The 144,179-nt window shown below is 44.6% G+C and overlaps 3 protein-coding genes and 1 pseudogene across 6 annotated transcripts in view; 3 read left to right on the forward strand and 1 right to left on the reverse strand.

The window, feature by feature from the left end:
* Positions 1-444: 444 nt before the first annotated feature.
* Positions 445-1,533, forward strand: LOC139278082 (tetraspanin-7 pseudogene; annotated as a pseudogene).
* Positions 1,534-33,990: 32,457 nt separating this feature from the next.
* LOC139277987 (traB domain-containing protein-like) lies at positions 33,991-57,875 on the forward strand. Its single transcript, XM_070896635.1, has 9 exons — positions 33,991-34,100; positions 35,419-35,460; positions 37,037-37,203; positions 43,413-43,553; positions 45,987-46,097; positions 47,362-47,510; positions 48,864-49,036; positions 50,273-50,384; positions 57,753-57,875. The coding sequence occupies exons 2-9, from the start codon at positions 35,457-35,459 to the stop codon at positions 57,871-57,873; spliced, it is 978 nt and encodes a 325-aa protein (XP_070752736.1). The 5' UTR covers positions 33,991-34,100; positions 35,419-35,456; the 3' UTR covers positions 57,874-57,875.
* A 53,286-nt stretch (positions 57,876-111,161) lies between these two features.
* Positions 111,162-137,841, reverse strand: panx2 (pannexin 2). 4 transcript variants are annotated; one of them, XM_070897387.1, is made up of 3 exons: positions 137,768-137,841; positions 136,164-137,600; positions 118,061-118,938 (listed from the first exon to the last, which is right to left on the reverse strand). In XM_070897387.1, the coding sequence occupies exons 1-3, from the start codon at positions 137,808-137,810 to the stop codon at positions 118,553-118,555; spliced, it is 1,866 nt and encodes a 621-aa protein (XP_070753488.1). In that variant the 5' UTR covers positions 137,811-137,841; the 3' UTR covers positions 118,061-118,552. The 4 variants fall into 4 exon arrangements, with proteins under 4 accessions (XP_070753489.1, XP_070753488.1, XP_070753487.1 ...); XM_070897388.1 differs by lacking the exons at positions 118,061-118,938; positions 137,768-137,841 and adding an exon at positions 111,162-111,269 and having other exon boundaries at positions 136,164-137,725; XM_070897386.1 differs by lacking the exon at positions 137,768-137,841 and having other exon boundaries at positions 136,164-137,725.
* A 501-nt stretch (positions 137,842-138,342) lies between these two features.
* Positions 138,343-144,179, forward strand: part of LOC139278526 (transcriptional regulator QRICH1-like) — a 229,132-nt gene continuing 223,295 nt past the window's right edge. The window contains exons 1-2 of the mRNA XM_070897384.1: positions 138,343-139,100; positions 140,718-140,814. The gene's annotated coding sequence lies outside the window, so the exon portion shown is untranslated. The remainder of the gene's footprint in view (positions 139,101-140,717; positions 140,815-144,179) is intronic.

Consider the following 144,179-nt stretch of genomic DNA (forward strand, 5'->3'; position numbering starts at 1 on the left):
CTCCGTTGATTTATATCTTGAGTTGTAATTTATACCATAGAGAGAAGCGATGCTACAGAATCTGGCAGGTGTTTATACCTGAATTCAACTGATTGTAATCTAACCAGGTCAGTTTGAAAGGCAGCCGGAGGAGATGCATTTTGTTTCTTTGAACCAATGGTTTCTGCTTGCCATTTTAAAAACAATGTAGGGTACAGGGTCAGTTCAATTACCAAATATGTTTTGTTTCCGTGCGGTGTTGGTGAAATCTAGGTTCATCCCCCTCCCGATTTAGAAGTCAAGCGTCTCCTGGTCGATACCAGCATCCAGCGCCTTTACTGCTGTGCCCTTCCGCCCCATTTCCGATGTGATTTAACTGCCATCCTTCATGTCGCGAAATTCTGAATATTATTAACATCCTATTAAGAAATACGAAACGAATTACCATACGATGCTCTTCCAAGGATGAATCTATTGTCTGGAAGGCAGGAGTCGCTCGAATTGGTGAGCGATGGGCTGGGGAGGAGGTGGTCATCTCCACGAGAATCCAGTGTGGCAGTGCTCGCCAAGCCTTATCCCGGCCAGTATGTCCACAGGAGCTCTGTAGCTGGATGCGAGTTACCAGCCTATAGTGATGCCACCAGCGTCTGCGAGCCTGTGCAATGCAATGCTTACCAGAGCGACACTTGTCTAGAGCAATCAAACCGAGCCGGCGAGGAATCTCTTGCCCCGGAGTCCTCCCGTGCAAATTGCAGCTATCAGGTCTTGGGTTTTAACTCTTGCCACTGCCAGCCGGTGAAGATCAGTAAAGGGGCAATGGCTTTGCTCAAACTCTCCTTGATGGCTTTCAGCTTCATCTTCTGGACAGCTGGTCTAACCCTGTTCACGGTTGGTATCTGGGCGAAGATCTCGCTGGGCAACTACTTGGAATTATCCACCAATGACTACCCCAATACCCCCGCCATTCTTCTGGCCACGGGAGCTGCCGTTATCGTCTGGGGCTTCCTTGGGTGCTTCAGCGCTGCAATCGAACACAAGTGCCTTCTCAAGACATACGGCGTGTTCCAGATCGCGGTGCTCATCGGGGGAGTATCAGCCGGGCTCTCCGGGCTGTTTTATAGGAAAGACATAGCCGAGGGATTTCGCAATGGTTTGAGTGAAGCCATCCATGTCTACGGAGAAGACGAGGAAAAGGCCAACGCTATCGACGACATTCAACGCACGCTGGACTGCTGCGGGGTGGACAGTTACAAGGACTGGCTTCCCTCTCCCTGGTCTGAGGAGCAGTTCAGAAACGGCTCGGTGCCGCTGAGCTGTTGCACGGTGCGGAGGGGTTGTCAGAACAACCCAGTCACCCCAGATGCCCGGGGCATTTACCAGGACGGCTGTTTCAAGAAAATCTACGATTTCGTCCTCGACAACATGTTTCACATCGCTACCGGGGCGTTGGGACTGGCAGTTGTACAAGTGATCGGCATCGCGCTGGCGTGTGTATTGGCATCACGGATTCCTCACCCCGAGATGCCGGACAACACGAGAAGTGCTCCGCTCTGATACACCGCCAGCGCCCGGGCTCTGGGCTGTGCTCATTGCCCATACCACTCTGGAAGAAAAAACAAGATAAAGTTCAAATATCAAAAGAGTTGCAGTCATGCTTGACATTTAATCTAAGGACTAAGTGGCATCTCTGATGCGAGTTTGCTATTTAGGATAGCTAAATATTTGACCAGGTTTTAGGAGATTTACAATTTGAATGTGTATACCGCGATTTATATAGGAGAGTTTAAAACAGCATACTTATTAAGAATTATGCTTTAAGGGTTAAAGAGAATATGAAATTATTTGGCAAAACGAATCTGCTCAATTGACCCCAGTCCACTAAACATACTGGGTTGCAACAAAGCATCTTTTGTGGGTCCTGTGGGAAAGTAAGGATGTTTTACAAATGAGCCCACTTTCCCTGCTAAAATCAGACTGGTATTAGAAGGGTGTGTGTAATGCCCAGTTGCAAAATACAGTGGCCAATCCACGCACGCGAACTAGCCCAAATTTTCAACAGAGTGTGTTTTCAAGGGGGACACGAAAAATAGGTTGTACGCCACCAGTTACAGAATTATTGAAGATGGGAATGTTAAAAAATCAAAAGGATTTTAAAAGTAGAACTCTTGTCTCTCAGGCATGATCCTCCGGAGTAAGTTGTTAAAGACATAGCCAAAAGCAGGGCTGCTAAAACAGCAACAGTAACTAGTATTTATATTTAATTTATATAGCGCCTTTAATGCAGTAAAATCTCCCGAGGCGCAAACAGGGTTGCAAATTAACAAATCGCTTAAACTATTACTTAGCTAACTGAAAATGCAGTCAACCATAAGTCACTAATGATAAGTCCATCTTAAAATTAATAACGAACTTATATTTCCACGCATTTTGCAGTTTTCATTGGAATTTATTTTGGCGGCTTCATCCATTTCACCAGATTGCTCTGTCGAGATTTTGAACTCAAATATGAGCTTGTCCCTTCAGTACCTCCCCCTCCCCAGAAAGTGCACCAAGTAACATTGCTAAATGTTCATTTGATCCTATTGAATATTGAATGCATACAACATATTGTTGACGGTAAATTGTGATTGTTTATTTAATTGTTTTGCTATATTACTTTTTTCACCGATTTATAGAAAACAAGTCTGCAGCATGATATTATGGGGCATGATGCCATCAATGTAGTCTAGATTCACACCAGAAGTTCTATGTTCGTCCAGTTAGACAACTGCTTGCAAAAATTAACTGGTGTTAATGCTAAAAAATATTTTTTATTATTTGTAATAAAACATACAGGATACGTTATGAGTGCAAACATCAGAGAAAGCTTAAATATTCCACAGCTAAAATAATGTCAAAAATAATGACACAAGTTTAAATGCTTAAATTTGAAAATGTTAAGAATGCAGTGCACAAGTTTCCTGAGCGAGTACACTGAATTCTGACAGATGTGAATAGTAAGGTTGTAATTGTGCACATAGTGGTGTATACCTTCCTGTTAGCATATTTGATGTATTGATTCATAACATTGACCCAAGAAACAAAATATATATAATGGAGTTTTATCTGCACTTTCCCCACTGCAGTTCTCTCATTTCTTGAAGGTTTTCACTCCTGGGCGAAAGGGTGCGGAGATACAGAAAGGGTGCGGAGATACAGTTAGATGGACCAGTTCCTTAGGGCCACTAGGCACCATCCAGTACCTCAGCCAAGCGTGCCTAGACAGTGTGTTCGTAAGCTATTCTCTTGTGCTGGAGTATGTAGCAACATAACCTATGGTCCTTTCCTCAATCAATGTCCAAACATCTGTAGTTTCCAGCAATGATCAGGGGCTAGTAATCAGGAGAGGGAATCCTAACTAATTTAGTTTTGCTAGTGTAAATGTAGAAAGGATGTTTCCACTTGTGAGGGAGTCCAAAACTAGGGGCCATTACTATAAAATAGTTGTTAATAAATCCAATAGGGAATTCAGAAGAAACTTCTTTACTCAGATAGTGGTGAGAATCTAGAACTCGCAACCAAATGGAATGGTTGAGGTGAATAGCATAGATGCATTTAAGGGAAAGCTAGGTAAGTACATGAGACAAAAAGGAATAGAAGGATATGTTGATAGGATGAGATGAAGTGAGTTGCGAGGAGGCTTGTGTGGATCATAAATACCGGCATAGACCATTTGGGCCAAATGGCCTGTTTCTGTGCTGTAAATTCACTATAATTATATGTATGTTTCTCCTTTCTAACCCCTGATGCACTGAAGCCATTTGGTATCCCTTCTGCCTCAATGGAGCTAGAATTGTTTTTATTTACTAATGTTCATACCAGGCAAAATGAAGCTGAGCACATAAAAACCAGCACAACGGCGAGAATAAAAACAGCCTTAAATAGTGATCACTGCTGCAATTGTAAAATATTAAATGTTCACAATGCTAGCATGTGATAGTAAATCTGCTAAAAAGGACCAAAATCATTCAAGACTAGCAAGATTCAAGAGCATGCAAAGAATAGTACCAACATTTTAACCGACAGATTTCTAAATAATACATTATTTTAATAAATACAATAGTCCGGATTTTGCGGTCAATGGTGAAGGAACAGCGCTCGCTGTTATTACGTTTCCAGACTTTTGCTGGGTTTTGTGTGGCAAGTACAGTCATCGGGAGTTCGAAATAACGCGGAGCCCTCTACAGGGGATCTGGGACCTGTGTGATCAGGGCATGTCTCTTCAACCAATCAGATTGAAGAATCCTTACTGAGGCACGCAGAGTCTAAACCAGGAAGTGTAAGTTAGAATATTTAATCAATGTAAAATCATGTACAGAAAGATAAATAAAGAGAGGGAAAGAATGATGAGAATAAGGGAGAGATAAAAGAGACAGAAAGGAAAAATAAAACAAAATGAAATTTTAATTAAAAAAAAATCTCCAACAATAATTAAATTCTGAAGGAATGAGATTTCACATTTGTAAAAGTAAATTTTCAGTGTCATAGAGGTTGTTTGGTACTAATTAAGCCTTATCACACTTTAAAAAATTACTTACACTTGAATGGGCAGCCCTGACTTATTCTGGTATGTTTAGTGTGTATCTATCATGCAAGTATCCCAACCTGATGCCCTTCCACGTGTTTCAACACCGAATCTTTCGGAAAGGTACTGGTGCAGTGAAGCTTGTGGAGGAGCAGGAAAAATCGGACAACAACTTCCTGATTTCCGCATTTTGCAGACCGCCGAAATTTGCAGTCCGATTTACTCTTTAATAACAGTGAGCGCCGATAACCTCGTCATTATTCCTATTGCAAAATCTGGGCCATAGTTTATAGTCTTTGAACTTTGTTAGGACATCTCTTGTTGAGTCAGTAAGTACTATTGCCAATTGTCAAGAACTAGTTGGAAACTGTAGGGACCATAAAAGGAAAAATGTCAAAAGCAGAAATAAGAAAAAATACACAAAACTCTGATCCTTTATTTACAGATGTAAACGTTGTACATTTCTATTCGCTATGAAATTTGTGTTATAAAATGTTATCTTGTGAGAAAGATTTATTCTATTCAATTAGGTCTCCGTGGAGAAATATTAGAGCTCAATATCAAATTCTAGCACATTATATTCCTTACCTAGTTTGGTAGCCGTTATGTTTAACAGGTGGACTTGGGCCAAAATCTGAAGTTCCATCAATTGCTTTGGACCTAAAAGTTTTCAGTACAAATCTTTGATAGCCTTAATACCAACTATGCATTCCATTTACCTTAAACAGTGCTAGGGAAATGTTATACAATGGATGTAAACATATGTTTTTGTTGCTGGACAAAGCACTGCATTGTGCCGTGGTGATAGTTAACTGTTGGTTAGAGCATGGTGCTGGTTAGATTCAAGCACTTCACGAACCACAAATACATTCTTGGAGATCAGAAAGTATTTATACAGAATTTTCCTTCAGGTCATTAAATGGGTGAGGTAGTGCCCATGATAAGATTCATTGTACATGATCTATGGAAGAAATGGATTTGATGGGTTGAAGAGACTTTTACTTTGTTCCATGATATCTTACGTTCTTGTGGCAGCATAGTTAAAGTAGTTGATGTCATAATGCAGAACATTTGAGAATCTCAGACTGATTTTTTTTTACAGAATTCCTTAGCCTAATGTAGCTCACCAAAATTAATTATATATCCCTATTTTACAGAAAGAGTGCACCTTTCTTTATTGAGTCCATAGGTTACATTATCATGAACTTAGTTTTCTAACACAACTAAAATATTCACCAGACCTGTTTTCTTTGCGCCAGATAGAACAATGTGAAAATCTAATATCAAAATAAATAAAATAGCAATGGAACTCAGAAAAACAATAGTCCTCAATAAAAGTTGGACCTAATAATATTTAATTCCTCAGAAGTAAATACCAGTTCTGCTGTACAGTTACATTTAATTTCTTGCAATGTCTATTTTATAGCTTAGGAAAGTAGAGTTTTCAGATGACAGAATGTTATACAGACTACTTTAAAGCCTACAATTGAGTCCATAGGCCTCTAACACAACTAAAATATTTACCAGACCTGTTCTGAAAGCAGTGGGAGATTTCCAATACCTCTCCCAAGTGGCCATTCTGCAGGTGTGAACTTAAAGAAAGACTTGGATTTATATAGCGCCTTTCTTGATCACCGGACATCTCAAAGTGCTTTACAGCCAATGAAGTACTTTTGGAGTGTAGTCACTGTTGTAATGTAGGAATTAAGTGTTGACAGGGTCTTCAACCATGGGGCAGAATCATTGATGAGGCTAAATCCTGTATCCACACAAATTAACTTTCCGACAGGAGTCACTAGGTAATGATCAGGAGGTGGAACCCCAGCTGATTTGTTCCCCACTTAACCAAGGGACTCTAACTGTAACATCTGCAATGGTGTTCCAGCTGAGATCAGATGAAGGACTGAGCCTGGGGCTTTCCTGCTCCGTTTGAATCAATACCATAAAGTGCGGTACATTTACACATTGAGCCATCAAATGAGCCAGCCTAATCTTTTTAAACTAAATCTCATAAAATAAATACTTTGCATATTTAAGATCACACCAAAAACTCAGATTGAACAATCAAGATTTTAATGTATGTTATTTATTGTGGTGTCTTATTAAAATAAAAGTAAAACTGCAGAACAAATCCCATCCGTAATTGTATAATGTATAATGAACATGTTTATAAATGTATTTGTGCTTGGAGTTTTGAGTAATATTAATAGTATGCTTATTGAGATCTGTTTAAATTGGTTCCTGGCATATATTTGTCAACATTTTATAAAAAGTTTGCTGGGAATATTGCAATTATGTATTCTTGCTTGGAAGTAAATGTATTTGGTTTTCTAAATTATCTATTTGGTGTTCAGTTTGAAAGTAAGAAATGTGTCGCTTGAAGAAAACCACATAATGGGCAGTTTAGTTTTTTTAAATTGGTAAGTTTCCAGCAGCTTAATATCCTTCCCACTGCACTTGCTTTTTGAACTTTGAATTACCTCCCACAAGTTTCTCTTTTATTTTCCATCTCTCCTGTTGTAGTTTTCATTTATCCATTCATTTGGATTTGTTGATCTCTCTTTCTTTCTCTTTCCTTGGCATAACTAATAAAAGTATAAGATAGCTGGAAGGGGATTGACTTAATGTGAGTTAATTTAAGTTTGAAGCCAGACTTTCTCCTTTCTTATCAAAGCAATGATTAAACTGATTAGTGCTTCCATTTAAATGGTGGACAGAAATATATCAATAACACACACTAAGCACTCATTTGTGAATATTGCCAGCATTAATTTCTAGCCTGTTAATGCGCTTGACAGTTCAAGTAGGGAGAAGTATAAAAACAAGAGGAAAAGGAAAAATATAAAGCAAGTAACAATGAAACAAATATTGGTATTGACTGATCTAATAATGTTAAAGTTATTTAGCTACATGGTAGATAAAACACTGTCCAATGTCATCTTGAGTTTCATCTAATTACACGTGATTTTGAAAGAAAGGAAAGGAAACTTGAATATTTTTTTCTAACTGATTTCAAAGCCTTTTTTATTACTCAAAGGACAATGCAGACAAGTATCAAGCACTAAATAAGATATCAAATGCAAACATAATAGGTGTAGTCCTGTGATTGGGAGAGATAGGTACTTATTTTAGGATAAGAATTTAATCTAATTTGGGATATGTTACCCTAAAAAATTGATAAAATAAATATGTCTAAATTTGTTTGAAGTCTGTATCACTTTCATTGATCATAAATCTCATTCTTAGCATTTCCCAATGTGATATTTCTGGAGATACAGTACATGGATGTAGGGAAAATTATAATATAGTTGAAACAAAGCTATAAACAAAACCAAAAATAGACCTTACACTTTCTTAGAGGCAACATGTACAGTTACATTCAGAACTTTGCTTCTACTGTGTGTTGTATGCATCCTGGCTCAGTTAATGATTCACTGATGTAGTTAACCTGAGCCCTGTAGACCATAAACTTGGTGCCAGATTTGAGGTCCTGGTCTTCAAACACTCTCTTCCTCAGGTGACCGAAGGTTGCGCTAGCACACTGGAGGCAGTGTTGGACCTCGTCGTCGATGTCTGCCCTTGCTGATAGTAGGCTCTCGAGGTGTGGAAAATAGTCCATGTCGTCTAAGGCCGCGCCATGGATTTTGATGACTGCTGGGGCAATGCTGTGAGGCAGGGTCAGGTTGGTGGAGAACCAAGTCTTATGGATGTTTAGTGTAAGGCCTATGCTTTTGCACGCCTCGGTGAAGATGTTGACAATGACTTAGAGTTTGGCCTCTGAATGTGAGCAGATGCAAGTGTCGTCCACGTACTGTAGTTCAATGACAGTGGAGGAAGAGCACCCGAGAGGGTGCTGAGCACCTGAGTCTCGTCGCCAAGATCATGCAGAAACCAAACACAAATAGTGGAAAGAGCGTGCAGAAAACCAGACTACCCACCCACCCTTTCCTTCAACCACTGTCTGTCCCACCTGTGACAGAGACTGTAATTCTCGTATTGGACTCTACAGTCACCTGAGTGGAAGCAAGTCTTCCTCGATTTTGAGGGACTGTCTATGATGATGATAACCTGAGCACTTGAGTATCGCAGGCGGCAATTTTCAAAATTATTTTTTCATGATGGTTTACAGGTGCAACCTATTGGTGGAATGAGGCAGAGAGTGGTAAAGTGAAGTTTCTATTCCCCACAAAGAATTATTATGGTTGCTATGTGTAGCAATACTGTAAATGCATTCATGAGGATTTCTCTGGTCGGTATTGTAAACATGTTTATAAAGGGCAATTTTTCTAGAAATACTAACCAGAGGAAATCTTCATGAATGCATTTATGACAATGCGACATATAGCATGCAGAGCAATTCCTTTCCTATGTTGAGTTCCTGATTTCCACTGTGCTGTTTAGGGAAGGTGCTAATTGGAGGTGAGGCATTTCATCAGGAGAAAATAGATGAAAACATGAGTTAAAGAAGCAAAAACAAATCAGGGAGTATGAGTTAATGTAAATCATTATCTTACATCTCCTCACAGCAAGTTCAGAACAATATATGTCGATTACCAGAAACAGATTGTGATAAATAAGGAAATGTGTGTCTTCATGTTATGTGCTTACAGATATTATAGGTAAATCGAATAAAATGGCTTCAGTCAGCTGTGTTCATGGAAGGTGTGCATTAGTATTCTAATTGTTTTGTGACAAAGTTGGTATGTGGTGACCGTTTGTGCATCTGTCTGCATGCAGTTAGACCTAGTCATCATATTCAATGGGAAATAACTGCCGTAAGTGTTTTTTTGTTGTTGTTTTAAGGCAGCTAAAGCTATACAAAATACTGTACCATTAGGGAAATCCATTATAGGCATGAAACAGCATAATCAGGAGAATCCATGTGGAAAACAGCAACAGCCAGACGTTAACACCTCACCTCACAAGGTGTAGGATCGATAAATCTTTCAGTTTGTTTATTTACTTGAAAAGAAAAAGATATAATATGAAAAAAGTCCCATGCCATAAATCACAAGTTCTGGCAAAAGCATCCAAACTCCCTGAGTAAATTTTAAATAATATATTCCCCGCAAAACATCTCATCATGAGGTCTTCCAAGAGACAACCCTGACTGTTTCATTCAAAACCCTTGCTGCTTTCAGATCAAATAAATAATTCTAAAAAATGTATATTAACTTCTTGTGATCTGAGTTTATTATTGTGCTATTAAGTATTGTGCTATGTCTTTTGGTTTCTGTATCTTATTTAACCTGTAAATAAATTTGATCAAGTAATTTTAGCCTGTACTTATTGGTCTAACAGTATTATTTTCCACTTCAGAAGAGATGAGAAAACATGGTGGATATCCCATGAATTCTCCAGCGAACAATATATGACTATTAGGGTTCATTGTTAAACCTGTTAGCCCATACATGCTATGTATAAAGATGCAGAATTTGGTTCTAAGAAATTCCATGAACTCAAGTTCTAGGCTTCTGAAAAAGGCACAGGCTTCTGAAGGAAACATTTTTAAAGATATTTCAAACACACAAAATGCTATGAAATAGCTAAATGTAATTATTTTATTGTAAATGTTAGGTTTTTAATGTCTTTGTTATGTTCTTGTATGTCCAGTAGTAAGCTCCAGAGCTCACTGAAAAAACAAAATGATAGCTGAAAACATTTCCAGTAAGCATTGGTTCTCTTCGGTTCTTTACTTTCAGAAACTGTTTGCCCATTGGTAGTTTTTGAACCTTGTGATTGATAGTTTTCATTCCAATTTGTTAAAGGCATATTGGTACATCTCCAGTCTCCTCAGTTGTGATTTGTTGCTGTCATACAAGCATGATTTTTGAGCTATAGGTTTAACTCATACTTTCAATATCAAGTCGGATGGCTCAAATGTAATGGACGCAGGCATGTGCTAGATGCACGAATTGGGTCAAATTCCATGATTGTGTTTATATTTTCATGGAAACTGTAATTCATAGAAGCATAGAATGGTTACAGCATGGAAGAAGTACATTCAGCCCATCGAGCCCATGCCGGCTCTCTGCAAAAGCACATCAGCTGGTCCCACTCCCTTGCCCTTTCCCTGTAGCACAGCAATTTCTTTTCTTTCAGGTACTTATCCAACTCCCTTTTGAAAGGCATGATTGAGTCTGTCTCCACCACCCTTTCAGGCAGTGCATTCCAGATCCTAATCACTCGCTGTGTAAAAAAGATTTTTTCTTATATGTCGCCTTTGGTTCTTTTGCCAATCACCTTAAATCTGTGTCCTCTGGTTCTCAATGCTTCCGCCAATGGGAACAGTTTCTCTCTATCTTATCTGTCTAGACCCCTCATGATTTTGAACACCTCTATCAAATCTCCTCACAATCTTCTCTGCTCTAAGGAGAACAACTCCAGCTTCTCCAGTTTATCCACGTTACTGAAGCATTTCATCCCAGGAATCATTCCTGTTAATCTTTTCTGGACCCTCTCTAAGGCGTTCACATCCTTCCTAAAGTACAGTGCCCAGAATTGGACACAATACACCAGCTGAGGCTGAACCATTGTTTTATACGGGTTCATCGTCATTTCCACACTTTTGTACTCAAGCCCAGGATCCTGTAAGCTTTTTTAGCTGCTTTCTCAACCTGCCCTGCCACCTTCAACGATTTGTGCACATATACCCCATGGTCTCTCTGTTCATGTACTCCCTTTATGATTGTACCTTTTAGTTTATATTTCCTCTCATTCTTTCTACCAAAATGTATCACTTCACACTTTTCTGCATTAAATTTCATCTGCCATGTTTCTGCCCATTCCACCAGCCTGTCTACGTCCTCTTGAACTCTATCACTATCCTCCTCACAGTTCACTATACTTCCAAGTTTTGTGTCATCTGAAAATTTTGAAATTGTGCCCTGCACACCCATATCCAAGTCATTAATATATATCAAGGAAAACAGTGGTCCTAATACTGACCCCTGGGGAACACCACTGTATACCTTCCTCCAGTCCGAAAAACAACCGTTCATCATTACTCTCTGTTTCTTGTCACTTAGCCAATATTGTATCCATGCTACCCTTCTCCCTTTTATTCCACGGGCTACAGCTTTGCTGTCAAGCCTATTGTTGTGTATGGAGAAAGAGTCAGACTGAACACTGTAAGCTCAGAGTAAAGTGTGACCTTAGTCCTTTATTACAGGTCTCCAGAGTGCTTCTCCAACCTGTGAAGCCTCCTTAAATACCTGTGCTCCCAAGGGATTATGGGATCCCTTGGGACTCCAGGGGATGAGTCCTTTGGTGGCTGTACAGAGTAAATACAAGTTTGCATATAAAACAACACTTTCCCCCGCACCCCTAAAGTCAATAGTGTAACTATTTACAATGTGAGTCGATCTGGGGCCCAGCTTGCCCTGGTTGATCGTCTCGGTGTGAAAGCTGGTGTTGTTGAATCATTTGTTGGGCCCTCGCGGCTGCTGTGCAGCTGGCCTTGCTGGGCTGCCTGGTGTGTTGGACCCTGCTGGGCTGATGTGGATGATGGGTTCTATTTCGTGGTCAACCGTGGTGCCGGTTGCCACTGGTGGTGATCCCCACTATGTTGGGGATCAAAAAAGGTAGGGTCCAAGGTGGGTTGCTCAGGATAGTCTGTGAATCTGAGTTTGATGTGGTCCCAATGTTTCCGGTGAATGAATCCATTTGAAAGTTTGACCTGAAACACCCTGCTCCCCTCTTTGGCCACAACAGTTCTGGGAAGCCACTTGGAACCTTGTCCATAATTTAATACAAATACAGGATCATTGATTTCAATCTCGCGTGACACATCTGCGCTATCATGGTATGTACTTTGTTGAAGCCGCCTGTTCTCTACCTGTTCATGTAGATCAGGGTGAACTAAAGAGAGCCTTGTCTTAAGTGCTCTTTTCATGAGCAGTTCAGCAGGTGGGATCCCAGTGAGTGAGTGGGGTCTCATGTGGTAGCTAAGCAGGACTCAGGATAGGCGAGTCTGCAGGGAGCCCTCAGTTACCCTCCTCAAGCCTTGCTTGATGGTTTGCACTGCTCTCTCTGCCTGACCATTGAATGCTGGTTTAAACGGGGCAGATGTGACATGTTTGATCCCGTTACGGATCATGAATTCTTTGAACTCAGCACTGGTAAAACATGGCCCGTTGTCGCTCACCAGGACATCGGGTAGGCCGTGTATGGCAAACATGGTCCGCAGGCTTTCAGTAGTGCCAGCGGACGTGCTAGCCAACATTATCTCACATTCAATCCACTTGGAGTACGCGTCTACAACCACAAGGAACATTTTACCCAAGAATGGACCTGCATAGTCGACGTGTACCCTAGACCACGGTTTGGAGGGCCAAGACCATAAACTTAGCGCCGCCTCCCTGGATACATTGCTTAACTGCGAGCATGTATTACATCTGTGAACGCAGGACTCTAAGTCTGCATCAATACCGGGCCACCACACGAGGGATCTGGCTATCGCTTTCGTCATTACGATGCCTGGGTGGGTACTGTGGAGGTCATTGGTGAAGGTGTCTCTGCCCTTCTTGGGGACTACTACTCGATTGCCCCACAGAAGGCAGTCTGCCTGACATTTCATATTTGCGCCGCTGGAACGGCTTTATCTTTTCCTGCATTTCCATTGGGACACTGCACCAGCTCTCGTGAAGCACACAGCTTTTGACTAGATAATAAGGGGTCCTGGCTTGTCCAGGTTTTGATCTGCCGGGCAGTGATGGGTGATTGCTCACTTTCAAATGCTTCCAACCATGGCTAGATCTGCGGGCTGCGCCATTTCCACCCCGTGGTGGGCAATGGCAGCCTACTGAGAGCATAGGCGCAGTTTTCTGTGCCTGGCCTGTGGCGGATGGCGTAGTTGTTTGCGGACAACGTGAGCGCCTATCTCTGGATGCGGGCCGATGCGTTGGTATCCCTTTACTCTCGGAGAACAGGGATATAAGTGGATATATATTGGTCAGTTTCCAATTCGAATTTTAGCCCAAACAGGTATTGATGCATTTTCTTTACCCCATAGACACACGCTAACGCTTCTTTCTCAATCATGCTGTAGGTTCTATCAGCCTTAGATAGACTCCTGGATGCATAAACAATCAGTTGCAGTTTCCCAAAATGATTAGCTTGTTGTAATACACACCCGACGCCATATGACGATGCATCACATGCTAGAACCAAACGCTTACATGGATCATACAACACAAGCAATTTGTTTGAGCATAGCAATTTTCTCACTTTAACAAAGGCATTTTCTTGGCTTTTGCCCCAAACCCATCCGTCCCCTTTTCGTAGTAAGACATGCAGTGGTTCTAACAGTGTGCTGAGATCTGGTAATAAGTTACCAAAGTAGTTCAGGAGTCCCAGAAACAATCGCAGCTCTGTCACGTTCTGTCGCCTCGGTACATTCTCGATTGCTTCCGTCTTCGCGTTGGTGGGCCTGATGCCGGCCGCCGCAATCCTCCTTCCCAGGAACTCCACTTCAGGTGCTAGGAAAATGCATTTTGAGCGTTTTAACCTGAGCCCCACGCGGTTGAGTCAACTAAGAACCTCCTCCAGGTTCTGCAGATGCTCGACTGTGTTCCGACCTGTGACCAAGATGTTGTCCTGGAAGACCACGGTCTGTGTTGGAGATGTGGGGGAAGGCACTCAACCAGAGTGTGTCGATATCAGCATGCCATTTGCAGAAACTGCAACTACACAGGGCATCTGGCTCGCATGTGCAGAAAAACAGCAGCTTGACTGGTATACGAATCGGAAAGGTCGGAAAGCGGACCAGAAGACCGATTGGAACAGTGCACGGGACGCCGAGGTACAGCGGGTTAACACGATCAATGTCCACTGTTCTTACACCAAGACGCTTCCAATTATGATGAGGGTTCTACTCAACGGGATACCCGTCAACATGGAACTGGACACGGGGGGGCCAGTCAATCCCTCATGAGCGTTCAACAATTTGAACAGCTGTGGCCGCACAAAAGCAACAGACCAAAACTCACAAAGATCGACACCAAACTAAGGACCTATACTAAAGAAATCATCCCAGTCCTTGGCAGCGCCATGCTCTCAGTCACACACAAAGGGATAGTGCACCGACTTTCCCTGTGGATTGTCCCCGGGGATCTCCCAGCCCTGTTGGGGAGAAGCTGGCTAGCAGAGCTTAATTGGAAATGGGATGATGTTCACGCCATGTCTTCAGAGGAACGGACCTCCTGCTCAACAGTTCTAAGCCGTTTTGACCAACTCTTTCAGCCAGGTGTGGGCACCTTCAAAGGGGCTAAAGTTAGAATCTACATCACACAGAATGCCAGACCGGTCCATCACAAGACTAGAGCTGTGCCTTATGTGATGAGGGAAAAGATTGAAAACGAACTGGACCAGCTTCTGCGGGAAGGCATAATTTCTCCCGTGGAATTTAGCGACTGGGCAAGCCCCATCGTCCCGGTCATGAAGCCTGATGGATTCGTGCGAATCTGGGGGGATTACAAGTCTACCATAAACAGAGTCTCCCTACAGGCCCAATACTCGCTGCCCAGAGTGGAGGACCTATTTGCCACGTTGGCTGGAGGAAAACTTTTCTCGAAACTTGACCTCACATCTGCGTATATGACGCAAGAACTGACCGAAGAGTCTAAGCTACTCACCACCATCAACACACATCGAGGCCTTTTTGGGTACAATCGATGCCCATTCGGCATCAGGTCGGCAGCTGCTATATTCCAGCACAACATGGAAAGTCTGCTCAAGTCCATCCTGGGGACGGTTGTGTTTCAAGATGACATACTCATCACGGGCAGGGACACCGACTCTCATCTCCGCAATCTTGAGGAAGTACTAAGTCGATTGGATTGGGTAGGCCTCAGAGTGAAGAAATCCAAGTGTCTGTTTCTCGCGCCTGAGGTTGAATTTTTGGGCAGAAGGGTTGCCGCTGATGGAATCCGCCCAACCGAATCCAAAACTGAAGCGATTCGCCTGGCACCCAGGCCCCGGAATGTCTCGGAACTGCGCACCCTTCTTGGGCTACTCAATTACTTTGGGAACTTTATGCAGAACTTGAGCACACTACTGGAGCCTCTCCACGTGCTACTCAGAAAGGGGTGTGATTGGTTTTTGGCGGACGCCCAAAAACGCGCCTTCAATAAGGCACGTAACCTTCTATGTTCCAAGAGTGTTTTAGCCTTTTTTGACCCAGGTAAAAAGTTAGTCCTTATGTGTGATGCATCAGCATACGGGGTCGGGTGCGTTTTACAGCACGTCAATGATGCGGGTAAATTGCAGCCCGTTGCTTATGCCTCCAGGTCACTTTCGCGGGCGGAGCGCGGGTACGGTATGGTTGAGGAGGCGCTCGCGTGCGTGTACGGTGTCAAAAAGATGCACCAATACCTTTTCGGGGCCAAGTTAGCGTTAGAAACCAACCACAAACCCATCACGTCCCTACTATCTGAGTGCAAGGCAATCAACGCCAACGCCTCGGCGCGCATTCAGCGGTGGGCACTCATGCTGGCGGCTTACGAGACTACACGATAAGGCACAGACCAGGCACAGACAACTGTGCCGACGCACTTAGCAGGCTACCCCTGGCGACCACAGAAGGGTCCGACGAACAGGTCTGTGGGATGGTCATGGCAACCAATGCCTTTGAATCCACAGGTTCGCCCAGGATGGCTCGCCAAATCAGAGCCTGGACGACAAGCGACCCCACGTTATCTCTAGTTAAAAGATGCGTTTTAACCGGTGACTGGGCAGAGGCTTGCGATGCCTGCCCCGGGAAGGTCAAACCCTTCCATAGGCGCATGCATGAACTCTCACTACAGGCAGACTGCCTGATGTGGGGCAGCCGAGTAGTTATGCCCTTATGAGGCAGGGAGGCATTTGTCCGGGAGCTCCATCGCGAGCACCCGGGGATTGTCCTTATGAAGGCCATAGCCAGATCTCGTGTCTGGTGACCTGGCATTGATGCGAACTTGGAGCACTGCGTTCGTCGGTGCACTATCTGTGCCCAACTCAGTAATGCCCCCAGGGAGGCCCCCCCTAAGCCCCTGGCCCTGGCCCACCAAACCGTGGTCGCGGGTGCATGTAGACTATGCGGGTCCATTCATGGGCAAAATGTTCCTCGTAGTCATTGTTGCATTTTCAAAATGGATCGAGTGCACCATTTTAAACTCGAGTACCACCTCCACCACTGTGGAGAGCCTTAGTTTGCAACGCATGGCATTCCTGACATATTGGTCAGTGATAATGGTCCGTGTTTCACCAGCGCAGAATTTCACAATTTTATAGTTGACCATGGCATAAATCACGTTGAGACGGCACCTTTCAAGCCGGCCTCCAATGTCCAGGCGGAGCAAGCAGTGCAGATCATTAAACAAGGCATGCTCAGAATCCAAAGGTCCCACGCTGCAGAGCTGCCTGTCGCGACTGCTGCTGACATACAGATCTCGTCCGCATTCGTTGACTGGGGTTCCCGCCACGCAACTATTGATGAAACGAACCTTAAAGACCAGGCTCTCGTTAATCCTCTCAGACATGCATGAAATTGTTGAGGCTAAGCGTCAAAAGCTAACTGAGTACCATGACCGAAATTTGAGGTGGAGGTGGAATGAGATAGGGGACAAAGTGTATGTGCTAAATTTTGGCTGGGGTCCCACATGGCTTGCAGGGACAGTAACAGACGAAGAGGGAAACAGGCTACTGGTTGTACAAATGGACAATGGCCAAACCTGCCGGAGGCATGTAGACCAAGTAAAAAGTAGATTCACTGATAACACTGAAGAACCAGAGGCAGACTACAATGTGGAACTCACACCACACCTGGTGTACAGACAGGTGGAACAACCTGAGCAAAGGGCAGTCTCAACAGATAGCCCAGGCGAGATACCAGCAATCACACCAAATGAAACAGACAGCCCAGGCGAGATACCAGCAATCACACCGAACAAAAAACATGCACCAAGGCAAACAACTGAACCACAACTAAGACGCTCCATGCGAGAGTGCAGACCACCTGAGAGACTGAATCTATAAAGGCAATAAGACCTTGGGGGAGGGTGCTGTCATGTATCTCACATTACTGTATATAACTGTATCTCATCATGCTATGCATGACTGTAACTGGATATGACCTGTAACAATAAGCATACCTTACCACCAGGGGTGCACTTGCAGGAGACACTCCATACCTGTCTCACTGAGGTATATAAAGGGAGGTCTCAGGCAAGTGCAGCACTGGAGAGCTGGAATTAAAGGTGCAGATCCTGAGTAACCTTGACTTCAGCATGTGTCTCGTGTAAGTCAGTACATTAGAGTCAGGACTTAACAGAAACGATTGATAGTTACTTTGTAATCGACACAGATTCTGAGGTGCCATCTCCCTTGATGACTGGGACAATAGGACTGGCCCACTCGTTGAACTCGATCGAGGAAATTATGCCCTCTCTTTGCAGCCAGTCTAGCTCGATCTCTACCCTTTCTCTCATTATGTACGGTACTGCTCTCGCCTTGTGATGGATGGGTCGCGCCCTGGAATTAGGTGGATCTGCACTTTTGCTCCTTGGATTTTCCCGATGTCTCGTTCGAACAGTGAAGGAAATTTGTTTAAGACCTGGGCACACGAAGTGTCGTCAGTGGGCGACAGCACTCGGACGTCGTCCCAGTTCCAACGTATCTTTCCCAGCCAGCTCCTGCCGAGCTGCATGGGACCATCGCCCGGTACCACCCAGAGTGATAGCTTGTGCACCGCTCCATCGTAGGAGACCTTTACGGTAGCACTGCTGATTACACAAATCAGTTCTTTCGTGTAAGTTCTTAGTTTCGTGCGAACTGGAGTTAAGACTGGCCTTGAGGCCTTGCTGCACCACAACCTTTCGAAAGTCTTTTTGCCCATGATGGACTGGCTCGCGCCCATGTCCAGCTCCATTGACACTGGGAGTCCATTTAGTTCAACATTCAGCATTATCGGGGGACAATTCATGGTGAATGTGTGCACCCCATGTACCTCTGCCCCCTCGATCTGAGGCTCTGGTTTGTCGTGATCCTCCGTGGATCTGTTCTCATCTGCAACATGGTGGTTTGCAAGTTTATGAGGCTTTGCAGCTCGCCTGCACACTCATTGGAAGTATCCCATTGTTACACAGTCCTTGCAAATGTACTCTTTGAATCGGCATGAATGGAAGCAATGATCAACCCTGAGCGCCAACAAGTTGTTAATGGCCTTGATGGTGCACTCTGAGACATCTGCGGACATGTAGCTGCAGGTCTGTGTGACCTGCCCTGTATGTTACGATTTAAAAACATCACTTTGTTCACAGTACTTGTCGCAGCACTTGTGTGCCGAGAAATTTGCTTCGTTATGTCACTGGTGGCAATGAACGCTTGAGCTATCGCTATGGCCTTACTCAAGATTGGGGTCTCTACAGTCAAAAGTTTGCGAAGTATGGTTTCGTGGCTAATGCCAAGTATGAAAAAGTCTCTGAGCATATGCTCCGAATGTCCTTCAAATTCGCAATGTCCTGTAAGGCGTCTTAGCTCGGCAACATAACTCGCCACTTCCTGGCCTTCAGACCTCTTGTCGGTGTAGACCGGTACCTCGCCATCAGAACGCTTTCCTTCGGGTTCAAATGCTCTCGGACCAGTGTGCACAAATCATCGTATGATTTCTCTGTGAGTTTCGCTGGAGTGAGCAGATTCTTCATGAGGCCATACGTTGGTGCCCAACAGACGGTGAGGAGGATCGCCCTTTGTTTGGCAGTGCTCTCTTCCCTATCTAGCTTGTTGGCCATGTATTATTGGTCGAGTCGTTCCACAAAAGTTTCCCAATCATCTCCCACCGAGAATTTCTCCAGAATGCCCATTGTTCTCTGCATCTTTGGGTTCGATATCTGTATCTCGTCGCCAATTGTTGTGTATGGAGAAAGAGTCATACTGAACACTGTGAGCTCAAAGTAAAGTGTGACCTTAGCTCTTTATTGCAGGCCTCCAGAGTGCCTCTCCAACCTGTGAAGCCTCCTTAACTACCTGTGCTCCCAAAGGATTATGGGATCCCTTGGGACTCCAGGGGATGAGCCCTCTGGTGGCTGTACAGAGTACATACAAGTTTACATATATAATACCTATTATGTGGTACTTTGTCGAATGCCTTTTGGAAATTTGGTAATTAGTGTCAGCTGTGGCTCAGTGGGTAGCACACTCGCCTCTGAGTCAGAAGATTGTGAGTTCAAGTCCCACTCCAGGAACTTGAGCACATAAATCTGGGCTGACCCTCCAGTGCAGTGCTGAGGGAGTGCTACAGTGTCAGAGGTGCCGTCTTTTGGATGAGACGTTAAACCGAAGCCTCGTCTGCCCACTCAGATGGACGTAAAAGATCCCATGGCACTATTTTGAAGAAGAGCAGGGGCGTTATCCCCGGTGTCATGGCTAATATTTGTCCCTCAATCAACATAACAAAAACAGATTATCTGGTCGTTATCACAGTGTTATTTGTGGGAGTTTGCTGTGTGCCAATTGGCTGCTGTGTTTTCCACATTACAACAGTGACTACATTCCAAAAGTACTTCATTCGCTGTACAGCGCTATGAGGTGGACGTGAAAGGTGCTATATCGATGCAAGTCTTTCTTTTTTCCTTATTATTGGGTGGACTTGATTATTCGTACATGTTTAACTATGCAGTTAATTTTTTATTTTACATTTTTAAAGCCGATACATAGAAATATGATAGCACAAATGTTCCTGATAGTAGGTACTGCGTGTAGCAGCAGGTCTGAGGATTGGGGGGCAGGGGCATGTGGCTTGGTAGTACTGGGAGAGTAGCCTCATAGGAGCACTGGAAGAGGAGTATTGGATCTGGCAGGAGTGGAGTCATGTTGGGGGTTGCGAGTATCCGAGAGGGGATCTTTGGCTGTGGGAGTAGTGGGAAGTGGTTCTGGGGTCCGGGAATAGTGGGAGTAGTGTCGAGTGTGGTGCTGGTGAGATGGAGGTTCTGGGTTGAGGCAGTTTTGGAGAATGGCACCCGGTATAATATTGGGATCTGGGTGTACTGGAGAAAGTTTTCTGTGATGTAGTAGCATTAGAGAGGTTGGGGTGTGGGAGCATTGGGAGAGGTAACATGGATCTGGAAGGAGTGGGAGGTGGGTTGCAGAATATGGGAGCACTGGAAGGAGAGATCCTGGTGTTTGGGCGAATTGAGAATGGGAGTACCAGGGTTTGCAAGGAGTGGGACGAGGTCTTGGGGTGTTGGACCACTGGGGGCTCTGAGAGGAAAAGAGAGCGTGGGAGCACTTGAGGGGGTCGCTGGGCTAGGAGACCACTGGGATGTGAGGGTCTCATGATCTAGGACTGTTGAGGTAGGGTTTGTAGGCTCTGGGGTAGGCCGTGTTTCATGTTTATGTAGAGTGTGCGAGGTTGCAGCCTCTATTCCATTATTTGAAGAGGCTGCTCCTCAAGTTCTGGTTGCACTTCAGTCCCACACTCCTGATCTTTGGGCACCCTGTGCGGAGGGGAGCGGGCAGGTCAGAAGGCCTCCTCGTAGGACTACTCCTGAGCATGGCCAAGGTGGACATCAACCGGTCCAGGCAGCAGGCCGTCGAGGGGGTCGATCAGCCCGACTGACTGCCTCTCTTCCGCGGTTACATCCGAGCCAGGGTGGCCTTCCGTGAGAGGTGGGCGCCGGAGGGACTGGAGTGCATCATCATCCCCGGCAACCAAATTTTAATTTGATTTATGTTTCTGGCTAAAAGTTAATTGGTCTATTTGTTGGTTTTAGTGCCCCCTGTTAAGAAGAGGACATTTGCTTGATGGTCGCAACTAAAATGGTTGTAGACCTGTTGATTGTGCCCTTAAAAAAGGGGGCTCTTGATTTATAAGTTTTACACAAAATAGTTGTAGGCTCTGAGGACATTGGGAAGGGAGGTTGCTAGGTCTGGGAGAACTGTTAAGGGGTTCCTGAGATGCAGGGGTATTGGGTTGTCTGGAATATCAGAGCGGATTGATGGAAGTCCTGGAATCTTTGAATAATGGGGCAGGTATTGGGGGAGGGATGATCCTCAGGTTCTTGGATGGGATGTTGAGCGAGGGAGAAGGGAAATTGTCATGTATCTCACACTACTGTACACAACTGTATCTTACCATGCTATACATGACTGTAACTAGAGATGACCTGTAACCACTAGCTTACCTTACCACCAGGGTTGCACTTGCAGGAGACACTGGATACCTGTCCCAGACAGGTATATAAGGACAGGTTTCAGGCAAGTGTGGCATTCGAGAGCTGTGTAATAAAGGTGCAGGTCCTGAGTGACCTTGACATCAGCATGTGCCTCGTGTGAGTCTGTACTGCAGGGACAAGACATTACAGTGGCGACGAGTTACGGGATTACAGAATCCACAGAATGGCGACCAACGGCTAAGATGAAAAATACAATGCTGGAGATAATTGGGAGGACTTTATAGAAAGGCTCCAGCAAAGCTTCGTAACCAAAGACTGGTTAGGTGATGATAAGGCAGACAAGCGAAGAGCCCATCTCTTGACCAGCTGTAGCTCGAAAACATACGCCATAATGAAGGACCTGCTGGCACCCGAGAAACCAGCAAGCAAGTCGTTTGAAGAGTTGAGCACACTGGTAAGAGACCACCTGAAGCCAGCGAGCAGCCTACACATGGCCAGACACATGTTCTACAACTACAGACGCTGTGTGGGCCAGAGCATACCCGACTTCGTGGCGGAACTTCGGAGGTTGGCTAGTTTATGTGAGTTCTCCGATGAACTAAAGAGAGAAGTACTGAGAGACTTTTTTATTGAAGGAATAGACCATGCAGGCATATTCCGAAAGCTCATAGAGACCAAGAACTTGACCCTAGAGGCAGCAGCACTGGTTGCACAGACATTCTTGGCAGGAGAAGAAGAAACGAGATTGATCTACACTGCGGGTACGACAACTAACGAAACATCGGAACAAGGGGTTCACAGCGTGAAACAAGCCGCTACCCCCACACACAGACAAAGGCAGGAGAGCAGGCCTTCAAAAGCAGGCAGTGGTGCCAGAAGATATCAAGGGCCACATGAACGGCCGTTCACACCTCATCAATCCACAATGCGAGCAATCAACTACAAATTGAGAGAAGCTCAAGAGAGATCAGCCAGACGCAGCTCATCCTTTGGAAACAATGGAAGCGGTCTGTGCTGGAGATGTGGGGGAAGGCACTTATCAAGGGGATGTCGATTTCAACATGCTGTTTGCAGAAACTGCGACTATACAGGGCACCTGGCCCGCATGTGCAGAAAAACGGCAGCTCGGTTGGTATACGAATCGGAAGGGTCGGAAAGCGGACCAGAAGACGGTGGGGACAGTACCCGGGACACCGAGGTACAGCGGGTCAACACGATCAATGGCCACTGCTCTTACAACAAGACGCCTCCAATAATGATGAGGGTCCTACTCAACGGGATACCCGTCAACATGGGACTGGATACGGGAGCAAGTTAATCTCTCATGAGCGCTCAACAATTTGAACAGCTGTGGCCGCACAAAAGAGACAGACCAAAACTCACAAGGGTCAACACCAAACTAAGGACCTATACCAAAGAAATCATCTCAGTCCTTGGCAGCGCCATGCTCTCAGTCACACACAAAGGGACAGTGAACTGACTTCCCCTGTGGATTGTCCCCGGAGATCTCCCAGCACTGCTGGGGAGAAGCTGGCTGGCAAAAGTAAACTGGAAATGGGATGATGTTCACGCCATGTCGTCAGAGGAACAGACCTCCTGCTCAACGGTTCTAAGTCAATTTGAACATCTCTTTCAGCCAGGTGTGGGCACCTTCAAAGGGGCTAAAGTCAAAATCTACATCACACAGGATGCTAGACCGGTCCATCACAAGGCTAGAGCTGTGCCCTATGTGATGAGGGAAAAGATTGAACATGAATTGGACAGGCTTCTGCGGGAAGGCATTATCTCACCCGTGGAATTTAGCGACTGGGCAAGTCCCATCGTCCCCATCATGAAGCCTGATGGATCCGTACGAATCTGTGGGGACTACAAATCTACCATAAACAGAGTCTCCCTACAGGACCAATACCCACTACCCAGAGCGGAGGACTTACTTGCCACATTGGCTGGAGGAAAACTTTTCCCAAAACTAGATCTCACATCTGCGTATATGACGCAAGAATTGACCGATGAGTCTAAGCTACTCACCACCATCAATACACATCGAGGCCTTTTCATGTACAATCGATGCCTATTCGGCATCAGGTCGGCAGCTGCTATATTCCAGCGCAACATGGAGAGTCTGCTCAAGTCCATCCCGGGGACGGTTGTATTTCAAGACGACTTACTTATCACAGGCAGGGACACCGACTCCCATCTCCGCAATTTGGAGGAAGTACTAAAGCAGTTGGATCGGGTAGGCCTAAGAGTTAAGAAATCCAAGTGCCTGTTTCTCGCGCCTGAAGTTGAATTTTTGGGCAGAAGGATTGCCGGTGATGGAATCCGCCCAACAGAGTCCAAAACCGAAGCTATTCGCCTGGCACCCAGGCCCCGGAATGTCTCAGAACTGCACGCCTTTCTCGGGCAACTCAATTACTTTAGGAACTTTATGCAGAACTTAAGCACGCTGCTGGAGCCTCTCCATGTGCTACTCAGGAAGGGCTGCGATTGGTTTTGGGGGGACGCCCAAGAACGCGCCTTCAATAAGGCACGCAACCTTCTGTGTTCCAACAGTGTTTTGACTTTCTTTGATCCAGGTAAAAAGCTAGTTCTCACATGTGATGCGTCAGCATACGGGGTCGGGTGCGTTTTACAACATGTCAATAGTGCGGGTAAATTACAACCCATAGCTTATGCTTCCAGGTCACTTTCGCGGGCGGAGCGCGGGTACGGTATGGTAGAGAAGGAGGCGTTCGCGTGCGTGTACGATGTCAAAAAGATGCACCAGTACCTTTTCAGGGCCAAGTTCGCGTTAGAAACTGACCACAAGCCCCTCACGTCCCTACTATCCGAGAGCAAGGCAATAAACGCCAACGCCTCGGCACGCATTCAATGGTGGGCACTCATGCTGGCATCTTACGATTACACCATAAGGCACAGACCAGGCACAGACAACTGTGCCGACGCGCTTAGCAGGCTACCCCTGGCGACCATGGAAGGGTCTGACGAACAGGACTGTGAGATAGTCATGGTAATCAATGCCTCTGAGTCCACAGGTTCGCCCATGATGGCTCGCCAAATCAGAGCCTGGATGGCCAGCGACCCCACGTTAACCCTAGTAAAAAGATGTGTCTTAACTGGTGACTGGGCAGAGGCTCACGATGCCTGCCCCGAGGAGATCAAACCTTTCCATAGGCATATGCATGAGCTGTCACTACAAGCAGACTGCCTGATGTAGGGTAGCCGAGTAGTTATGCCTCTGCGAGGCAGAGAGGCATTTGTCCGGGAGCTCCACCGCGAGCACCCGGGGATCGTTCTCATGAAGGCCATAGCCAGATCCCACGTCTGGTGGCCTGGCATTGACGCGGACTTGGAGCTCTGCGTCCGACGGTGCACCATTTGTGCCCCTGGCCCTGGCCCACCAAACCGTGGTCGCGGGTGCACGTAGACTATGTGGGCCCATTCATGGGCAAAATGTTCCTCGTAGTTGTAGATGCATTTTCAAAGTGGATCGAATGCACCATTTTAAACTCGAGCACCACCTCCACCACTGTGGAGAGCCTTGGAACCAAGTTTGCAATGCATGGCATTCCTGACATATTGGTCAGTGATAATGGTCCGTGCTTCACCAGCGCAGAATTCCAAGATTTTATAAGTGACCACGGCATAAATCATGTTAAGACGGCACCGTTCAAGCCGGCCTCCAATGGCCAGGTGGAGTGAGCAGTGCAGATCATTAAACAAGACATGCTCAAAATCCAAGGTCCCACGCTGCAGGGCCGCCTGTCGTGACTGCTGCTGGCAAACAGATCTCGTCCGCATTCATTGACTGGAGTTCCCCCCGCGCAACTATTGATGAAACGGACTTCAAAGACAAGGCTCTCATTAATCCTCCCAGACATGCATGAAATTGTTGAGGCAAAGCGCCGTAAGCTAACCGAGTAGCGTGACCAAAATTTGAGGGGGAGGTGGAATGAGATAGGGGACAAAGTGTTTGTGCTAAACTATGCCAGGCGTCCCACATGGCTTGCAGGGACATTAACAGGCAAGGAAGGAAACCGGCTATTGGTGGTACAAATGGACAATGGCCAAACCTGCCGGAGGCATGTAGACCAAGTCAAAAGTAGATTTACCTATAACACTGCTGAAGCAGAGGCAGACTACAATCTCACAACACACCTGTTGGACAGACAGAGGGAACAACCTGAGGAAAGGGCAACCCCAACAGACAGCCCAGGCGAGACACCAACAATCATACTGAACGAAACAGACAGCCCAGGCAAGATACCAGCAATCACACCGAAAGAAAAACAGGCACCAAGGCAAACAACTGAACCACAACTGAGACGCTCCATGCGAGAGCGTAGACCACCTGAGACACTGAACCTATAAAGACAATAAGACCTTGGGGGAGGGTGCTATCATGTATCTCACACTACTGTACATAACTGTATCTTACCATGCTATACATGACTGTAACTAGAGATGACCTGTAACCACTGGCTTACCTTACCACCAGGGGTGCACTTGCAGGAGACACTGGATACCAGTTGCAGACAGGTATATAAGAACAGGTCTCAGGCAAGTGTGGCATTCGAGAGCTGTGTAATAAAGGTGCAGGTCCTGAGTGACCTTGACTTCAGCATGTGCCTCGTGTGAGTCTGTACTGCAGGGACAGGACATTACAGATATGGTCATGGATTCCAGGAGTATAAAACAGAATAACCTGTGACTCGCAATGAGCAATGCCATGGGAGATCCACGGGTGTTTATAACTTTGATTTTGACTGTATCTATTAGTCATACCTTTGAACAGATTTAATTTATTTTGTTAGAACTAATGTGAATATTGCTCCTCTGAACTTCTTTTGTTCCTCAACGCACCAAATAGCTCACCTTATTATGCTCTTCCTCCTCCCTGCATTGCAGGAATATTCACCATGCTGTTTCTCCTTCAACTCACTCATCTCAGGGCCCTGAAACTACCTCCTTCAGTATTTATTTTCTCCTATGAACTACTCACTTTTAAAATCAAAACTTGGCTTATTCTCTCGTTATCTTGGTCAGAATTAGGAGGCGGGTAGGGAGCGGAGGCGGGAGGACAGGTTTCCTGCAGGCCCCGCTAAATTTAATGGCAGGGCCTGATTAGCATTTCAAAGCACTCACCAGGTTTCTGAATACAATTTTTGTTTATTAATTGTATTTAAAGTTGTGCAATACTTAGTATTGCCTTCTTTTTTTTTAATAAAACTGATCACAAACCCAAGACTCACAAATATGTGACATTTATCCTGGTTGTATATTAGGAAATTTAATAACATTCATTTTTCTTTGACCCCTTTGCTGTTATAAGATTACTTCCTAAAAAGCAAAATTTGCTGCTAATTGTGAGTTAATAAACCTAAGGAGCAGGTACTGCTAAAACATGCATTTTACTTTTTAACTGAAGCATTTATTACACTGATTGCCAGTACTTTGAAATTACTCGCCTTATTGCAATCATTGATTAGTTGCTGTTAGGTTTATAACATTGCCCTCAGATTTGTGACTATCGTATGGGAAAAGAATGCCACAGTTATGAAGGGGATTTCTTGAATAAATTATCACTTGTGGGAAATTCAGTCTGGAAATCCCCACTCTAGTACATAACCGAAAGCAAGGGAAAAATAAAGTTTACATTATTTGTTGCTTGGCTCATTTTAATTACAGTCCTTAGAACCAGAAAATTCAATGGAAATCCATGAATCAATTATGACGTGTAATTTTTAGTATTTTACTTTAACTAATAAAATTAAGTGTTAATTGTCCTCTTCTATGTCAAATGGGTTGCCAGAATCACTGCCATTCCTCCTTTTCTCACTCACCCTTTTGGAAGGCAAAACATCAACGGGCTGGATTTTCGGCTTTGATGCTTTTGGGGTGATAATGGTGGAGGGGAGGGAAAGTTAGCGCCCGGGAACAGTTTGCGTCTCAGTAAGTTTGGGCAGCCAGGCCCTGAGTCAGGGGGCGCAGCGCTAAGGGAGGCGTTGTACACCTCTCTTGGGGAGTTAGGATGGGAAACTCTGAAGCTAAAGAGCCGGGCCGGGAGCGCTCCAAGAGACACCTGGGGAGGAAAAAATACCACAAAAACAGTCCCAAAACATTGCCCACGCCACCACAACACAAATCGCAAAAAAAACTTAAAAGAAAAACCAATCACACTTACCTTAGGAGTCCATTACTTACCTCTTCGCTGTTGCAATCCCAGGCAGTCAGTGCAAGGCACGCTTTGCGGCGTATGGGTCGGGCTGAAATTCAAACTCGTGTCAGTGTCGCAACCAAGGGCATTGCACACCGGGCGTAGCTCTTCTGGGCAGTGCTGCTCAGTGCCGCCACTGAACCGGACCCGAGGATCGCAGCTGGGCGCTGGAGGCAGACCGCCCGGCCAAAGCACCTTACCACCGCCGTCATTGCCGTCACTCCGGGGCGATAAACGGAGCATAGAAGACCTGGAACTCCAGCCCTTAATTCTACCAAGAATTGATTAAACGCCTCTGTGTTATAAGCTGCTCAAGTTGCAAATCTTCCTATTTCTATTACTGCTTCATCCTGATGCGTTGGTAGCATTCAGAGTTCAGAGAAAGGTTGTTCCCATTAGCTGATGGTACAAAGATTAGGGGACAGAGATTTAAGGTTTTGGGCAAGAGATACAGGGTGGATGTGAGGAAGAACTTTTTTACGCAACGACTGGTAATGACCTGGAACTCGCGGCCGACGAGGGTGGTGGAAGCGGAGACGATCAATAATTTCAAAAGGAAATTGGATAGGCACTTGAGGGAAATAAACTTGAAGGGCTACAGGGACAGAGCGGGTGAGTGGAACTGACTGGATTGCTCTACTGAAAGCCGACATGGACTCGATGGGCTGAATGCTCCTTCTATGCCGTAATGACTCTATGACAAGATGGGACAATAAACTATGGAATGCTGGGGATATTTAAAGCTAGAGGTCAGGTGTTCAATAGCATCAGAAGTTCCCATAAAAACATTTCACACTTGAGAGGTGAGATCTAGTGATCTGTGAATCAACCCCACAGGTCTGAAAAATCAATGACCATTACTCTCTCAGCTCAAGCCTTGTAAACATTGATTTTGTCTGTAAGGCCTGACACTAAAGGGTTTCTACTTCAGTCAATGTAAATATTAATGCATTTTCTATTCACTGAAATGCCTATTTTATATCTGGTAAAGACTTTAATCAAAATATTAATTATCACGGAAAATGGCCTATATCAAAAACCAATTAAGAACTGAATTTTTACTTAAGATTCCTTTTGATCTAATAAAAACTTTAATTGCTTATTATTCTTGTAACTATGACTCTGTGAAGGAAATTTACATTGTAGCCTTGTACATGGCACAACTTCTTTGAATGCTAATTATGGGTGAAGACCATTTGGTCCATAGTAGTTCAATCATACTTCTTAAATAATTCCAAGGTTTTCATTCCCATTACTCCCGCAATTTAATTTGAAATAATAGGCAGCGATTTTACTTACATTGGCAGGTCCGTGGTGGGCAATGTCAGTGGCAGGCCCCAATCATGCTACTGGCTCCATCTGCTCTGTGAAATAACTTTCCGCTAATAGGGCTTGTTAAGTCCGCCCAACGCATTTCCCGGCCCAATTAGAGGAAGCGGGTATGGTGACGTAATGCCATGCTTATGGGGGGAGTCAGAGCACGCAGGGAGTTCCTCTTCCCTTCTGATGGGCAGAAGACACCTCCCCAGGAGAACAAAGCAGCCTGGTTGCACATTGCACAGGAGGGCACAAGCAGGGATGTCGGCAGGAGGACCTGGCTGTAGTGGCACAAACCTTTCAATGATCTCTCTATTTCCTTGCACAATGCAGTTAACCAGATACTTTTCAAAAGCAGAGATAAATTGAAAAAAGTCATTCAGGTTCCACTAAGTTTGCATTTTAAAATTTATAACTTCTGTTAAACATTCAAAAATAAAAAATGGACCAAATTAGACATAAAAATCATAAACTGCTACTTTGGACTTGCATGCATTTAGTGCAGCTTAACCTCATTTGGTCCTAACACTGCCACTTTCTTGGCAATATGCAATTTTTAGCCCATTTATTATGCCTTTGACTAGAGGCTTCCCTTGATGCCCGCATTCATCTGGGCATGTGTGTGTTCCTCTGAATCTAAAAATGGTAAGACTGAGAAATTAGAAATAAAACATCAAAGGGTGTATCCTGAGTGTGCATACCACTCAAAATCATTTACTTTCAAGGAATTTTATGTCATTTTTCGCATTAAATAGCTTAAAATTGGGGCAACTAATTTTTCAGGCCAGCATTGGGATGGAAACTATTTCTCAAAATCAATCTCCAATTTCCAAAGATGATTTTGCTCTGCCTGCATTTCACCCACACAGTCCCCAGGTATTTAATTGAAATATATTTAAATGAGAGACCATGGCACTGCAGTCCCAAATTTCCTGGCTTTACACTTGTAAAAGGCTCCATGCTCTCAGAAATTCCCTCCCGAAGTCCCTCTGCCTCTTTATATCCATCTCCTCCCTTCACCTCTTTGACCAAATTTTCGATCACCCCATCTAACCTCTCCTTTCAATTGGCCTCCATTTTTTCTTTACGCCTCTGTGAAGCACTTTGGGATATTTTTAACACACTTTATTATTGTTGACGTCCCTCATCCCTAGAATCATTCTCGTAAATCTTTTCTGTACCCTCTCTAAGGCCTTCATATCCTTCCCAAAAGTGTGGTGCCCAGAATTGGACAGAGTACTCCAGTTGAGGCCGAACCAATGTTTTATACGGGTTCATGATAATTTCCATACTTTATTACTCTATTCATGAAGCCCAGGATCCGGTACGCTTTTTTAACCGCTTTCTCAACCTGTCCTGCCACCTTCAATGATTTGTGCACATATACCCTCAGGTCTCTCTGTTCATGCAACTCCTTTAGGATTGTACCCTTTAGTTTATATTTTCTCTCCTCATTCTTTTGACCAAAATGTATCACTTTACACTTTTCTGCGTTAAATTTCATCTGCCACATGTCCGCCCATTCTACCAGCCTGTCTATGTCCTCTTGAAGTCTATCACTATCCCCCTCACTGTTCCAAGTTTTGTATAATCTTCAAATTTTGAAATACAGAAAACTAGTTCACCAACGGAACTTGATGATGTAACAACATGCAGTAAAACTAGTTAACCAACGAGTCAACAGCTGGTGAGAAAAGAAAATAGAAACCACTGAAATTGCAAGAGATATTAAAAGGGGTAATGTCAAAGGTATAAGTTTGGAAGGGTTTTTCTTTAAGTTTCACGTAGTCCACCTCTTCGCTGCTCAGTGCACCAGTTATTTGTCAGGGCAAAAACATATAAAGATCTGTCACCATACGGGTGTTAATAACATTTATCTTTACTATAAATTTCTCAGGATTACATCTTTTACAAATGAAATCGTGTAATTATAGGAGCTTAAGAACATGAGTTTGAAACCCTGTATGTTTATGTACTATCACAGGAGCTCATTATCCCCATCTCGACTCTTTCTCTGCATCATGCTCTGTGTATATTGTTCTCTGTATTTTTCTAAATATTTCACTTTCTCTGTATTTCTCTTTTACTCTCCTTTCTGTTTCTGTCTTGTTATCAAGTTTTCATGTCTGTCTGTGTTATACTGGCTGTCACTTTCTTGATTTTCTGCTCAGTGGCTATGAATGGGTCCTAAATCTTAACCATTCATCATTAAATCATTGGAGCTATTTATTGTCATAGAGATTAATTTTGTGTTTACTTATTTATTGACTAAGTTTTTATTCTGAAATTAATGCTGTGAATAGTGCAAGTAGTGAAATACATTGGAGTACTGACATTTGCATCCATGAAGTGGGGGGACGGGGGGGGGGAGGGGTGGGAGGAGAAGCAGGAATCCTATGCCTTTCTCAGCTGCATTCTCAATCAGAGAGCTAAGCAGAGGACGAAGGGAATGAAGGGAAGGTAAATTGGAGGAAGAGTAACCAAGTGTTTGTGTCCTAATGTCCCTCGAGCAGATGACTGAAATTTGACAATGACAGAACCTGGAACAATTCAACTCATTCCCTTGAGTGTAGGAGCACTGTGGCCTATGAACACTTGTGCAGAGAAAAATATAGAGGAATTTTATTAAGAAATAAAGTTTTGTGAATAATGCTATTGGTCTTGGGCGATTTATTATTTAGTAATTGTTAAAGCCAGTTTCTCTTTAACAAATTTATTAAACAAGTTCACAAGATCACAAAATCCTTCCAGAAAACACTACATTTCTCACCATTGCTGCAATTGATTCTTAAATGATTCTAGGGTGTGCACCTCTTTCGTTTTATCTGGATGTCCATTCAAAGTGTTGATCACTCTGTGCGTGAAGAACATCAGTCTTTAAGTTACCCTTTACTAGTTTGAACCTGTGACCCCTTGTCCTACTCCTAATGTTTTAATTTAAAGTAATATTCTGGATTTACCTCTTCCATATCACTTACTATTTTATATTCATCAGGCGCTTCCTTTCTAGGCTGTAACGCCCTGACATGGGAGAACAGCCTCTCCCTTTCACACCCTCCAGTGCTTGAATCTCTTGTATCTGGGCAGCCAGAACTGGACACAGTACTCAAGGTACAAAAGCAAAATACTGCGGATGCTGGAAATCTGAAATAACATAAGAAAATGTAAATACTCAGCAGGTCAGGCAGCATCTGTGGAGAGAGACGCAGAGTTAACATTTTAAAGCGATGACCTGCTGAGTATTTCCAATATTTTCTGTTTTATTACAGGAGTCTGTCGGCTGGATTTTCGGATGGTTTGCGACCGGGTTTTCGCTGTGTTTTGACCCTCCGGTGCGAAAACCTGATCGCAAAGCCCGGGCGCGATCCTCAGTTACCTGTTTACGGCGGCGATGTAAAGTACCGCCGGGGAGAGCTGCGCTGTATGTTTAACAACGTAGATTGTGTTACTGTCCGAGTTTAGGCACTCACTTGATCCGTATATCACGCCCAGAATACCGATGCAGCCCTGTCAGCAGTGGTAAGTAGGAAAAGCCGCAAAAAAGGTAAGTTAATGTTTTATTTTTTTGCAGCGATTTGTTAGCTAAGGGTCTTGGTAATGTGTTTGAATGTTTTTTTTTGTTCTTCCCTCTCCCAAGGCCTCTCTCGCAGCACTCCCGGCCCTGCACTAAAATTAGCGAAACTCGCGTTTTTGCGCCGCGAATGCTTGTGCAACGCCTCCCTTACCGGGCGCAGACCACAAGTGCTGAAAGTTCGTCCTGAAATCGGTAACGCAGCGAAAACAGTAATTTTTGCGTATCGCTATAGTTTTCGCCGAAAAACTCCAAAAGGCGAAAATCCAGCCGAAGGTATTGTCTGACTGAACAGCTCTACAGTTTGGCCATCATTTCCTCTGACTTGTATTCACTAATGTGGCTATATAGTTCAATATTATGTTGTTAAAATTTATCAACAATAAAATGACTGCTTGTGATTTGGTGCTTTGATGTTGAGAAATCTGGAGACTAATTGCCAAACTAAATTGTTGCATAATCGGAACTAAATTATTGTACGGAACTGAAGCAGTAAGTACAGAGTTTAATTTTAAATTTGCTTTTCTCAAGCTTAATAGAGATCATCAAAATGGTAACTAAATGCATAAGAGCAATATTTAGACCAAAAATCCCTGGTTTAATCCTGACTGTGTCGAGTGAGCTACTTTCAGTTGGAACCGATAGTCACAGCTCTGCAATTAGCTTCAGTATCTCTGGACTGAGAAAGGGAAGATCTGGCAGGATTGCTTCTTTTTATGACCATCCCGTGACCTCTGCTGATGTGCATGTGTAGACATTAAGGGCCAATTCTGTGATGAACCCACAGGCGAATAGTTGGCAACACTCTCGGCTCATACAAAGGACAGTTATCGGAGCAAAGTGCCAAAGAGCTGGCAGCACAAGTGTGTCAGTGTCTTCAGGAGTGGAGGTGAGATAATTGAAACAAAAGTGGTGTGTTCTGATGATTTGCTCCTGCACTATGTCAAGCAGTGAGTTCTAATCCTACGGATTTCCCACAGATTAATATTTGCTGTTTCTCATGAAGCCCTTGAATTCTGAATGGGTCTGTTCAGGAAAGTACCTAGAGATACCTAGGGATGATTTAAACTAGTTCTGGATGTTTACCAAAATGCTTTCTGGGCCTGCTGAGTTACAGTTAATCACCTGATTGTACTGTAATGAAAGGAAAATGAAACTAAAATAACTCAAAACAAAATTCGAAGAGGAAGAGCTTTAAGCACAGAGCTTAACGAGAGTTCGGTAAATCTTTGGTTTGCTAAAAAAGTGATGACACAAATTCGGTGCAGAGGGGGAAGGAAGTGCTAAGTAATTTAAACCAAGGTAAGAGTAAATAAGTAAATAGATAAATAATCATAATCATTAATTAGATCTAAGGGGATAAAATTAAAATGAACTAATTAAAGGATACCAACATTAAACGGATTCGAATTGCATCAAATTAAAATCTGGTGTACATAAATAATAAATAAATAATAAATATAAGTAAGGGGACATTAAACTAAAAACATATATAACATGAGAGACATGGAAGTAACGTGAGTTAGATAGGCCCAGAAATTGGGGAATGCTGGAAACCTGCCGGTTACGTTGGCGGCCAAGAATAACAACCAGCCGAGAGAGCGCAGGCAGTACCGGCATTTTGGCACTGCCTGCTCATTAACATCAGCCTGGTGGTGATTTTCTGGTGTAACTCTTTGCAGCGCTAATCTCAGAAGGAGGCTAAAGATCGCTCTGTCTCCTGCTTGCAGTGTAGGGGAATGGGGGAGAAAGGAGCGACGCAAACAGTTGCCGTACGAGCTCCAAAAATATTAGCTGCCTCCCGATGTTTGTGGAATTTTTATTTGTCGATGCATGAACGCAGATGAGATTTTATCACATCATCTTCAATCGATGCAATGGAGTTCACCCGTTGATTTACTGCCCCACAAACAATCTAGACCTCCTGGAATGCTGCCTGTAAATGCAACCCCCCACCCCGACTCCTTCACACCCCGCCCGCTGGCCACTGATGGGCAAGAAATGAAAGTTTAAAAGAAGAACCTTGGCAAAAGAGGCATTTGAAGTTCCAGCATCCATCTGAGGTGTTTTCCACTTGTCAGCCTCCATCCTCGTAAGTCCTGCCAGGCTCCTCATGACCTTTTAGCGGCAGCACTCACTGATGTGATTTAACGTGGGCTGCAATGTGAGCGGCGAACTCCAAAATGGATGAGTTGGCGTCATCTCCGAGTGACGTCCCGCTCCAACTCATTAAAATACTCTCGACGATGGCACGCAATGGCAGTGCTGCCAGCCTGCCAAACGGCGGTCGCCGTGCGACCCGCCACCAGCTGGCGGTAACGGGTGGCACAAACCACCCGAAAGTCAAGGTCGTAGACTTTTAAACATAATGATGGGACAGCTGAGAACCTGCAATTCCTGTGCCATGTGGGGACTCCAGGACACTTCTGAGGGTTTCTGAGTTGGAGGAACAGCTGGAGTCACCGCAGGGCATACGGGAGGCTGAGAATTTCCTGGAGCGGACATTCCAAGAGGTGGCCAGCCATTGGTTGACCAGTTACAGGAATGTTTGGACCAATGATGGACAGGTGGGCACAGTTGTTTAATATTAATATAAATATTTATACATTTGCTTTTGTAGGTATTTGATGGACAGATGCTGTGAATAACTGGACAAACATGTGTAAGTCCTGCATACGCTGACCTTAGCAAACTAAGTAGATATGTAGAAGGAAAGAAAGATAGTTAGGCTTGCTTTCATTTATTTGTGTGGCTCAGTATAAACTCTCCCCGAGTTGCACCGGCAGAAAGAAATATAGGCCTTGAATTTGCGGTCGGAGGCGTAATCTCAAAAGTGCGCCTCCAACCCGCAAAATACTTACGAACTTACCTCCTGGCTCCACAGCTTGGAGCGTTCGGATCTCGGGTCTCCAGGTGTAAATGCCCATGGATCCTCGGAATGCAGGAAGCATCCCTGGGATCATGTGGGCCTGATCCTCCAATGAGAAAGGAGGATTGAATTGCAGTCATTTCCGAAAGGAATCCCCTAATGACATGCAATAGGATCCCCAAATAATTAAAGAATTTAGACAACTCTAATAAAAATAAATGTTCTCATTTTCAAATTTAATTAAAAGTCCCTTCAGTACTTCAAATACAATAAAACTGTATTTAAAAAAAATAATAATTTTAAAGATTTTAATCCGGGCCAAAATTTGCGTAGAGTAATTTTACGTATTTGTGCATCATTTTTTATTTAAAATGTTTTTATTTGATTTATATTACCCCTTATGCTAGTGAAAGCAGACCCGAGGGTTTTGGTTCAGTAGATCTATCAAGGTGTAGCTTGACAATGACATTTTCTTTGTCGTAGCAGCACAAAATACTACCTGCATCATGTGCAACTGGGGTAAGCTGTTTGGGGAATGGGGCAGCATGTAGTTCAATTCACTCATCCCTATAACTCAGAACTAACTTTGTCACTTATCAGTTTTGAAAGTCCACGTTGTGAATGGAATGAATTGTGAATTTACATTGACACATTAAAGGAGCAATCATTTTACTGAAAAATGTGTGGCAAACCATTTTTTCAGAATGAGAGGGATAGAGAGATGGTGAAAAACAAAGAGAGTAAAAGAGAGGCACAGAGAGAGAGAGCATTGAGATAGCTATACATCTATTTTCATTATGGCTATGTCATGTGCAAGTGACCTGAAGTAGTCTTGAGGTAATTCAAGTTGTTGTGCTATATGTTTTCAAACAAGTAATAAAAAGTTTGCCTGACATCTTTTTCATCAAGATGATTCCCCTTTTATAATCCTAAATATATTGTATCTTGTAAATTGCCTCCTACATCTCTCCCTTAAGATGATCGAGGCCCTTATTCTGAAATCTCTGGTCCACAGGTGAAATACTAACCTATCTCAGAGCTATCTCAATCCCAAATTTTGCTTCATTCACAACAGAAGTGCGGAGATAATTCATACAGCCGGCATTATAGTGTGGTACTCGTGCCATAAAGCACCTGAACAGCATTGGCGAAAATGTACACTGTGCTTAACATATTAGTTGTTTAATGAAACTTGTTCACAAGTTATGAATTTTAAGTTGATTATTAGGAACCTTTAAGGTTAAAGTATTTTTCTGTTTTAATAATAGTATATTTATAGATAATCATGTTCACCTGTTATAGAACATACACTGTAAAACCTTCTTTATGTTGGATATTGTAAATTATTTGCCATTCATTTACCTTTAAGCTTACAACAAAATCTATAGGAGTCTGAGGTACTTAAAGCTTAAAAAAAGACAGGAGAGGCCGAATCTACGAAGCACTATAAGTGAACTTGTCACTGAAGATGGGTGCAAAGTCTACCTGGTTGGCACAGTCCACTTCAGCCGGGAAAGCATACGAGATGTACAACAGGTAAAATAAACATGATTTAAGATTTGCAGAGACATGAATTTTAAAAGAAAAATTAATCAAAGTAAAAAATAAAGTTATAAACTATTTCATTTGTAAAACATGCTTCCACGTTAGTACAGTATCTTGGATAAATAAAACGTCTCCGTACCTAAGGAACAATATATTTGCTTTAGAGGCGATGCAACAAAGGTTTAATAAATTGATTCCTGGGATGAGAGGGTTGTTCTATGAGGGGAGATTGAGTAGAATGGGCCAAAACTCTCTAGCGTTTAAAAGAATAATTTCATTGAAAGATATAAGATTCTGAGAGGGCTTGATTGGGTATTTTGTTGAGAGGCTGTTTCCCCTGACTGGAGAGTCTAGAACTAGCATCATCATCATCATGATAGGCAGTCCCTCGGAGTCGAGGATGAGTAGCTTCCACACTAGAAATGAGTTCTCAGGTGACTGAGGAGTTCAATGCGGGACCTACAATCTCCGTCACAGGTAGGGCAAACGGTGGTTGAAGGAACCGGTGGATGGGGTACCTGGGTTGCTGCACGCTCCTTCTGCTGTCGATGCTTGGTTTTAGCTTGCTCTCGGCGAAGAGACTCGAGGTGCTCAGCGCCTTCCCGGATGCTTTTCCTCCACATTGGGTGATCTTGGGCCAGGGATTCCCAGGTGTTGGTGGGGATGTTACATTTTTTCAAGGAGTCTTTGAGGGTGTCCTTGAAGCATTTCCTCTGCCCATCTAGGGGGCACAGTCTGAGGATAAGGGGTCAGTCATTTAGGACTAAGATGAGGGAAAACTTCTTCACTCAAAGGATTGTGAATCTTTGGAATTCTCTACACCAGAGGGCTGTGGATGCTCAGTTGTTGAGTACATTGAAGACTAAGATTGATAGATTTTTGGACTCTAAGGGAATCAAGGGATATGGCGATTGGGCGGAAAAGTGGAGTTGAGGTCGAAATTCAGCCATGATCTTATTGAATGGCAGAGCAGGCTCGAGGGGCTTTAACGCCTACCGCTGCTCTTAATTCTTATGTTCTCGTGTTCTTAATCTGTTTCACTTTATTTGCTGAGTCATTATTGCCCTTTGTTGAATGGTATTGTTTTTGTGGTCTGATATGTGACTGGTTTTCTGGGAGTTTCATGGACAAGTGATTGCCTACTGGTCTTCTGTATTAATGGAGATATAAAGGCAACAACTTCTCTTTGTGAGCTGCAAAAAGACAATTTTTTTCAAGTGACAAACCCTTGCGTTAAGTGTTTCCGGCCATCAACTTTCACAAACTACAATTATATAAAAAGGAAATACAGGTACATGTAAAACTATTTTTAACTGCAAATTCTTTCATTAAACGTGATGTTGGCACTATCAGAGAACCCTCACTATATTATGCTAAACCCAGTAGTTCCTGAATGAATCCATAATAAAAGAAATGCAATTATTAGCTGTGTTATTTATATTGGTTTCATGCTATGCTCGGGCCACCAACTCATGGTGCATGGATCCCAGTCAGCTGGAATCAACCTCAAAATTAACCAGCTGGATTTGTTAAAGCTGGTTAAAACTTTTCTGCCACTACTGAATGCTGACAAGTTGTATATATGGCACTGAACAACTAAATGCATTTACAAAAGATCTGAGGGACATCTAGAATCAGCCTTAATTTCAACAGTGAAGTACTAACTGTTATAACAAAAGTACGGTTTCCTTTTGTGTATGTGTCATCAAAATGCTATCTTTGCCAAAGAACCATGATACCATTAGAAAATTAGAATCACTACTCTGTTTTCAGTGGCAGTACAATGAATGGCATTGAACTGATCTTTATCACTACATTATGTTCAGACTAAATGCAATCAAATCCCTGGCACAACATCTCCATTCTATACTCATTCCTAGGCCATGAAAATTAAGACTGATATTAGAATCAAATTAGATAAATGCTTGGATGGTAGGCCAAATGATATTTTTTTTGCATTTCTACTGAGTAACTTTAATATAGAGATTTTTAAAAACAACCTTAAAGCTCAGCAGAATTATTTTGATAGATACAGGAAACAGGTAATTGTGAGGACTTGGAGACTTACAGGGGTCTTCGAAGGGGAACCAATATAAAGGGCTATAAAACAGGCAGTCTGTAGACAGTAGTAAAAGCTATCTTGTACTTCTTAAATAACAAGGAAAAAACGGCAAATGTTGGAAATTTGATGGTATGAGACGTGAATTGGCTAGAATAGACTGGCGAGTGACACTTAAAGGGTTGACGGTGGATAGGCAATGGCAAACACTTAAAGATCACATGGATGAACTTCAACAATTGTACATCCCTGTCTGGAGTAAAAATAAAACGGGGAAGGTGGCTTAACCATGGCTAACAAGGGAAATTAAGGATAGTGTTAAATCCAAGGAAGAGGCATATAAATTGGCCAGAAAAAGCAGCAAACCTGAGGACTGGGAGAATTTTGTAATACAGTAGAGGAGGACAAAGAGTTTAATTAGGAGGGGGAAAATAGAGTATGAGAGGAAGCTTGCTGAGAACATAAAAACTGACTGCAAAAGCTTCTATAGATATGTGAAGAGAAAAAGATTAGTGAAAACAAACATAGGTCCCTTGTAGTCAGATTCAGGTGAATTTATAATGGGGAACAAAGAAATAGCAGACCAGTTAAACAAATACTTTGGTTCTGTTTTCACGAAGGAAGATACAAATAACCTTCCGGAAATACTAGGAGACGAAGGGTCTAGTGAGAAGGAGGAACTGAAGGATATCCTTATAAAGCGGGAAATTGTGTTAGGGAAATTGATGGGATTGAAGGCCGATAAATCCCTGGGGCTTGATAGTCTGCATCCCAGAGTACTTAAGGAAGTGGCCCTAGAAATAGTGGATGCATTGGTGATCATTTTCCAACAGCCTATCGACGCTGGATCAGTTCCTATGGACTGGAGGGTAGCTAATGTAACACCACTGTTTAAAAAAGGAGGGAGAGAGAAGGCGGGTAATTATACACCAGTTAGCCTGACATCAGTAGTGGGGAAAATGTTGGAATCAATTATTAAAGATGAAATAGCAGCGCATTTGGAAAGCAGTGACAGGATCGGTCCAAGTCAGCATGGATTTATGAAAGGGAAATCATGCTTGACAAATCTCCTAGAATTTTTTGAGGATGTAACTAGTAGAGTGGACAAGGGAGAACCAGTGGATATGGTGTATTTGGACTTTCAAAAGGCTTTTGACAAGGTCCCACACAAGAGATTAGTGTGCAAAATCAAAGTGCATGGTATTGGGGGTAAAGTACTGACGTGGATAGAGAACTGGTTGGCAGACAGAAAGCAGAGAGTCGAGATAAACTGGTCCTTTTTAGAATGGCAGGCAGTGACTCTTGGAGTGCCGCAAGGCTCAGTGCTGGGACTCCAGCTCTTTACAATATACACTAATGATTTAGATGAAGGAATTAAGTGTAATATCTCCAAGTTTGCAGATAACACTAAACTGGGTGGCGGTGTGAGCTGTGAGGAGGACGCTAAAAGGCTGCAGGGTGACTTGGACAGGTTAGGTGAGTGGGCAAATGCATGGCAGATGCAGTATAATCTGGATAAATGTGAGGTTATCCACTTTGGGTGCAAAAACACGAAGGAAAAATATTATCTGAATGGCGGCAGATTAGGAAAGGGGGAGGTGCAATGAGACCTGGGTGTCATGGTTCATCAGTCATTGAAAGTTGGCATGCAGGTACAACAGGTGGTGAAGAAGGCAAATGGTATGTTGGCCTTCATAGCTAGGGGATTTGAGTATAGGAGCAGGGAGGTCTTACTGCAATTGTACAAGGTCTTGGTGAGGCCTCACCTGGAATATTGTGTTCAGTTTTGGTCTGAGGAAGGACGTTCTTTCTATTGAGGGAGTGCAGCGAAGGTTCACCTGACTGATTTGCGGGATGGCTAGACTGACATATGAGGAGAGACTGGATCGACTGGGCCTTTATTCACTGGAGTTTAGAAGGATGAGAGGGGATCTCATAGAAACTTATAAGATTCTGACGGGACTGGACAGGTTAGATGCGGGAAGAATGTTCCTGATGATGGGGAAGTCCAGAACAAGGGGACACAGTCTTAGGATACGGGGTAGGCCATTTAGGACTGAGATGAGGAGAAACTTCTTCACTCAGAGAGTTGTTAACCTGTGGAATTCCCTACCGCAGAGAGTTGTTGATGCCAGTTCATTGGATATATTCAAGAGAGAGTTAGATATGGCCCTTACGGTGAAAGGGATCAAGGGGTTTGGCGAGAAAGCAGGAAAGGGGTACTGAGGGAATGATCAGCCGTGATCTCATTGAATGGTGGTGCAGGCTCGAGGGACCGAATGGTCTGCTCCAGCACCTATTTTCTATGTTTCTATGAAACAAGAATGTAAAATGCTGGAAATACACAGCAGGTTAACGTTTCGAATACGAGCCAAACATTAACCTATCCTTTCTCTTTACTAGTATTGATTGACCTGTTGATAATTTCGAGCATTTCCTGTCTTAAAAAAGACTTTATAACTTATGTGAGAAGTGGATGGAAGGTATAAGATCAGAGAGCTCCTTTAAGGATAAGTGGGATAGAAATATAGAGGATCAGGAAAAAGCAAATAAGTTAAGTAAAGTCTTCACATTCATCTTTAAAAATGAACACCGAAGACAATTTCAGGATCGAGCCGTTTTGGCGCAAGAATCTATAAATTGTGTAATCACTAGTAAAGGACTTGTCCTAAAGCAACTCAATAAATTTGATGTCTATAGGTCATGTGGGCCATATGGCATAAACCCTAGCATCTAAGAGAAAACAGGTAAGTTAACATTTTCCGGAGTTCCATAAATATAAGTACTGTATCTGATGACTGGAACAATATGGCAGGTAATGTTCCTTCAACATTATAACACTTCCTGACAACATAAAGCTGTATCCTCAGATGATGAGTATAAATGGCATTAATAGCATCCAATGGGATCTGGACCAGTTAAGCAGATGGAGCAGGGAGTGACAGATATATTTTAACAATGGGATAAGTATAAGATAAGGTACATTGGAGCAGAAAACATAGCATTCATAGGCAATGAAACATTTTCAATTGTCAAAGTTGGGAAGCAAAAAGTAATTGGGTATGACCATTCAATTAAAGTAATGTGTACATAATCTTAAAAAGAAAGCACTGAAATGATAGAAGGTTAAAATATCAATGAGCCAAGCTTTGATGTTGTTTCCCAGTAGACTGTAAAGAATAAGTAGTTCATTAGCCTGTCTTGGCAATCGATAACAGCTCACACCATTATGGGAGCATCATCACCAAAAGAACTACAAAGGTTCAAATGAAAGACCTATCACCACCTTTTCAGGGCAATAGAGATGGACAGTAAACGCAGCCTTGACAGTATCACCCACATCCTGAGATAAATAAAATAAACTATTATCCTTTCTGGCTATGCATAGAATGATATAAATAACAGAGAGAGACAGAGAGAGAGAGACAGACAGAGATAGGCAGTCAATCAGGTCCAGAAAAGACTACAAAGTCAGTCTGGTTTTGGAAACAGAAAGTGCTAAGGTCAAATTTTGACCAGGCTCAGAATGAGAATGTAAGGAGGTTTATTAGGAGTTGTTTTATTTACTTTACGTAAGATGACCTACTGGTGTGGGGAAGCATGGCATTTTAATTATTCTGCATTCCTGCAAGAAGAGAAATTGTACTGATTAAACTAAATGGATCTGATTATAACTGTTGCTTTATATTCACTTTCTGATTTCTCAGTCTGTCTTCTAAAGAAATGAAGGAGTCCACTTGCAAAAGACACACATATCCAGTTCAGAGAACAAGGAGATATTACTGTTACACCTCGAGGTTACTAGTTTGTATTGTTAGATATTGGGCAGTACGGGCACAATCCTGAACATAATTTTCTCAGACCACTTACAGGAGTAACTAGCACTGCTGCATCCAGGACAAGAGCCTAAACTTCTAACAATCTCATTAACAAATGTCTATGAAATGCTACTGAGAAAGTTCTAAATATACTATAGCACTCAGTCCAACATTGGTTTGTAAACTTAAAGAAAAAAAATAATTTAGCTGAATGATATGACCATGATTGAGTAGGAGTGTTGATCTTCATTCTGAGCAGTTTATTTAACACAATACACCATTTGTTGGTGAACTGACAGATATTTCTGTTTTTCTTCTTCTAGATAATCCAGCAAGTGCAACCAGATGCTGTAGTGATAGAACTTTGCCAAGATAGAAAATTACTTTTAACATTAGATGAACAGACATTACTAAATGAAGCCAAAAAGTTTGACTTATACCAAATGCAGCAAGCAGTGAAGCAGGTACAGGGTACTGTTATTTTCACTAAGTTGTTAATTATTTTTTGTTTTACGTTATCATAGATAATTCTGAGCTGCTGTCCTTATTTCGCTTTCATTGGTAAGTGGACAGTACCTTCCCGACAAACTTAAGATGTGACACAGAAATTTAAGGCAGTGCAGTTGTCTCTCCACAGATGCTGCCTGAAACATTGAGATTTCCAGCATTTTCTGTTTTTATTTCAGATTCCAGCATCTGCAATATTTTGCTTTTGTAGCTGAAATGGTACATTGGTCTTCTGATACATGTTTGTATTTTACAGAAGGGATTTTGTCAGTGACATTACAAATTATTCTCCCTACGAGGAGAGAGTTTTGATGTTCAGAGTTCTGCTCCCCTGGCAGTTATTTTGAATGTTAGGAGAGAGCAGGCTGGGTACTCCAATTTCTCACAATGCTAAGGATACGGAGGCTTTGAACCTCCGTGGGGTTCTTCTGATCTCCTGCCACAACTTCAGAGGGAGATTGACCGAACCTCCAGAGAAATGGCACAAACGGCCGTTTTTAACCATTAATGCACTTTCTCCGGGGATTCCGCCAACCTCCTGCCGGAGAATGCCTGCGGAAATTCCAGGTTTCAGTACCAAGTGTGGACAATGGTAAGGAAATCTAAGAGAGAACCTTTTAAACGTGGCCTCATACCAACTTAGAGCTATAGTCCACCCTGCAAATACAGGTGACCCAAAAATAAAAATATTTAGGCAACTGAGGTCTTGAATCTTGAACTCTAAGGAAATTCCCAATGTTGTTCATCCCTTCTTTCATGTAAGTGGAAAAGATTTTGATCCAAGGTTATAACATCTGTAAGACACAATAGTGTACGCAAATAGTTACTCTTTTCTTGCGATTCTTTTCTTTGCTCCTGATTTCTGTTTCTTACTGCATCTGCTATTTTTTGCTTTCATTCTTACTCTCATCTTCTCCCCACCCAACCTCTTCCATTTCTTTATTGCTGTTCTCAAATTCTCCTCATTTATTTTTGCTTTTCTTTTCATTCAACCATCCATTCACTCATTTATTCATTCGCTGAATGAGGAGGATTCATGGTCCTGCAGGGAGGAAGGAGCCCACCTCACTCTCCTGTCCCTCTCTCCTGCAGCAGCTGGTGCTGCTCTGCCTGGCCTCATGTCCTCCTCTAATTCCTCGTCCAGACCAAGGGAACCCCCAAGCAAGATGCCCATGACCAAGCACTCCCTTTCTTCTTGTGACTCCTATAAGGTGTCCAATGAGGTGGAGTAGCACAGCACTTACTCTTTTTAGGTGAAGTCCTCAGAGAATTTCCAGAATAAATGTTGCTTGAGTGTTGGTGAAATCTTGACAATGTATCCCAGAAAATCTCCCGATGTGTTTCAGAGATCCTCTTCACAGCTCCAGTAGCAATGACCAGGAAATGGTGAGTATCTCTTCACATGGTGAGTATCCCTTTAAGTAGCGTTTGAAAACAATGCCATGTTTACTCCCAAACAGCTGGTCGCTGTTAGGAGAGGGCGTTAGTTTAAGCACTAGCCACCAAAATGCCGTGCAGCCTCTTTAATGAGCATTTTAATGGTCAATCAGCTGTTGAATAAGCCTCCAGGCAGCCGTTCCTAGTGCAAGCTTCAACTCCTTTCTCAAGATGGCGTATGTGCTAAACACAGACTAAACCGACGTTTCAGTTCAAGACCCCAGTTTGGCCACCTCTATACCTCTTTAGCGCCTGAAGTATTTGACGAAAATCGCCCCTTTTGAGTTTTATCCTGATAATTTCCTTTTTTCAGCTTGTTAAAAGCCGTAATTTGCAAGTACTTTATCTGAGTTGCATAGCAGCCCACCTTTTGAATCCATAGCCCCTGCAAAGATCTGGTTCTTATACCACACTGTTTCGGTGTCAGTGCATCTCACTATAAAATGGGCATATGGACCTCGAAGTGGACATAATAGAAGCCGGTGTGAAGTCGTACTAAAAAAGATACATTTCTAAATTTAAAAACAAACTCTAGTGGCTTGATGTCCCGCCATTTATCTTTTAATGATTGGAAAGAGCTACCTCATCAATTCCTTTCAATCATTAAAAACTACAATGGTGATGGACAGGCAATGAACAATACTGCATTCATTTGTTTGAGTATACAATACTGCACATGCATGGAACTGCACTTTCCACAAATTCACAACAATGCAAGCAGACAGTGAAAGCATAGAGCCCCATTTCCATTGACGTGCCAAAAGCTGCAGTCTTCAGCGTGGCATAGGAGTGACGATAATATACTCTTTCCCTCTCACTCTGTCTCTCTCTTCTATCTCCTCTTTTCCTTTGTGGAATCTGATTTCATGCTGGAACCATTCCTTGTTCAAGTAAATTATGATGTGTTTCCCAGCACTCAAACACTGTTCCGCATTTCTGTTTGCCTCTTGTAGCATGGAGTGATGGCCACATTATTGTTAATGGTGTTTCTGAAATTATCAGCTTATCTGACTGAACAGCTGGGTATTGCCCCAGGTGGGGAATTCAGGACAGCTTACAGAGAGGTAAGAATTCAGCCTCTTCTATGCTGTAGTTTCAATGTTCATAAATCCTTCAAGTACACTCATAACTTACAAGCTGCTTTCACCAAAATATTCACTCCAGTCTGATCATAAATTTCATAGCTGTTGTTAAAATTATGTATGCCCCATTTCACTATTATAAATTCTGTTGTTATGGATGCATGAAATCATCTTGCAGGACATTTCCTACAGCATGAAATTGCTTGAGGTAAAAATAGAAAGCGGACACACTAATTTAGACTTATCAGCAATTAATGAATGACTTAAATGGTATAAATGATGAAATGGTTGTTCATCCAACTGTGAAGTGCCCAAAACTGTCGTGAAATTATATAATTAAACGTTAGAAAAACCTATTTCAGTGTTCAGGATACAAGATCTCAATGCACTCTGTGTTTGAAAACTATGATGACCTTTTTGAGCTAGATACTTCAACTTTTCATTGATCCATACTATTAACTGTCCAAATGCAAGGTTAGAAATGGATAGAATCGATCACTTGGATGTAAAAATGTCTTTCTCATGTCCTGTTGTTAATTCTATGACTGTGGCCAGTTTTAGAAGTTCCTGTCTCAGAATCATCACAAGATAGGGTTCAATCTGACTGTCAAATAAAGACTTGCCCTTCATGCAAGGCCGACAAAGGATTTAATTCTTGGATTTCCATATTAATTATTTTGAAGTGACTATAGCTCTGTTATTCCCCACTGTCCTGTGCAAATCTGCTTGAGTTTCTCATGATTGGCTTTTACCAAAGCTTTATCAATTCTTGAAAAAACAAATTGTTTTCATTCATTTTCTCTGACAGATTTAAAATGGAAGCGAGACTTTGGACAGTGGTACAAATGGACAAGGGGGCTATTAATATTTTTGAATGGTCTTGCTCTTTTGTTTACTAACACCGACATATTAATTAAATTTAGCATATGGAGGAAATATATCCACCTACGTTTCTTAAACATCACTGAACCATTCTAATATTGTAAGAGAAGTTACTTTTTGTGCCATAACATATTTAATAGATTTAAATGTATTTGTATGTATTCCTGAAAAGAGGATCAAAATTTATAAAAAATAAGTTACACACGTAACAGGAATGCACTGTAATACAGTCATTGGCAATACCGAGCCAACATAGATAAAAAGTCAGAAATATTAAGAAGAAATATTGTAACCTATTTATATATAGCTATAACTAATAAACACCACTCTACGACTGTTATATATTTGAAATATTCTTTTTTAGGCTCAGAAAATACCATTTTGTGATATTTACTTTGGGGACCGGCCAATCTTCATCACTTTGAACAGATGTACTGCTGCACTTTCCTTCTGGGACTTGATGAAGCTGTTTGTGGGTGTTTATTACCTCAAAACCCAGACTATTCCGATTGGGTATAAATAAAACTCTGCTTCATTATATATTGGCTATATCCTTAATGACATTATTTACAAGCTTATTGTTGTGGGACAGTGACATAGCTATATTGTAACATTGAATAAACACAAGAAGAACTAGACATTGTTACCCAAAGATTTGTACTGCTATGAAACCACAGTCATGACTTCAGTGCTCTGTATACACTGGTGAGGCTGCATTTATTGCCCAGCTCTCTTGGCCTGAGAAAATAGTAGTGAAACATCTTCTTAAATTGCTGCCGCCCTTGGGCTGATGGTGCTCCTATAACAATGTTAGGTAGGAAATTCCAGGATTTTGACCCAGTGATGATGAAGGAACAAATACTGTATTTCCTTTAACAGCTAATTGCTTAGTTCTGTGATTTTTATTGATTTAAACGGTTGCCAATGTTCTCCCTTCTGATCCCTTCCCTCCTCAACTGAGGGTGTTCACTCCTTACTGGGTACAATTCCATGGGCACTGGTTGTCTTCCAATACCTCTATTATCCATGTGTGAACCTTGGCTGTAAGTGTCAACAGGCTATTTGATTGTGGAACGGACACACCCTCCAAATGTATAAACTGCAACTATACAGCACAATCATCACATAATGTCCACGATGAAACTAATAATGCAATGTACACCCATCTTGGACCTGATTTTGAATGAAAAGAGCAGGAAGAATTTGTTTTTTTTTAATGCCAGAATCTGGAATCACTATTTAATAATTTACCAACCTGAACAAATCCAGAATTTATGGAGCAAATTGGTAAACAAAAACAATTTCAATAATTACTCGGCATGACACAAACATGACAAAGGTTGATTTAACAAAAGGTAGGATGTGTCTAAGATTCAAAGATCTTGATTCCAAAGAATGAAAAAGCTGTGAGGGGCTCCTCTTAGTTGTTGCCTCCTAAGTATGTCCAAGAAGACAGCCCATCTCCACCTCAAGGGCAATTAGGGATGGGCAATAAATGTCGGCCTTGCCAGTGACACCCAAATCCCAGAAACAAATAAAAATAATGTTCACCATATTGAGATGGATGAATACAGTGCTCGATGGAGGAGCTCTGTAAATGTGACATTTATTGTAAGCAATGAATGAACTGGTCATATCTATGATATTTGCCTCTAGACGTCCCCTATCCTTCAATTAAACAAAGAAAGAACCAGGTCAGTGAATAGCTAAAATAGGCCTTCAATAAAATAGGCTCCATTATGTGTGTTACACATCTTTTCTGATTGATTGGTCAAGAAATCTAACTCATTTTTATAGTAATTTTCACTCAATTTATTTAAATCATCATTTAATTACGTTTTAATTGTAAGTGCCCTCATGTTTTAGTAAAGTGATGATGGAGCAGACAAAACAGAAGGATGTGCTGGAGCAGATGATCGAAATGGGAACAGAGGAGTTTCCTGAGTTTTTTCGTATTCTTGTATCAGAACGTGATGTCTATCTGACTCAGTCACTGAAGCAAGCAGCAAAACCTATCGAACTACCTCAAGTTTCACAAGGTAAGCATATGAACTATTCTGGTTGTTACTGTAAGGCTCTGTGAAATTGAATATTAAATTACTAGATTACTGGCAAAATAATAACATCTGGCCCTTTTCCCCAGTTTTGGAAAAAAAGATGTTAACTTCCCCTTTTGTAATTTCAGTGTAACAGGATTGAAATGCCTCTTATCATTCATTGTGTTATAATTAGCCTGCGTGCCAGAAACCTGCCCAATCAGGACATGGCTGTAATGATATTCATTCTGCATCTCTCAAATGGTTAAACAGCCACTTAACTTGTAAAATAATGGCTGAGGCTGTTTATCTAGCTTTGAAGAAAGGGAGCTATAGAAAACTGAGAAGGACAATTGATTCAGAAAGTCCTTCATGCAGACCAGATTCATCCTTTTGGAGGCATAGGGTTGACGATCAATGTTGCTTCTTGGTAAACATTATGGCACCCTTTCTTGGGTGAACTGAGTGTCACCATGGATCCAGCTCTAGTGAGAGGTCACGGAAAAGTGGCACAACCTCAGGAGAGCACCTTACTGAGGTCAATGATATTTCAGCAATGTTACCTAAAAGGACAGATGTGGAAGTAAGAGCCATATATGGTTATCAAATTATCATTTTTCCTTCAGCTTTTCTTTGTGTGCTAAAGAACTTGTAATTTCTATTGGCCCCATCATGCCCATTTTTAGAACAGATGCTGTTCCATTGACATTCATTTGTTATGCTGTCACTTCTTTATATGAAGAACTATGAATAAATGCCCAATTCAAGCACTACCTTTTGCTGGTTAGATGAGGAAGGCCATATATGGAAAACAATGACAGATTACTTTCCTCACCCAGTTAAAATGAAGGAAAAATATGGATATCCATGAGTAAAACATTAAATTGAGATGGGAAACCATATATGCAGGCTTCCCACCATTGTTCTCCTTCTAGGCATCATCTCATCTTCACATTGAGTCTATCCGCGCTACTTCAGCACCTTAGTGGCCTGTTGTTGAACTAAATCCAGCTGTTCCTGCACTGGATGTGTTCATTTTCCACAGCAGGAAACTGCTGCATCTTTCTCTGATAGATCATTGACGCGGCCATAACAAAATTGTTGTTACTTTTAGCATATACTTCTGAGAAAACTACATGTCCATTCTTTGAAATAATTTGGCCAAACGCTGTAGTTTTAAAAATACAGCTCGCCACTAGGACAATTATTTAAGAACGAACTTACCATTCCTGTCAACAGCAGATCCTCAACAGGTTATACCGTCAGTTGTGGTAGGAGTGGTCGGAATTGGTCACGTGGCTGGAATAAAGAAGAACTGGAACAAGCAATTAAATACCCAAGAATTGATGAGGTAATATATATTGCCTTTCTGATTACTGCAGTTTTGTACTTTAAGTTTTCCCATCTATTTTTCGGTATTTCATTTATCTTTTATTTGTAACTGATTTTCTTCTATTTTTCATATCCCATGCACCATGGGTTAAGAAGTTGAGTGAGAAACCCACTCTCAGGCTTGTGCTCTGCTATCAGTTGCGAAGAAGCCCATCAAAGCTTTGCAGGTTGATTTTCCCTGGTTTTACTTACGATGATGGTGTTTAATATTAGGCATGGTACATTATACATAATAAAGTTCGCCAATGGCATTGCTCACTGTGGGACAAATAACACTGTTTAAAAGCAAAAAAGAAAGACTTGAATTTATATAGCACCTTTCACAACTACAGGAAGTCTCAAAGCGCTTTACAGCCAATTAAATACTTTTGGAGGCAAGTCACTGTTGTAATGTAAGAAACGCGTCAGCCAATGACAGCCGTTTATAACAATGGGGATATTTTGTAACACATAGGGGGACCGATTTTCAAATGTAGGCCACCCACTTCTCACCTGAAAGAGGGAAGGTTAGCGATTGAATGGGGGGGGGGGGGTGATGGGGAAGCACCTAATTAGCATCTAAGGCCTGCGTGCTGCAGTTTTTAGGCAGGCCTGTAAAAGGGCAAGCAGTCTTCCCACCTCAAACAGGTGAGTGGCTGCTTAACAATGCTACAACGAACCCTGAATGCAATTCCCAGGTACAAGTGGGCAGTCCGTTCCCCAAGCATGTTGCTGCTATTTACACCAGACATTGAGCAGCCTTAAAGAGACTAGTGCTGGATGTTCAAATAACATCTCAGGAAGCTTTTAATACTGTATTTGGCGAGCTCAGGAGGAGCAGGAAGCTCACTGGTGGCCTGTGAGGCCACCCTTCCACTGCGCCCCCCCGCCTCCGGAAGCTCTTCCCTCCGCTCTGCCCCAGGCCCAACCTGCCAGCTGGATCAGCTTGGGAATTGGCCAATTTTCCTGAATTGGTGAGCTGCAGCGGGGCTCCAACTTGGTGCCTGCAGTTCACCCGCGGCATGTTAATGAGGCTTGAGCCATAGAATGGCTCAGCCATTTGATATCGCGTCGGGTGATATTTGCTGGAAGTTATTCAGGAAATCTTGGCAGCCAGTTTCTTGATATAAATGTTGATTAGTCACTTAAAAATAAAAAAAATAGAAGAATGGATATCATAGTGGGAAATCTGTACTCATTTGCTCTCTGATACTTGCAGACTCAAATATTACCACCCCCTGCCCATGACAGGCAGGAGCAGGTCAGGCCGGGGCAGGGGTAAATTGGTAAAAATGTGTAACCTGACCCCAACATACAATGAACGTGCCTACTTCTGATTTAACAGCGGTTGGTTTGGGGGCGTCCAAGTACCCTGCTCTAGAGAGGCGAGTCAGTGATTTTAATATGTTAATGAGGCTCCGTTCCTCAGATGTTGGCAGCCATTTTCATTCAATGGGTGCGAGGCGGGTTTCCCAGGGCTCCGGAAACACGGCGGTTAATAGGACGTGGGAGCTGCCAGATCCTGCATTGCTTATGTGCCAGGAGGAGCAGGAATGTTTCCCCCAGCCCCTCAAGCAAACCTGCTGCGATCTCTCTCCCTCCCGCAATCCGATCTCTCTCCACCATGATCCGATCTCTCCTCCTGATCCAAACTCTCCCCTCACGCTCTCTCCACCAATCCCCTCCCCCAGGCGATCTCTCCCTCCCTCCCTCCCTCTTCGCTGCCATGCTCCAAGCTCAACCCCCCCCCCCCCCCCCCGCCCCCACGCACCACCAACCACCGATTCTACTGCCGGGGACTGACCCCAGTGGTCCCTAGCTGCTGCCTTGTACCGCAGGCTTTCCTCTCAATCTGGCCAGTTGCTGGCCGGGAAACGGAGTAAAAAAATTCTAATAAGGTCTGCGATCTTTTGCGCTCATTTAAAAAACATTGCACTGGAACCCGTCCCCGCCCGCAAAACTGGCCACGCCCCCAGATCGAATTTATCACCATGGCGCGTTTCCACTAATTGTGCCTGTTATGTATGGAATAAAGAGTCTGACCAGATACTGTGAGCTCAAAGTGAAGTGTGACTGTAGTCTTTTATTACAGGTCTCCAGAGTGCCTCTCCAGCCTGTGAGGCCTCCTTATGTACAGGTGCTCCCAAGGGATTGTGGGATCCCTTGGAACTCCAGGGGATGAGCCCTCTGGTGGTTAAACAAGGTATTTACAGGTTTACATATATAACAACATTCCCCCCCCCCCCCCAAAGTCAATAGTGTAACTATTTACAAGGTGAGTTGATCCAGGGCCTTCCTTTCCCTGGTTGATCGTCTCGGTGCAAATGCTGGTTTTGGTGAGTCGTTTGTTGGGCCCTCGCTGGGCTGCTATGCAGCTGGCTTTGCTGGGCTGCCTGGTGTGGTGAGTCCTGCTGGGCTGCTGCGGGTGATGGGTTCTGCTTCATGGTCAACCGCTCGGTCGGTTGCCACTGGTGTGTGTGTTGGAGGATCAAAAAAGGTAGAGTCTATTGTGGGTTGCTTTGGATAGTCCATGAATCTGAGTTTGCTTTGGTCCAAGTATTTCCTGTAGGTGAGTCCATTTGAAAGTTTGACCAGAAATACCCTACTCCCCTCTTTGGCCACGACAGTGCCGGGAAGCCACTTGGGACCTTGTCCATAGTTCAACACAAATACAGGATCATTAATCTCGATTTCGCGTGACACATTTGCGCGATCATGGTAAGTATTCTGTTGAAGCCACCTGCTCTCTGTTCATGTAGATCAGGGTGGACTAACGAGAGCCTTGTCTTAAATGCTCTTTTCATGAGCAGTTCAGCGGGGGGAACCCCAGTGAGTGAGTGGGGTCTTGTGTGGTAACTAAGCAGGACTCGGGATAAGTGAGTCTGCAGTGAGCTTTCAGTTACCCTCTTCAAGCTCTGCTTGATTGTTTGCATTGCTCTCTCTGCCTGACCATTGGACATGGTTTAAATGGGGCAGATGTGACATGTTTGATCCCATTACGGGTCATGAGCTCTTTGAACTTGGCACTAGTGAAGCATGGCCCATTGTCACTCACAAGGACGTCAGGCAGGCCGTGCGTGGCAAACATGGCCCGCAGGCTTTCAATGGTGGCAGTGGACGTGCTTGCCAACATTATCTCACATTCAATCCATTTGGAGTATGCATCTACAACCACTAGGAACATTTTTCCCAAGAATGGGCCTGCATAGTCGACATGGACCCTAGACCATGGTTTGGAGGGCCAAGACCATAAACTTAGTGGTGCCTCCCTGAGTGCATTGCTTAACTGTGAACATGTGTTACATTTGTGTACGCAGGACTCTAATTCTGCATCGATACCAGGCCACCTCACTTGGGATCTGGCTATCGCTTTCATCATTACAATGCCTGGGTGGGTACTGTGGAGATCACTAATGAAAGTGTCCCTGCCCTTTTTTGGTACCACTACCCGCTTACCCCATAGAAGGCAGTCTGCCTGTATGGACATTTCGTCTTTGCGCCGCTAGTCCGGCTTTATTTCTTCCTGCATTTCTAATGGGACGCTAGACCAACTCCCGTGGAACACACAGTTTTTTACTAAGGACAGTAAGGAGTCCTGGCTTGTCCAGGTTCTAATCTGTCGGGTGGTAACAGGCGATTGCTCACTCTCGAATGCTTCCATTACCATAACTAAATCTGCGGGCTGTGCCATCTCCACCCCTGTGATGGGCAATGGCAGCCTACTGAGAGCATCGGCACAGTTTTCTGCCTGGCCTGTGGTGGATGGCGTAGTTGTATGCGGACAACATGAGCTCCCATCTCTGGATGTGGGCCGATGCATTCGTATTTATCCCCTTACTTTCAGAAAAGAGGGATATCAGTGGCTCATGGTCGGTTTCCAATTCAAATTTGAGCCCGAACAGATATTGATGCATTTTCTTTACCCCATAAACACACGCTAATGCTTCTTTTTCGATCATGCTGTAAGCCCTCTCGGCCTTAGAAAGACTTCTGGATGCATAAGCAACCGGTTGCAATTTCCCAGATTCATTAGCTTGTTGCAATACACACCTTGAGACCATATGACGACGTATCACATGCTAGTACCAAATGCTTACAAGGATCATACAACACAAGCAATTTGTTTGAGCAAAACAGTTTTCTAGCTTTTACAAAGGCATTTTCTTGGCTTTTACCCCATACCCAGTCATCTCCTTTATGCAGTAAACAGTGTATTGGTTCTAACAGTGTGATAAGACCCGGTAAGAAGTTACCCAAGTAGTTCAGGAGTTCTGGAAACAACCGCAGCTCCATCACGTTCTGTGGTCTCGGTGCGTTCTCAATTGCCTCTGTCTTCGAATCGGTGGGCCTGATGCCGTCCGCCGTGACTCTTCTCCCCCGGAACTCCACTTCAGGTGCCAGGAAAACGCAGTTTGAGCGTTTTAACTTGAGCCCCACGTATTTAAGCTGACTAAGAACCTCCTCCAGGTTCGGCAGATGCTCGACGGTGTCCCGACCTGTAACCAAGATGTCGTCCTGGAAGACCACGGTGGGTGCGCGGGCCCGACTTCAGTAAGCTTTCCATGTTCCTCTGGAATATCGCCGCGGCTGATCAAATCCCAAACGGGCATCTGTTGTAAATGAAGAGACCTTTGTGCATGTTGATGCAGGTGAGGCCCTTCGATGATTCCTCCAGCTCCTGCGTCATGTAGGCCGAGGTCAAATCCAGCTTTGTGAACATTTTTCCTCTTGCCAGCGTCGCAAATAGGTTGTCTGCCTTTGGTAGTGGGTATTGATCATGCAGAGAGAAATGATTGATAGTTACTTTGTAATCACCACAGATTCTGACAGTGCCATCTTCCTTGAGGACTGGAACAATTGGACTGGCCCACTCATTGAATTTGATCGGTGAAATGATGCCCTCTCGTTGCAGCCAGTCCAGCTTGATCTCCACCCTCTCTCTCATCATGTACGGTACCACTCTCGCCTTGTGATGGATGGGTCGCGCCCCATCAGGTGGATCTGCACTTTTGCTTCTTGGAACTTCCCGATGCCTGGTTCGAACAGTGAGGGGAACTTGTTTAGGACCTGGGCACATGAAGTGTCGTTGACGGATGAGAGCACTCGGACGTTGTCCCAGTCCCAGTGTATCTTCCCCAGCCAGCCCCTGCCGAGCAGCGTGGGGCCATCGCCCGATACCACCCAGAGTGGTAACTTGTGCACCACTCCATCGTAGGAGACCTTAACAGTAGCACTGCTGATTACCGGGAATCAGTTCCTTTGTATACGTTCTCAGTTTAGTACGAATGGGAGTCAGAACTGGCCTTGAGGCCTTGCTGCACCACAATTTATTGAAAGTCTTTTTACTCATTATGGACTGGCCCGCGCCCATGTCCAGCTCCATTGACACCGGGAGTCCATTTAATTCAACCGTCAGCATTATCAGCGGACACGTTGTGGTAAATGTGTGCAACCCATATACCTCTGCCTCCTCGGTCTGAGGCTCTGGTTTGTCATGATCCACCCTGGATCTGTCCTCCTCTGCAACATGGTGGTTTGCAGGATTAGCAGGGTTTGCAGCTTGCCTGCACATACATTGGAGGTGTCCCATTATTCCACAGCCCTTGCAAACCTATCCTTTGAAGCGGCATGAATGGAAATGATGATCACCCCCACAGCGCCAACAAGGTGTTAATGGCCTTGAATTCACCACCCTTGATGGTGGACTCTGAGACATCTGCGGACGTGCAGCTGCAGGCATGTGAGACCTGCCCTGTACGTTACGATTCGAAAACAACATTACTTTGTTCACAGTACTTGCATCAGCACTCGTGTACTGAGAGATTTGTTTGGTGTTGTCATTGGTGGCGATGAACGCCTGGGCTATCGCTATGGCTTTACTCAAGGTTAGGGTCTCTACAATCAAAAGTTTGCGAAGTATTACTTCATGGCCAGTGCCAAATACAAAGAAATCCCTGAGCATGTGCTCCAAGTGTCCTTCAAATTCACAATGTCCTGCAAGGCGTCTTAGCTCGGCGACGTAGCTCGCCACTTCCTGGCCTTCAGACCTCTTGTACGTATAGAACCGATACCTCGCCATCAGAAAGCTTTTCTTCGGGTTTAGATGCTCCTGGAGCAGTGTGTACAAATCATCATATGACTTCTCTGTGGGTTTCACTGGAGCGAGCAGATTTTTCATGAGGCCATACGTTGGTGCCCCGCAAATGGTGAGGAGGATCGCCCTTCGTTTGGCAGCGTTCGCTTCTCCTTCCAGCTCGTTGGCCACGAAGTATTGGTCGAGACGCTCCACGAAGGTTTCCCAATCATTTCCCTCCGAAAATTTCTCCAGTATGCCCACTGTTCTCTGCATCGTTGCGGTGGGGTCGTCATCGCCATGTATGGACAAAAGAGTCTGACCAGATACTGTGAGCTCAAAGTAAGGTGTGACCGTAGTCCTTTATTACACATCTCCAGAGTGCCTCACCAGCCTGTGAGTCCTCCTTATGTACAGGTGCTCCCAAGGGATTGTGGGATCCCTTGGGACTCCAGGGGATGAGCCCTCTATTGGTTAAACAAGGTATTTACAGGTTTACATATATAACAGTGCCCATTTGCCGGCTTTCGAAGAGGCTCTTAAAATTAAGCTGTTTTTTAGGTGCAGGGGCACTAATCAGTGTTCGCTGTAATTTGTTTTGCCACACGCAGCCCATTCAGAATATCATGCCTGTACAGTTTTCCTATTTAAAAGCTGGCAAGATGGCTGCGTGGAACCCATAACGCACTGTGGGGCCTGAGCCCGCGCAGCTTACAGGGAACATTGGCATTGATAGGCACGTTTTAAAAGCTTTTAAATATTATTATTTTTAATTTACTAAGAAACTGATTACTGTACACCAATGTAATTAGTAAATGGTTCTGTATAGTTTATTTTAAAGACATTTTCAGTTATTTAAAATTGGGTTACTCAAAGGTGGTGCACTAGACACTTTAATTGAAAATGGTTATTTTTGGTGATAAACCCATTTTCAGCTGTATTAATAAAACTGCACCAGGTTACCGCTCTTAACTATATCAAGGAATGTTTGTTAATTTTGTTTTTCTTAAATTACATTCTAAAATGTTGCCTGATTGTGCTGGTTTATGGAAGATTGTATATTTGGTCATATGCAAATGAGCTTGAGCAGAAACTTGAGCAAAAAATTAACTTTGCAAAACTCGAGCATTTTTGAGTGCAATTTGCATTGGGATCGCTGGTTGTGCCCAAAATGGAAACTCTTGGCCAGTTTGTCTTAAACTTAAAAACACAAATTCCAGTCTTATATCTGTATCATTCTCAACACTATCCAATGATCGCTCTTTTCCTTTACAGGGTGCCAAATCCTTCTTTGCCTATAAGAATTTTCCAGATTGGATTTGCGGTTACCTTATTTGGCCTGAAGACCTTCTTCTATTACAAAATAGCACAAACATTGATTTGGTTATTTGATTAAACATGGGATAATTGATTTGTTTCAATGTGGTTCATTGCAATTGTATAACCCAATGAACCTGATGTGGTCTTGATGCTATGACCCTCTGTATGAAAGCTAGTTACTGATTTATCATTCTAATTTATAATGCTCAAATGGGATATGATTTTCCTTTGTTTGGCCACTGGGGTAACGGTTGGAAATTACACAGGTGCAGAAATTTAAATTCAATTCCCTTCACACAAGAGGAGCCATAGGAATTGGGCTTTCCTATTGTAACCAAGATAATGGTACATTCCACAGGCATCAAACTTACTGCTATAGCAGGTCATGGACAGGAGAAAATTGGTGATGGGTCAATATTGCACTCTATCATGACTAAAACTAGCATCGCAGTACTTTTTTTTACTGAGTAAAATGATTTACAAATGCATGTTAGCAGTGAGGAGTCTCGGCTTCTGACCACGTGTCAGGAGATTGCAGGCATGCTGAACATGATTTTACATCCATTAATATGCTGAGAAACTGTTACTGCAGCTTACGATTGCATTAACATTCCTTTGCATTGAAGAAAGAAATGTGTTACGCTACTCAAATATAAGCCGTTAGGCTGTGATTATCAGATGTTTTCATTCCTAGATGACTATGGGTTGGGCAATCCTGTTTTTTCCTACTCTGCTTTATAGGGACCGCCTATGATGATGATTATGGTGCAATGTTGTTTTGATTATATGTGAAATGTTGCCAATCCTGAGGTGCTTCAAAATAAACCTCTACTTTGTTTTGTATTTCAAACAATAAAGACATTTTTGAACAATTCTTTATGGGAGTGGATTTAGTCATATTAAGAATTTTGGGCTGACTTATGGATTGATGGTCTTCAGTCATTCCTCACTTATGGTCGGAGGATGATTATGCATGCACATTCCTCTCCTTACATTGGAAGTAGTTCCTGATCTTGTTTGTACTATTAGGGTGGAGGCAGAGATCTAAAGCTTCCCACAGGAGGGAAGGAAAGACGAACAATCACCAGTTTGTGGCTTTCACTTACCTCTTGTCATATGTTTAGACTTTGGTACGCAGAGATGGATATATTCTGAGCTTTTGAGGTTATATAAGTTGTACAGCTTACTGTTGCAACACATTGAGAGCTTTCATGCTACTGTTGCAGTTTACATAGAAGAAAGGTAATATTGCAAAATGCTACGGATGGAAAATCCAAGGCTGGAATTTTCCTTACCTGGGCAGGTCCGGTGCAGCCGGTGTCGGTGCCGGGGCGTGACCCCGCTGCTGGCTCCATCCCGCTGTCGAAAATGAACTTACCTTAATGGGGCCTATTAAGCCCACCCAGCGCGTTACCTGGCCCAATGAGATGGAGTAGGTGTGGTGACGTCACTCATGATGCGTTTTAAGCAGGGATCCTTATAGGGACCCTGGCCACATTAAATTTTAAGTTTAATCTAACATATTGGGTGTTGAATCTTTACTGTACAATTATATAATAAAAGTTATATATGAGTGACAAAAAAATATTTAAATAAAATGATAATTAAGTAACATGACTCCATCCACAAATACGATCAAGAACATAATTTAAAAAGTACATTACTTGGGAAGTTATTGGTGCTTTAGTCACAAATCTATAGACTTTTGTATCAGTAACTGGTAAAAATAAAAGATGTGTGTGTAGAGATAATACATAAAATGAAGCAGATTTTAAATGTTATTGTAAAGGGGTGGATTTACAATCTTATGCAAGTTCAGTGGAAGAGTTACGGAATCCCTGACAAACAGTGTAAGTGGTGCTTACAATGTGTTTCTGAGATTTCTGCAGCTCTGCCGTTGAAATTAACACTGGACATGTGAAAGAACCTCTGCAGAAATTCACCCTAAAGTCTCAGATTGAAAAATTAAATTAGTCACATTCAGCGACTGAAAGAAAATTGAACCAGTGGAGTAAGTGATGAGAATGAAATTGTTACGGTTGATGACTTGATTTAATGGTGTAACAAGATAATCACAGTAAACTGTGAGAAAAACCTGACCTGAAACAACACAAACATTTATTTAAATGGTATATCATTTTTATAGTGCAGATCAATTCACTGCAATTACTGTTCAGTCGCAAGGCAACAGCTGAGATTGGCTAGTGAAGATTGTATTTCCCTCATCATACAGAGCAGCATTTGCATCCCTTCAGGAATTGCTGAATTAACATTTACCAGTAGCATTTCAAGTAGAACAGAATCTCCATCAATCTGTGAGCTGATATAATCAACATGTTTTTATTTTGGTTTGTTTTCCATGCTGTCAAGTAATCAGCTGGAGCAATGGCCACGGAACTCACACCTCAGGTTAATAGACGTGGTTCCCTAGCTGTGTGAATCCTGTGGCCATGCACGGAAATTTTAAAAGTAGGGGAAAAAAGGCTCTTAAGTGTCTGTAAAGTGCCTCATAATGATTTCAAGTGGGTCCCCTGCTGCTGCAGGTTGGGTTGGCTCCATGAGGACAGACACGCCTGTGGGAAAGGCGTGTGAGACCGACATGACAGCGGGCTACCGACCCGCTGTTTAAAAAAAAAAAAACTTTTCTGCCTGACCCGCCACCGATCGTGCCCGCTACCACCACGGAAAATTCAGCTCTGAGAGTTCAAAGAATAAAATGACAGTTTCGCTGACAGCTGGCACTCTCACCTCTCAATCAGAATATTGTGGGTTCAAGCACCATTCTAGAATTTAAAGAAATCATTTAGGCTGACACAGCAGTGAAGCATTGAGGAAGTGCTTCATTGTTGGAATGCCATCTTTCAAGTGAGATATTAAGCCAAAGGCCTATTGATCAAAGAACCCATGGCATATTTCCTGGTGTTCTGGCTAGCATTCGTCCCTCGACCAACATCACCAAAAACAAATTAATTTTTCATGGACAATTTTACGTTTGTGATTATGGAAATCCATTATTAGAATTGGGGCAGAATCAACAATAAGTGAACCTGGTTGTATTACAGAACTGCTTTTGATGTAATATAAATAGTTGGTCTGCTTGGCTACATCAATTAAAGGAAATCTAGCAAAAGCTGACCGAAAATGTTATCAACAAAAGAATGGGCCTGAGAGATAAAAACAAAGTTACACGTTTTTTTTTTACTTAAATAATAGGTGTGCACAATATTCTTTTTCTTGTATTGGAGAGGAGGAAAAACACCATTATATATGAAAATATGAAGAAGAAATCCGAATGTTGAAAGCACAAAATTGATTATATAATTCTAGGGGGTATTGGAAGATACTCCCTTGGAAAATGTTGAATTTCTACATTTAAAATAATCCATTTTGGTTAATTTTAAGCACTTTCATACTTTACAATTGAGAGCTTTTCATCTAAACGAAAGGGGAAAAAAGTGATATTTGGATTTTCAACCGATTAACTGAAAGTTAATTCAGTAGCCACTCTCGCACATTCAACCCATCCCCTCCAACAGTTCACAATGCAATCTACATTCTGGACCCAGTTCACAGAGACACTGCGCCCAATCAGACTCTTCAGCCTTTTGAGGGAAACATTTGCTTTTGTAGTAATAAAGTCACTCTTCTCAGTCATCCTCATCAATTCAGCCTGGCATTCTGCTCCAACTTCAACCTAGTTAAGCAAGTATTGTTCTTCAACATCCTCCCCGTTCAAGCTGACAATCAATGTGACATGCTGACTGTTGCCATGTATGTGGAGGCATTCAAGGGCCTGCGCCCCCCCCTCCCCCCCACCCCCGCCGTCCAAGAAAGTTTTGATTTTCTATTTTATGCATTTTCTGTCATTTTCAAGCCTTTCAAACCAAAAATAGCTTTGTTTTGAAGGATTAAAGATATTTTAAAAATGAAGTTAAATGTTTTTCTAAGCATGGTAATACAACTTTACAGGGTAAAGTTAAAAGAAATGTATTAATGGCCTTTCATTAAAATAATAAATGCAAGAATGGCAAATGATCGTGTTAAGCAGTCAGCCACTGTTATTATCAACAGTGATTTCTGGCCTAATTTCCTATTTTGACCATGCCAAGAAAAGTTTATTTTCATCTACTGGAAATAAAAATTATTATGCACGGCGATCATGGATAAATGTGCATTGCACAAAAATGTTGTTTCCAGAAACAGGTAAAGGAGCTGAACTTGATGCTCTCAGATTCACTTGCCTGCCTGACTCCAGTCTGGTGGTGGCCATATATTCTTATTATATCCACCCCTTCCCCACCCCCACCCCCACCATAGCTGATGCCATCATGGGCTTGTGTGCCAATTACAGCATCCTTCATTCTTTTTCACCATCTTTCAGCAGCAGGTTAATTATAAGAAACCCCTTGTTACCAAATAATGAAGTAATCTTAAGCTAGTCAACAATATCAGCCTGCTTCGAAATTCTGCCCATTTATACACAGAGTTTCCAACAATAAACATCACCCTTGCGATAATAATCATGACTTTATATGAATCAGCCTTCATAACATTGGCCATTTAAGAAAAAGAATGATTGTATATAATCTCATTAACTACGGTCTCAGTTGTTCATTCAGAATGCTATATTAAATAGTGTGGAATGATATCGCGTGATATATTGACTTTATTGCTGCGTGAAAAGTAACTGCAGGCTGCAAAAATTGTAGTATCAGACAAGACAATCTGTTAAGATGTAATTTTTTTCTAGTTACCACAGCTGAGCCCAGATAATATATACAATCTACTAGAATATGAGTGTCGATATTCCAGGTGCATCAAAATTGAAAAGGACTAGGTAATATTAAGTATCTGGTATTTAATCATATATTTTACAGTTCTCTCAGTATCCATTTGATAAATCCTACTTGACGGAAGTTAAAAAATGTTCAATGCGATAATGAGGCAATCAAAAATAGAACAGCATATCGCTTGGAAATGAATAAGATGCCCACTAAAAATATACAAGCATAGATTTCTTGCACATTCAATAGATAGCAGGTGGCAAACTGACCTTGTCTCGGTAATAAAATACCAATAATGCCTTCGGCTAGTCATAAAAGAAATTAGGATGCAGAATTTGTCCCAGCACAGATGTCAATCTGTGAACTAAATCAGATCCAGGAAATTTACCAGGGAAAAGAAAATATGAAAAAAGCAGTGTATTTCTTCTGTAATTGGTAATATTCTGCAGGAGTTAGTCATAGTTCTAGACTCATGGGGCCCAAACTCTGTTATGTATTGTTCAGGTACATTAAATGTATAGTGCGCCACAGAGGGCGCTGTGGTGGGAGACCCGATAGCACCTGCAAGACAGAGTATAAAAGTCTGCCCACCACACCTGAGAGGGACTCTGAAGTTACACAATAAAGGACTAAGGTCACAGCAGTTACTACAACACCATACTGTGTGGAGTCAGTGATTTGAGTGCTACGTACATCACAAATTGGTGACGAGGACACGGATGAGCTCCACGCACCATGGCTACTCTGGGCTCGCAAAAGGATTTTATAGTGGGTAATGACTGGGAGGCCTTTACGGAAAGGCTCGAGTACTACTTCATAGCAAACGACCTGACGGGGGACACGAATGCACTGAGAGAGAAGCGTAAGGTGATTTTGCTGTCCAGTTGTGGCGATGAGGTTTACTGTCTCTTCAGGGATTTGCTGGCACCCGCGAGCACCAAGGACAAGTCATATGAGCAGCTGATTGAACTCATTCATGACCAACTGAAACCGAAGGAGAGCATCCTCACGGCCAGGCACAAATTCTACCACCACTGCAGACCTGAGGGCCAGGATGTCACCAAATATGCTGCGGGCAACCGGAGACTCGCGGCGCCATGCGATTTTGGCACACACCTTCACGAGGCGTTGCGAGACGTTTTTGTTATGGGGATTGGCCATGAGGGTCTCCTTCACAAGCTGCTATCTACTGAACCTACAGTCAGTCTGCAGCAAGCCATCAACATCAGCCGGGCATTTATGACCTCGACTTGCAGCACCAAGCAGATGATCCACACGGTCTCGAACCCGGCAGGTACTATCCACAGGATAGCGTCCGTCATGGACAAAACTGCAGAACGTGGCTCTGCCCAGGGCAGAAAGCACGGACCTCAGGGTCCTGAAACTCAGAGTCCGCCGAGGGGGGCTAATCGAGTAGCACCATGCTGGCGCTGCAGAGGAAGCCATGGGACTCACTGGTGCAGGTTTGCGGAGTATACGTGCAATACCTGCCACACGAAAGGCCACCTTCAGTGTATTTGCAAAAGAAACACGACTCACCGTGTGGCTGAGGAGATGGTAGATGATCTACCATCCAGCGAGGAGCAGGTAGAAGAAGATGATGTGTTTGGACTGTATACTTGTACCGACGATTCAGCCCCAGTGATTATGGAAGTCAAGATTAACGGAGTCCCAGTGAGTATGGAAGTAGACACTGGATCGGGTCAGTTGCTGATGAGTCAGGAAACTTTTAATAAACTGTGGATCAACCCAGCTGCACGACCGAAGCTGGTCCCGGTCACGGTGAAGCTGCGTACCTACACCAAGGAACTGATACCTGTTCTTGGCAGAGTGGATGTGCAGGTATCTCACGGTGGCGAGACGCACGGTTTACCTTTGTGGATCATTGCAGGTGATGGGCCAACGCTACTCGGCAGGAGATGGATGGGGAAGGTCCGTGGGAGCTGGGAAGACTTCATTTCTCTACAGACCGCTGTCCTCCGTGTTCACAAGCAGCAGCGCCGACCGAGCTGGAGAAGGGAGGAGGGCTTCGATGGGCTGCTCCAGCAGGCACCGTCGGCCCGCAGGCAGAGGTCGGCTCGGAGGATGTGTGTGTGTGTGGCGGCTCCCGGGCAAAATGGTCAGCTGCGTGGGGTGCTCCAGAGGATGCGGTGGTGCGGGGGCCGGTGCGTTGCAGCTCCCGGGTGTGGTCGGAGTGTGCTGGATCTTCACAGAGAGTCGAGAGCGAACCGTCAGGCAGCAGCAGGCTAGAGTCCAGCAGGGAAAACACCCAGAAAACCAACCTTGCAAAAGGGTCCGAAGAAGGAAAGCTGTTTATCGGCGGTCTCAATTTCGAGATAGACGAGCAGACCCTGGAAGAAGCGTTCTCCAAGTACGGGCAGATCTCCGAGGTGCGAATGATCAAGTACAGGGACACACAAGAGTCCCGCGGGTTCGGCTTCAGCACAGCGAGCTCAAGATGGCGGCGAGCCTCATGGCAGCAGAGTTCTGCAGAGAGAGGCAGGCAGGCACCAGCAGAGCACCTAAAATGGCGGCGCCCAGTGGAAACCTCGTGGAAAAAACACGATGGCGTCTTAAAAGGGAAATGTACCCAGGAGTCTTAAAGGGGCCTTACACCCACAAAGAGACTTTTGTATGGGCAAGAGCGAGTCAAAATGATTACTGTGATTTGTATGATGACGTGATTTATGACAAGAGTTAATATTTTGATGCTAAAATGATTACTGTGATTAAAATGATTTATATGATTGGTGAAAAGAGTTAATATCACCATGCACAAGCAAAAGGGTTAATGGATCTGTGACTAACATGGATTAATGCGATTTCCGATTTAATGTGATTCATGCAATGGTTCAGCGGCTGCAGATGAGCCACAAAGGCAATTATTTTCTGAGAACAGAGGCAACGCACAAGTTGCGATACCCTGTCTCAGCACAGCTCATTACCTCGGGCAAAAAGGGGCAGTATGCCGCCACCATGCCTAACCCAGTGGAGCTGGGATTAAATAACTGTTCAGTGCACCTGCACCCTTTTGACATAACATCTGTACCATATATCATACGTACCATACAAATGTACTGTCTATGTGTACCTGCTCTCTATTGGAGGTTATGTTTGTGCACTTCATCACCCATGTAAGGACTGCAATACCACATGCTCGCACCGGATCGCAAGCATAATCTCTACATGGGATGGGGAAGAGGGAAGCGGATGGTCATGGACTCACACTCACAAATCAACCAGGACGAACAAGGCTGAGGTTACCGGCAATGTGTTTTTGGAATTGGGGGGTGGGGGAGGTGAGATGTTATGTATTGTCCAGGTACATTAAATGTATAGTGCGCCACAGGGGGCGCTGTGGTGGGAGATCCGATAGTACCTGCAAGACAGAGTATGAAAGGCTGCCCACCACACCTGAGGGGCACTCTGGAGTTACACAATAAAGGACTAAGGTCACAGCAGTTACTACAACACCATACTGTGTGGAGTCAGTGATTTGAGTGCTACATACATCACAAACTCGATGGAAGCCCGCCCAAGTGCTGCCCAAAGGACTGCCGATGGCCGCCGAGAGACCGGGCGGTACTTTCCCTGGAAAATTCCTCGAAAGGAGGTGGCAATATCACCCGGCAGCCAAACAATGGCTTACGCCGTCAATCTGGGCGGGAGCTCTCAATCTCGGAGGTAAATGCACTCACCGCCCAAGTGCCGCCGAGGATGGAGTCGGGCCCAAAGAGGGTTGAAGACCTGCAAACTAAAATCATAGCAAAAAAACCAAAACACCGCACATCTTCAGGGCACCCCATCCAGGTAAGTCAGTGTAAAAAACAAATTGTAATTATGTTCACTAACCTTTTTTTCCATTCTTCATACTTACCGTCGGGGTTAGAGCAGCCTCCACGCAACGGTCCTTCCCCCTGCTGGCGCCGACTCCCGCCCGCACCAATCTGGCATCTTGGCGGGCGGGAGGACACTTGCGCTACTTGGCCACCAGAGGACGTCAGCGGGCAGTTCCCGGCGGTACTCCCCTCCCGCCCGCTCCAGCCCAAGTGGAAAATGGCAAAGAGGGGAGACTGGCAGCAAAACTCGGCGGCAGCAGGGGGAAGGCCACCAATATCGGGGCCATGGAATACTACTGCACAGAAACAGGCTAGTCAACCCATTAGATCCATAGAGATCCTTATGTGGCACGAAGTTAGTTATGTTCTTTTAGCCTTGGCAAATGCTGCTACTGGGTTGAGGCGTCATTGAAACTCTCCAAAGTCTTTCAGAATTACCCCCACCCCTGCAATTGCGTCATTCCCCTTTAGATTTTTCTCATCCCTTTAAATTCACAAACACACAGCGGCTCCCACACAGGAGCACTCCCTCCACTCACCTGTTACTGTGCCACCTGGGAAAATCATGTGCAGACAGCATTCTTCCCTTTTAGTCTGTCTATGTTCTGCCACTAATTGTAAATACAGCAAAAATGGCAAAGCTAGGCTACATTCATGATTTTGTTCTTTGACTGTGAGATATTTAGATATTTTTTATTCGTTCCTGGAATGTGGGCGTTGCTGGGATGGCCATCATTTATTGCCCAACCCAAAATGCCCTTGAGAAGGTGGTGATGAGCCGCCTTCTTGAACCGCTGCAGTCCCAGTTAAGTTGTCACAATTAAGAGTCAACTACATTGCTGTGGGTCTGAAGTCACATAGAAAAATAGGGCCCAAGTTTCGAGCCTTGCCTAGAACGGCGCAGTCCCGACCTGGACGCCCGTTTTTTGCGTCACAAAGTGCGCCGAAAAAAACCCTCCGTATTCTCCACCTCCCTGCAGGTCCTCTGGCCCTCGGCGCAGTGCAGCAGGAGCTGTAGGGGGCGGAGCCAGGTCCCTGCGCTGAAAACAGTGCCAGGACCTCTGCACATGAGCGCTACAGTGGGCGCGCAAGTGCAGGAGCTCCAGGTGCCCGAAACTGTGTGGGAGTGGCCCGAAGCACGCAGCCCCTAGCCCTGGCCGAATGGCCTCACTGGTGCTGCGTGAATAAGGCTCCTCCCACGGCCAGCTCCTGCTTCCTCCTGACCCAACTCGACTCCCGCTTCCCGCCCCCCGCCTCCGGACCCGACACCGACCTGACTTCCGCTCCCCTCCCGCCCCGGACCCGACCCGACCCGACCCGACTCCCGCTTCCCACCTCCGGACCGGACCCGACACCGACCTGACTTCCGCTCCCCCCCCCCCCCACCCCCCGGACCGGACCCGACCCGACCCGACTCCCGCTCCCGCTCCCCCCCACCCGACTGGACCCAACCCGACTCCCGCTCCCCCCCCACCCCCACCGACTGGACCCGACCCGACTCCCGCTCCCCCCCGCCCCCACCCCCAGACTGGATCCGACCTGACCTCCCTCTCCCCGACCTGACCTCCCTCTCCCTCCCTCCCTCCCCCCGACCCGAACCAAACCGACCTCCCTCCCACCACCCCACTGACCCGACCCAACGCCACCTACCTGTAAATCTGGTGCTGGGGACGGGCCCTGCCCGAAGTCTCGGGCCTGGCCCGTTCAGCCTCCCTCCCCCTTCTCCTTCCCCCCCCCCAATCTCCTTCCCCCCCCACCTCCTTCCCCCCCCACCTCCTTCCCCATCTCCTTCCCCCCCATCTCCTTCCCCCCCCATCTCCTTCCCCCCCATCTCCTTCCCCCCCATCTCCTCCCCCCCCATCTCCTCCCCCCATCTCCTTCCCCCCATCACCTTCTCCCCCCATCTCCTTCCCCCCATTCTCCTTCCCCCACATCTCCTTTCCCCCCTCCTCCCCCTCCCCTCGCTGTCAGAAACCCAGACACTGACAGACAGAGAATGAGAGACATACACAGACAGACAGAGAGATAGAGACACTGACAGAGACACACTGGGGGAGGGGGGCATCCCAGCATGCTGTTGGAGGGCTCCCGGTGCTGCAGTCGGTAAGTAGAAAATGTTTTATTTATTGATTTAAAAAAAAATGATTTCTTATGAATTTTTTTTTGATTGATTTATTGGTTGATTTATTGATGTATTTATCATTTATTATTGATGATGGCTCTTTATTTGTAAAACTGAAGTGTTTAATGTTTGTAAGCTTCCCTTTAAACCCCCCCCCACCCCCGCCCCATTCCCTACGCCTGATTTGTAACCTACGCCTGATTTTCTAAAGTGTAGACAAGGTTTTTTCGAGCGTACAAAAATCTTTACTTACTCCATTCTAAGTTAGTTTGGAGTAAGTTTTCACTCACGAAACTTTGAAATCAGGCGTAAGTGGCCGGACACGCCCCCTTTTGAAAAAAAAATTCTGTTCCAATGTGGAGCAAACTAAATGACGAGAATTACGATTTCTAAGATACTCCGTTCTACACCAGTTGTTCCTAAAAATCAGGAGCAAATCATGTGGAAACTTGGGGCCATAGAAACATAGAAAATAGGTGCAGGAGTAGGCCATTCGGCCCTTTGAGCCTGCACCACCATTCAATGAGTTCCTGGCTGAACATGCAACTTCAGTACCCCATTCCTGCTTTCTCGCCATACCCCTTGATCCCCCGAGTAGTAAGGACTACATCTAACTCCTTTTTGAATATATTTAGTGAATTGGCCTCAACAACTTTCTGTGGTAGAGAATTCCACAGGTTCACCATTCTCTGGGTGAAGAAGTTTCTCCTCATCTCGGTCCTAAACGGCTTACCCCTTATCCTTAGACTGTGACCCCTGGTTCTGGACTTCCCCAACATTAATAAGAACATAAGAACATAAGAATTAGGAACAGGAGTAGGCCATCTAGCCCCTCGAGCCTGCTCTGCCATTCAACAAGATCATGGCTGATCTGGCCGTGGACTCTGTTCCACTTACCCGCCCGCTCCCCGTAACCCTTAATTCCCTTATTGGTTAAAAATCTATCTATCTGTGATTTGAATATATTCAATGAGCTAGCCTCAACTGCTTCCTTGGGCAGAGAATTCCACAGATTCTCAACCCTCTGGGAGAAGAAATTCCTTCTCAACTCAGTTTTAAATTGGCTCCCCCGTATTTTGAGGCTGTGTCCCCTAGTTCTAGTCTCCCCGACCAGTGGAAACAACCTTTCTGCCTCTATCTTGTCTATCCCTTTCATTATTTTAAATGTTTCTATAAGATCACCCCTCATCCTTCTGAAATCCAACGAGTAAAGACCCAGTCTACTCAATCTATCATCATAAGGTATCCCCCTCAACTCTGGAATCAGCCTAGTGAATTGTCTCTGTACCCCTTACAAAGCTAGTATATCCTTCCTTAAGTAAGGTGACCAAAACTGCACGCAGTACTCCAGGTGCGGCCTCACCAATACCCTGTACAGTTGCAGCAGCACCTCCCTGCTTTTGTACTCCATCCCTCTCGCAATGAAGGCCAACATTCCATTCGCCTTTCTGATTACCTGCTGCACTTGCAAACTAACTTTTTGGGATTCATGCACAAGGACCCCCAGGTCCCTCTGCACCACAGCATGTTGTAATTTCTCACCATTCGAATAATATTCCCTTTTACTGTTTTTTTTTCCAAGGTGGATGACCTCACATTTTCCGACATTGTATTCCATCTGCCAAACCTTAGCCCATTCGCTTAACCTATCTAAATCTCTTTGCAACCTCTCTGTGTCCTCTACACAACCCGCTTTCCCACTAATCTTTGTGTCATCTGCAAATTTTGTTACACTACACTCTGTCCCCTCTTCCAGGTCATCTATGTATATTGTAAACAGTTGTGGTCCCAGCACTGATCCCTGTGGCACACCACTAACCACAGATTTCCAACCCGAAAAGGACCCATTTATCCCGACTCTCTGCTTTCTGTTCGCCAGCCAATTCTCTATCCATGCTAATACATTTCCTCTGACTCCGCGTACCTTTATCTTCTGCAGTAACCTTTTGTGTGGCACCTTATCGTATGCCTTTTGGAAATCTAAATACACCACATCCATCGGTACACCTCTATCCACCATGCTCATTATATCCTCAAAGAATTTCAGTAAATTAGTTACACATGATTTCCCCTTCATGAATCCATGTTGCGTCTGCTTGATTGCACTATTCCTATCCAGATGTCCCGCTATTTCTTCCTTAATGATAGCTTCAAGCATTTTCCCCACTACAGATGTTAAACTAACCGGCCTATAGTTACCTGCCTTTTGTCTGCCCCCTTTTTTAAACAGAGGCGTTACATTAGCTGTTTTCCAATCCGATGGTACCTCCCCAGAGTCCAGAGAATTTTGGTAGATTATAACGAATGCATCTACTATAACTTCCGCCATCTCTTTTAATATCCTGGGATGCATTTCATCAGGACCAGTGGACTTGTCTACCTTGAGTCCCATTAGCCTGTCCAGCACTACCTCCCTAGTGATAGTGATTGTCTCAAGGTCCTCATGCAGGCCAGACCGGGTAAGGATGGCAGATTTCCTTCCCTAAAGGACATTAGTGAGCCAGGTAGGTTTTTACAACAATCACCATTACTGGTGACTAGTTTTTTTATTCCATAGATATTTTATTAACTGAATTTAAATTGTCTTCGGGTTATTAGTCCAGGCCTCTGGATTACTAGTCCATAGAACCACTAAGCTACCATTCCCAATGATATTAAGTGGATAATTATGGGTTCAATAAATCAATAAATACAGCGTACAGGTCCATGTTCTGCTCACTGCACTTCTCCTGCACTTGTCTGAGTGCAAAGATCATGTCCGCTGTGCTCTGACCAGGTCGAAAGCCACATTGTGATTCTGGAAGATTTACTTTTGAGACACTAGCTATGAGGCCTTTGATACTGTCAACAGAGCAGCGCTGTGGTCAATCTTGACAAAACTTGGGTGCCCAAGGAAGTTTGTCCACATCATCGAGCTGTTTCATGACAACATGACAGGTGAAGTGCTCTAAGACGGCATAACCACGGCCCCATTTGCCATCTCAAATGGAGTGAAACAAGGTTGTGTACACGCTCCAGTTCTGTTCAACCTATTCTTTACTCACGTCTTGAACGATGCCAAAAAAAACTTGATGATTGGGGTCTACCTGAAATATCGATTAGATGGTTCACTGTTCGACCTCTGCCGCCTTGCTGCAAAGACCAAAGTACGGAAACGACGCATAAGAACATAAGAACATAAGAATTAGGAACAGGGGTAGGCCATCTAGCCCCTCGAGCCTGCTCCGCCATTCAACAAGATCATGGCTGATCTGGCCATGGACTCAGCTCCACTTACCCACCCGCTCCCCATAACCCTTAATTCCCTTATTGGTTAAAAATCTATCTATCTGTGATTGGAATATATTCAATGAGCTAGCCTCAACTGCTTCCTTGGGCAGAGAATACCACAGATTCTCAACCCTCTGGGAGAAGAAATTCCTTCTCAACTCGGTTTTAAATTGGCTCCCCCATATTTTGAGGCTGTGCCCCCTAGTTCTAGTCCCCCCGACCAGTGGAAACAACCTCTCTGCCTCTATCCTGTCTATCCCTTTCATTATTTTAAATGTTTCTCTAAGATCACCCCTCATCCTTCTGAACTCCAACGAGTAAAGACCCAGTCTACTCAATCTATCATTATAAGGTAACCCCCTCATCTCCGGAATCAGCCTAGTGAATCGTCTCTGTACCTCCTCCAAAGCTAGTATATCCTTCCTTAAGTAAGGTGACCAAAACTGCACACAGTACTCCAGGTGCGGCCTCACCAATACCCTGTACAGTTGCAGCAGGACCTCCCTGCTTTTGTACTCCATCCCTCTCGCAATGAAGGCCAACATTCCATTCGCCTTCCTGATTACCTGCTGCACCTGCAAACTAACTTTTTGGGATTCATGCACAAGGACCCCCAGGTCCCTCTGCACCACAGCATGTTGTAATTTCTCACCATTCAAATAATATTCCCTTTTACTGTTTTTTTTTCCCAAGGTGGATGACCTCACATTTTCTGACATTGTATTCCATCTGCCAAACCTTAGCCCATTCGCTTAACCTATCTAAATCTCTTTGCAGCCTCTCTGTGTCCTCTACACAACCCGCTTTCCCACTAATCTTTGTGTCATCTGCAAATTTTGTTACACTACACTCTGTCCCCTCTTCCAGGTCATCTATGTATATTGTAAACAGTTGTGGTCCCAGCACCGATCCCTGTGGCACACCACTAACCACCGATTTCCAACCCGAAAAGGACCCATTTATCCCGACTCTCTGCTTTCTGTTCGCCAGCCAATTCTCTATCCATGCTAATACATTTCCTCTGACTCCGCGTACCTTTATCTTCTGCAGTAACCTTTTGTGTGGCACCTTATCGTATGCCTTTTGGAAATCTAAATACACCACATCCATCGGTACACCTCTATCCACCATGCTCGTTATATCCTCAAAGAATTTCAGTAAATTAGTTAAACATGATTTCCCCTTCATGAATCCATGTTGCGTCTGCTTGATTGCACTATTCCTATACAGATGTCCTGCTATTTCTTCCTTAATGATAGCTTCAAGCATTTTCCCCACTACAGATGTTAAACTAACTGGCCTATAGTTACCTGCCTTTTGTCTGCCCCCTTTTTTAAACAGAGGCGTTACATTAGCTGTTTTCCAATCCGATGGTACCTCCCCAGAGTCCAGAGAATTTTGGTAGATTATAACGAATGCATCTGCGATAACTTCTGCCATCTATTTTAATATCCTGGGATGCATTTCATCAGGACCAGGGGACTTGTCTACCTTGAGTCCCATTAGCCTGTCCAGCACTACCCCCCTAGTGATAATGATTGTCTCAAGGTCCTCCCTTCCCACATTCCCGTGACCAGCAATTTTTGGCATGGTTTTTGTGTCTTCCACTGTGAAGACCGAAGCAAAATAATTGTTTAATGTCTCAGCCATTTCCACATTTCCCATTATTAAATCCCCCTTCTCATCTTCTAAGGGACCAACATTTTCTTTAGTCACTCTTTTCCGTTTTATATATAGGTAAAAGCTTTTACTATCTGTTTTTATGTTTTGCGCAAGTTTACTTTCGTAACCTATCTTTCCTTTCTTTATTGCTTATGACTCATCCTAGAGGTACTCTTTGCTGACGACTGCGCCCTTATGGCACACAAGGAGAGTGACCTACAATTCATACTCAGCAAATTTGCTGAGGCAACAGAATTGTTAGGCCAAACCATCAGCCTTAGTAAAACCGAGGTTCTCGATCAGCCTGACCCTGGCACCACAGCACCTGCTCCCACAGTCTTCATCGGCAGTATACAACTAAAGTCAGTGGACAGCTTCAAGTACCTTGGCAGCACCATATCAAGTGATTGATTTAAGGATCTGTAAAGCCAGCCAGGCACTTGGTTGCTTGCGCACTAAGGTGTTGAGTCACCACCAGATCCGACTGTCAACTAAACTGTTGGTGTATGGAGCAGTCGTTCTCTCATCTCTCCTTTATGGATGTGAGACCTGGACACCCTACAGGCATCACATCAAAAAGTTGGAAGCTTTCCATATGTGCAGTCTCAGATCTATACTCCACATACGCTGGCAAGACTGGGTGTCAAACTTTGAGGTTCTAGAGAGAGCACAATCAACTAGCATCGAGGTGATGATCATGCGAGCCGAGTTCCGGTGGGCTGGACATGTCATCCACATGGATGAGTCAAGGATCCCTCATCAGTTTCTTCACGGCGAGCTCAGTGAAGGCCGAAGACATCAGGGGCGTCCCTGCAAGCGCTACAAAGATTGCATCAAGGCTAACCTCCAGTACTGTGGCATCCGACCAAAGGACCTCGAGATTACAGCAGCTAATAAAATCCAGTGGCGAACCCTCACGAGGACTGCCTGCCAGACCTTCGAAGAAAGCCGACGTCAACGCCTGCGGGACACTAGAGATAGACGACATCACGTGGCAGTACTGTCAGCATCAGGCACATCGAACTTCCCTTGTCCGACGTGCAAGAGACTATGTGCATCCAGAACTGGCCTATACAGCCACTTGAAGACACATGCCATTGATGATTAGCACATCAACGTCTTTGTTGGATACGACAGACTACCAATATATGGGTTAAGATACAGCATAAAAAAAATCAGAGAATCATTGACTGTTACAGCACAGACACAGGTCACTCGTTCATCAAGTCTGCCCCAGTACTTTTCTGGATAATTTACATGATCCATCCAGCCGATTCCCACTGGCCTGCTTTCTCCCTATGGGGCCGAAAATGGTGAAACAAAAGTTCCGCCAGTTTTTCGGCTGTTGCGGGGTTGGGGGGGGCGTGGGCGGCTGGTGGAGAGATCGCTGTGTGGTGGGAGGGGAGGAGCGAGATCGCTGTGGGTGGTGGGTGGGGGGGGAGAGATCGCTGTGGGGAGAGGGGGGAGATCACTGTGGGGGGCGGTAGGAGATCGCTGTGGGGGGGAGATCGCTGTGGGGGGGCAGGGAGATCGCTGTGGGTGGGGGGGAGAGATCGCTGTGGGGGGGAGCGGAGATTGCTGTGGGGGGGGGATCGCTGTGTGGGGGGTGGGGAGGGTGGGATCACTATGGGGAGGAGAGATCGCTGTGGGGGGGAGATCGCTGTGGGGGGAGAGATCATTGTGGGACTGGGAGATCGCTGTGGGGGGGAGGGGGGAGAGATCGCTGTGCGGGGGGGAGATCATTGTGTGGGGAGGGAAGAGATCGCTGGGAGGGGGGAGAATGCTGTGGGGGGGGAGAGATCGCTGTGGGGGGGGGGGGAGAGTGTCATGAATCTTACATTATTATATATAACTGTATCCTAATATGCTATACATGACTGTAATAAGATATGACCTTTAACCACCAGCATACCTTACCACCAGGGATGCACTTGCAAGAGACAGGTATATAAGGACAGGTCTCAGACAAGTGCAGCATTCCAGAGCTGTGAAATAAAGATGCAGGTCCAGAGTGACCTTGACTTGACTACATGCCTCGTGTGAATCTGTACTGAGGGGACAGGACTTTACAGTGGCGACGAGTTACGGGATTACAGAATCCACAGAATGGCGAACAACGGATCAGCTGAAAAGTACAATGTTGGAGACAATTGGGAGGACTTTATAGAAAGGCTCCAGCAAAGCTTTGTAACCAAAGACTGGTTAGGAGACGACAAAGCAGACAAAAGAAGAGCCCATCTCTTGACCAGCTGTTGCTCGAAAACATACACTTTAATGAAGGATCTTTTGGCACCCGAGAAAGCAGCAAGCAAGTCGTTTGAAGAATTGAGCACACTGGTAAGAGACCACCTGAAGCCAGCGAGCAGCCTACACATGGCCAGACACAGGTTCGACAACTACAGATGCTGTGTGGGCCAGAGCATACCCGACTTCGTGGCGAAACTTCGGAGGTTGGCTAGTTTATATGAGTTCTCCGATGAACTGAGGAGAGAAATGCTGAGAGACTTTTTCATTGAAGGAATAGGCCATGCAGGCATATTCCAAAAGCTCATAGAGACCAAGAACCTGACCTTAGAGGCAGCAGCATTGGTTGCACAGACATTCTTGGTAGGGGAAGAAGAAGCGAGGTTGATTTACAATGCAGGTACAACAACTAACGAAATAATGGAACAAGGAGTTCACAGCATTAGACAAGCTGCTACCCCCACACACAGACAAAACTGGGAGAACAGGCTCTCGACAGCAGGCAGTGGCGCCAGAAGCCATCAAGGGCCACAGGAACGGCCGTTCACATCTCATCAACCCACAATGCGAGCAATCAACTACAAACTGAGAGAAGCTCAAGAGAGATCAGCCAGACGCAGCTCATTCTTTGGGAACAATGAAAGCAGTCTGTGCTGGAGATGTGGGGGTGGGCACTCATCAAGGGGATGTCGATTTCAGCAGGCTGTTTGCAGGAACTGTGAATATATAGGGCATTTGGCCCGCATGTGCAAAAAAATGGCAGCTCAGCTGGTATACGAATCGGATGGGTCGGAAAGCGGACCAGAAGACGATGGGGACAGTACGCGGGACACCGATATACAGCGGGTCAACACGATCAATGGCTGCTGCTCCTACAACAGGACACCTCCTATAATGATGAGGGTCCTACTCAACGGGATACCTGTCAACATGGAGCTGGATACGGGAGCGAGTCAATCTCTCATGGGTGCTCAACAATTTGAACAACTGTGGCCGCATAAAAGAGACAGACCAAAACTCACAAGGGTCGACACCAAACTAAGGACCTATACCAAAGAAATCGTACCAGTCCTCGGCAGCGCCATGCTCTCTGTCACACACAAAGGGACAGTGAACCGACTTCCCCTGTGGATTGTCCCCGGAGACCCCCCAGCACTGCTGGGGAGAAGCTAGCTGGCAAAACTAAACTGGAAATGGGATGATGTCCATGCCATGTCATGAGAGGAACGGACCTCCTGCTCAACAGTCATAAAGCGATTTGAACATCTCTTTCAGCCAGGTGTGGGCACTTTCAAAGGGGCCAAAGTCAAAATCTACATCACACAGGATGCTAGACCGGTCCATCAGAAGGCCAGAGTTGTACCCTATGTGATGAGGGAAAAGATTGAACACGAACTAGACAGGCTTCTGCGGGAAGGCATTATATCACCTGTGGAATTTAGTGACTGGTTAAGTCCCATCATCCCAGTCATGAAGCCTGATGGATCCGTACGAATCTGTGGGGACTACAAATCTACCATAAACAGAGTCTCCCTACAGGACCAGTACCCGCAGCCCAGAGCGGAGGACTTATTTGCCACATTGGCTGGAGGTAAACTTTTCTCAAAACTAGACCTCACATCTGCGTATATGACGCAATAATTGACCGAAGAATCCAAGCTACTCACCACCATCAACACACATCGAGGCCTTTTCATGTACAATCGATGCCCATTCGGCATCAGGTCGGCAGCTGCCATATTCCAGCGCAACATGGAGAGTCTGCTCAAGTCCATTCTAGGGACAGTTGTATTTCAAGACGACATACTTATCACGGGCAGGGACACCGACTCCCATCTCCATAATTTGGAGGAAGTACTAAAGCGGTTGGATCGGGTAGGCCCACGAGTCAAGAAATCCAAGTGTCTGTTTCTCGCACCCGAGGTTGAATTTTTGGGCAGAAGGATTGCCGCTGATGGAATCTGCCCAACAGAGTCCAAAACAGAAGCAATTCGCCTGGTACCCAGGCCCCGGCATGTCTCAGAACTGCGCGCCTTTCTCGGGCTACTCAATTACTTGGGAACTTTATGCAGAACTTAAGCACGCTGCTGGAGCCTCTCCACGTGCTACTCAGGAAGGGGCTTGATTAGTTTTGGGGGGACGCCCAGGAACGCGCCTTCAATAAGGCACGCAACCTTTTGTGTTCCAACAGTGTTTTGACTTTCTTTGATCCAGATAAAAAGCTAGTTCTCACATGCGATGCGTCAGCGTATGGGGTCGGGTGCGTTTTACAACATGTCAATAGTGCAGGCAAATTACAACCCATAGCTTATGCCTCCAGGTCACTTTCGCGGGCGGAGCGCAGGTACGGAATGGTAGAGAAGGAGGCGCTCGCGTGCGTGTGCGGTGTCAAAAAGATGCACCAATACTTTTTCGGGGCCAAGTTCGCGTTAGAAACCGACCACAAGCCCCTCACGTCCCTCCTATCCGAGAGCAAGGCAATAAACGCCAACGCCTCGGCGTGAATTCAATGGTGGGCACTCATGCTGGCGTCCTACGACTATACCATAAGGCACAGACCAGGCACAGATAACTGTGCCGACGCGCTAAGCAGGCTACCCCTGGCGACCACGGAAGGGTCTGACGAACAGGACTGTGAGATAGTCATGGCAATCAATGCCTCTGAGTCCACAGGTTCGCCCATGACGGCTCGCCAAATCAGAGCCTGGACAGCCAGCAACCCCACATTATCCTGAGTAAAAAGATGTGCCCTAACCGGTGATTGGGCAGAGGCTCGTGATGCCTGCCCCGAGGAATTAAAACCCTTTCACAGGCGCATGCATGAGTTATCACTACAAGCAGACGGCCTGATGTGGGGCAGCCGAGTAGTCATGCCTCTGCGAGGCAGTGAGGCATTTGTCTGGGAGCTCCACCGCGAGCACCCGGGGATCGTTCTCATGAAGGCCATAGCCAGATCCCACGTCTGGTGGCCTGGTATTGACGCGGACTTGGAACTCTGCGTCCGAAGGTGCACCATTTGTGCCCAACTCAGCAATGCCCCCAGGGAGGCTCCACTGAGCCCCTGGCCCTGGCCTACCAAACCGTGGTCGCAGGTGCACGTAGACTATGTGGGCCCTTTCATGGGCAAAATGTTCCTCGTAGTTGTAGATGCATTTTCAAAGTGGATCGAATGCATCATTTTAAACTCGAGCACAACCTCCACCACTGTGGAGAGCCTCGCAACCATGTTTGCAATGCACGGAATCCCTGACATATTAGTCAGTGACAATGGTCCGTGCTTCACCAGCGCAGAATTCCAAGATATTACAATTGACCACGGCATAAATCACGTCAAGACGGCACCGTTCAAGCCGGCCTCCAACGGCCAGGTGGAGAGAGCAGTGCAAATCATTAAACAAGGCATGCTTAAAATCCAAGGTCCCATGCTGCAGGGTCACCTGTCGTGACTGCTGCTGGCATACAGATCTTGTCCGCACTCATTGACTGGGATCCCCCCCACGCAACTGTTGATGAAAAGGATTTTAAAAACAAGGCACTCATTAATCCTTCCAGACATGCACGAAATCGGTGAGGCAAAGCACCGTAAGCTGACTGAGTACCATGACAGAAATTCGAGGGGGAGATGGAATGAGATTGGGGACAAAGTGTTTGTACTAAACTATGGCAGGGCTCCCAAATAGCTTGCAGGGACAGTAACGGGTAAGGAAGGAAACAGGCTACTGGTAGTACAAATTGACAATGGCAAAACCTGCTGGAGGCATGCAGACCAAGTCAAAAGCAGATTTACCAACAACACTGCGGAACCAGAGGCAGACTACAATGTGGAACTCGCACCACACCTGGTGGACAGACAGAGGGAACAACCTGAGGAAAGGGCAATCCCAACAGACAGCCCAGGCGAGTCAACAACAATCACACCAATCAAAACAGACAGCCCAGGCGAGATACCAGCAACCACACCCAAAGAAAAACAGACTCCAAGGCAAACAACTGAACCACAACTCAGACGCTCCACGCGAGAGCGTAGACCACCTGAGAGACTGAACCTATAAAGACAATAAGACCTTGGGGGAGGGTGATGACATGTATCTTACATTATTATATATAACTGTATCCTAACATGCTATACATGACTGTAATAAGATATGACCTGTAACCACCAGCATACCTTACCACCAGGGGTGCACTTGCAAGAGACAGATATATCAGGACAGGTCTCAGGTAAATGCAGCATTCCAGAGCTGTGAAATAAAGGTGCAGGTCCAGAGTGACCTTGACTTGACTACATGCCTCGTGTGAATCTGTACTGAGGGGACAGGACTTTACAGGGAGAGATTGCTGTGGGGGGAAGAGATTGCTGTGGCGGGGGAGATCATTGTGTGGGGTGGGGGGGGAAGAGATCGCTAGGAGGGGGGAGAGAGACTGCGGGGGGTGAGAGAGACTGGAGTGAGAGAGACTGGGAGTGAGAGAGATGCTGCGGTGTGGGAGAGACTGGGGGGTGAGAGAGACTGGGGGGTGAGAGAGACTGGGGGTGAGAGAGACTGGGGGTGAAAGAGACTGGGGGGTGAGAGAGACTGGGAGGTGAGAGAGACGGGAGTGGGAGAGACTGGAGGGTGAGAGAGACTGGGGGTGGGAGAGACTGGGGGGTGAAAGAGACTGGGGGGTGAGAGAGACTGGGAGGTGAGAGAGACGGGAGTGGGAGAGACTGGAGGGTGAGAGAGACTGGGGGTGGGAGAGACTGGGGGGTGAAAGAGACTGGGGGGTGAGAGAGACTGGGAGGTGAGAGAGACGGGAGTGGGAGAGACTGGAGGGTGAGAGAGACTGGGGGGTGAGAGAGACTGGGGGTGATTGAGATTGGGGGTGAGAGAGCGACTGGGGGGATGAGAGAGACTGGGGGGGTGAGAGAGACTGGGGGGTGAGAGACTGGGGGGTGGGAAAGACTGGGGGATGAGAGAGACTGGGGGTGAGAGAGACTGGGAGTGAGAGAGATTGGGTGTGAGAGAGACTGGGCGATGAGAGAGACTGGGGGTGAGAGAGACTGGGATGTGGGAGAGACTGGGACTTTAGAGAGACTGGGGCTGAGAGAGACTGGGGTGTGAGAAAGTCTGGGGGGTAAGAGAGACTGGGGGATGAGAGAGACTGGGGGTGAGAGAGAGACTGGGGGGATGAGAGAGACTGGGAGGTGAGAGAGACTAGGGGGTGAGAGAGACTGGGGGGTGAGAGACTGGGGGTGGGAAAGACTGGGGGATGAGAGAGACTGGGGGGTGAGAGAGACTGGGAGTGAGAGAGACTGGGAGTGAGAGAGACTGGGAGTGAGAGAGACTGGGTGTGAGAGAGACTGGGAGGTGAGAGAGACTGGGGGTGTGAGAGAGACTGGAGTGAGAGAGACTGGGAGTGAGAGAGATACTGCAGTGTGGGAGAGACTGGGGGGTGAGAGAGACTGGGGGCGAGAGAGACTGGGGGGTGGGAGAGACTGGGGGGGTGAGAGAGACTGGGGGGTGAGAGAGACTGGGAGTGAGAGAGATACTGCGGTGTGGGAGAGACTGGGGGGTGAGAGAGACTGGGGGTGGGAGAGACTGGGGGGTGAGAGAGACTGGGGGGTGAGAGAGACTGTGGGGTGAGAGAGACTGGGGGTGGGAGAGACTGGGGGGTGAAAGAGACTGGGGGATGAGAGAGACTGAGAGGTGAGAGAGACGGGAGTGGGAGAGACTGGGGGGTGAGAGAGACTGGGGGGTGAGAGAGACTGGGGGGTGAGAGAGACTGGGGGTGAGAGAGAGACTGGGGGGATGAGAGAGATTGGGGGGTGAGAGAGACTGGGGGGTGAGAGACTGGGGGGTGGGAAAGACTGGGGGATGAGAGAGACTGGGGGTGAGAGAGACTGCGAGTGAGAGAGACTGGGAGTGAGAGAGATTGGGTGTGAGAGAGACTGGGCGATGAGAGAGACTGGGGGTGCGAGAGACTGGGATGTGGGAGAGACTGGGCCTTTAGAGAGACTGGGGCTGAGAGAGACTGGGGTGTGAGAAAGTCTGGGGGTAAGAGAGACTGGGGGATGAGAGAGACTGGGGGTGAGAGAGAGACTGGGGGGATGAGAGAGACTGGGGGATGAGAGAGACTGGGGAGTGAGAGAGACTGGGGAGTGAGAGAGACTGGGAGTGAGAGAGACTGGGAGTGAGAGAGACTGGGAGTAAGAGAGACTGGGTGTGAGAGAGACTGGGAGGTGAGAGAGACTGGGGGTGTGAGAGAGACTGGAGTGAGAGAGACTGGGAGTGAGAGAGATACTGCGGTGTGGGAGAGACTGGGGGGTGAGAGAGACTGAGGGTGAGAGAGACTGGGGGGTGGGAGAGACTGGGGGGTGAGAGAGACTGGGGGGTGAGAGAGACTGGGGGGTGAGAGAGACTGGGGTGAGAGAGACTGGGGGTGAGAAAGACTGGGGGTGGAGAGAGACTGGGAGGATGAGAGAGACTGGGAGGTGAGAGAGACTGGGGTGTGAGAGAGACTGGGAGTGAGAGAGACTGGGAGTTAGAGAGACTGGGAGTGAGAGAGACTGGGTGTGAGAGAGACTGAGAGGTGAGAGAGACTGGGGGGTGAGAGAGACTGGGGGGTGAGAGATACTGGGGGGGTGAGAGACTGGGGTGTGGGAAAGTCTGGGGGGGTAAGAGAGACTGGGCGATGAGAGAGACTGGGGGTGAGAGAGACTGGGGTGTGGGAGAGACTGGGCGATGAGAGAGACTGGGGGTGAGAGCGACTGGGGTGTGGGAGAGATTGGGGGTTGAGAGAGACTGGGGGTGAGAGAGACTGGGGTGTGAGAAAGTCTGGGGGGTAAGAGAGACTGGGGGATGAGAGAGACTGAGGGTGAGAGACTAGGGGATGAGAGAGACTGGGGGGTGAGAGACTGGAGGGGTGGGAAAGACTGGGGGATGAGAGAGACTGGGGGTGAGAGAGACTGGGGGGTGAGAGAGACTGGGGGTGAGAGTGATTGGGGGTGAGAGAGAGACTGGGGGGATGAGAGAGACTGGGGGGTTGAGAGAGACTGGGGGGTGAGAGACTGGGGGGTGGGAAAGACTGGGGGATGAGAGAGACTGGGGGTGAGAGAGACTGGGAGTGAGAGAGATTGGGTGTGAGAGAGACTGGGCGATGAGAGAGACTGAGGGTGAGAGAGACTGGGATGTGGGAGAGACTGGGACTTTAGAGAGACTGGGGCTGAGAGAGACTGGGGTGTGAGAAAGTCTGGGGGGTAAGAGAGACTTGGGGATGAGAGAGACTGGGGGTGAGAGAGAGATTGGGGGGATGAGAGAGACTGAGATGTGAGAGAGACTGGTGGGTGAGAGAGACTGGTGGGTGAGAGACTGGGGGTGGGAAAGACTGGGGGGTGAGAGAGACTGGGGGGTGAGAGAGACTGGGAGTGAGAGAGACTGGGAGTGAGAGAGACTGGGTGTGAGAGAGACTGGGGGGTGGGAGAGACTGGGGGGGTGAGAGAGACTGGGGGGTGAGAGAGACTGGGAGTGAGAGAGATACTGCGGTGTGGGAGAGACTGGGGGGTGAGAGAGACTGGGGGTGGGAGAGACTGGGGGGTGAGAGAGACTGGGGGGTGAGAGAGACTGTGGGGTGAGAGAGACTGGGGGTGGGAGAGACTGGGGGGTGAAAGAGACTGGGGGATGAGAGAGACTGAGAGGTGAGAGAGACGGGAGTGGGAGAGACTGGGGGGTGAGAGAGACTGGGGGGTGAGAGAGACTGGGGGGTGAGAGAGACTGGGGGTGAGAGAGAGACTGGGGGGATGAGAGAGATTGGGGGGTGAGAGAGACTGGGGGGTGAGAGACTGGGGGGTGGGAAAGACTGGGGGATGAGAGAGACTGGGGGTGAGAGAGACTGCGAGTGAGAGAGACTGGGAGTGAGAGAGATTGGGTGTGAGAGAGACTGGGCGATGAGAGAGACTGGGGGTGCGAGAGACTGGGATGTGGGAGAGACTGGGCCTTTAGAGAGACTGGGGCTGAGAGAGACTGGGGTGTGAGAAAGTCTGGGGGTAAGAGAGACTGGGGGATGAGAGAGACTGGGGGTGAGAGAGAGACTGGGGGGATGAGAGAGACTGGGGGATGAGAGAGACTGGGGAGTGAGAGAGACTGGGAGTGAGAGAGACTGGGAGTGAGAGAGACTGGGAGTGAGAGAGACTGGGAGTAAGAGAGACTGGGTGTGAGAGAGACTGGGAGGTGAGAGAGACTGGGGGTGTGAGAGAGACTGGAGTGAGAGAGACTGGGAGTGAGAGAGATACTGCGGTGTGGGAGAGACTGGGGGGTGAGAGAGACTGAGGGTGAGAGAGACTGGGGGGTGGGAGAGACTGGGGGGTGAGAGAGACTGGGGGGTGAGAGAGACTGGGGGGTGAGAGAGACTGGGGTGAGAGAGACTGGGGGTGAGAAAGACTGGGGGTGGAGAGAGACTGGGGGGATGAGAGAGACTGGGAGGTGAGAGAGACTGGGGTGTGAGAGAGACTGGGAGTGAGAGAGACTGGGAGTTAGAGAGAGTGGGAGTGAGAGAGACTGGGTGTGAGAGAGACTGAGAGGTGAGAGAGACTGGGGGGTGAGAGAGACTGGGGGGTGAGAGATACTGGGGGGGTGAGAGACTGGGGTGTGGGAAAGTCTGGGGGGGTAAGAGAGACTGGGCGATGAGAGAGACTGGGGGTGAGAGAGACTGGGGTGTGGGAGAGACTGGGCGATGAGAGAGACTGGGGGTGAGAGCGACTGGGGTGTGGGAGAGATTGGGGGTTGAGAGAGACTGGGGGTGAGAGAGACTGGGGTGTGAGAAAGTCTGGGGGGTAAGAGAGACAGGGGGATGAGAGAGACTGAGGGTGAGAGACTAGGGGATGAGAGAGACTGGGGGGTGAGAGACTGGAGGGGTGGGAAAGACTGGGGGATGAGAGAGACTGGGGGTGAGAGAGACTGGGGGGTGAGAGAGACTGGGGGTGAGAGTGATTGGGGGTGAGAGAGAGACTGGGGGGATGAGAGAGACTGGGGGGTTGAGAGAGACTGGGGGGTGAGAGACTGGGGGGTGGGAAAGACTGGGGGATGAGAGAGACTGGGGGTGAGAGAGACTGGGAGTGAAAGAGATTGGGTGTGAGAGAGACTGGGCGATGAGAGAGACTGGGGGTGAGAGAGACTGGGATGTGGGAGAGACTGGGACTTTAGAGAGACTGGGGCTGAGAGAGACTGGGGTGTGAGAAAGTCTGGGGGGTAAGAGAGACTTGGGGATGAGAGAGACTGGGGGTGAGAGAGAGATTGGGGGGATGAGAGAGACTGGGAGGTGAGAGAGACTAGTGGGTAAGAGAGACTGGTGGGTGAGAGACTGGGGGTGGGAAAGACTGGGGGGTGAGAGAGACTGGGGGGTGAGAGAGACTGGGAGTGAGAGAGACTGGGAGTGAGAGAGACTGGGTGTGAGAGAGACTGGGAGGTGAGAGAGACTGGGGGTGTGAGAGTGACTGGAGTGAGAGAGACTGGGAGTGAGAGAGATACTGCAGTGTGGGAGAGACTGGGGGGTGAGAGAGACTGGGGGCGAGAGAGACTGGGGGGTGGGAGAGACTGGGGGGGTGAGAGAGACTGGGGGGTGAGAGAGACTGGGAGTGAGAGAGATACTGCGGTGTGGGAGAGACTGGGGGGTGAGAGAGACTGGGGGTGGGAGAGACTGGGGGGTGAGAGAGACTGGGGGGTGAGAGAGACTGGGGGGTGAGAGAGACTGGGGGGTGAGAGAGACTGGGGGTGGGAGAGACTGGGGGATGAAAGAGACTGGGAGATGAGAGAGACTGAGAGGTGAGAGAGACGGGAGTGGGAGAGACTGGGGGCTGAGAGAGACTGGGGGGTGAGAGAGACTGGGGGTGAGAGAGACTGGGGGTGAGAGAGACTGGGGGGATGGGAGAGACTGGGGGTGAGAGAGACTGGGGGGATGAGAGAGACTGGGGGGTGAGAGAGACTGGGAGTGAGAGAGACTGGGAGTGAGAGAGACTGGGAGTGAGAGAGACTGGGGGTGGGAGAGACTGGGGGGTGAGAGAGACTGGGGGGTGAGAGAGACTGGGGGGTGAGAGAGACTGGGGGGTGAAAGAGACTGGGGGATGAGAGAGACTGAGAGGTGAGAGAGACGGGAGTGGGAGAGACTGGGTGGTGAGAGAGACTGGGGGGTGAGAGAGACTGGGGGTGAGAGAGACTGGGGGTGAGAGAGAGAGACTGGGGGGATGAGAGAGACTGGGGGGTGAGAGAGACTGGGGGGTGAGAGACTGGGAGTAAGAGAGACTGGGTGTGAGAGAGACTGGGAGGTGAGAGAGACTGGGGGTGTGAGAGAGACTGGAGTGAGAGAGACTGGGAGTGAGAGAGATACTGCGGTGTGGGAGAGACTGGGGGGTGAGAGAGACTGGGGGTGAGAGAGACTGGGGGGTGGGAGAGACTGGGGGGTGAGAGAGACTGGGGGGTGAGAGAGACTGGGGGGTGAGAGAGACTGGGGGTGAGAGAGACTGGGGGTGGAGAGAGACTGGGGGGATGAGAGAGACTGGGAGGTGAGAGAGACTGGGGTGTGAGAGAGACTGGGAGTGAGAGAGACTGGGGGTGAGAGAGACTGGGGTGTGGGAGAGATTGGGGGTTGAGAGAGACTGGGGGTGAGAGAGACTGGGGTGTGAGAAAGTCTGGGGGGTAAGAGAGACTGGGGGATGAGAGAGACTGGGGAGAGAGAGAGACTGGGGGGATGAGAGAGACTGGGGGGTGAGAGAGACTAGGGGATGAGAGAGACTGGGGGTGAGAGAGGCTGGGAGTAAGAGAGACTTGGAGTGAGAGAGACTGGGAGTGAGAGAGTCTGGGTGTGAGAGAGACTTGGAGTGAGAGAGACTGGGGGGTGAGAGAGACTAGGGGATGAGAGAGACTGGGGGTGAGAGAGGCTGGGAGTAAGAGAGACTTGGAGTGAGAGAGACCAATAACATTTTTATTATAGTTCATTAATAAAGAAGTAAATAAGACTTTGTTGGACCATTTATATTATTGCCTAACACTAGAAAATACAACAATCCTTTTAAAATACATCAAACTGTGGAAAATTATAAAGATCTGTGTAATAGCAAACAAATCTGTCAGCTCTGTATACATACCGCCCACTTAAGATCCACTTAAAACCACCTTCTCCAGGATGGTATGCAGTTCCAGTGGTATGTCGGTGGTATGTCATGAAACTTGCACTTTTGGGTGGTATGTGGGCGATCTACATGTCCGGGTGATGTGAATACCGTCCGGCGGTCTGTCACTGATGAAACTTGCACTTTTGGGCGGTATGACAGCGGTATGTAGCTGTTTTTTGACGAAACTTGTATTTTTGGATGGTAATCGGGTGGTAAGTGGGTGGTAGTGGGTGGTATGTCGATAAATTTTAGGCCCTATATCCTTTAATATTTCTTCTCTTTCAACCAACTAATTTCCTTTTCACAGAATTTATGGACCTTGCTTCCACAATGATTTGTGGCAGAGAATTTACGTTCCAGCCATCCTCTGTACAAATACATTTTTCTAGCCCTTTGTTTGTAGTGGCAATTGAAGATCAAAGTGGCCAACATCTGCTTGAATTGAATCCCTACCCCTGATTGCTAAAGGAAACCCAGGAGATTCTGCACTGTGCATCAATCTTGGAATGAGGGATGTCTGAGCTAAGCTTCAAGCTGGGAACAGTTCAGGGCCAATCCAATGTAAATGGTCACTTGATTCATATGCTTTCCAGGGGTTGTCAGACTTTTTGTGTTTTGTGATCTAGGTATGTAAAGACCATGGAGCTTCAAGGACCCATGTATAAATCTTAAATCCATGTTCCCATCAATCTGTACAGTTAATAGATGCTAATAGATTTTGGTGTCTTGATTTAGGATTTAGTCACCAGTGAAGCAATGTTAAGAATAGCTCCTTCCAAACCTCCAGGCCCACAAGATTCAAACTGGACAATTGAGGAAATAAGAAATGTAAGCCAATTCTTGGCCTACTCCCCCTGGCTCTGTTTGCCACGTTCTCACCCTCCTATCTGCTGAACCCACTCCCTTCCTGCCTTCTATCTTGTTCGTACCATCGGAAACAGACAACATTATTTGGATTGATTCTGTGCAATAGTGTAAAAAGAACACAACAAAGGCAGTTGTTTCCCTTTCATCTCCACACTTACATTTTGAGGCCTTCCCTAATGCATGACGTCATATAATACACAAATGATTTAATACATCAATGTCTTTCTGGGCAGAAGTATATTGCACACTACACATTATAGATATCTCTGTATTCTCCAAAAGATAAATCCATTGATAATTAAAATGCAGAGAAATAGAAGCAACTGCAATGAAATCTGTCAAAAGAACAAGTGGGACATTGGGGGTGAATTTTAACTCCCAGAATCGGGTGTGTTGGGGTTAGGTAAGAGGTCAAAATGTAAAAAATCTGAATCCCAACCCCAACCCGCCTCCAATCTGCCTACTTCTGGTTTTAGCGGAGGCAGGACGAGGGACGGGCAGCCAATCCACTCCCAGGAGGCAGGTTGGCACTTTAGATATGTTAAGTAGGCTGGAATCACCGGATTTAACCTGCTTCACCGGACAGCATTCCCAGGCCTTGGGATTCCCAGCAGGTGCAGCGAGGCGAGCACAGACTCAGGGAGCAATCCTCGTGGGCCGGGAGGAGCAGGAGTGCTTCCTCCCGGCCCCCAAGCTCCCCAATCAGCCCCCCCCATCCCACACATACAACACCCCACCGCAATCGGGGATCGGAACTACCCCCTCATTTCCTAGGATCGTGAATCGGAACCACTGCCTTACTCCCCCGGATCGGGGATCGAACCCCCTCCCCACCACGGATCAAGGATTGAAACCCCCTCACTCCCCCGGATGGGGGATTGGGAGTCGGGGATCGGAACCACCCCTTACTCCCCCGGATCGGGGATCGGGGATCAGAACCCCCTCCCCTCACTCCCCCGGATCGGGGATCGGGAGTCGGGGATCGGAACCACCCCTTACTCCCCCGGATCGGGGATCGGGGATCAGAAACCTCCCCCTCACTCCCCCGGATCGAGGATTGAACTCCCCCGGATTGGGGATCGAACCCCCCTCACTTCCCTAGATCAGTGATCGGGAGTCGGGATCGGAAGCCCCCCCTTACTCCCCTGGATCGGGCATCGGAAGCCCCTCGCCCGGATCGGGGATCGGAACCCCGCCCTCTCCAGATTCAGGGCTCGCACCTACCTGGTATTGTGGCCACTTGTCCAGCATTCCCCGCCAACTGGAAGCCAGCCTGTCAATCCGGTTAACTTCCAGTTGGGAAACCTGTCGGTGACATCTCACGCTTGCTGTGGAGTAAAACCGCTCCCGCCGGATCTCCAGGTAAAGCTTCCAGCCATTGTCTCAGAATGAATCATGCAAAAGTGGATCCAACAAATGTTTTTATTGCTTTGACTAAAAATTGTCATCATCATCGGCAGTCCCTTGAAATCGAGGAAGACTTGCTTCCACTCCAAAAATGAGTTCTCAGGTGACTTTACAGTCCAATACCAGAATGACAGTCTCTGTCACAGGTGGGACAGACAGTGATTGAAGGAAGGGGTGGGTTGAGGAGTCTGGTTTGCCGCACGCTCCTTCCACTGCCTGCGCTTGGTTTCTGCATGCTCTCGGCGACAAGACTCAAGGTGTTCAGCGCCCTCCCGGATGCTCTTCCTCCACTTAGGACGGTCTTAGGCCAGGGATTCCCAGGTGTCGGTGGTGATGTTGCACTTTATCAAGAAGGCTTTGAGGGTGTCCTTGAAACATTTCCTCTGCCCACCTGGGGCTCGCCAGCCGTGTAGAAGTTCCGAGTGGAGCGCTTGCTTAGGGAGTCTCGTGTCGGGCATGCGGATGATGTGGCCCGCCCAATGGAGCTGGTCGAGTGTGGTCAGTGCTTCGATGCTGGGGATGTTGGCCTGATCGAGAACACTGACGTTGGTGCATCTATCCTCCCAGTGGATTTGCAGGATCTTGTGGAGGCAGCGTTGGTGGTATTTCTCCAGAGCTTTGAGGTGGCTATTGTATCTGGTCCATGTCTCTGAGCCATATAGGAGGGCGGGTATCACTACAGCCCTGTAGACTATGAGCTTGGTGCCAGAGTTGAAGTCCTGGTCTTCGAACACTCTCTTCCTCAGGTGACCGAAGACTGCAGTGGCGCACTGGAGGCAGTGTTGGATCTCGTCAGCGATGTCTGCCCTTGCTGATAGTAGGCTCCTGAGATATGGAAAATGGTCCATGTTGACCAAGGCCGCGCCGTGGATTTTGATGACCGGGGGGCAGTGCTGTTTGGTGGGGTTAGGTTGGTGGAGGACCTTTATCTTACGGATGTTTAGTGTAAGGTCCATGCTTTTTTCATATGCCTCGGTGAAGGTGCTGACGATGGCTTGGAGTTCAGCGTCTGAATATGCACAGACGCAAGCGTCGTCCGCATATTGTAGTTCGATGACAGCAGATGGGACGACTTTGGATCTAGCCTGGAGGCAACGAAGGTTGAACAGGTTCCTATTGGTTCTATAGTTTAGTTCCACTCCATCGTGGAGCTTGTTGAGTGTGAGATGGAGCATTTCAGCGAGGAAGATTAAATGAAATGAAATTAAATTAAATTAAAAATTGTAAAGAGTTGTACTTGGAGTCGGACTTCATTAGACTCTCAGGATTGGTTAATCAGCTTGAGTTATATTTTCTTGATGAAGGATATATATTCTTCTCCAATGAAGACAGTTATGCCTTGAACCATGACATCTTAATGAAAGAATATATACACGCCAAACTTGAAGTGACCTGTTCCTTCCATTTGCCTTGTAATAAATAATCTATTGGACAGAACACTTGGCAAATGTGTTTACTGAAACCTGCCTGTGCGAGAATACATTGGACGTGATTTATATTTAGAGTACAGATTCTTAACAGCATCATAAATATTAACTCTATGTTCAATGTAAAAATATCACCTACAAAATTAACCATATAGAGAATAGAATTATCACAATAAAGTATTGTTTGTTGCAACAAAGGCTTGTCATGTGAGGAATTGACTGATCGAATATTACTGACTAACATGATGAAACAGTGGATTAGATAGGATATACGACACAGAAACAGGCCTTTCGGCCCAACCAGTCCATGCCAGAAGAAAGAAGGTTTTGTTTCAATAACAGCTTGCATTTAGATAGCGCCTTTAACGTGGAAGAAATATCCCAAGGTGCTTCACAAAGGTGCAAGGAAAAAAAGAACACTGAGCCAAAGAAGACATTAGGTGGGGTTTGTTCAAAGAGGTGGATTTAAGGAGGGCCTTAAAGAGGAGAGGAAGATGGAAAGGCAGGGGGCTTGGAGAGGATGGGTAAGTAGGACTTGGTGTGGGATGGAATATGGACAGCAGAGTTTTTAATGAGCTGAAGTTTTCAGTTGGTGCAAGATGCATGGCTGCCCAGGAGAGCATTGGAATAGTCGAGTCTGGAAATGCCAAATGCATGGATGACAGTTTCAGCAGCAGGTGGGCTGAAACGGGAGCGGAGCTAAGCATTGTTACGGACTTCTGAGTAGGCATCTTTGTTGTGGAGTAAATATGAAGTTTGAAACTCAGCTCAGGATCGAACAGGATGCCAAGGTTACAAAGAGTCTGGTTCAGCATGACACAGTGGCTGGGGAGGGGGATGGATAAAGTGACAAAGAACTGGGAAGGATTAATGGTTTCCATCTTGCCAAGGTGGAGGAAACTGTGGCTTATCCAAGACTGCATGTTGGACAGTAAATGATCAGCTCAAGTTGAAATGGCGATAATATTCTCACTATTGACTCAAAGAATGATTGAGAAACTACCTGATCACAGAACAAGCAACATTGTTTGTTTCTGGACTGACTATACTATGTAAAACAGAATACAACTACAAAACTGTCATGTATGCATTTTACTGTATGTACTGTAACACTAAACCACTGAATGTGCCTTCACCCTGTATACACTATACCTGTACCACCAGAGGGTGCTGCTGCTGGAGACCTATGGGTCACCTGTACACTGCAGGTAACCCAGTATAAAAGGGAGAAGGGAATTCACCTCTTCGTGTCCTCACTCTAGGAGCTGCAATAAAGGACTAAGGTCACTACAGTTCAAGTACTATACCCTTACCTCACGGAGCCATTATTAGAGTGCTTGCATACACTACAAAAACTGTCTGTTCCCTATGGCTAAATTAAAATGAATGTTTTTGTTACAAGAATTGGAATTTCTCTTTATTTTTGGCTTTACCCCCTTTTTGGGCATTGATAGGCATGGACCATCCATAATGAAGAGGATGGGTGCACAACTTGCTCCCATGCTTTGCCAGTGCTGCTTTGCAAACTATCACTGGGAAATGCATGAGGAGATGAGGCCGACTCTCACTCCATTCTGCCTTCTGTTCCTTTGTTGTGTGCAGCCACTGCAAGTTAAATGGCTGAGATTATGAACTCAGTATGTGGCTACTCCATGGCAGGGATACTGGTGCTCAGTGGTGCTATCGCCATGCTAATAAAAGAACAAATTTAAAAGTATGATCAAGAAATTCTGTCAGTGTACAGCCAGAAATGAAATGCCTTATGACTGAAGCCACTGGTTTTTCTCCATCTAAACATACTGTTTACCTACAGTACGACAAATTTATTTTCCAGGACCAATGCAACAAAATCAAAAGAATAGAACAAAAAAAATGCCATGTTAATTTAAAAAGGAGTTAGTTCTCCCATTAGGTTCAAAATCATCGGTTACATTTGATCTTTTAATAGAATTTAGCACCGGAATGCATCACAATTTTACAAAGCTGGTAAAACCCAGCTGTAACTGAATAATCAATAACTCGGGTTTTAAAATTGAAACTTGCTCAATTGAAACTAAGTTTATAACAAATATGTGATAAATTTAGCCAAAATTTCCAGAGAAGGTCTTTAAGTGACATTTGAATTACTGTGTATTTGCAGAAATGAGCTTATGAGACTGATTGCTTTTATTAGTGATATGACGTGGGGAGGAATAAATGGTTCATTTTGCAGCTTCACTGGCACTAAGCACACAGCTGTTAATTAGGCTGCAAATGGAAGCAGGAGATAACATTGATTCTGTTTGATTGATAGGTAAAAATGTGCACGTTTTCAGAAGGTCTAGCATGCATGAACCAATCTCTGTGGAGACAGTTTGTGAAGGTGGAAGGTAAGATTATTTTGTAGAATCCCCAGTGTTCATGCTGGGATCTGCACTCCGACCACGTTGCATGGTTTCCCATTGCTCCGCAAGTCGGGATTGACCTTTAGCTGGTCTAAAGTAACTGTGGTTTCCCATGGAGACACTATTGGATACATGGAGGAACTCCCTACCAGTGATGTCACCAGAGCAACCTAACAGTGAGGAAAATCCAACTTGCAAGTCTTGAAAGAAATGTAACTGTACCCTCACCCGTTCCGCGTACTGTATAGTACCACATGTAACGTAATTTGATGATTGTATTACAATGTATCCTGGATTGTACTGATTTGTACCCTGAAATGTAAAGCAAGCAAATGTATTGAACGGAACTGCCGTCAGCATCCAAATGTACTAAATGGCCTTCCAATGTATCGTGCAAATTTTTATATGAATAAAGTATATATTTTGAAATAAAAAAAAAATCCAACTTGCAAGTCTTGATATCAATTTTTTTACCCCAAAATATCAAACAAAATTTAACAGCTCAAAGGAAATACAATTAGCATTTATTTTAAATAAATAATTTTGTTCAAACAGCGAGTGTTTCACCTGGAAAAGTGGCTGAAGGAAGTCACTCAATCTAACAATGTGAACGAATTAGCATCAGTAGCTTTAATCATTAACCAGTGTGCTTCAATAATCTTATTAGGCTCTGGGCTAGAATTTCCACAAAATTTGCCACCGTCGGATTGACGTCCAAAAAACCGCTAAGGTTATTAAATTTACGCTGGCAAAAAATTGCAAATGGCATGTTGGCCTTCATAGCGAGGGGATTTGAGTACAGGGGCAGGGAGGTGTTGCTACAGTTGTACAGGGCCTTGGTGAGGCCACACCTGGGGTATTGTGTACAGTTTTGGTCTCCTAACTTGAGGAAGGACGTTCTTGCTATTGAGGGAGTGCAGCGAAGGTTCACCAGACTGATTCCCGGGATGGTGGGACTGACCTATCAAGAAAGACTGGATCAACTGGGCTTGTATTCACTGGAGTTCAGAAGAACGAGAGGAGATCTCATAGAAACGTTTAAAATTCTGACGGGATTAGACAGGTTAGATGCAGGAAGAATGTTCCCAATGTTGGGGAAGTCCAGAACCAGGGGTCACAGACTAAGGATAAGGGGTAAGCCATTTAAGACCGAGATGAGGACAAACTTCTTCACCCAGAGAGTGGTGAACCTGTGGAATTCTCTACCACAGAAAGTTGTTGAGGCCAATTCACTAAATATATTCAAAAAGGAGATAGATGTAGTCCTTACTACTAGGGGGATCAAGGGGCATGGCGAGAAAGCAGGAAGGGGCTACTGAAGTTGCATGTTCAGCCATGAACTCATTGAATGGTGGTGCAGGCTCGAAGGGCCGAATGGCCCACTCCTGCACCTATTTTCTGTGTTTCTGTGTTTCTACGCCGACGAAAAATTGCACAAAAAGAGGAAAAGATTCTGCCCGGTGGGAAAAATGGGTCTTACACGCAGATTCCTGGCGGAAAACATGATTCTGGGCAAATTGGGTGGTCCTTAATCAAACTGGGCGCTACTTACTCAAATTTAGTCCGAGGCTGCGGGTTGGGCCTAGGGAGGGGGAAAAACACAAAAAATATTTTTTTCAAAAAACAAAACATAAAAAATCAGAAAATATTCTCAGGACACTGTTCCAGTAAATCGCTGCAAAAGAATTTTAAAAGAATGATAAAAAACACTTTAACTTACCTTTTTTTGCAGGGCTTCATACCTCCAGCCCAGCTCCAGCTGGTTTATCGTGGGCGGTTTTTATCTACTCACCTATGGGTCACCGCTGAGACCAAACTTGGGCGGAAGCGATTTTTTTCAGCGGTGCCTGCCGATGTTCTGCTCTCCAGCAGTATGTCGAAACTGCCGGCGGAACACTTTGTGGAAATTCCCGCCGGGTGGTTTTCCACCGGAAATGAGCAATACCGCCGAGAAACCCGGCGGGAATGGTGTGGAAATTTCACCGCTCTGTGTTGGAATGTAACCCCGGTTTGCTTCTTGTGCTCTGGAATCCACTTTATTTACATTGTGCAGCAGATTTAAAAGCATCTGTGGCAACACATAAATAACCACATGTGTAGTTGTTTGAAAGTTAACTTTAGTTTTCTGGCTTCAGATCTTCCTCAATGTTGAAGGAGGTTTGTTGACTTCTTGGGGAAGCTGAGAGCTCAAGTTGATAAGAACATAAGAAATAGGAGCAGGAGTAGGTCATTTGACCCCTCGAGCCTGCTCCGTCATTCAATATCACGACTGATCTGATCATGGACTCAGCTCCACTTCCCTGCCCACTCCCCATAACCCTTTACTCCCTTATCGCTCAAAAATCTGTCTATCTCCACCTTAAATGATGTTCCACCAGAGTTGGCCATTTATGTTTGATGCCAGTCACACTTTGCCTGTGGCAATTTATGGGAAAATCACCTTTATGATCTGATATTCCTTTCCATTAGTGACACCTCTTATCTATTACAGCTTTGCCACCCTGGTCAGGGCTGCTGCAAATATAAATACTATCCCCGGAATAATTGGTATTAGTTGAACTACTAAAACACAATGCTAACCTTTTTCAATGGATTTCTCCACATAGAACACATTAAAACAAGTTTGATGTGTATTTATTTTTACTGTACGTCAGAATACTTTATAAACACCTAAATGAGAGCCACATTAGGTCTGTTGACTAAAAAGAGATATAATTGTACATTTCCTATAGCGTTTATCTCCATCATAGACATTGCTGTGAAATTTCTTATTCTAATTAATTATAAACATGAAATTCTTACAAAATTAATCAATATGCATAATGATGATCATTGCACTTAAGAAGTAGATCTAGAGTGTACTTGCTAGTGGTTTATGTCTGATTTATTCCATTGGAAAATACTCAGTGAAATAGTTTAACTCTTGGTATGTATCGCCCTCTGGTGGTTATTGCAGTAAGTTCAGCCTAAGCTTGTTTGACATAAAATCATGTAAACCGGATTGTTTGTCAGAAGTTTTAATTTAATGAAACTAAATTTAATTAAAAAAAATTAACAATGGTTTATAATGCAGTTCACCTGTTCTATTATGCTGTCTTTCAACTGCACAAAAAAAAAATTTTTATGCAGTGTTGCATATGATTTATTTATTATCCATGAACTGGTGTTAATATATCAAAGGTTGTGCAGTAAGATAGCGTTTCAAATTTTGTATTTAAAGTTAAATTTTTTCTTATGATCATAAAATAATGCTAAAAAACCTGATAGATTTGAGATCCTGTAGGTAGTTTGACCCTTTGAAGTCATAGAGCTCTTAAAATTATACAGAATGATATTACCATACAAATACATTCATCTGAAGTTCCATTCTCTTTTATTTTAGTAGAAGTAGGAAGTGGGTTACTGCCTCTAATAAGGCCGTTTGTATCCCATTGTATAATTTGAATATCAGAGGATGAAACCCTCTGTACAGATCCATGTTAAATTCCTGTTCCAGCTATCTCTGAATGGAACTCCACTTTAGTCCAGAATTACAGGAAGTATTCTAATCCTTTAAGTCCAGCTCATTGGTCTTACTGAGGTCTATTGTATAATAATATCCATAATAATTCACAAAGTACATAAAGTTCCATATCAAATACAGTTTGTGCCTGAACATAGGAAGTGTTAGATGAAAAAAGCCCAAGGTCCAACTACCATCCTGGTAGTCACACGATACAATGAACATGGAATTGTTGACTGACGCCATTGTGCAGATAAACAGGTTTATTCAATTTGTGGGAAACTTGTTTATGTCTGATCAGTAAAAAGTTTTAACATTAGCATCAGAAATTTCCATCATAGTCTGAACCAAATTGAAACTTGGAAAACAATTCAGATTGATTCCGACAACAGACATTCTTCCATAACTTTCATTCATTTCTGAGCATAGCTTCCTCTGAAATCTCTGAAAAGTTTCATCATAGAAATGCCAAGATGCTTCCTTCGGTGATTCTTTTTATATATAAGAAAGGTTCTAAAAAGATTTGATTTTGAACATACAGAAAGATATCACCTCATCCAGTGTCACTTTATCCAGTGTCGTCTCATCCAGTATCACCTCATCCAGTGTTACTTTATCCAGTGTCATCTCATCCAGTGTCACCTCAGTCATGAGTAATGGTAATTTTTGGACAATTAACAAAAACAGTAAACAAAGCCCGTTGTTAAAATGAGGAAAACGCAGTGGGAAATCTCTCCTTGACCAGAAGGCAATGAAGAAAACTCCACAAGACAATATGTGACACATCACTGGGCAAATGTAACTAACCCATAATACATCCTTGCTCAGAAGCTTGCCAAACCCTTTCTTCAAATTAATTGGTTCAAATAGAACAGCATTTTAAAAGAAAGCCTTATAAAGTATATTTTTACTCAAGAAAAGCAAAGACGTCAGGGAGACTTGATCACAACATTTGAAATGATGCAGGGACTAGATTGTGTATATGTGGACAGATGTTTTGAATGAGATAATTTAGGGAGAATGAGGGGACATGCGTCCAAACTACGCAAACATAGAACTACATTAGATATCAGGAGGGGTTTAAGGAGATGGTTGGTAGAGAAAAGAAGTCAGTGGCTCTCTTTGTTCTTCAGGATGATGCTGGAGTTGTGGGTGATTTTGTCAGAGGTGAGTGATCGCAGTTGATGTGGTCCAACCACAAACAGCAACGAGACAAATGACCAGTTAATCTGTTTTCGATGGTGTTGATTGAGGAATTAATGTTGGCCAGGATGCTGGGAAAATTTATTTGCTCTTCTTTGAATTGTGCCATGGGCTCTTTTATGTCCACCTCAACAGGCAGCTTGGTTTAGAAACATAGAAAACATAGAAACATAGAAAATAGGTGCAGGAGTAGGCCATTCGGCCCTTCGAGCCTGCACCACCATTCAATATGATCATGGCTGATCATTCACCTCAGTAGCCCTTTCCCACTTTCTCTCCATACCCCTTGATCCCTTTAGCCGTAAGGGCCATATCTAACTCCCTCTTGAATATATCCAGTGAACTGGCATCAACGACTCTCTGCGGCAGGGAATTCCACAGGTTAACAACTCTCTGAGTGAAGAAGTTCCTCCTCATCTCAGTCCTAAATGGCCTACCCCTTATTCTAAGACTGTGTCCCCTGGTTCTGGACTTCCCCAACATCGGGAACATTCTTCCCGTATCTAACCTGTTCCATCCCATCAGAATCTTATACGTTTCTATGAGATCCCGTCTCATCCTTCTAAACTCCAGTGTATAAAGGCCCAGTTGATCCAGTTTCTCCTCATATCTCTCTCCCTCCAGCCATCCCGCAAATCAGTCTGGTGAACCTTCGCTGCACTCCCTCAATAGCAAGAACGTCCTTCCTCAAAGGTGAACACAATATTCCAGGTGAGGCCTCACCAAGGCCCTGTACAATTGCAGTAAGACCTCCCTGCTCCTATACTCAAATCCCCTAGCTATGAAGGCCAACATGCCATTTGCCTCCTTCACCGCCTGCTGCACCTGCATGCCAACTTTCAATGACTGATGAACCATGACACCCAGGTCCCGTTGCACCTCCCCTTTTCCTAATCTGCCATCATTCAGATAATACTCTGCCCTCGTGCTTCTGCCACCAAAGTGGACAACCTCACATTTATCCACATTATACTGCATCTGCCATGCATTTGCCCACTCAGCCAACCTGTCCAAATCACCCTGCAGCCTCTTAGCATCCTCCTCACAGCTCACACCACCACCCAGTTTAGTGACATCTGAAAACTTGGAGATATTACACTCAATTCCTTCATCCAAATCATTAATGTATAATGTAAAGAGCTGGGGTCCCAGCACTGAGCCCTGTGGCACTCCACTAGTCACTGCCTCCCATTCCGAAAAGGACCCGTTTATTCCAACTCTCTGCTTCCTGTTTGCCAACCAATTCTCTATCCACGCCAGTACATTACCCCCAATACCATGTGCTTTGATTTTGCACACCAATCTCTTATGTGGGACCTCATCAAATGCCTTTTGAAAGTCCAAATGCACCACATCCACTGGTTCTCCCTTATCCACTCTACTAGTTACATCCTCAAAAAATTCCAGACGATTTGTCAAGCATGATTTCCCTTTCACAAATCCATGCTGACTTGGACCAATTCTGTCACTGCTCTCCAAATGCGCTGTTATTTTATCCTTGATAATTGATTCCAACATTTTCCCCACTACTGATGTCAGACTAACTGGTCGATAATTACCTGTTTTCTCTCTCCCTCCTTTTTTAAAAAGTGGTGTTACATTTGCTACCCTCCAGTCAATAGGAACTGATCCACAGTCGATAGAATGTTGGAAAATGATCACCAATGCTTCCACTATTTCTAGGGCCACCTCCTTAAGTACTCTGTGATGCAGACAATCAGGCCTCGGGGATTTATCGGCCTTCAATCCCATCAATTTCCCCAACACAATTTCCCGCCTAAAAAGGATATCCATCAGTTCCTCCTTCTCACTAGACCCTCGGACCCCTAGTACATCCGGAAGGTCATTTGTGTCTTCCTTCGTGAAGACAGAACCAAAGTATTTGTTCAATTGGTCTGCCATTTCTTTGCTCCTCATTATTAATTCACCTGAGTCCGACTGCAAGGGACCTACGTTCGTCTTCACTAATCTTTTTCTCTTCACATATCTATAGAAGCTTTTGCAGTCAGTTTTTATGTTCCCGGCAAGCTTCCTCTCGTACTCTATTTCCCCCTCCTAATTAAACCCTTTGTCCTCCTCTGCTGAATTCTAAATTTCTCCCCGTCCTCAGGTTTTCTGCTTTCTCTGGCCAATTTATATGCCTCTTCCTTGGATCTAACACTATCCTTAATTTCCCTTGTTAGCCACGGTTGAGCCATCTTCCCTGTTTTATTTTTACTCCAGACAGGGATGTACAACTGTTGAAGTTCATCCATGTGATCTATAAATGTTTGCCATTGCCTATCCACCGTCAACCCTTTAAGTAACATTTGCTAGTCTATTCTAGCCAATTCGCGCCTCATGCTGTCGAAGTTAGCTTTCCTTAAGTTTAGGACCCTCGTTTCTGAATTAACTGTGTCACTCTCCATCTTAATAAAGAATTCTACCATATTATGGTCACTCTTCCCCAAGGGGCCTCGCACAACAAGATTGCTAATTAGTCCCTTCTCGTTATACATCACCCAGTGTAGGATGGCCAGCTCTCTAGTTGGTTCCTCGACATATTGGTCAAGAAAACCATCCATAATACACTCCAGAAAATCCTCCTCCATCGCATTGCTACCAGCTTGGTTAGCCCAATCAATATGTAAATGAAAGTCACCCATGATAACTGCTGTACCTTTATTGCACACATCCCTAATTTCTTGTTTGATACTGTCCCCAACCTCACTATTACTATTTGCTGGCCTGTACACAACACCCACCAGCGTTTTCTGCCCTTTGGTATTCCGTAGCTCCACCCATACCAATTCCACATCATCCACGCTAATGTCCTTCCTTACTATTGCATTAATTTCCTCTTTAACCAGCAACGCTACCCTACCTCCTTTTCCTTTCTGTCTATCTTTCATGAATGTTGAATACCCCTGGATGTTGAGTTCCCAGCCTTGGTCACCCTGGAGCCATGTCTCCGTAATGCCAATTATACCATATTTGTTAATAGCTGCCTGCGCAGTTAATTCGTCCACCTTATTCTGAATACTCCTCGTATTGAGGCACGGAGCCTTCAGGCTTGTCTTTTTAACACACCTTGCCCCTTTAGAATTTTACTGTAATGTGGCCCTTTTTGTTTTTTGCCTTGGGATTCTCTGCCCTCCACTTTTACTATTCTCCTTTCTATCTTTTACCTCTGTCTCCCTCTTGTTTCCCTCTATCTCCCTGCATAAGTTCCCATCCCCCTGCCACATTAGTTTAACTCCTTCCCCACAGCACTAGCAAACACTCCCCCTCGGACATTGGTTCCGGTCCTGCCCAGGTGCAGACCGTCCAGTTTGTACTGGTCCCACCTCCCCCAGAACCGGTTCCAATGCCCCAGGAATTTGAATCCCTCTCTTCTGCACAACTGCTCAAGTCACGTATTCATCTGAGCTATCCTGCGATTCCTACTCTAACTAGCACTGGTAGCAATACTACTTTTGAGGTCCTACTTTTTAATTTAGCTCCTAGCTCCCTAAATTTATCTCGTAGGACCTCATCCCATTTTTTACCTATATCGTTGGTACCTATGTGCACCACGACAACTGGCTATCCACCCTCCCTTTTCAGAATTTCCTGCACCTGCTCTGAGACATCCTTGACCCTTGCACCAGGGAGGCAACATACCATCCTGGAGTCTCGGTTGTGGCCGCAGAAACGCCGATCTATTCCCCTTACAATTGAATCCCCTATCGCTATAGCTCTCCCACTCTTTTTCCTGCCCTCCTGTGCAGCAGAGCCACCCACGGTGCCATGAACTTGGCTGCTGTTGCCCTCCCCTGATGAGTCATCCCCCTCAACAGTACCCAAAGCGGTGTATCTACTTTGCAGGGGGATGGCCACAGGGGACCCCTGCACTACCTTCCTTGCACTGCTCTTCCTGTTGGTCACCCATTTACTATCTGGCTGTGTACCCTTTACCTGCGGTGAGGCCAAGTCACTAAACCAGCTATTCACGTCATTCTCAGCATCGTGCATGCTGCAGAGTGAATCCACCCCCAGCTCCAGTGCCGCAATGTGATTCGTCAGGAGCTGGAGGCGGATACACTTCCCACACACGTAGTCGTCAGGCACACCGGAAGTGTCCCTGACTTGCGACAAGGTACAGGAGGAGCATAACACGTGTCCGAGCTCTCCTGCCATGACTTAACCCTTAGATAAACTTAATTTGGCAACAACAATGCTGAAGGTTACTTACTGATAAAGAAGGACAAAGAAAAGCTGCTTACCAATCACCAGCCAATCACTTACCCCCTTGGCTGTGACGTCACCTTTCGATTTATTTCTACTTCTTTATTGCCTTCTCCCTGCAGCTGCACAAGCACACCTCTCCAACCCCGGACTCTCGCCTCAGCGATGCACCTCCCGGCTCCTGATCTCGCGGCCTTTATAGACCTCTCCAACCCCAGACTCTCGCCTCAGCGATGCACCTCCCGGCTCCTGATCTCGCGGCCTTTATAGGCCTCTCCAACCCCGGACTCTCGCCTCAGCGATGCACCTCCCAGCACCTGATCTCGCAGCCTTTATAGGCCTCTCCAATCCCCAGACTCCCACCTCAGCGACGCACCACCCGGCTCCTGATCTCGCGGCCTTTATAGGCCTCTCCGATCCCCGGACTCCCGCCTCAGCGACGCACCTCCCGGCTCCTGATCTCGCGGCCTTTATAGGCCTCTCCAACCCCGGACTCTCGCCTCAGCGATGCACCTCCCGACTTCTGATCTCGTGGCCTTCATAGGCCTCTCCAACCCCGGACTCTCGCCTCAGCGATGCACCTCCTGACTCCTGATCTCGCGGCCTTTATAGGACTCTCCGATCCCCGGACTCTCGCATCGGTTTAACGTGTCATCCAAAGATACTGGGCCGGATTTTGCTGTGAGTGGTGAAGGAACAGCTTTCGCCGGTCACCTCGCGTACAGCTGCCCACAGACCTTTAGCGGGATTGTCAGCAGCATCAGTTTGAATTCGGCGCCCTCTACAGGGGATTTGTGGGGTCTGTGAGCAGGTCAAGTTATAAGCTGCTCAACCAATCAGATTGAAGAATCCTCACTGAGACACGTGGATAGCAAAGCAGGAAGTAAAAACCAGGAAATATAAATTACATTTAAATAATTGTACAGGAAGCAAAATAAAGATTGAGACATACACACAGGATTAAGGGAGAAACATTAAATAGAAAAACAGAAAAACTTTAAAAAATTATTTTCATTTTTTTTTACAAAGCTGCAACATTACTTTGCTTCTGAGGGAATGAGACACCACATTTGTAAAATTAATTTTTCCAGGCCAGAGAGGTTGTTCAGCAGTAATTATTATTTATTATGCCGTTAAGAGCTCAGGTATTCCTGATTGCACAGTCTCTAACTTTTCCATTGGTCTTTGATGCGAGAATTGTGGGAAATTAGCCCAAGTTCACGCCACAACATTGATTTCTGTGCCAATTCCATTGGTGAAGATTGCAACAGTGCAGCCTATGGAGGAGCAGGGTATCACTGACAGCAACTTCCACATTTCCCCGTTTAACTGCGCACGTGCAGATGCCGGAAGTTGCTGTTAGTTTCACCCTGTAATCACAGCGGTGCTGACAGCCTTACCGTTATTAGTACAGCAAAAATCTGGGCCATAATTCACCATAAACTTAATCCAAGTTGCATCAGTAGCAGCTCCTTCTACACCAACTGCTTGCTCCCGGCCTTTCCCTCGGACTATCTGTGAACAATGATGTGGGAACTCTACAATATTCCATAGTGATGTATGGTAACTAAAACAAGTAAAAGAATGTGTGGTGCACAGGGTAAGTCCTGGTGTTACTATCTGGGTTTGCTCGCAACATTTTTATTTTGGCCTCATGGCAAATAGGCATTTTCCAGAAACAAGTTCAGGTTCTTATGAAGTTTATATAGTTTAACATCTGTAGTGGAGAAAATGCTTGAAACTATCATTAAGGAAGAAATAGCGAGACATCTAGATAGGAATCGTGCAATCAAGCAGACGCAGCATGGATTCATGAAGGGGAAATCATGTTTAACTAATTTACTGGAATTCTTTGAGGATATAACGAGCATGGTGGATAGGGGTGTACCGATGGATGTGGTATAATTAGATTTCCAAAAGGCATTCGATAAGGTGCCACACAAAAGGTTACTGCAGAAGATAGAGGTACGCGGAGTCAGAGGAAATGTATTAGCATGGATAGAGAATTGGCTGGCGAACAGAAAGCAGAGAGTCGGAATAAATGGGTCCTTTTCGGGTTGGGAATTGGTGGTTAGTGGTGTGCCACAGGGATCGGTGCTGGGACCACAACTGTTTACAATATACATAGATGACCTGGAAGAGGGGACAGAGTGTAGTGCAACAAAATTTGCAGATGACACAAAGATTAGTGGGAAAGCGGGTTGTGTAGAATACATAGAGAGGCTGCAAAGAGATTTGGATAGGTTAAGCGAATGGGCGGAGGTCTGGCAGATGGAATACAATGTCGGAAAGTGTGAAGTCATCCACCTTGGGAAAAAAAACAGTAAAAGGGAATATTATTTGAATGGGGAGAAATTACAACATGCTGAGGTGCAGAGGGACCTGGGGATCCTTGTGCATGAATCCCAAAAAGTTAGTTTGCAGGTGCAGCAGGTAATCAGGAAGGCGAATGGAATGTTGGCCTTCATTGCGAGAGGGATGGAGTACAAAAGCAGGGAGGTCCTTCTGCAACTGTATAGGGTATTGGTAAGGCCACACCTGGAGTATTGCGTGCAGTTTTGGTCACCTTACTTAAGGAAGGATATACTGGCTTTGGAGGGGGTACAGAGATGATTCACTAGGCTGATTCCGGAGATGAGGGGGTTACCTTATGATGATAGATTGAGTAGACTGTGTCTTTACTCGTTGGGAGTTCAGAAGGATGAGGGGTGATCTTATTGAAACAGTTAAAATAATGAAAGTGATAGACAAGATAGAGGCGGAGAGGTTGTTTCCACTGGTCGGGGAGACTAGAACTAGGGGGCACAGCCTCAAAATACGGGGGAGCCAATTTAAAACTGAGTTGAAAAGGAATTTCTTCTCCCAGAGAGTTGTGAATCTGTGGAATTCTCTGCCCAAGGAAGCAGTTGAGGCTAGCTCATTGATTGTATTCAAGTCACAGATAGATAGATTTTTAATCAATAAGGGAATTAAGGGTTACGGGGAGCGGGCGGGTAAGTGGAGCTGAGTCCACGGCCAGATCAGCCATGATGTTATTGAATGGCGGAGCAGGCTCGAGGGGCTAGATGGCCTACTCCTGTTCCTAATTCTTATGAAGTGAAAGCTTTGCCCTTCTGCATGCCATGAGCGGGGTAGCATGTCATGGGATTAAAAATTACCCATGGCGATGGTCTATAGTGTGTCAACGACTACGCAGAATGTTATTCCACTCATGGAAGATAGAGGGAGGCAGAATTTTGGTTCATGTAAAAATCGGTCTGATTGTAATTTCAGCATATTCTTTCTGGATCTGAAACCCGGGATCCTAAGTCAGGTGACCAAGTGAGCTTAGCATTTTGTGGCCACACGAATGCTGGAGAACTGACAAAAGGTGGGAAGGCATAGATCTCACACCAATCAAACAGCAGGTGATTCATTTAAAAGCATCGCTCTAAACAAAAGAATAAACAATTGATTTGTTATTTTTCAATTTTTTGTTTATTGAGTCAAAAGGCAACGTAGCAGGTCATTATTTTACTAAAATATTGTACTATAGTATATATTATTTTTCATAGTGACAAGGTGATTCTACATAGTTTGAAAAGTGCTAATACATTGATCTTATATATTTATTTTCAAGTGCATACTATTACATTTGAGTTCCAACATTCATTGATGACACTTATCTAACTATAGTTCAGTGTAAGTACATGAAGACATGCACCTTTATATAATCTACAAGCTTTATTTGACATTCCCTGTCTGGACAGGTCAGCAGAGGTAGCATAAAATATGAAGATACAAACTATACAGCTTTGTCATAGTATTCGATGCTCAAGCTATTTGCAAAGTTTTCTGGTTTCATTCACGTTAACTCTACTTGCTGTGATGATGTTTGGCATAATAGTCCTCAGTGATACAGCGTGATGGAGTGCTGAGAAAGTTTGTCCACACCATGCAGATATGACAGAAACTGTATTTTCCTTTCTGTTTACCATGCACACTGTATAAGTGCAGAATGTGTTTGTGAGATGTCTAATTAGGCTTTATTTCTCTTAATATTCTAATTTCTGCCTTTTCCTCATGCAATTTGGCACATCTCGCACATTCGAAGTATTTTTCAATCTACTTTGAACGAACGCTCTGATTGTTGGGTTTCAAAAATCCTGCCACATTATTAAACATTCCCAGGCAGCAGAAATCATATGCCAGGAACTGGCCTAAAACAGCGGCGTGAAGTGAATTTAACATTACCCTGCATTGCAATAGATTCAACACCATTGCTCACACTCGCAACCAGGGCTTTCAAAGTCCAGCTTTGTGATTTATATGTATTTATAAGCCTTTGATTTGCTTCTGGTTGCTTTAACCTCTCTAATTTGGTTGTGGTAATACTGAAGTTAAAACACATTTAAAATCAATTCAATTGTGGAGGGATTATTCGGAAGGAAAAGTCCTTTGGGTTTCATTTTAAAGAATTCATCACCATTGGAATCCTTGCCAACAGGCCACACCATTCAATGAAAAGTAGTCTAGTAACAAACAGGAATGCAATAACATAAAAGTTTATTATAATGCCATGTAACTGGTTAGTTTTTAACCCTGAGTCTCCAGGCAGTACCTGGGCCACACGGTTTAGTAAGTTTTCAGTTCCTATTCTATGAGTCTATTAACTCTAATGTCACAGCAACAAAGATCAGCAATAGTTTTATTTATGTAATATTGAGGCTAAACTATTAAAATGAAAGTTTAACTGCATACCTTTCCCTATAGTTTCCCCTATTCTCTTGTTCTTTTTAAAATTTCAACTTTAATTTAAATTTTCCAACTAATAATCTCTTTTACCAACGCCTCTCCACCATCGTCCAGCTGGGTGGGACTGCACTCGCCTGGTTCCATTCTTATCTATCTAATAGTAGCCAGAGAATCACCTGCAATGGCTTCTCTTCCAGCTCCCACATCGTTGCCTTTGGTGTCCCTCAAGGATCTATCCTTGGCCTCCTCCTATTTCTCATCTACATGCTGACCCTTGGCTAGACTTGACTATTCCAACGCACTCCTGGCTGGCCTCCCACATTCTACCCTACGTAAACTTAAAGTAATCCAAAACTCGGTTACTCGTGTCCTAACTCTCACCAAGTCCCCCTCACCCATCACCCCTTGCTCGCTGACCTACATTGGCTCTCAGTTTAGCAATGCTTCGATTTCAAAATTCTCATCCTTGTTTTCAAATCCTTCCATGGCCTCGCCCCTCCCTATCTCTATAATCTCCCCCGGCCCCACAACCCCCCGAGATATCTGTGCTTCTCTAATTCTGCCCTCTTGAGCATCCCTGATTATAATTGCTCAACCATTGGTGGCTGTGCCTTCTGTTACCTAGGCCCTAAGCTCTGGAATTCCCTGCCTAAACCTCTCCGCCTCTCTACCTCTCTTTTCTCCTTCAAGATACTCCTTAAAACCTATCTCTTCGACCAAGCTTTAGGTCCTCTGCCCTAATTTCTGCTTACGTGGCTCTGTTTCAACATTTTTTTTGTCTTTTAATGCTCTTGTGAAGCGCCTTGCGACATTTTACTATGTTGAAGGCGCTATATAAATACAAGTTGTTGTTGTAATATTTCCCCCCTTGCCCCCCCTCCCCCATGGTTTTTTCCTGTTTAAAATCATGTGCTGTCTCTGCTTTTCCGCTCGCACTCTCAATTTTGGAGTTGAGATCAGCTGAAAAGAAATGCCATCTGATTGGTTAAACATTCGCTCCAAAGGCCAATGTTTTGAGGCAATCAGATGTCAAAGAAATTAAGATTGATGTAGTTACATTGTAGAGAAGAGGATCATATAACTAACATACTTGCTGGCAACCCCAGAGTAACTTCAACTGCAGTGTGCGGGGTGGGGGAGGGTCAAAAGAGGTATTGATGGTGAGATTTGCTTTTTGGAATACGAAAAGGCTGTCCAGACTAAATCACTTTTGAAATTTTTATATGGGTTTGTAGCGAATTCTAGAACAAAATAAGGTAACATTACCCTCATTTGATACTCGTCATCAATTTGTAAATATCAATTCAAATGTGACCGAAATGATAAATGTGACGCTATCGAAACCATTGTCTACACGTACAGATTGGTTAATTTGAGTTTTATAACATTTCTAATCACATTAGCTGGGAAATAAAACCAAAGGAAACCACAGGGTTCACACAACCTCTGTGATGGTTTTTCCTGAACATGTGTCAAGGATAAGCTGCATCAGTTCTGTCGCAGTATGAAGCCAGAACCGCTCTACATGCAGTTTCTATTTGTGACAAATCGGATCATCTGTGTCACTGCTGCGACACAATTAATCTGACACACTGATATTGCCAACAGCCGTTTCAATGCAGACATTCAAATAAATGAGGCGACAAAAGGAACTAACACTCTTTTGAATGCATAACGCCAATAAATTGCATCTGGGTGCAATCTATATATTCAAATAAACAATACTCTTCCGAGGTTAGGTTTAGCTAATAATAAGCTTGGAACATTAATAATTGTCCTTAATTTAATAAGAAACAGAGTACAACTATTAATGTAATAGCTGAGATCACTATATTCTACCTCATTTTCATATGAATAGGGTTTTAACTGAGTAATCGTAGAATGGTTTCCAATGGTGATCATTTCACTCTCCCATTTAATGTATTTATCCATTCACAACCTTTCTTTCATTATTATTTTCTTACAAAAAGTGCTAAATGTGAATGACTTTTACGACTGCCTGTTATTCATTTTTCAGTCAATTACAACAGCAGACAATAAAATGGAAACCATTACTCACTGGTGCCACAGGGCTCAGACCAAAGCCTCTGTGAAGTGTACAGAAACATTGTTCATTTCTTTAAACAAATTATGAAGCTACCCGATTGCCCTTGAGTTACAGAAGTAACCTCGTGTGTAATAGATGTTCTCAGTCTTGTCAACAAAGTCATTTCTGTAGTCTATTGGGCACCATTTTATTGTTCTAACTATCAAATAAAGCCCGAATTCATATAAGTATTCTGTGTCCATCATGTTGAAGCTATCTTCAATAAAGTTGATGCAAGGTTGCTCAGGTTTCAACTTATCTTGTACATTTGAGTGCCAGTTTTGGTAGGACTTGTTATTTAATTGCATTCCTAAGAGATTTTTTTGTGAGATAACCTCTCAATAGGTGGGGATGATAACCTTATTGGTAATGCTACTCTTTATAATGAGAAGATTGGTTCATTTCTTTGCTTATTGTTAGAGTTTTTTGTTTGGGTGGTCCGTTTTTAGTTTCTTAATGGAAGTGTTGGATGTCAGTTGGCACCTCTGCTGCAAAAGTTTTGGTTTTATTATTTTATTTTAATTATATGGTTGAGAATTTATTTTTCTAAGGTTGTGGTAGTATATTTCCAGAAATAGTGTTATAGCGTGTCATACTTGCTTCTTGTTGGTGTTTTTTTTGTTTAATGAATCCTTTCTGAGGTGAATGTGGTGGGTTTTCTTTAACCATCCGTTTTTCAGTTTTCTTAATTCCCATCGAATAGGTTTGGCATTCTTGATTTGTACCTTGTGTCCAGTCTCCTTCATGTGTCAGCAGTTCAGTCATTGAGCTGATTATTCTAGCTAGGTTTGTATTTTTCTTTTGGAGTTTTACAATCTGCTTATTGAATCTTACATTGTTCATCATTGACATTTTTAGGAACAGATTCTCCTTGAGTTTGCTGAGGATGCCTCTGACCTCATGCCTTTTCTGTTTGATGTTAATTCCTCCAGGACTACAGAAAGTTTCATTGACCTTGGAGAAGTATGGGAGGAAGACATTGGCCCTGAAATTCTGATGTCCTGGGTCCATACGAAGTTCCTACGGACCCGGGAAGGCATCGCAATGCGCATGCGCTGAAAACTGTTTTTTCCGATCTGTCAAGTTTCTGGCTTGACAGATCCTCCGTATCTCGGGAGCGAGGACACTTGCAGGGCAAGATTTCCGATACTTACAAATATCTTGCCCTGCAAGTGTCCTTTAAAATCTTGCGCCTGAAAAAGCAAGCGTGTAGCCTACTTTTACACGCGCAAGTGTTTAAAAATACACAGAAACATTTAAAAATAAAGTTATTAAATAAAAACCCTCCCTACTACGGTAAGTTATTTTAAGGCTTTATTAAAAAAACGTTTTAAAAAGTCGGCAATTTTTTTTTAATAAGAACTTTAATTTAAATGAATGTTAAATATGTAGTTTATTTTCTATTTTTTATTGTGTTTTGGATGTTTGGGGGGGGGGCGGGGGGTTCTCATTCATAGTAATAGGAGTTCTGGACTTATGGAACTCCTATTACTATGAATGAGCATCTATACTTCACCTGATTGGCTGCTGTCTCCAGCTCCCGGCCTGCGCACGTCCCCACGTGCACGTGCTGCGATGCGCAGTCACGGGAGGCCTCAGACTTGGAAGTTCCAACGGGCGCAGCAGCAACAGGTAAGTGCGTATCTTTTTTCTCTTTTTCTGTCGTTTGCTTGTGGGAAGAGCTCGAACGGAATTTCAGGGCCAATATTACAGCTCTTTCTTCCTTGGGCTTATCAACATTCAATGTTGCAACATTGTGCTCTATGTTGTCATTTAGAACATTGATTTATCATAAATTTACTAAATTCAGGATTACAATGGATCATTAACTAAATCTTCTTTGGAACAATTTATTTGTCGTTGTTGCTTATCCTGTTAACACTAAGGCGTTGATATTTATGAGGGTGTTGAAAGTGAACACTAAGTGTTGGCCTAAACTAGCTTTCTCCACACTGTTGTCTGAATTCTGCCTTCATTTTCCCTGGAGATGAATATGCTGAGAATAGATCACCTCTTTGCTATCTTCTGTCGCCTGTAGCTAATATGTGATTGTACTTTGGAAGAAGACCTAAAAACTGATCTCTTTTGGTGACCATTGCATCTGTCATCCACATATCCTTTCCATGGCTTTTGTTTTATTGGGAATTCTTTTCTATGATCTGTTCAGTATGTTGCAAATAGATTTGAGCAACACCCATGACCACTAGGCAAAGACTGAAACGGTATATCGAATGCAAGGTATCACACCTGATGATTAATGAATGAATTCACAGTTCTAAGGAACGCAAGAACATTTGTGGATGACACACATATAATGAAGGAGTAGAATACAGCTTGAACAAAATGCAGCTGCTAAATTTACATTTAGAGGTTAAATAATATACAGGAGCTGTTGCAGCAAACAGCTCCATGACCTATGTTGACAAATACTTGATCGTCAAGAGCTCTAAATGCCTATAAAATATTTTCTCCTGCAAAAAAAACTACCTCTGTTATAGTTGCGTCTTGAATACTTTGGATTCTTCTCTTACTTGCTACTTATTGCCAAACACTGCCCATAGAGTGAGACGCTGTCTCTACCATTCCAATCTCTTCCTGAAAGAAATATTGAAAGATATCTGCATTATATGAAAGTAATTTAACAGCCAGTCTAAAAGAGCATAAAACTCCAGTTATCAAAGAATCTGGATGCACGACAAGAGTTGATTTTTGCCTAAACATTATTAATTCAACACTCATTAGGCTTCATTAAATCTGTTTAATTTGATATTTCCTTATCTAAATGAGCAGACAAGTTTCCCATGTCAATTCTAATATTCATTATAAATTATTTATTATAATTTACCCCGATAGTGTAGCTTGTCCTTTACTAAACATTAGTCAGTTTACACAAAGATATTTTCTAAATACACTTTGGTCCGGAATTTCTTCTACATTTGTGCTCAGTTACTCCTGTAATCTGGGCGCAAACCAATTACGTGTCTTAAAAGATCAGGGAATTTTGGGTGTGAGTTACCCACGTAAGCAGAATACTCACAAATCTCACCCGTCTTTTATGTCCATCCATCAAACCCTCTGTCCGCACGAATCTCCGCCCATAAAACTGGCCCCACCTCCGACTTACTAATGTGAGTATCCTCACTTGCGCTTGTTCAAGAATCTCTCTTCATTGCGGCCAGGTTTCCGGGCGCAGCAGGAAACAAAATAATTTTTCTTGTCTTTTAGTTGCAATTTTTGGAGCTTTTAAAAAAATTTTTTATCCTCACTGAGACCTGCTCTGTATTTTCTGTTTCTTTGAATGCAAGTTTATGCCAAATTATAAATTGAACAGCTTCCCTGATAGCAGGTTGGTAAACTTGCTGTGCCTAATGTGCATGAAAGATAATTAAATGAGTGAAACTTAAATTTTAAACCTCAAAGATTAATATATACTGTTGAGTTTAGCATTTCCTTGGACCCCAGTTGTTTACGCTGATTTTGTCCAATAACCTACCATTTTAACTTCGGGTGCATTCTAATGAGTTTGGGAGGATACTTGGCAAAATGAGGGCCACATTGGCCGCATTTTCGGATCAAACTCCAGGTTGTGCCAAAGGAGGAAATTCTAGACCTTTCTCTCAAAAACCCATCAATGAATATTTTCTTGTGTGTATATTATTTGCAACAAAAACTTTTGTCCTCTTCTCTGTTTGCATTAAAAAGCATGTCCTCGATAGTTAATCTCATAAGAATTTTTGGCAAGTTTGGTTTCTTGATACTTGAAGTATTTGGAGCTGATTGGATTGAACTGTGTCAGGTCTAACAATTAATTGAATTTTTCAGTCATTTGGGCTCAGTCATTGAATTATTACACTGGGTAACTCTTGTGCCTGACAGACTAAACTTGGCATATTAGTTGGCAAATGACTGTGCGAAGTGGTAATGTATGAGTCCTTAACACACTTCTATCAAATTGCTCTCTATTATAATGCAGGAATTAACTTATTTATTTTAAATGGGTTAACACCTTCATTAAAATAGTAGAGTAGAGAATTTTACAAGCACACATTAAATGTTGACACTTGCTGGCAGTAATTGCTGGACTATTGTTTTTGTGTTAACTGTGACAGCTGATCAAGCCTAATGTTTACAATCTCTATTGCTTAAAATGACACTATTTTTATGAAGTGCCATTTGGCAAAACCTTTCTTTCATTTGGGAGAGAGAAGAAACAGAGAGGACATACATCATTTCCATTATAATGGCAGCATGTGCAAGTGATACAATGATTTGCTTCAACATAATTTACAGCATTATGTCGTGCATTTGTAAAAAATGGAAAAAAATGTTTCTTCAACGTATTTTTGGGAAGGTAGTGATTCTTCATTGAATGTTTTCTAATCGCTTGAAGAAAAACTTTGTAAAAGGGGAGTGTCACTGTATTTATTTATGAGATTGTAAAGGGCACTTACCATGTCGCTTACAAATGGTAGGTTACTTAATTCAGAACATAAGAACATAAGAAATAGGAGCAGGAGTAGGCCACCTGGCCCCTCGAGCCTGCTCTGCCATTTAATAAGATCATGGCTGATTTGATCAATGACTCGGCTCCACTTCGCTGCCCGCTCCCCATAATCCTTTATTCCCTTATTGCTCAAAAATCTGTCTATCTCCACCTTAAATATATTCAATGACCCAGCCTCCACAGCTCTCTGGAGCAGAGAATTTCATAGATTTACAACCCTCTGAGAGAAAAAATTCCTCATGTCCCTTTGTACTGCAGCACTTTGCAATTTTTCTCCATTTAAATAATAATTTGCTTTTCTATTTTTTCTGCCAAAGTGGATAACCTCACATTTTCCCATATTATACTACATCTGCCAAATTTTTGCCCACTCACTTAGCATGTCTTTATCCCTTTGCAGATTTTTATGTCCTCCTCACAATTTGCTTTCCCATCCATCTTTGTATCATCAGCAAACTTGGCTACATCACACTCAGTCCCTTCATCCAAGTCATTAATATAGATTGTAAATAGTTGTGGACCCAGCACTGATCCCTGCGGCACCCCACTAGTTACTATTTGCCAACCGTAAAATGACCCATTTATCCCGATGCTCTGTTTTCTGCTAGTTAGCCAATCCTCTATCCTTGCTAATATATTACCCCCAACCCCATGAACTTTTATCTTGTGCAATAACCTTTTATGTGGCACCTTATCGAATGCTTTCTGGAAATCCAAATCCACTGGTTCCCCCTTATTCACCCTGCTCGTTACATCCTCAAAGAACTCCAGTAAATTTGTCAAACGTGACTTGCCTTTCATACAACCATGCTGACTCTGCTTGATTGAATTATGCCTTTCCAAATGTCCCGCTACTGCTTCCTTAATAATGGACTCCAGCATTTTCCCAATGACAGATGTTAGGCTAACTGGTCTATAGTTTCCTGCTTTTGTCTGCCTCCTTTTTTAAATAGGGGCGTTACATTTGTGGTTTTCCAATCCACTGTTCATTTTTTTTAAATCTTCATATGATCTACTTGGAAATGTTTCTTATTAAGGCATTGGGAAAGAAATTGGTTAACAGATGGGAAACAGGCGGGTGACAGCAACACGCACCCTGAGTATCGCCCAAAATTGGCCCTCGGACCTCATTGCCATGAAACCAGTGAGCTGCAGGTGCCAGTTGGGCCCAGATCAAGTTTGGCTGGCTCGAACGGCAGCATTGGTTCTCAGCTAGGTCCTGAAGGGAGTTGGTGAACGCTGTATTGCTGTAGAGCCAGGAGAAGCACAGGTTTACTTATCTTGTCTTTGATGACTGACAATAGTCCCTTTAAGATCTGCTGGTTAGGCTGCTGTAGAGCCTGAAAAGCTAGTCGGAGATTGAGCAGTGTAAGCTCTGCCTAGTTTTGGACCAATTTCGGAGCATGGTTCATAAAGCAAGCATTAGGCCTCTCATTGGCATAATCAAAGGACTTAACACCTGTTTAAAATGGCCGGCAGGGATGCCTGAATATCGCCCGAGCCATTCTGGCATCAGATATATGTCAAGACCGTTAGGGCGTGGGACATGCAAAATTGTTCATTTTTGTCTCCATTTTACACCTGAAAAAAAGGGCAAAACGGGTTCCAATTTCTCCCCCATTTTCTGCCCAATATAATGCTCTGGAGAATCAGGAAAAATAAAAAAGCAAATTATTACTTAAATGGTGAGAGATTAAAATGCTACAGTGCAAAGGGATCTGGGGGTCCTTGTGCAAGAGACACAAAAGTTAGCATGCAGGTACAACAAGTAATCAGGAAGACAAGTGGAATGTTAGCCTTTATTGCAAGGGGGATGGAATATAAAAGCAACAGTTGTACAGGGTATTGGTGAGACCACATCTTGAGAACTGTGTACAGTTTTGGTCTTCTTATTTAAGGAGGGGTATACTTGCATTGGAGGCAGTTCAGAGAAGATTCACTAGGTTGATTCCTGAGATGAAGGGATTGATTTATGAAGAACGATTGAGCAGGTTGGGCCTATACTCATTGGAGTTTAGAAGAATGAGATGTGACCTTATTGAAACATATAAGATACTGAGGTGGCTCGACAAGATAAATGCAGAGAGGATGTTTCCACTCGGGGAATCTAGAAGTTTAAGAATAAGGGATCAGCCATTTAGAACTGAGATGAGTTGAAATTTCTTCTCTCAGAGGGTTGTAAATCTGTGGAATTCTCTGCTCTAGCTCAGCTGTGGAGGCTGGATCATTGAATATATTTAAGGTGGAGATAGACAGATTTTTGAACGATAAGGGAGTGAAGGGTTATGGGGAGCGGGCAGAGAAGTGGAGCTGAGTCCAAGATCAGATCGGGCCATGATCTTATTAAATGGCAGAGCAGGCTTGAGAGGCCAATGGCCTACTCCTGCTTCGATTTCTTATCATCCCAATATATAGTGCTAGAATTTCCTATCAGCCCGCTAGTGCCCGATTGCTGCCCAAAAAAACGCTAAGGCTGGGAGGATTATCTCCGGCGAAAACTTCCCAAAAATGTTTTAAAATTCCGCCCAGACAAAAATATGGGCCTTGCACCCCCAATCTGGGCAGAAAAGTGAAATTTCAGCTAGATTGGACGGTGCCTTAAGAAAATGGGCGAAAAATTAAAAAATCTAAAAAATTTACACCGAGGCTGTGGGTTGGGCTTAATAGCAAAAAAGAATAAAAATCATTTTTCAAAAAACCTAACTCTTAAAAACATTCCCAAGACACTTTTAAATTAAATCACTCTAACAGATTTTGAAAATAAATCGTAAAAAACCAGTCACTTACCTTTTTCTTGCCGACCTACGTACCTACCCCCCAGCTCCGCTGATCCTAGTGGGCGGTTAAAACAAATTTTTTTTATACTTACTACGGGTCCCCGCTCAGCCAAGGATCAAGCCAAGGCGATCTGTGGACGTTGCACACTGGCGATCCGCTCCCCAGCGGTACTTTGAAACCGCCGGCGTGCCTCAGCTGGGGAATTTTTCGCTGACCCGATTCTCGTCCAAAACGGTCAATACTGGCAAGAAACCGGGCAGTGAAACAGTGCAAATTCTAGCCCATAGTGTTTTATTATGACATTTTTTAATGGAGGCGGGAATATTGCAATTACACCATATGAAGGGCATCATGGCAGAGCAGGCCTAGCAGTGATCATTATTGACACAGCAAAGTAAAACAATCACTGCCTTGTCCTTCCTACTGGGGAAGTGTACTTGTGGATTGGCACTGAGCCCAGAATGTCCCGAGTGGCATTCCTGGATTATGTTGTTAATTGGGCCGTACCCCTAGCACTATTTTTGGAACCAGTGTCCCTGGGCTAGGGAACAAGCAAAATACGCCAGGTTTCCAGCTTGAATACCTACTCAAACTGGATAACCTGGAGAAAGCAAGGTCAAATTGGCATTTCCGAATGCCCAGGGTGCCCAGCTAAAACAGGCGTTAGCTTCTTTACATATGCTAATCGGGGGCCTGATGCCTGTATTAGGTCCCCATGGCAAAAACAGGGTGGAGCACATGCCGTGCTTGCTCCACTCAGTATTTCTGGGTCTAATCAGCAGTCCTTAAAGTGACTACCAGAGGTCACTGAAGAAGTTTTAAAAACTGTATTTGTTCAGGGATGTGGGCATCGCTGGCAAGGCCAGCATTTATTGCCCATCCCTAATTACCCTGGAGAAGATGGCGGTGAGCTGCCTTCTTGAACCGCTGCAGTCCTATGCTGAAGGTACTCTCACAGTGCTGACTTTGTCGCAGCGGTTTGGTATAACTGAGTGGCTTGCTAGGCCATTTCAGAGGGCAGTTAAGAGTCAACCACATTACTGTGGGTCTGGAGTCCCATATAGACCAGACTGGGTAAGGACAGCAGGTTTCCTTCCCTGAAGCACATTCTTGAACCAGATGGGTTTTTACGACAATCTGGTAGTTTCATGCTCACCATTACTGATGCTAGATTTTTTTTAAATTCCAGATTTATTTAATTAACTGAATTTCAATCCCCCAGCTGCCATGGGGAGGTTTGAACTCACGTCTCCAGATTTCTAGTCCAGGCTTCTGGATTACTTGTCCAGTGACTGACATAACCACTACACTACCATATCCCCTATTTCTCTACTTACCTAAATACGGAGCCAGGAGGAGCAGGAAGGGCTCCACTATGATACTGGATACTGTGGGCCACTCGCTGGTATTATGTAGATAAGACACCCGGTCCAATTTCCAGAGAGCCTCAGGTTTCTTTCTTCAAGCACACACTACATATTTCAAAGCTATGCATTTTCACGATTTTGTTGGAATGGTTTGAAACACCAGGTGGAATGTTATGGTTATGATGCCCTCGTGCACTATTGCGGATAGGCATTATGTGTTATAAAGAGTGGTTTTCAGTTAAAGTTATGTACACAGTGTTTATTTATCAATAATTAGTGAAAAAATCATTAATTAACAGCAATAAGTGGTGACTCACTGTATTGAATGGACTGCTTCAAAACCAAGAGCACCTCAGCATATCATCAGAGCAGTGATATAGAGGGACGACCATGACTTGTATGTTATATTAATGGTAATGATTAGAACTGTGGTATTTACAATAAATATTTATATTAACAAAAATTATTGCTATCCTTTACTTATACAACAGGTGTTTTTGCGTTTCAAAAGAAATGGAATCAGAACCCAAGTGCTACTCTACTAATTAAGGTAAAACTTTCAGGAAATAAAATCCAAGGTGTAAAAGTTTGCAAAAGTAGTGAAAAGTAAAGAGGTTACAGCTGCTTTGGAGTTTTGTGGTTCTTATTACTGTTTATTGCATTTTTGTGCTATGCAGTAGTTTTCCTGCTAATGTAGTGATATACCACTAAAAGATATGTAAAAAATAAACTGTGTAAACATTTATTGGTTCTTTATTGGCATAATCTCTAACAAAGAACCAGTGAAGAGTGCTTCATTCTATTTTCTGTGACAGTATCTATTCACCAGCACTGGTATGTTCTAGCGCTGTGACAGCAAGACCTTGCTAATTGCAGTCCTCCAACTGTCTGACTGGAAACTCCAGTTGATTATTCCATCACTTCTTTGTTGCATCGCATTGCTGGCAGTTTTACGAGACATTTTTAAACCCAAGTTACAATTAGTAAAGCTAAGCACCGTAATATTGTTGAGTCTTGAGAACTTGTTGACTTAAAGACAATTTCTCTGATTAAGGAAACATGCCCGCTGGTTATTGTGCATCTAATGAAACTCATGTGGACACATTCAGAACACTATTTGCTTTATATATTTGTTACCTAAACAGATGGAGAGATTACTGCCAATGTCATCTTCCAATGATGCAATATCAGCCATGTGAAAGAACTAATGCTGCTGCGTATCTAATTTGCTAATATTCTATTGTGCTAACCATTACTATAGGGTCTTCAAATGTAGCAAGTAATATCTTCTCTGGTGAACGTACAGGTAGATCTTGTGTATTAGCAGAGGAAATGACTTTTGCATTTTGCAAACTGGAGGGAAATGCTTCATCCTCACGGTCTTCATAGAGCGTTTGAATGTTCTGGATATTGATTAGGGGGTGAGTAGGGTTACGGTTGAACTGGGACTTTGTTTCACAGACATCCTTTTCTACAAGGAGATTGGACGGAGCTGCTTCAGTAGGCAAGTTGTTCGTATAGTTGGTATCATAAGGTCTACTGACAGGTAGTATTAGGCAGCTCTCTGATGAATATTTAATATTGCTTGTAGCACCTCCTTCAGACAGATTACTATCTATGAGAAATAACTTATTAGAGTTCAGATAGCCATGGAAAGCGGACATCAAACTTTTTTCAACATTTGTGATTGTTTTAAACTATTATAATCTGCATTTAGATAACAAAACACTGTAAGTTAATATTGCAAAGTCCAGTGTGTCTATTTTTGAGCTTTGCTTCAAATTATAGGGAAGCAACATAAATACAATGTCAAAACTTGAGAATATGGAATGTGTCTCAAATTTTGGCCTAGGTATACAAAATTAAAATGTTGATACATAGAAAAGGGGCCCAGTAAAAATGAAAGGAAAATATAGGGTTAGAGATTACAGTATAACATTTCCTCCATCTCATGAACTTTATTAAAACTTTATTATAAACTGTCCTGTCTGGAAATACTCTTTTGCCATATGGGAACTCTTCTGCCATATTCATTGGCACCCCCTTGATCTTGTCATCTCCTGTGGCCTCTCTACTTCCATGGTCTCCATCACTGACAAGGGCATCTCTGACCACTTCCTTGTATCCACCACCACAAACATTTCCCTGCCCCTTCCAACACCACATCATTTGAATCCACTCCTAGAAAAAAACTCTTCCCCAAATCACTTGGAACAGCACTTTTAAACTCCTAACAGCCTATACTCTGGCCTTCCATTTGCCACAATATTTGTTCATCTGTCAATTTTCTTCAGCATTCCCTCTTTGATGATCCCATCCCCAGCAAAAACCTTTACTCTCTCCCATCCCAGTCATTCCCCTGAGTATGGCCTCAAACTTCACTCCTTCAAGTCCATTTGGTACAGAACTGAGGTGTATCTGATGCACAACTGGTTTAGCTTTGCATAACAAGATTTAGCTAGAACATATCGCGTACTATGTGGCCATTATCCGGGAAGCAGCCATGATGCCTTCATTGTGTAGCATTCCACAGTGCCCACATTGTTTGAAGGAGAAGATATACCGAGTAGATGGCTTTTAGGAGAAGAGTATCTGTATCTATGGCTGGTGACCTCAATGAGACACCCTAACAGCAGAGGAGTTCAGTGCCATGGATACTACTGCATCTTTTCTGTCCCTTGACTGCCAAGAAAAGACCCACAACCACCCTCTCAAGGGTAACTAGGGATGGGTGATAAATGCCGGCCGTGTCAGCAACGCCCACATCCCAAGAATGATTTTTAAACAAATCTGCACCTTTCAAGAAAGTGTGCCATGCAGCTTAGGCAAAATAAAAAAGTGTGCAAAAGAGCAATGATTGTGCACAATGCTTCAAATAACATCTCCTGGAAGGTGTGGCAGTTGCCAACTTAGGCTTGCTCCATGCTTGATAGGCCTCACACAAAATAGTGAGGAGCACACAGAGCTTTGCCTTACTCTAGCCAAGCTGTTCCAGCACAGCTACAACATCAACATCTACCGACAATGCGGAAAATTGCCCAGGTGTGTCCTGTCCACAGAATGCAGGACAAATCCAGCCGGGCAATTACTCACCAATAACCTGCTCGCCGATGCTCACCTCTGTCAGAACCACTCAGCTCCAGACCTCATTACAGCCTCGGTACAAACATGGACACAAGAGCTGAATTCCAGAGAGTGTCGGCCCTTGACATCAAGGCAGCATTTGACCGAGTGTGGCATCAAGGAATCCTAGAAAAAAACTGAAGTCAATGGGGATCAGGGGGAAATCTCTCCAGTGGTTGGAGACATACCTGGTACAAAGGAAAATGATTGTGGTTGTCAGAGAACAATCATCTCAGCCCCAGGACATCGCCGCATGAGTTCCTCAGGTCAGCGTTCTAGGTCAAACTATCTTCAGCTGCTTCATCGATAGCTTTCCCGCCATTTTGTCAGAAGTAGGGCTGCTCACTGCTGAGTGCATAGTGTTCAGCTCCATCCTCAATACTCAGAGAATGAGCAGTCCATGTCCACATACAGGAAGACCTGGACAACATCCAGGTTTAGACTGATAAATGACAAGTAATATTCGCACCACATAAGTGCCAGGCAATGACCACCTTCAAGAGAAACCCTACTCACCTCACCTTGACATTCAATGGCATTGTTATTGCTGAAGATTCCACCATCAACATTCTGGAGGCACCATTGACTGGAAATTCAATGGGACCAGCAAAATATATGGCGTATCTACTACAGCAGGTCAGTAGCTGGATATTCTGCAACAAATGGCTCACCTCCTGACTTCCCAAAGCCTTTCCACCACCTACAAGGCACAAGTCAGGAGTGTGATGGAATACTCTCCACTAGCCTAGATGGGTGCACTGCAACACTCAGAACAAAGCTATCCAATAATAGGCACCTCATCCACCAGCTTAAACATCCACTCCCTCCACCACAAGCATACCGTGGCTACTTTGGTAGCAACTCCCAAATCCATGACCTCCACCACATTGAAGGACAAGGGCAGCAGGTGCATGGGCCCACCATCACCTCCTGAAGGGCTACTAGGGATGGGCAATTAATGCTGGCTTTGCCAGTGATGCCCAAATACTGAGAATGAATTCTAAAAAATTGTGCCACTGCATTTCTTCCTCATTTGCAAATTGTTAGAAGGGAGTTGTGCGACGGCATTGACTCAGCACCAAATAGGACCACTCTCCTTTGCTGCACTATCTGCTGTCGGACCTCCATCAGCATCAAAGGGAGCAGGATTACCCATGTACCTGCGCCAATGTGAACAATTAGTCCACTATTCTGCTTTCACCATAGCTTCCCTTATATAGTGAGTTGTTGCCTGACTGTGCTTTTGCATTACTCGGTCATGTGTGCTATAGTCCATGCTGTCTGGATAAGTTATCCCGTGCCGAGCCTATTCAAATTAGGAGAAAGGACTCCCATTGCACAGCTTGGTGAGGCCCTGCTCTGTGCTATTGGTGCGCGTGAGCCTGCATCCAATATTTGCTTTACTTGCAAAAACAGAGCTGTTACATGAAAATTTTAAAATGTTTTCTTGACCCGTGTACAAAGTATTTTGTACCCACCAGTGGATCTCCTGCTGCATGCGTAAGTCAGAGTTTTATAACTGTTTTTTTTTTAACACGGGCCCTCAGCAATAGCTGAAACTGTGCCGTCTGCCCACATCCTCCACAATGAAATCCCACTGCAACAGGGCATCTGTACCCATTTAACAGAATCTTGCCCCCACAACAAGTTAACTGTCCATATCATGCTACCTTTTACCTCTCTTTTCTTGCTGCCTGCTCAAAAGGGACTCTCTTCCATTCCCCCCAACCACCCCCCCCCCCCAATAGTCTCCCTTACTAGCCCAATTCTTCCTGTTCTCTGGGCTACAGGGCTGTTGGTACAAAGTTAAAAGTCCATCCATCGGTGATGGACTGATGTGTAAGATTTTATCAGGCCTGTCATTGGTCGAATCCGTGGTTCTGAAACCTTAGTCGGGCTAGGCAAAAAACCTTCATAGTTTCTCCTACTCTTCTAACTATGGATTCAGATACTGGTAAGTTTCCAAAATAAATCTCTATTTCTCTACCTCCTCCTTCATTTGTATTTCCATTGATCTCCTCTTCTGATTCTCTATCTCCTCCCCCACTTCTTTTCTACTCTCACAGTTCTTTGTTTCTCCATTCTCCTGCTTCAAGTTGCTGTTCTTTCTGCCTTCTGCCTTTCCTGTTTCTCTCTCTTATATAAACTAAATGGTACAATTTTAAGGTGGGCGCAGTAACAGGGAGACCTGAAGATTTACATACTCAAATCTTTGAAGGCAGCAGGATAAGTTGATGAAGCTGTCAAGAAAGCATATGAGGTCCTGGGCTTTATAAATAGATGCATAGAGTACAAAATCAAAGACGTTATACTAAACCTTTATAATTCACTGGTTAGACCTCAATTGGCATATTGTGTCTCTAGGAAAGAGTGATCATTGCATGGTTAAATTTCAAATTCAGTTCGAGGGTGAGAAAGTTGAGTCCCAAACCAGAGTCCTGATCTTAAATAAAGGAGACTACAAAGGTATGAAGGCAGAGTTGGCTAAAGTGGACTGGGAAAAGAGATTAAAGTGTAAGATGAGCAGTGGTGGACATTTAAGGAAATATTTCATAACTCTCAACAAAAATATATTCCAGTAAGAAGGAAAAACTTTAAGAGAAGGGAGAACCCTCGTGACTAACTAAGGAAATAAAGGATGGTATCAAATTGAAAACAATGGCATACAATGTTGCCAAGATTAATGGGAGGCCAGAGGATTGGGAATGTTTTTTAAACCAGCAAAGGACGACTAAAAAAATAATAAAGAGAAAGAAGATGGATTATGAGAGTAAACTAGCAAGAAATAGAAAAATAGATAATAAGAGCTTCTACAGGTATATAAAAAGAGGGTAGCTAAAGTAAACATTGGTCTCTTAGAGGATGAGACTGGTGAATTAATAATGGGGAACTGGGAAATGGCCAAGACTTTGAATAAATATTTTGTATCGGTCTTTTTGGTAGAAGACACTAAAAACATCCCAATAATAGATATCAAAGGGCTATAGGGAGGGGGGAACTTAAAATAATCACTAGCACTAAAGAAAAAGTACTTGGTAAAATAATGGGATTAAAAGTGGACAAGTCCCCTGGACTTGATGGCCTGAATCCTCGAGTCTTAAAACAAGTGGTTGCAGAGATAGTGGATGCATTGGTTGCAATCTACCAAAATTCCCTGGAGTCTGGAGAGGTCCCAGTGGATTGGAAAACTGCAAATGTAACGCCCCTATTTAAAAAAGGAGGGAGACAGAAAGCAGAAAACTATAGACCAGTTAGTCTAACATCTGTCCTTGAGAAAGTGCTGGAGTCCATTATTAAGGAAGCAGTAGCAGGATATTTGGAAAAACATGATTCAATCAAGTAGAGTCGGCATGGTGTTATGAAAGGGAAATCATGTTTGACAAATTTGCTGGAGTTCTTTGAGGATGTAACGAGTAAGGTGGATAAGGGGGAACCAGTGGATGTGGTGTATTTGGATTTCCAGAAGGCATTCGATAAGGTGCCACATAAAATGTTACTGCAGAAGATAAGAGCTCACTGGGTTGGTGGTAATATATTAGCATGGATAGAACATTGGCTAACTAACAGAAAACAGAGAGTCGGGATAAATGAGTCTTTTTCTGGTTGGCAAACGGTAACTAGTGGGGTGCCACAGGGATCGGTGCTGGGGCCTCAACTATTTACGATCTATATTAATGACTTGGATGAAGGGACCGAGTGTAATGTAGCCAAGTTTGCTGATGATACAAAGATAGGTGGGAAAGCAAATTATGAGGAGGACACAAAGGATCTGCAAAGGGATATAAACAGGCTAAGTGAGTGGGCAAAAATTTGGCAGAGGAGTATAATGTGGAAAAGTGTGAGGTTTTCCACTTTGGCAGGAAAAATAAAAAAGCAAATTATTATTTAAATGGAAAGAGTACAAAATGCTGCAGTACAGAGGGACCTGGGGGTCCTTGTGCATTAAACACAAAGATTTAATATGCAGTTACAGCAAGTAATCAGGAAGGCAAATGGAATGTTGTCCTTTATTGCAAGGGGGATGGGGTATAAAAGGAGGGAAGTCCTGCTACAACTGAACAGGGTATTGGTGAGACATCACCTAGAGTACTGTGTACAGTTTTGGTCTCCTTATTTAAGGAGGGATATATTTGCATTGCAGGCAGTTCAGAGAAGGTTCACTTGGTTGACTCCTGAGATGAAGGGATTGACTTATGAAGAAAAGGTGAGCAGTTTGGGCCTATACTAATTGGTGTTTAGAAGAATGAGAGGTGATCTTATTGAAACATATAAGATACTGAGGGGGCTCGACAAGGTAGATGCAAAGAGGATATTTCCATTAGTGGGGGAATCAAGAACTGGGGGCATAGTTTAAGAATAAGGGGTCGCCCATTTAGAACAGAGATGAGGAGGAATTTCCTCAGAGGGTCGTAAATATGTGGAATTCTCTGCCCCAGAGAGCTGTGGAGGCTGGGTCATTGAATATATTTAAGGTGGAGATAGACAGATTTTTGAACGATAAGAGAATGAAGGGTTATGGGGAGTGGGCGGGGAAATGGAGCTGTGCCTAAGATCAGATCAGCCATGATCTTGTTAAATGGCAGAGCAGACTCAAGGGGCCAAGTGGCCTACTCCTGCTCCTATTTGTTATGTTCTTATGTGTCCAATACTGGGCACCACACTTTAGGAAGGATGTCAAGGCATTGGCGAGGGTGCACAAGAGATTTACTCGATTGGTACCAGGGATGAAGGACTTCAATTATGTGGAGAGACTAGAGCAGAGAAGATTAAGGGGAGACTTTGTGCAAGACCACGGGGAAAGAATAGGAAGTGACACAGGCACGATGGCGTGAATTACATCCTTCTTTACTGTATGATTATATGATTCATTTGTTCTCCTTCTTCTCTTCTGCCTCTCTCTCTTCTCCTTCACTTCTCTTTCTGTGCTTTGTTACTTCACTTTCTTTTCATCTTTTCTGTTTCCCCTGTTTCCCCTCTTTCTCCTGTTTGTCACTGTCACTGTTTCTTTTCTCTCTGAAAAAGCCCACAAAGTGAAAGGGAGTGGGCTGGGTGGCTAAAGGTGGCACGGGAATGAGAAGGATAGGGCAGAGCTGCTAATGCACCATAGTGAAGCACTGGAGGGAAGCAAGGTGGGGCCACTGATGTAGCATAGACAGAAAGAGGGAGAAGAATGAGGTTTCTGGTGTGGCATAGAGAACCGGATGAAGCAAATAATGGCTGATGCAGCAGAGTGTGAAGGAGTGCTGCTAGGGCTCAGGAACATAAAGCCTAATATATGAATAGAGAAGCATGTTTCTTGCATATCTATTGGAGCCATAGTCATATGATGGTTTATTGGAATAGTAATCTTTTTTTAATCAGAAATTGACTCCTGCGTATGCATATTTTGCTTGTTTACATCAAGTTTCTCACATCAGGTGAGAAATGCACATGGGAGTTAGTTTATTGGGTGGAGATCATGAAGTACAAGGGAGAGGGGTACCTGAATGTTCAGTAGTTCGAAGGGTGGGTTGTGTTGCATGTAGAGAGGCATGGGGAGCTAAGCTTATGATTGTTTTGCAAACTTTGTATGTTTGTTGTGTGAAATGTTTTATCTTTAAGCATATATAGTGGGATTGGTGAGGAAATATCTCAGAGGATTATCTTAATTTTGCTGGAATCTGATTGGGTGGATTTTGTTTTGGTGGAATGTGAGAAAAGTTAAAATGTTGAGAAGTTTTGCACAACTTAATTGGTGAATAACAAAAGCAGAAACAAACCCAGATAACCAATTGGAAAGACAAAAAAAACCCCAAGAGAAAGAAAAGACTTAGGGCTGAATTTTTGGCTTTTGTAATTGCGGGCGGTAATTGCAGCGGGGGGTCCTGATACCGCCTGGGAAAAGTTTGCGCCCTCGTCTGCAATTTCAGTAAAAAAAATAAGGTTCCATGATTAGGGGCCATAAATCAGGTGTTACACAAGGAAGTTTGTGCGCCCCAGACGAAAATCGTGGCTTTCAAAGAGGTTGCCATTTTGTGCATGCGCAGACGCGTTTGAATTTTCCCAGGCGCAGTCAGGACTTTAGGGGGCAGCGGTTTCCTGTGTGCATGCGCAGATGAAACTTTGGGAGAGATGGCGCAGCAAGAGGGCAGGCAGCGTGTCAGAAGATTCTCTGCAGAGGCTGCTGACACCTTAGTGCAGCCGCTGAAAGGAGGTGGTCTGCACTCCATCTGGTTGGAGGAGGGAGGCCGTTGCCCAGCATTTTTAAGAGAATCTGGTGTGAGATAGCACATGGCAGACACAGTGGTCAGAACTGGCACACAATGCCGCAAGAAGTTCAATGACTTCACGAGGTTGCCAGGGTGAGTACCCTTCACATTTATGTAGGCCTGCCATGCTTGCAAGATCAATGTCTCACACAATGTTAAGTCTCTGATGGAGCTGCCTCTTTGCAATGTGTTGCAGGCCATGGTGCGGGTTTTGGAAAGCTGCAGAAAGCTGAAGGCTTACTTCCCCAGCTATTTCCTCTGCATTCAGATGCACATACCCTCTTGTACCCGAATCATTGTCAAGCCTCCTTGCACTCCATTTCCACTGCTGTTTTATAAACATTACCCTGAGCTGCTATACTACCTGTCACTCACCTCCGACCAATCTTTGAAAACCCTCAGTCAACAGCCACACAGATTGAAGTGAAGACCTTTGCACATCCACACAGTGACAGCTATTGAACTATGGAAGACATATGTGGCACAACAGCAGGTGGAACCTTACTGAACCCTTCTTATTGTAGGCCAAGCTAGAACATAAGAAATAGGAACAGGAGTAGGCCATACTGCCCCTCGAGGCTGCTCCACCATTCAATAAGATCATGGCTGATCTGATCATGGACTCAGCTCCACTTCCCCGCCCGCTCCCCATAACTCCTTATCCCCTTTTCGCTCAAGAAACTGTCAAATTCCTCCTCATCTCTGTTTTAAATGGGCAGCCCTTATTCTAAAATCATGCCCTCTAGTTCTAGTCTCCCCCATTAGTGGAAAAATCCTCTCTGCATCCACCTTGTCAAGACCCCTCATAATCTTATACGTTTCAATAAGATCACCTTTCATTCTTCTGAACTCGAATGAGTAGAGGCCCAACCTACTCAACCTTTCCTCATAAGTCAGCCACCTCATCTCTGGAATCAACCTAGTGAACCTTCTCTGAACTAGCTCCAAAGCAAGCATATCCTTTTTTAACTATGGAAACCAAAACTGCACGCAATATTCCAGGTTTGGCCTCATCAATACCTGTAGCAATACTTGCCTGCTTTTATACTCTATCCCCTTTGCAAATAAGGCAAGGATACCATGGGCCTTCCTGATCACTTGCTGTACCTGCGTACTATCATTTTGTGTTTCATGCGCAAGTATCCCCAGGTCCCGCTGCACTGCGGCACTTTGCAATCCTTCTCCATTTAAATAATTACTTGCTCTTTGATTTTTTTTCTGCCAAAGTGAATTGCCTCACACGTTCCAACATTATACTCCATCTGCCAAATTTTTGCCCACTCACTTAGCCTGTCTATGTCCTTTTGCAGATTTTTTTGTGTTCTCCTCAAACATTGCTTTTCCTCCCATCTTTGTATCATCAGCAAACTTGGCTACGTTACACTCAGTCCCTTCTTCCAAGTCGTTAATATAGATTGTAAATAGTTGGGGTCCCAGCACTGATCCCTGCGGCATCCCACTCGTTACTGGTTGCCAACCAGAGAATGAACCATTTATCCTGACTCTTTGTTTTCTGTTAGTTAGCCAATCCTCTATCCATTCTAATATATTACCCCCAACCCCGTGAACTTTTATCTTGTGCAGTAACCTTTTATGTGGCACCTTGTCAAATGCCTTCTGGAAGTCCAAATACACCACATCCACTGGTTCCCCTTTATCCACCCTGTTCGTTACATCCTCAAAGAATTCCAGCAAATTTGTCAAACATGACTTCCCGTTCATAAATCCATGCTGACTCTGGCTGACTGCATTCCAGCTTCCATCACTGACTCTCCCACAATGCACCTTATCCGGTCCATACCCGAGCCATCAGTGACTGCTTCTGCTGATGCTGAGGTTCAGCAGTCCGTAGCCGGGCCTTCCAGGCCCAGAGTTGGTCCAGCGTGTCGTCATACACCGTCTGTACTGTCTGCCCCCCAAGCTCTCCCATAACAGACGGGAGCAACAAAATACAGGAGGCGAACAGCTGTAGCTCACTGATGTGGAACAGTAAATCTCAGCCCTCGTGGACACCCCAGTTTGGACAGTGGCGATGCCGAGCCCCCTTTCGGGTACTGAGGGTATGTAAATGGAAGACACAATAGATGTGATTTAATTGACCCCTAATATGAAGTGGACTAGCTCCTTTACATGTGCATGTCCAATGCCACCTTCCTGCTATCACGTGGCCCCCTCCCCTGCTGCTAAACACGTCTGTTGTTTTCTGCTTGCAAATGACCAGCCATAAGTGCGTCAGCCTTCCCAAGAGCCATCTACATCTGACCATGGGGAAGACGATGAGGGAGGGAATGAAAGTGTGCTGCCTGAACCTCACAGCCCAGAAGTCGCACCGTCTGCTGACATGACATCTGGGGACGAAGGCAATTTCCCGGGATTTGAGGACTCTGAGATTCCTGGCCCCAGTAGCCTACAGCAACACCGAGCGGGATGGGAAGCTCAGAGGCCAGCTCTCCAGAGGGTGAGTCGACACAGTTGTCCTGCTGAAGAACAGGCAGATGTGGGCTTGGATGTGCTGGCACTGTCCAGGGATAAAACAGACATGCACTGCGAGCTGATGGGTGCATTGGGTAGGATCCTCCAGGGCATTGACAAATTTGCTGTGAGTGTCGCAGAGGCTGCCTCATGTATTGTCCATGCATCTGAGGGCTCCAGCAAGGCCATCATTGCCCACTCAGAGGCAGGTGGGCTCCAGCAGCGACAATGGCGTGCCAGAGTATGTGGCGCGTGCCATGGATAACGCCGCAGCAGCGATCGCATCTCAGGCACCAGCTGCGCTGCAGCTTGGTGATGTCATAGAAACATAGAAAATAGGTGCAGGAATAGGCTATTCGGCCCTTCGAGTCTGCACCACCATTCAATATGATCATGGCTGATTATGCAACTTCAGTACCCCATTCCTGCCTTCTCTCCATACCCTTTGTGATCACTTTAGCAGTAAGGGCCACATCTAACTCCCTTTTGAATATATCTAACGAACTGGCCTCGACAACTTTCTGTGGTAAGAATTCCACAGGTTCACAATTCTGAGTGAAGAAATTTCTCCTCACCTCGGTCCTAAATGGCTTACCCCTTATCCTTAGACTGTGACCCCTGGTTCTGGACTTCCCCAACATCGGGAACATTCTTCCTGCATCTAACCTGTCCAATCCCATCAGAATTTTATGTTTCTATGAGATCCCCTCTCATTCTTCTAAATTCCAATGAATATAAGCCTAGTCGATCGAGTCTTTCTTCATATGTCAGTCCTGCCATCCCGGGAATCAGTCTGGTGAACCTTCGCTGCACTCCCTCAATGGCAAGAATGTCCTTCCTCAGATTAGACCAAAATTGCACACAATACTCAAGGTGTGGTCTCACCAAGGCCCAACTGTGGTAAGACCTCCCTGCTCCTATACTCAATTCCCCTCGCTATGAAGACCAGCATGCTATTTGCTTTCTTTACTGCCTGCTGTACCTGCATGCCAACTTTCAATGACTTATGTACCATGACATCCAGGTCTCGTTGAACCTCCCCTTTTACTAATCTATCACCATTCAGATAATAATCTGCCTTCCTGTTTTTGCCACCAAAGTGGATAACCTCACACTTATCCACATTATACTGCCTCTGCCATGCATTTGCCCATTCACTTAACCTGTCCAAGTCCCCCTGCAGCCTCCGAGCATCCTCCTCACAGTTTGCACTGCCATCCAGCTTAGTGTCATCTGCAAACTTGGAGATATTACATTCAATTCCTTCGTCTAAATCATTAATGTATATTGTAAATAGCTGGGGTCCCAGCACTGAACCCTGCGGCAACCCACTAGTCACTGCCTGCCATTATGAAAAGGACCCGTTTATTCCCACTCTTTGCTTCCGGTCTGCCAACCAGTTCTCTATCCATGTCAATGCGTTATCCCCAATACCATGTGCCTTAATTTTGCACACTAATCTCTTGTATGGGACCTTGTCAAAAGCCTTTTGAAAGTCAAAATACACCACATCCATTGGTTCTCCCTTATCCACTCTACTAGTTACATCCTCAAAAAACTCGAGAAGATTTGTCAAGCATGATTTTCCTTTCATAAATTCATGCTGACTTGGACCGATCCTGTCACTGCTTTCCAAATGCGCTGCTATTACATCTTTAATAATTGATTCCAGTATTTTCCCCACCACCAATGTCAGGCTAACTGGTCTATAATTCCCTGTTTTCTCTCTCCCTCCTTTTTTAAAAAGTAGGGTTACATTAGCTACCCTCCAATCCGTAGGAACTGAACCAGAGTCCATGGAATGTTGGAAAATGACCACCAATGCATCTACTATTTCTAGGGCCACTTCCTTAAGTACTCTGGGATGCAGACTATCAGGCCCTGGGGATTTATCGGCCTTCAGTCCCTTCAATTTCCCTAACACCATTTCCTGACTAATAAGGATTCCCCTCAGTTCCTTCTTCTCGCTAGACCCTCGGTTCCCTAGTATTTTCGGGAGGTTATTCGTGTTTTCCTTAGTGAAGACAGAACCAAAGTATTTGTTCAATTGGTCTGCCATTTCCTTGTTTCCCATTATGAATTCACCTAATTCTGATTGCAAGGGACCTACATTAGTCTTCACTAATCTTTTTCTCTTCACATATCTATAGAAGCTTTTGCAGTCAGTTTTTATGTTCCCTGCAAGGTAACTCTCATACTCTATTTTCTCCCTCCTAATTAAACCCTTAGTCCTCCTCTGCTGAATTCTAAATTTCTCACAGTACTCAGGTTTGCTGTTTTTTCTGGCCAATTTATATGTCTCTTCCTTGGATTTAACACTATACTTAATTTCCCTTGTTAGCCACGGTTGAGTCACCTTCCCCGTTTTATTTTTACTCCAGACAGGGATGTACAATTGTTGTAGTTCATCCATGTGATATTTAAATGTCTTCCATTGCCTATCAACCCTTTAAGTATCATTCTCGAGTCTATCCTAGCCAATTCACATCTCATATCGTCGAAGTTTCCATTCTTTACGTTCAGGACCCTAGTCTCTGAATTAACTGTGTCACTCTCCATCTTAATGAAGAATTCTACCATATTCTGGTCACTCTTCCCCAAGAGGCCCCGCACGACGAGATTGCTAATTAATCCTCTCTCGCTACGCAAGACCCAGTCTAGGATGGCCTGCTCTCTAGTTAGTTCCTCGACATATTGGTCTAGAAAACCATCCCTTATACACTCCAGGAAATCCTCCACAGTATTGCTACCAGTTTGGTTAGCCCAATCAATATGTAGATTAAAGTCACCCATGATAATTGCTGTACCCTTATTGCACGCGTCCTTACTTTCCTGTTTGATGCCATCCTCAACATCCCTACTACTTTTTGGTGGTCTGTACACAACTCCCACTAACGTTTTCTGTCCTTTGGTGTTTCGCAGCTCTACCCATATAGATTCCACGTCATCCATGCTAATGTCCTTCCTTACTATTGCGTTAATCTCCTCTTTAACCAGTAATGCTACCCCACCTCCTTTTCCTTCCTGTCTGTCCTTCCTGAATATTGAATACCCCTGGATGTTGAGTTCCCAGCCTTGGTTACCTTGGAGCCATGTCTCCGTAATCCCAATTACATAATATAAGTTAACAGCTATCTGCGCAGTCAATTCATCCACCTTATTATGAATGCTCCTCGCATTGAGACTCAGAGCCATCAAGCTTGTTTTTTTAACACTCTTTGTCCTTATAGAGTTATGTTGTAATGTGACCCTTTTTGATTTTTGCCATTGGTTTCTCTGCCCTTCACTCTTGCTTTTCTCCTTTCTACCTTTTGCTTCTGCCCCCTTTTTACTTCCCTCTGCCTGCCTGCATAGATTCCCATCCCCCTGCCATTTTAGTTTAAACCCTCCCCAACAGCACTTGTAAACACTCCGCCTAGTACATCGGTTTCGGTCCTGCCCAGGTGCAGACCGTCCGGTTTGTACTGGTCCCACCTCCCCCAGAACCGGTTCCAATGTTCCAGGAATTTGAATCCCTCCCCCGTGCACCATTCCGCAAGCCACGTATTCATCTGCGCTATCCTGCAATTCCTACTCTGACTAGCATGTGGCACTGGTAGCAATCCTGAGATTACTCCCTTTGAGGTCCTACTTTTTAATCTAACTCCTAGCTCCCTAAATTCAGCTTGTAGGACCTCATCCCATTTTTTACCTATATCGTTGGTACCTATATGTACCACGACAGCTGGCTGTACACCCTCTCCCTCCAGAATGCGCTGCAGCCACTCCGAGACATCCTTGACCCTTGCATCAGGGAGGCAACATACCATCCTGGAATCTCGGTTGCGGTTGCTGACTGCTGCCATTCTCTCTGGCTTCCAGCGGGGAAGTGATGGTGCCGAAGCAGGCCAGCAAGTTGTGGTGACACATCGTGCTCCGGATGCTGAGACCCAGTCCCGTCTGAGTGCCAGTGGTCCCCAGAAAATGGAATGTGCTGTCCTTCCTTAGGATAACAGCATTCCGGCTCCCATCACTGACTCTCCCACAATGCACCTTATCCGGTTCACACCCGAGCCACCAGAGACTGCTTCTGCTGATGCTGAGGTGCAGCAGTCCATAGCCGGGCCTTCCAGGCCCAGAGCTGGTCCAGGCTGTCATCATACGCTGTCTGTACTGTCTGCTCCCCTAACACAGCAGCCCTCAAGCAGCCTTGCGGGAGGCACTGAGGCCTCATTGAGGAGGAGCATCAGGCATGGGAGTGGGATGAAGGCAAGGGGGTGGGGGGGAAATCTCAGGGCAAATCCCTTTAAGGGGTGGGACAACCTTGTGCAGATGCCTTGATACAATATGAGTAGACCTGTAAATAGTTGTTTTTCATTAATTCACTTGTTGTTCAGTTACTTGCAGCAGTATGCTGCTTATTGTATTGTTTGGTTTTGGTGGGTGGGAGGGGGGATTGGTTTGTTAATTTTTTGGATAAAAATGTCCTTTTGACCCTTTGCCATTGGTGTTGTGAGTATCATTCCAAAGCTCAGCGTAGATGTGCCTTTATGGTGGCACATAGCGTGGCCAGTATTAGATCCATCCTTCAGCTTCCTCCATTCAAGCAACGGTCCATTATGAGCTGGCCATGTGTGGCTCTTGCTCTGGCAGCATCTCCACACTGCCTCCCTCATGGATGGGGTGGCTGTGCAATCGATGCCTTGCCAGGCTCCTTCTCGTCTTCCTCCTCCTGAGGTGGGCCTGCAATCCTCACTGGCAATGCCTGGCCCCTCATGATGGCCAAGTTGTGTAGCATGCAGCACACTACAATGAATTTGGTGACCTGTTGAGGGGAGTATTGAAAGCTGCCTCCTGAGCGGTAGTGGCATCGGAAGTGCTGCTTGAGCACCCCAATTGTCTGTTCGATGATGTTGCAGGTTACCGCATGTCTCTCATTATAGCGCTGCTCGGCTTCTGTGGTGGGGTTGCGGAGCCGGTGGGGGGGGTCATGAGCCAGGTGGCCAGGCCATATCCCTTGTCCCCGAGCAGCCAGCTGTGCCCTCGCCTTTGTTGCTGAAACATTCGTGAGACACGCAACATGAAAGCATCATGTGAACTTCCTGGACAGCGGGCATTCACTGCGAGGATGCGTTGAATGTGGTCGCCCACCAGCTGGACATTTAGGGAATGGTATCCCTTTCGGTTTCTGAATAACTGCATTGTGGAATAGTGCTCGCAAGGCCATGTGTGTGCAATCAATGGCTCCTCGAACCCTCAGGAAGCCCACAGTTCTGCCAAACCTAAGTGCCCGCTCATTCTGGATGACCCTGCTCATTGGAAACTTCATGAAGTCCATTCTGCGGGTGTACAGAGCCTTTGTAATGTACTGAATGCAGCGATGTGCAGCGTATTGAGAGATGCTGCGTATGTCTCCTGCTGCTGCCTGGAAGGAGCCGGAGGCATAGAAGGCCTGTGCCACAGTCACCTTCACTGCGATGGGCAGCGCAATCCTGTTGACGCTTGTAGGCTGGAGGTCTGCCTGTAGGATATGGCATACCTCTGTCAGCACTTCCTTTCGCAAGCGCAGCCTTCTCACACACTGCTCTTCAGAGAGCTGACGGTATGGGTGTTGGTGCCTGTAAACCCGTGGGGAGTAAGGTCTCCTCCCCAGACGTCTTCGGCCTCTCCTCATCCGAGGGCCGAGAGCCCTTCTTCTAGCTTGATGCCGTCTGGCAATAGCATGCAGCATGATATGCTAGTGAACTAATACTGCCCCCATTAAATTCTCTCGCTGCTCTTGTAAGAACACTGTAATGGCAGATAAAAATGCCGCTTTCAAGTCAGAGCTTCAAACAGCATGATGTGCGCAACCGTTGCAGTCAATGTGACCTGCGATGTAGGATCCTCCTCCTTCCATTTAAATATGCCGCCAATACCGCCTGCTGCAACCTAGTTTTTCAGACGTTTCTTGGGGCAGGTGTTAATGAGGTGTTTGGGACCAATTTTGCATCCGGGTCGCTAGTGCAGCATTGCACGACGATTGATGTCATCATCTCAATGAAACTAGAGGGCGGGGCGGTAAGTTTTTGCGTCGCCACAAACCATGAGCCGAATTTGCCGTCCAGGCGGTAAAAGCTGGATGCCTGCCGTTACGCCTAAAAACACTCTTTACCGCCCCTCCAGGGCGCTAACAGATGCGCAAGTGAGCTGAAAATCCAGCCCTTAATGAGGAAGAAGAAAATTTGCAGATAATATTAATGGCTGTGATTTAGATAATGGTCACAATGTAGATAGTGATACAAAAGCAAAATACTGCGGATGCTGGAATCTGGAATAAAAACAGAAAATGCTGGAAATCTCAGCAGGTCAGGCAGCATACCGATCATGACAAATGCAAGAAATTTTAATATGAAGAATTACCTGGCAAAAATGACATGTTTATGTGAAAAATACAGGTTTCTGCAAATTAAGTGAACAGGTTTTGTTTGATTGAATGGTAATCAACTAAAATATATACACAACCAGATTTTGTAGTGTGGGCACTATCCTTGCATTGCTGATACAATCTACTCCAGTATCTTTCTTAAATATTTGTAGAATGCTTTTGGTTTAGTGTGTAACAATAAAAGTAATCTATTTCAAAGAATTATCTTTTACTTTATGCATAAACGAATTGGTGCAGGCTTGGAGACTGGATCATCATTCTTAACTCTGCAATTGCTCCTGCAGACATTGTTCACCTCAGTGGGTCAGCTTAATGCCTCATTATTCACTACAACTCCAGCCTCTGTAAATGCAATGCACCACAATCTCATTATGAGTGTTTTATTTAAAGCCCGAGTAGATATAGATCTGGAACTTGTTGTACAACAAAGTAGGGAGTGTAAAATATACCAGACTGAAAAATATGCAGAATACCTTGTGCAGAAACTCCAACTCCATGTAAAACAAGTAACCACATCAAAATATTATTCTCCAATTATCCATTTTTTAAGGTTACTTTGGCTAAGTAATATTCAGTAAACTCACACTTCACCTTTAATAGGAGATGCCACATGTGTCAGCATATTCTCTTCTGAGTGCAAGAAGTCTCCCTCTTGACTCTTAGATGTGCAACTTTCCTCGTTTTCAGGCTTCGTCTTTTTGCCGCTAAGGATGTACGGATGGACATCCAAAGACAAGTGCCGGCTATGCTTTTTCTCACTATTGGCAGTAATGTTTCCTTCACTTTTATTGGCAGATGAATCTGGGAAATATTTTGAAGTCGAATCTAGGAGAGGTGCTACAAGACTATCCGTCACTATCTTCCGTCTCACAGGCTTCGGTTTCTCTCCTTTATTGTTTTCAAACTTCAAGGCAGTGGAAGGTTCCTTAAAAGGCTGGTGCAGTGGATTTGTGCTTGGAATCCATTTTATTTTCTTCCTGGGCCTCTTTATAATAAGTTGCTCGTTGGCATCGATGTCTGCCGGGTCCACACTGGGGTCAATGGTCTGAATCCCTGCATCCCGCATGGTTGGAGTCACATCATGGTTGGACTGGGCCAGAGCTGCCAGCAGCTGCCGGACAACATTGTCATACATCAGATCGCTTTCATTGGTAATGAAATCCAAGCGATTCAATGATTTGATATGGTCGCGGTTCTCGTTGCAAAACAAAGCTAAAATGTTGATGTCACAAAACTGTGACTTCTGCCACTGTTTTTTAGTCTTGATTCCAACTTTGTGCAGTTTATTAAATATAAAGTTGGATTTGCGAACTATAAAAAGGTGGATTAGGTTTATCAAAATTATAAGGTTAATGAAGCACAGCAGAACAATGTCTACTATAGCGATGATGCGCTGCATCTGTACCGAGGGCAGTTTGCAGTTCACATTGACATGCAACATCTCACTGCTGGACATGTCTGGAGGCTCCCCTAAAGGGCAGGTGAACTCGTTCTGTTTCTGATTCGCGTAATAAGTACATAGATATGTGATTGGAATTATACTCAAAAAGACAACTGACAGCTGCCTCGATAGGTAAAGCCTGGCCAGGAAATTACTCTGCCCTCGTCGTTCCAGATACTTCTCAAAGAGATTTTGCTCCGGGCTCTTCTCCTTCTCGGCGTTTTCAATGATCTCCCTTTTTTCTTTCTCTGTGATGCCAGCTCCTTTCGACTGGATTTGCTTCTCGATTTTAGGAGCCCGCCCCTCAGCGGCTCGGTGATAGCAGTTATCGATTTCTTGCAGCAGGAAGTTCAGTTCCGAAGTCAGCCTGGTGGAGGCCAGGAACTCCCAGCCGAGCACAGGGATGTACATGATGCCAGCAAAGGCGAGCAGCGCGTAGGGCAGGAACTTGTGCTCGAAAAGGGATGGCCGCTGACCCGGTTCAACACCCGCCACAGCATCTTTCAGCTCAGTCCAACAGTAGCCTCTGGCATATAACGCCTGGTCACGGGTGAAATTGCTCGGCGTGTAACAGTATATCGATTCTTCTGTATAACAGAGAGAAAAGTCACGGTTGCAGTTTTTTTTTAACCTGTCAAAGGTGCTCTGTAAAATAAACATTTTAAATAATTCCATCAATTATATTACATTTTATTTTCCAAATGTTGACATCTGGCCTTTAATCCAATTTTAAATTATTCTACTCAATTCAGACCTGTCGTGCACAATTTCAGAGCTCTGGTTTTCCTCGATTGCATTCCTGCCAAGTCTTAATTTGTTTGGATTGTGGCTTACTTTGTCTTAAGAAACTGTATACACTTAACCTTTTGAAAAGAAAAATATTTTCTATATTTAGAGCTACAGAATAATAATAAATGCTAAATTATTTTTTAATGTACCAGTGAATCCTAGTTGGTAAATCCTGTTTTGCTTGTTATGAAGGTGCTCCAGTTTTTACAGTGCAGATCACTTTCCAAGATTTACTGATACTGCTGACTTTTAGGGGCCGAAATTGCCCCGCGCTGAGGTTTGGGGCGGTCAATTGGAATTGTATGTTTTGTTTTGTGCCAACACAGGCAGCACCAGCCCCGGCACAGAACTGGCCTCTTGGAGTGAAATAAATATTTGTTGCGCTACGGAACGCTTGCTGGGCGTGATGCTCAGTGCCGCACTCCGCACATGAGCGTCGCACTGATAACGTCCGCGTCGTGCTGACGCGTCACAACGTCCCTCCCCGTTTAAAGAGGAGGGCCGCTGCAAACTCTGCAGCCTGTTCGGCCGGGCCAGCGGCCTGGCACCCAGGCGGGGGTCTGCATGTTGACGGCCAGGCCACACCAGCGGCTGCCATTGTCGGGTTGACTGAAAAGTCGGTGACAGAGAAAAGATGACGGCTGCCGCGCTCCCACCTCCCCATTAAGGGCAGCCGGGACACTGCAGCCATCACAACTTTCTAAACTGTCGATGGCATTGCCCCATGTAGGCCTCCCGTGGGGCAATTTCCTCAGAAGGGCGCAAGGGGGTTGGCGCGGGGCGCTAAGGCGTCGGTGCGCACGGTGATGACATCATTGCTGTGCTCGCTCCACGCCGGTGCGCGGTGCAAACCACTTTTCGCCGGCGGAGCCTCGGGGACAATTCCGCGGGGGGAGCGCTCTGGCCGCCGGGCCTAGACAAACACCGAGGCACTACTGGGCCTGTCTGAGAGGGACAATTTCGGCCCCTTAGTCTTCATTCCTGCTATTCACGGAGCGAGAACCGAGGGGAAGTAGTATAGAGGTCAACCTTCTGAAATTAACCTTTCTTCGGAAGAATCGTTGATGTTGGAAAGATGTTTATGAATAGCTCCTCTAAACTTTGGGGAAATGTTATAGCTGTAGAGCACTAGAGCACTGCAACTTTCAATAGTTTAACATTTGTCTCAGTATTTCCCCACACGGAATATCATATGTGACTATGAACTACTCTTCACATCTAACAGTATGGAGGTTCACACCTACGCAATTGATCTTCACCCCTTTAAGTGCAGGCAATCATGCCACAGATTCTTCAAAGTAAGTGTCTACATAGTACAACACTAAGCTGATAGGAGGCAGACTTTCTGTGGTACAAAGTGACCTATTGCTGTCGTCACACAGTAAACTTTCCAGAATTAACAGGAAGCATGGACTTTTTAACAATCAAGAGTTATCTATCATAACAAGTGCAATTGGGCTGCCTTTTAGTCAGGTAACAGAAAATCTTGTTATATCATACTCAGGTGAATATTAATAGAGCACACAAGAAAGTAGGCATTGGTAAATAGCTTAACTAGTCCTAAGCTATGAAAACGGAGAGTGTAGTGATTAAATTGGGCTAACTAGGAAATACATTGGTTGTTAATATCTTAAGAAAATCCAAAATGAGGACCCTTTAAAACTAGGCTGAATTTAAATGAAGCTAGTGACAACCTGGAAGGCAGATTGTCAGCATGTATATCCACATTAGAGACCAAGCACTGTGCACATATAGGCCCCTACTCTGGGGGCACCAGGACTTGGAAATAAAATGTAGTGAAAAAATGAATCACCTACCTTTGTGCCTACAGCTCCAAACCAATCAAAAGCTTTAAGGAGGTGTGAGCGCAGAGAAGATCTCTCTGCATGTGTGGATCATAGAATTTGGCATTATGATTATGCCTCTCTAGTAAAAAAAATTACTACAAATTAGCCAGATCTGCGTATTTCCAAATTCATCTGAAGAGCTTGGTGTTAAGCATAAAAATAATCATGTTTCTGGAAAGCATCAATAATGAATATATTAATTAGATACACAACATCTATACTTAAAATTGATGAGAACTATTTGGTATTTTGTGGTTATAATATATAAGACGAGCAGTAATTCAGCATTTAACTGCAGTATAAAAAGTGTAATAAACTGGGATGAGTTACATAATGTTTTGTCCTAACATTGTGGTATCACTTAATCTGGAGATCCTTTTTTAAACTGGGCCATTTGGGATTGGATAATCTTCATGCTGCAGACAATTTTCTCCTCCGCTGCAAGAACCATTGTTTGTAAAGCATACTTTTAATTCCAAAATTTGATCAGTGCACCTCGAAAAATGGTTATACTCTCCATCCGGATGATACGAGTACTATGATGCACCATTGCTAATAAAAGGAAAGGAAGTAGTGCATGGTTTGTGCACTAAAGTTCACATTGTGGACCGTGTTGCTAGTACAATTTAATATTTGAGTGAATGAAATAAAATCTAACCTGAAAAGCTACTTCATGGAATTGGCTAATGATTTTTGACTTTTAAGGAAACAATTTGCCAGTTTTAGACAGTCGTTAGAGCAGCACAGTCAGATCAGTAGAAAAAAATGAGGCTGCAAGTGAGGGAGCCCAGCTACGATGACACATAAGCTATCAAGGGACACAATGTGACATGCAGCAAAATGAGCAGTTCGGGAAAGAACAGTTTGGCACAAATAGAATCAGCTGTACATCCCTCATTAATAAAGTCTTGGCTTAAGCTAATTCATCCAAAGTCGATCTTGTTCCTTGCTTTATCAGAGAGTAAATAATAACATTGTATAAATAAAATAATAATAGAAGTGTATATAAGGGAGATATGTATTTGTTGAGTAAAAAAATTGCGTGGTAACGGGTTCATTTACATTTAGGAGGAACAACTTAGCACAATGAAGCAAAGTTGCAGAGTTCCATTGCAATGCTCTGCACAATGTTCAGATGGACATTCATCCAGTGATCCTCCACATGGTGAGTTACTGATTTCAGCAATGCCATTGTGGGATGCCAAGCATGTCACCATGAGGAATGACCCTAGTTTAGTTTCAGAGCACCATTGGCATGATCTCGGAGAAGAGCAGCCACCTAGCGGGATGGGGAAGGTGCATGGTGCGAGGAGGAGACGGTTTAAATTTTTTAGAAAGAAGTTTCATTGCATCATCAGAAAAGAAAAATGCAAGCAAACTGGTAATTTCATAACATAGCCTAATCAGTACGCCAGGCATTTTTAAATGTCCTTACATTTTGCAATGTGAAAATCTATGGTCCATATTTTTATAAATATATGACAGCAATGGTGATCAAATACAGATTAGCTATGATATACAGTGTCTTCCTTTATGCTAATAACATTTTGCTTGTTTGTTTCAAGGAGCCATTAATGAGTAGTATTTCATATTGTGGTAACAGTTAATGTAATCATCAGGTTTGCACTTTGTGGTAACGGGAATTCTTGTAGAATGATGGGATGTTGAGCAGCTTGCGCTGCAGTACTTATTAATTATGCAGCAGTGAACAAATGCATGTGAATTAGTTGTGAATTAATATACACCAATGGTGACATTACTGAAAGGCATACATGTTTTCTGAGAATTCCTATCCGCCATCCCATTTTGTTTTAGACAAACAACATCATTAATTCAAACTAAGTGTCTGCCTACCAGCCTATTAGTTTCCATTGATTGTTTAATGCTTCTGTTGACGACTATAATGGAGTCACCACTGATGTATTCTTGAATAGGAACAGTGATCATAGTATCAAAATGATTAGGTTAGCTATGGAAAAGGACAAAGATCAATCTAGAGTCAAAATACTTAATTCAATGAGGACCAATTTGAATGAGTTAAGAACGGTCCTGGCCTAGGTAAATTGGAATCAAAGATTGACAGGCCAATCTGTAAATGAACAATGGGCTGCCTTTAAAGAGGAGATGGTTCGGGTACAGTCGAGGTACATTCCCACGTCTGTTCCGTAAATGTTCCCTTATTGAGACTTGATCCACTTGACCCACCTCATTCCTCAGAAACAGATCCAGCAATTACTCCTTCCTTATTGGGCCGGAAGCATACTGATCAAGAAAGTCCTCCTGAACACACTTCAGACATTCTTTCCTCTCTCCGCCCTTCACACTATTACTATCCCAGTCAGGAGGACGATATCTTGGAGGAGGGCAACTGGATTGGACATCACCATAATCCAGGTGGCTGGAGCGTGGGCTGGTACAGCAGGAGAGGCGGCAAGCAGCAGAAGTCGGGGCGAAGGAGCGGCGAGAGATTGTAGAGTGAAGTGATCGGGACCCAGGAGAGGCATGAGTTCGGGGCCCAGGAGAGTTGTGGGCCCAGGGGCAGCACGGGCCAGCCCACAGTGCGATATGAGTGTACACTAGGTCCGTGCAGCAGAGCAGGTCTCCAGTCGTCTTGGTTAATCATTGCCACTGGACCAAGACCTAGCTCTGTCAAGCCCATGTGGTGACTGGTGTGCAACGGCCACCACACATTAAAAAAATCCACGTACAGGCATCTTCCACCATTCAAAATGTAATTCGCGACTTGGAATAATGGGTCCTTCATTGAAACACCTGTGAATTCATCCCTTTTTGGTTTGGAAACAAGTTATCCTCGATACAAGGTACCGCCTAAGAAGAAGAGACTTGAATGCATGCTAGGTCAAAATGCCAAAATGTTCCCTGATGCACATTAGTCGCCAATTGATGCACATTTATCCTTTCATTCTTGCAATTCCATTATGCATTATATCATGTCATTTATAAAGAGGGAGTGCTTTTTTGTGAATATATGTGGGACTTTAATACATATTTTATACTTCCTTACTGACTCCATTTTAAATCTGATGTTTTGTGATTGATAAAGTTACACTAGCATATTCAATTATTTTTTATTGTCGCTGACAAGTGCTTTTTATTCCATTTCTGAGAGATAAAATGCTTGCATAATTGTTAGCATTTACTGGGATGATTTTTCACAAAACAAATCATTTGCGCTGGAATTTTTAGATTTGTGGAAAGGTCAATTGTTTAAAAATATGAATCACAGCGTTTCCTTTGATGGATAAGGGAGTTTATCCAGTGAGTAACTGAGCTGCTGAATTAGGTCATCTCAACCAGGGCAACGGTCGGGGTGCAACAATTGGCCTCAGCATCCTAAGTTTTGAGGGGAAAATCAAATTGGGTTCCTGTTCCTGATTGCTATGCAGTTTCCCTTGCTGGAAGTGCCCATGTTTGCAGATGAGAACAGGATCAGCCTTGGCTGTCAACCCTTTGGAGTTGAAGAACCTACCAACATTCACTATGAGAGCTCACGTGAGCAGATTGGTCATTTGGGTATGGTACCAGAGGATAATTGACGTGTATGAAATTGGACCTTGACAAAGAGTCAGCACTTTCGGGAGAGGGAAGAAACAAAAACAAATGTTAACGTCAACATTAAGTTCAACCCCGAGGACATATGCAATACTTCCCCTCTGACACACTGGGGTAGATTTTGACTTTGTGCGATAGTGTAAGACGGGTGATAGCGAGGCAGCAGCCCATTTTACATCTATCCCGATTTTTACTTCTGTTGACTTCAATAGCAATATCACCAAAATAGTTAAAGAAAATATATATTTATATCAATGTCATGAAGCATAGGAGAGGAATTTGTTTTGAAATTAAAACGAAACAGATCGTGCAAAGAAACAAATGAAAAAAATGTTACAGTGCAAAAATAATCAATGTGCATAAGCCAAAAGCTAGAAATAATGAGTAAACCATATACAGAAAAATCTATAGCAGAAACATTCATTTGTAGAACCAGCAAACACGACTGACTGCCTGACAACTCACATAAACCAGTTACAAATCAGATAAAGAAAAGAGAAAGATTGTATTTTTAAATGTTATTTGGAGATCTGGTACTTATATTTCCACCCCAAAATATGGCTTCATGCGCTATCAACGCAGTGTTATATTATTTTAAAATCTGTATTGCAATCAGGGCCAACCCACCCACATAGTGATTTAACCACAAGATGGAGTCCAAAGTGTGGAGAAATGCGTATCAACTAATAGTCTCAGCACTGCCCCACTGGGAGTTCTAAATCTAATTACTTCCTTATTTCTATCAGTGTCCAAAGCAAAAGGTTTATTAAAAGAAATAGAAGAATGATTCCATTGACTCTTCTGTAATGGTCATTATCTTCATTGTTTACTTTCATCCTCTAACCTTTTCAACAATCATCTGGGAACATCTATTTTACAAACTATTCTATTCATCTCCCATTAGAAATTTGCCACCGTAACTTGCGTTAAAACAAAGTTTTTGTCCTAAAAATAGAG

This window comes from Pristiophorus japonicus, chromosome 13, assembly GCF_044704955.1.
Source record: "Pristiophorus japonicus isolate sPriJap1 chromosome 13, sPriJap1.hap1, whole genome shotgun sequence".
NCBI lineage: Eukaryota > Metazoa > Chordata > Chondrichthyes > Pristiophoridae > Pristiophorus > Pristiophorus japonicus.

What these genes read in the sequence shown, in the direction of transcription:
- LOC139277987 (XM_070896635.1), top strand. An exon ending in TCAGGACAGCTTACAGAGAG is followed by an intron (nt 46,098 to 47,361) that starts GTAAGAATTCAG and finishes ATTCTTTTTTAG; the next exon opens with GCTCAGAAAATACCATTTTG. An exon ending in ACCCAGACTATTCCGATTGG is followed by an intron (nt 47,511 to 48,863) that starts GTATAAATAAAA and finishes CTCATGTTTTAG; the next exon opens with TAAAGTGATGATGGAGCAGA.
- panx2 (XM_070897386.1), bottom strand. Translation starts at nt 137,688, where the DNA reads ATGGAATTATTTAAAATGTTTATTTTACAGAGCACCTTTGACAGGTTA. An exon ending in TGTGGCATCTCCTATTAAAG is followed by an intron (nt 118,939 to 136,163) that starts GTGAAGTGTGAG and finishes TATTTCTCATAG; the next exon opens with ATAGTAATCTGTCTGAAGGA.